Source organism: Bufo bufo, chromosome 6 (assembly GCF_905171765.1).
Source record: "Bufo bufo chromosome 6, aBufBuf1.1, whole genome shotgun sequence".
In the NCBI taxonomy this organism is placed as follows: domain Eukaryota; kingdom Metazoa; phylum Chordata; class Amphibia; order Anura; family Bufonidae; genus Bufo; species Bufo bufo.
In genome coordinates this window covers 181587177-181731355 of record NC_053394.1, presented here as the reverse complement: position 1 = coordinate 181731355, position 144179 = coordinate 181587177, and the positions used below count along the sequence as shown (strand labels likewise).

At 45.7% G+C, this 144179-nt stretch overlaps 1 long non-coding RNA gene across 4 annotated transcripts; it reads left to right on the top strand.

The window, feature by feature from the left end:
* Positions 1-28937: 28937 nt before the first annotated feature.
* LOC121005334 lies at positions 28938-134308 on the top strand. Of its 4 annotated transcripts, XR_005779916.1 has the most exons (8): positions 28938-29046; positions 62128-62258; positions 118066-118215; positions 118643-118765; positions 129931-130072; positions 130182-130274; positions 132125-132236; positions 133410-134308. It is a non-coding gene; the product is annotated as an uncharacterized LOC121005334 (long non-coding RNA). The 4 variants fall into 4 exon arrangements; XR_005779917.1 differs by lacking the exon at positions 129931-130072 and having other exon boundaries at positions 133413-134308; XR_005779915.1 differs by lacking the exon at positions 129931-130072.
* The last annotated feature ends 9871 nt before the right edge of the window (positions 134309-144179 follow it).

Below are 144179 nucleotides of genomic sequence, written 5' to 3'. Positions count from 1 at the left end.
AAAAATGCCTATTCTAACTGAGGAAAAAGATAGGACACCCTTGCCCCTAATAGCGAGTGTTACCTCCTTTGGCTGAAATAACTGCAGTGAGACGGTTCTTGTAGCCATCTACCAGTCTTCGACATCGGTCTGAGGAAATTTTACCCCACTCCTCAATGCAGAACTTTTTCAGCTGTGAGATGTTTGAGGGGTTTCTTGCACGTACAGCCCTTTTCAAGTCACCCCACAGCATCTCAATGGGATTCAAATCTGGACTTTGACTTGGCCATTCCAGGACTCTCCATTTCTTCTTTTTCAGCCAATCTTTGGTTGATTTACTAGTATGTTTTGGGTCATTGTCATGTTGCATGTCATGTTGCAGTTCCGCTTCAGCTTTAATTTTCTAACTGATGGTCTCACATGTTCTTCAAGCACCTTCTGATACACAGTAGAATTCATCGTGGATTCTATGATGGTGAGCTGACCAGGTCCTGCTGCAGCAAAGCAGCCCCAAACCATGACACTTCCACCTCCATGCTTCACAGTTGGTATGAGGTTCTTTTCTTGGAATGCTGTGTTTGGTTTACGCCAAACATGTCCTCTGCTGTTGTGTCCAAATAATTCAATTTTGGACTCATCTGTCCAAAGAACATTATTCCAGAAGTCCTGGTCTTTGTCAACTTTATCGCTGGCAAATGTCAGTCTGGCCTCGATGTTTCTCTTGGAAAGCAAAGGTTTCCTCCTTGCACACCTCCCATGCAAGTTAAACTTGTACAGTCTCTTTCTGATTGTAGAGGCATGTACTTCTACATCAACAGTAGCCAGAGCCTGCTGTAGTTCTCGAGATGACACTTTAGGGTTTTTGGATACCTCTTTTAGCATCTTGCGGTCTGCTCTTGGGGTGAACTTGCTGGGGCGACCAGTCCTGGGCATGTTGGCAGTTGTTTTGAAAGCCCTCCACTTGTAGACTATCTTCCGGACAGTGGAATGGCTGATTTCAAAATCTTTTGAGATCTTTTTAAATCCCTTCCCAGACTCATAGGCTGCTACAATCTTTTTTCTGAAGTCCTCTGACAGCTCTTTTGCTCTCACCATGGTGCTCACTCTCACTTCAACAGTCAGGAGCACACCAAACTAAATGTCTGAGGTTTAAATAGGGCAAGCCTCATTCAACATGCAGAGTAACGATCTACTAATTATGTGCACCTGGTGTGATATACCTGTGTGAGATCTGAGCCAATTTAAGAGGGAATACATGTGAGGGTGTCCTATCTTTTTCCTCAGTTAGAATAGGCATTTTTGTAGAATGACATTTACAGAAGATCTTGAAAAGACTTTTCTTCAGTTTTCTTTGTTTAGTTGGATTACTTTAATCTCTCTGTATTGTTGAAACGGAGATGAAATAACCATTTATTAAAAATGTTACAAAAAACCACATGCTTTCAAAGGGTGTCCTAATTTTTTCACATGACTGTATATTTAAAAAAAAACACTTATACTTACCTCCATGTCAGCCATGCGATACAGGCCTCTTCCGACCTGTGTCCGTCACTGTACGGCACAGGCGGCCCGATGATGTTTCTGCCGGCAGCCTATCAGAAGGACAGGGAAGGGACACGCCTCTCCCTCCCCTGCCCCGCCGCAGCACAGTCATCTGTATCGCTGTCCTGAGGACGGTGATACAAATGACTATGGAGATGAGCGCTTCCACAATGGAAGTTGTGGCGGAACCCGCCTCGCCACTGGGCATTGGAGAGGCCTGGCTACCCGCCTCCTACCTACTGACTATGGCCCCTGGTGAATTTGTACGTGGAATGCAATTTGGGCATGTGGTATTTTGTATTGCTGTGTGTTGTGGACTGTATATATCTTGCCCTGGCTGTAAAGTTTGCTATGTTACAAGCATTGTTGTTCTATGCCTCTTCTCCTCCCCCTTTTTCCTGTCCCATTGTTTCTCCAGCAATGTGTTGTCACAGGGACACCAGTTTAAACTAGCTGTTCTGTCCCTCCTCAATCTCCCATCAGCCCTTGCTATTGTCTGGCCCCCACCCTTCCTTGTACCAGAGTCCTCTAGGTACCCTATTGTATGTAAATTAGGCTGTTGGGTTTAAAGTAGTGTGCTGTGTCTAAATAAAGGGAGTTCCTGTTTTAACCCTCAAGGTGAAGTGTCGTCTCATTCTTGGGGGAGGATTTTGTCACAGCCAGACAGCTGAGAAGCGCTCATAGGAGCTTTTCAGATCCTCCTCCTTGAATTTCTTTGTTTTGGTATAGTTTCTCATCTCGTTAGTCTATCTCAGCTGTCATGCAGTCGGACTGATTGCTGCCCTTTAAATTCCTCCCCATAATGCAGTAGTGTGCGGCTGATACAACTTCCTGGAGTGTGTGTGCATGCTGTTCCCAGTTCCCAGTTCCCAGTCGTCTGCAAGTTAAGTGCTGTTTATGTATTTATGATTATCTCTTTTCTGGATCCAGGTGACCCTGACTCCCTCCGTGTCAGTGTAGGGAGCCGGTGGTCGTGTCCCCTCACTATTGTAGGGTCTTCAGGTAATAGATAGCCGAGGAACGTGGATATGCGCCCATCCACCTTTGGGGTGTTCGCATAGGCTGAGCAGTGAGGGAGAGCAGCAGGTCTATTGCAGGGGTCTCCCTTTGTTCCTTAGTTGTGGATCCAGAGAGACATTGTTTATATGGTTTTGTCTTGTTTCCTGTACACCACCCGTGACATTATCAGCCGCCAAAACCGTCTCAAGCATGGATCCGGTTTCACTTTCAGGGTCTTGCTTTGGAGGTAGCTGATCTCCATAAGACTTTTTCTCAGTTTCAAGTGACCGGTTCAGCTTGCGTTCATGGAGTTTGTGCTGAGCCTAAGATCTCGCTCCCGGATACGTTCTCCGGGGGTAGTGAGAATTTTGTGCGTTTTAGAGAGGCTTGCAAACTCCATTTTCGCCTTCTTCCCCATTCTTCTGGTGATGAAGAACGGAGGGTGGGGATCATTATATCACTGCTCAGGGGTAACGCTCAGTCCTGGGCCTTTTCGCTGCCGGAGGGGGCACGGCCCCTCCGTTCAGTGGATGAATTCTTTTTAGCCCTGGGTCAGATATATGATGATCCGGATCGTATTGCTCTGGCTGAGTCTAGACTACGTCTGTTATGCCAGGGTAAACAATCCGCAGAGATATACTGCTCAGAATTTCGGAGATGGGCAGCAGATACGGGTTGGAATGATGCTGCACTCCGAAGTCAATTTTGCTATGGTCTTTCAGAGGGATTGAGAGATGCATTTGCCTTTCATGAGAGACCTACCTCCTTGGATTCTGCTATGTCTCAGGCTGTTCATATTGACAGGCGTCTTAGAGAGAGAGGAGAGATCTCTCCTTCCTGTCATACTCAGTCCCGGGACAGTGCAGCGGTCTCATTCTGTGCACAGGGGTCTCAGTCGCTGTCAGCCCCTTCTGAGCAGGAGCCCATGCAGCTGGGGTTGATTGCCTCTGACAATAGAAGATTCAGCCCGCAGGGGAGGGTTTGTTTTTGTTGTGGAGGTATAAATCATCTGGCAAATGTTTGTCCCTCTAGGAGATTCAGGCAGTTTTCTGGGAGCAATAAAGAGACAAAAAGGAAAAAATCTTTTAAAAATGTTCCGTCTGTTACTATTGGCAGGGTTGAGGCGGAAATTGAAGGTTTCCCGTTTGCTTGTAGTTCCCGTTTTGTCCTGCCTGCTAGGGTGGCGCTAGAGAGCAAGAGCATTTTTTGTGAGATTTTTGTGGATAGTGGAGCAGCTGTCAACCTCATTGATAATCAATTTGCAATAACTCATGGTTTCCAGGTATGCACTTTGGGAAAAGATATTCCTGTTTTTGCTATTGATTCAGCTCCACTTTCTCAGAAATCATTAAAGGGCATAGTTCACAATATCCGTTTAATTGTGAGTGATGCTCATGTTGAGGATGTGTCATGTTTCGTCCTTAGCGGTTTGCCTACTCCTCTAGTGTTGGGGCTACCCTGGCTCACTAAACATAACCCCACCATTGATTGGCAAGCGAGGCAAATAAATGGTTGGAGTAACTTTTGCAGAGAGAATTGCCTCATAACATCTGTTTCTGAGGTTTCTACTAAGACTGTACCACCTTTCCTCTCTGAATTTTTGGATGTCTTCTCTGAGAGTGGAGTTCAGGGTTTGCCTCCGCACAGGGAGTATGATTGCCCTATTAATCTCATCCCAAGCGCCAAGCTGCCTAAATCTCGTTTATACAATCTCTCCCAACCTGAGAGGGTCGCTATGCGTGCTTATATCTCTGAGAGTCTGAGAAAAGGACACATACGACCCTCGAAGTCACCTGTTGCCGCTGGTTTTTTCTTTGTTAAGAAAAAAAGATGGTTCTTTAAGACCTTGTCTGGATTTCAGGGAGATGAACAGTATCACTATTCGTGATCCTTATCCGCTTCCTCTGATCCCGGACCTGTTTAACCAGGTTGTTGGGGCTAAAGTCTTTTCCAAATTAGACCTAAGAGGGGCATACAACCTGGTTAGGGTCAGAGAAGGAGACGAATGGAAGACGGCTTTCAATACCCCTGAGGGCCATTTTGAGAATTTGGTTATGCCTTTTGGTTTGATGAATGCCCCAGCCGTTTTTTCAGCATTTTGTCAACAGCATTTTTTATCATTTAATGGGAAAATTTGTATTAGTGTATTTGGATGACATTTTGATTTTTTCTCCTGATTTCAAGACTCATAAAGAACACTTACGCCAGGTCTTGCTCATCCTGCGGGAGAATAAATTATACACGAAACTGGAAAAATGTGTGTTTGCGGTTCCAGAGATCCAATTTCTGGGGTTTCTTGTCTCCGCTTCTGGTTTTCGCATGGACCCCGAGAAGGTCCGCGCTGTGCTTGAGTGGGAGCTTCCTGAGAATCAGAAGGCGCTGATGCGTTTTTTGGGCTTTGCTAATTACTACAGGAAATTTATTTTGAATTATTCCTCTGTTGTTAAACCACTCACTGATATGACCAGAAAGGGGGTAGATTTTTCTTCCTGGTCGGTAGAGGCGCGTAAGGCCTTTTCTAATATCAAGGAGAGTTTTGCTTCCGCTCCCATCCTAGTACAACCTGATATTTCGTTACCCTTCATAGTTGAGGTTGATGCTTCTGAGGTAGGGGTGGGTGCGGTCTTGTCTCAGGGTTCCTCTCCTGCCAAATGGCAACCGTGTGCCTTTTTCTCGAAGAAACTCTCCTCCGCAGAGAGAAATTATGATGTGGGAGATAGGGAATTGTTGGCCATCAAGTTGGCTTTTGAGGAATGGCGCCATTGGCTAGAGGGAGCCAGACACCCTATTACCGTGTTTACTGACCATAAAAATCTGGCCTACTTGGAGTCAGCCAAGCGTCTGAACCCGAGACAGGCCAGATGGTCTTTGTTCTTTTCAAGGTTTAATTTTGTTACGTTCCGCCTTGGGGTTAAGAATGTGAAGGCAGATGCCCTGTCACGTTGTTTTCCGGGAGGTGGGAATTTTGAAGACCCGGGTCCCATTTTGGCTGAAGGTGTGGTGGTCTCTGCTCTTTTTCCTGAATTGGAGGCAGAGGTGCAGGCAGCCCAGTCAGAAGCTCCTGATCTTTGTCCTTCTGGGAGGTTGTTTGTTCCTCTCGCTTTGAGACACAAGATTTTTAAAGAACACCACGATACGGTCCTTGCTGGGCACCCGGGGGCAAGAGCCACACTGGATCTCATTGCTCGGAGATTCTGGTGGCCTGCGCTTCGTAAGTCGGTTAAGGGTTTTGTGGCAGCTTGCGAGACTTGCGCTCGAGCCAAGGTCCCTCATTCACGGCCATCAGGTCCTCTCCTTCCTTTGCCCATTCCTTCCCGTCCTTGGACACATCTGTCCATGGACTTCATAACGGACTTGACTCATTCCTCGGGGAAGTCTGTGATTCTGGTGGTGGACCGTTTTAGCAAAATGGTGCATTTTATCCCTTTTCCTGGTTTGCCCAATGCTAAGACGCTGGCGCAGGCATTTATTGACCACATTGTCAAATTGCATGGGATTCCTTCAGACATAGTCTCTGATAGGGTGTCACGGAACCATGAACCAGACGTACAACAAGGAATAAGTGAAAATAAGAAGGCTTTATTGAAAATAAAGCTGTAAAGCAAAAGTCCAAACGGATGGCGAAACCGAAGCAGAGTCTTTGCAAAGCCAGAGGTCAGGAACCAGAAGGGTAGTCAGACGAAGCCAGGATCAGGAACCAGCAGGGTAGTCAGACGAAGCCAGGATCAGGAACCAGCAGGGTAGTCGGACGAAACCAGGAACAGGAACCAGCAGGGTAGTCGGACGAAACCAGGATCAGGAACCAGAAGCAGCAGCAGTCTAGAAGCATGTGAACACAGGAGGACCAAGCGAGGAACTGAAGCCACAGACCTCCTATATATATGAGCTAGGCATCCAGCTCCTCCCAGTGGGAAGGAGGAGCCGCAGGGTGAGAGGCTACAAGAAACCCAGAAACCAAGATGGCCGCCAGCACATGTCAAACGAAGGAGAACAGCAAGAAGGTAAGACCATGACAGTACCTCCCCCTCAAGGGCCCCTCCTCCGCGGAGTAAAGAACGGAGGGAAGCGTGCGTGGAAGGCTCGGAGCAAGGCAGGAGCATGGACATCTGCGGAGGGAACCCAGGAACGCTCCTCTGGACCATAACCACGCCAATGGACCAAAAACTGCACCCGACCGCGGACCAGGCGTGAGTCCAGGATATTGCTCACCTCATACTCCTCACGATTACCCACTTGGACCGGACGAGGCCGAGGAACCGAGGAAGTGAAACGATTACACACCAGTGGCTTCAACAGGGAGACATGAAACACGTTGGAGATCCGCATGCCAGGAGGAAGCGCAAGGGCATAGGCTACCGGGTTTACCCTGCGAAGCACTCGGAAGGGACCAACAAAGCGAGGCGCCAGCTTGGGAGTGGGCACTCGAAGGTTGAGGTTGCGGGTGGACAACCATACACGGTCTCCGACCTGGTAGGAAGGAGCAGGCGCTCGTCTGCGATCAGCCTGGAGTCTCTGGCGCTGCGCAGAGACCTCAAGGGACTTCTGGATCAGTACCCAAGAAGCACGTAGGACGGAAAGGTGATCCTCCACAGCCGGAATATCCTGGGGAGAGAATACCTCCGGTAACACGGCAGGTTGGAACCCATAATTGGCCATGAAGGGAGACGTCCCAGAGGAAGAGTTCACCGCCGTGTTCCTGGCAAACTCAGCCCAAGGCAGGAGGTCAACCCAATTGTCTTGGTGATCGGAGACATAGCAACGAAGGAATTGCTCCAAGGCCTGATTGGATCGTTCTGCGGCCCCATTGGACTGAGGGTGGTAGGCCGAGGAGAAGGAGAGATGAATCCCCAACTGGGAGCAAAAGGCGCGCCAGAACCTGGACACAAACTGACTCCCCCGATCCGACACAATCTCCTTGGGCAAACCGTGCAACCGGAAGACCTCCCTGGCAAAAATCGTGGCCAACTCTTGTGCAGAGGGTAACTTCTTGAGAGGAACACAGTGGCACATTTTGGAAAACCGATCCACAATCATGAGAATGACCGTATGGCCTCGGGATGCAGGGAGGTCCACAATGAAATCCATCCCCAGGTGTGACCATGGGCGCTCCCCGGTGGCTATGGGTTGCAGAAGGCCCAACGGAAGGTGCCGAGGGGACTTACTCTGGGCACAAACGGAGCATGCCGCTACATATGCGGCGATGTCGGAACGTAGGGAAGGCCACCAGAACAGACGTGAAACAGCCCAGGACAGCTGATTCTTTCCAGGATGCCCCGCGGTCTTGGAGTTATGGTAGGTTCGCAACAAGCTGTAAAGCAAAAGTCCAAACGGATGGCGAAACCGAAGCAGAGTCTTTGCGAAGCCAGAGGTCAGGAACCAGAAGGGTAGTCAGACGAAGCCAGGATCAGGAACCAGCAGGGTAGTCAGACGAAGCCAGGATCAGGAACCAGCAGGGTAGTCGGACGAAACCAGGAACAGGAACCAGCAGGGTAGTCGGACGAAACCAGGATCAGGAACCAGAAGCAGCAGCAGTCTAGAAGCATGTGAACACAGGAGGACCAAGCGAGGAACTGAAGCCACAGACCTCCTATATATATGAGCTAGGCATCCAGCTCCTCCCAGTGGGAAGGAGGAGCCGCAGGGTGAGAGGCTACAAGAAACCCAGAAACCAAGATGGCCGCCAGCACATGTCAAACGAAGGAGAACAGCAAGAAGGTAAGACCATGACATAGGGGCACGCAGTTTGTTTCCAGATTCTGGAAGGCTTTCTGTTCTCGCTTGGGGGTTCGGTTGTCATTCTCTTCTGCTTTCCATCCGCAGTCGAATGGCCAGACAGAGCGCGTCAATCAGAATCTGGAGACATATCTGCGCTGTTTTGTGGCGGAGAATCAGGAGGATTGGTGTTCTTTTTTGTCCCTTGCTGAGTTTGCTTTAAATAACCGTCGTCAGGAGTCCTCTGATAAGTCACCATTTTTTGGTGCATATGGGTTTCATCCGCAGTTTGGGACTTTCTCGGGAGAGGGCTCTTCTGGTTTGCCTGATGAGGACAGATTCTCCTCGTCTTTGTCATCTATTTGGCAAAAGATTCAGGATAATCTAAAGAGCATGAGTGAGAGATATAAGCGTGTGGCGGATAAGAGACGTGTGCCTGGTCCGGACCTGAATGTTGGTGATCTGGTGTGGTTGTCTACCAAGAATATCAAATTGAAGGTTCCTTCCTGGAAGTTGGGTCCTAGGTTTATTGGGCCTTACAAGATCCCGTCTGTCATCAATCCTGTTGCCTACCGTCTTGATCTTCCTCAGACTTGGAAGATCCATAATGTTTTTCATAAGTCCTTATTGAAACTTTATGTTCAACCTATTGTACCCTCGCCTTTGCCTCCTCCTCCGATTATGGTTGATGGAAATCTTGAATTTCAGGTCTCTAGGATTGTGGATTCTCGTCTTGTCTGCGGTTCCCTCCAGTACCTCGTTCATTGGGAGGGTTATGGTCCTGAGGAGAGGATGTGGGTCCCAGTGACGGACATTAAGGCCTCTCGTCTCATCAGGGCTTTCCATAGGTCCCATCCTGAGAAGGTGGGCTCTGAGTGTCCGGAGTCCACTCCTAGAGGGAGGGGTACTGTCACAGCCAGACAGCTGAGAAGCGCTCATAGGAGCTTTTCAGATCCTCCTCCTTGAATTTCTTTGTTTTGGTTTAGTTTCTCATCTCGTTAGTCTATCTCAGCTGTCATGCAGTCGGACTGATTGCTGCCCTTTAAATTCCTCCCCATAATGCAGTAGTGTGCGGCTGATACAACTTCCTGGAGTGTGTGTGCATGCTGTTCCCAGTTCCCAGTTCCCAGTTCCCAGTCGTCTGCAAGTTAAGTGCTGTTTATGTATTTATGATTATCTCTTTTCTGGATCCAGGTGACCCTGACTCCCTCCGTGTCAGTGTAGGGAGCCGGTGGTCGTGTCCCCTCACTATTGTAGGGTCTTCAGGTAATAGATAGCCGAGGAACGTGGATATGCGCCCATCCACCTTTGGGGTGTTCGCATAGGCTGAGCAGTGAGGGAGAGCGGCAGGTCTATTGCAGGGGTCTCCCTTTGTTCCTTAGTTGTGGATCCAGAGAGACATTGTTTATATGGTTTTGTCTTGTTTCCTGTACACCATCCGTGACAGATTTATTGCATGCTGTCCCAGTTTGACTGCTAGGAGTGAAAACCTATTCGTATGGTTCCTATTCAACTGCCTACAGCATTCATATGCTTGAAGAGGATTTATAGGATTCTTCGGTTCAGTGATTGTGGTGTCTGCCAGAGTGCTTGGAAACCTCAGGAAAATGCTAGGCGCATCCGTAAACGGAGGTACTCAGTCGGGGTGCCAGGTGATCCGTTACATTGGTGGCAAGCAGTGGGATGGCATCCTAGTGCAAGGAGAAGCAGCTCAGAGACACCGGTAACGTGTGGAGTCACAAATTGAGGGCAAACGCTAGCACTCGTGCAGCGCCCCTAGGAGCAGAGGTATCCAGCGACTTGGAGCAGACAAGTATGGAAGGCTCTGAAGATGACTGGCTGGCCGAGGTGAGGCAGCGAGTGGCCCAGTATGGAGATAATGTGTCCATGGATATATGCCAGGCCATCTGGAACCAGGTCACAGCCAAGCGACACGCAAGGATGGAACGCAAATTCCGACTGGCGAAAGAGAGAGAAATTGCCCAGCGGAAGGAGTGTTACAGCAGCCGAGCAGAGGCTGCATCCGAGGAGGTAAGCAGTCTCCCCCTGAGGCGGCCAGAGGAACCTGAAGTAGGGGTCCTCATAGACTGGTCCTGTGAGGAACCACAACAGGCAGGTGGAGACGGGACCGAGGTCTCTCCACCGGGATGCTGGGCAGCTGGCCCAGACCCTCAGCAGCAGTCGGAGTTGCCAGGTGTGGACGCAGGTGGTCCTTACTCGCAAATGTTGAGGGACCTCACAGACTGGTCCTGGGAAGACCCACAGATGGCAGGTGGAGATGGGACCGAGATCTCTCTACCGGCCCTACAAGGATACTGGGCAGCCGGCCCAGATCTCCAACTCCAGATGGGGGAACTACAGGGAGAGAAGTGTGTCATCCTTCCTTCCCAGCGGCAGAGTGCTTTACAGGGAGGGGAGACAGTCGGTCTCTCTCCCCAACAGCAGCAGTATCAGGAGGAGGAGGTAAGCAACCCCTCCCCTCCACAGCCAACTCCAAACCAGGTACTGGGGTCAGTAGAGGAGTCGTTAGCCCCCTCTGGCCCCCTCCCAGCAGAAGAGCTGGCATCTGGGCAGAGCGCCGCTGGCCTCTGCCCTACTTGTCCCCTTACTACCCAGCAGGACTGTACTCCAGTCCCTCCAGCAGAAGAGCTGGCATCCGGGCAGAGCGCCGCTAGCCTCTGCTCCACCGACCCCCTTGTTACAGGACTAGCTTGTACCCCCTCTCCCCAGCGGCTGAAAGTGTGTAAGGGAGAGGAGTGTGTTACCCCCTCTCCCCAGCGGCAGCCTAGCACACCAAGGGGAGACAGTAAGCCCCACAACAGTGCAGATGGGACTGTAGTCTCTGTACCTGCACCACTGGGGATATGGACAGTCTGTCCTGGTCCACAACAATAGGACAATGTATTAGAAGGAGAGGCAGTCTGTTTTCCCCTACAACAAGGGAGGGTGTCGCAGAGAGAGGAGTTTGTTACCCCTTCCCCCCAGCAACAGCTTTGTTCAACCAGGGGAGAGGGCACCCTGGTTACCTTCCCCCCAAGCCATGGATCTACAACTGGGCACAAGCGGCAGGGGGCCATAGGGACAACTACACCCTTTGAGAAAAGCCGGCTGACTATCAGAGCCCCAGACCGCCTGGAGGTCTGGAGTCTGGATAGTCTCAATGGGAAAGGGGAGAAATGTGGTGGAACCCGCCTCGCCACTGGGCATTGGAGAGGCCTGGCTACCCGCCTCCTACTTACTGACTATGGCCCCTGGTGAATTTGTACGTGGAATGCAATTTGGGCATGTGGTATTTTGTATTGCTGTGTGTTGTGGACTGTATATATCTTGCCCTGGCTGTAAAGTTTGCTATGTTACAAGCATTGTTGTTCTGTGCCTCTTCTCCTCCCAGTGGCGTAGGGATCGCCATAGCAACCATAGCAGTGGCTATGGGGCCCTACGCCACTGGGGGCCCGCCCGGGCCTGTTGATTTTTTATTTATTTTTTTACATACACTTGCCGGCCCGTCCGTGGGCAGTCCGCGGCCCGGGCCTGGCTGGGGAGAAGGAGTTAGGAGAGAGCAGGGCAGTAAGGGCACGACGGGGCCGGGCAGCAGATGAGATAGGCTGCGGTGGAGGGGGTCGGGCCGGGGTCACGGGGTGTGTACTACCTGATCCTGGAGTCTAGGAGGGAGTGGTCTCAACTCCCGCCGCGGCGCCAGTCAGATTCCCGCCGCAGCAGTATCTGAGTATGACTGAGAGTGTCAGTCTCACTGCTGCCAGCCTGTGCCTCAGCTCAGCCTGCCTGCGATGTGGGACCGGTGACCGGTCCGACCCTTCTCCAGTCTGCTCCCGGCCGGTGCTCCTGCCTCCTCCTCAACTGGTCAGTGGTCTCCACTCCGGCGTCCAGTCCACTGTGAGCTGCCTCTGTGAGTGTGCCTGCGGCTGCCCAGTGCCTGCTGTAACAGCTGTTGCTGTTCTGACTGTGCCAGTGTGCCTCTAAAAGTAAGTGATTAAGTGAAAAAGAATTGTGAGAACTTAGTACTAAGAAGATTATGATGATCAGTATCGTGATGATGTTGATAATGATGATCTGAATTCTGAAGTTAAAAAGAGCTGCCTGCAGACCTGAAGTGAAGGAGGGCGTGGGTGCCCCTGCCCCCTTCCTTCTCTTGGGGCCCCCCGCGCCCTCCTTATCATTGCAGGTCTGCAGGCAGCTCTTTTTAACTTCAGAATTCAGATCATCAGACTCTCACTAATTACAAATTTACAGCACACACACCCCTGTAGTGTCCACCATCAGACAGGGGAGGGAAGAAACCCCAGAACTAGAGTGTGCCCCCCAAAAGAAGGAAGGGGCACCCTCCTTATCACTGCTGGCATCTCTTTTTAACTTCAGATCATCAGACTCTCACTTACTAATTACAGCACACACACCTCTGTAGTGTCCACCATCAGACGGGAGGGAAGAAACCCCAGAACTAGAGTGGGCCCCCCAACTGGGGTTTCTTCCCTCCCCTGTCTGATGGTGGACACTACAGGGGTGTGTGTGCTGTAATTAGTAAGTGAGAGTCTGATGATCTGAAGTTAAAAAGAGATGCCAGCAGTGATAAGGAGGGCGCCCCTTCCTTCTTTTGGGGGGCACACTCTAGTTCTGGGGTTTCTTCCCCCCCCCTCCTTATATGACAGACTAAGGGTACTTTTACACTTGCGGCAGGACGGATCCGGCAGGCTGTTCAGCCTGTCGCATCCGTCCTGCCGCTATTTCGCTGGACCGCTGCTCCGTCCCCATTGACTATAATGGGGATGGGGGCGGAGCTCCGGCGCAGCACGGCACTGCGCAGTGAGAGGCCACCGGATGAAAAAGTCGGACTTGCAGTACTTTTCGTCCGCCAGCCTTTCACCGCACACTGCCGTGCTGCACCGAAGCTCCATCCCCGTCCCCATTATAGTCAATGGGGATGGAGCAGCGGCTTATTTGTTTTTTCCTCTGACTTTTCTATGCTCATGGCGGTGGGAGATCTAGGATGGGTGTTTGTGTGGGAGCTCTGGAAGGGGTGGTGGGAGGCCCCATAGATATGTGGCGGTGGGAGATTGGGGGAGGGGGCCCATGAAATTTTTTTGCTATGGGGCCCATGCATTTCTAGCTACGCCCCTGTCTCCTCCCCCTTTTTCCTGTCCCATTGTTTCTCCAGCAATGTGTTGTCGCAGGGACACCAGTTTAAACCAGCTGTTCTGTCCCTCCTCAATCTCCCATCAGCCCTTGCTATTGTCTGGCCCCCACCCTTCCTTGTACCAGAGCCCTCTAGGTACCCTATTGTATGTAAATGAGGCTGTTGGGTTTAAAGTAGTGTGCTGTTTTAACCCTCAAGGTGAAGTGTCGTCTCATTCTTGGGGGAGGATTTATTGCATGCTGTCCCAGTTTGACTGCTAGGAGTGAAAACCTATTCGTATGGTATCCTATTCAACTGCCTACAGCATTCATATGCTTGAAGAGGATTTATAGGCTTCTTCGGTTCGGTGATTGTGGTGTCTGCCAGACTGCTTGGAAACCTCAGGAAAACGCTAGGCGCATCCGTAAACGGAGGTACTCAGTCGGGGTGCCAGGTGACCCGTTACAGAAGTGATGACAAAGTGTCTTTAGGCATTCACAGAATGCTTTTTCAGTCCAGAATTTTGATAGCTAAATATTGGATACAGCGGAATCAACTTACAAAGCAGGAATTTGTGAGCCGGATGAACACAATACTAAGATATGAGAGAGGGGTGTATATGAAAAGGAGATGTCCAGCTAAATTTATGGCAATATGGCAGGGGTGGTTTGCAGTACCTGGATTGGCTTCTTCGGCACTGATGAGGGACTGTTTAAGGGGGCAAATTCCCACACTAGGGCCTCTAGATTAATTAAGTTCACTTGTTGCAGTCTCAGTTCACTACCATAGACAAACATGACATTCTTCTGTGCATAGTCGTGCAAATGAATCCCAAAATGTATTCGTTCTGTTGTACTCTACACTTCAAAAAGTGAGTTGGTGGAGTCGTCTCTCTGCAGGACTGTTAGGGTGGGAAGGGTGGTATTTTTTATTAAAGAAAGTTCATAGGGTAAAAAATATACATAAAAATATATAGAGGCCTGTAGGAATGATCAAGGGGTCGTCATTGATGGGCGGTAGAGGCATTTTCCCCCCTGAAATGTCATTATTGCAGTCTGACACTTCAGCTGGTTAGAATGGCTGTAAGCTGATCCGGGACCGCTCTTACTGGTAGTAGCAAAAGTACTGGGTGGGTGGCTACTCCCCACGTTCCAGGCCGGGTCTTGGGAGGCTTATAAAAAGCAGTTAGCACTGTCAGGTGGTGTGGATTATCCTCCATCTCACAGTGAAGCTGTGGAGTCTCTGTGTTCTGGGATCTGAAGATGTGTGCCGTGCAAAAGGGCTGAGAGCCGCATGCTGGAAAACAGGCCCCTAAAGCCTGCTGGGGACTGCTGATGAAAAACTGCTAACAAGGTGAATGTTTTTTGGACTTTCCATGGTGTGAACGAACACCAATACTGCGAACTGTCATTTCGTTTTGCCTTTTGTGTGAATAAACACTGAACTGTTTAAGTTAAATACTTTGTGATTGCCTCTATACTGCGTCCGCTAACCTGCCTACCAGAGCGAATCCCCACAATTGGTGTCGGATGCGGGCAAACGCAGTGAGGCTGGCCTGAAGGCCGAAAAGTTTTTTTTTTTCCCTGGGCACGGGTGTATGTCCTATATTAAGCTGGCAAGGTTACGACCCATGTCCCCTGACAAAATGGAGGCGGTCGTGAAAGCCCTCATGGAGGCTAACTTGCAGCAGTGGGAGGCTAACAAGCAGCAGCAGGAAACCAACCAGCTGCTATTACAGCATGTGATGGCGTTGCAAGCGGCAGGAGCGACTCAGAACCTCCACGATGCCCAGAAAGCTGTCCGTGCAGCGATCCCCAAGATAACCAACAGGTGTTTTTTGACTTACCAGATGATCAAGCGGCCGACTACCCGACCGTAAAAGGTGAGATTCTGGCAAGACTGGGGGTGAATGTGTTGGTCCGGGCCCAGTGGGTGCATCAGTGGGAAATTAACCCGGCTGAACGCGCCAGACCGCAGGATTATGATTAGCTACACCGGTTGCAAAAATGGCTGCAGCCTGACGTACTGAGTCCCACTGCTATGCTGGACCGTCTGTGGGCGGATGTGTTCTAGAGGGCTTTGCCGTACCCTCTCCAGTACTGGATCAGCCAGGTGTCTCCTGGTAATGCCCTGGAGATGGTCGACCTGGTGGAGCGCTATGAGGCCACCAGAAATCTACAGGGGGGGTAATTTTGGGAGGGGGCCAGTTAAACCCCGGAAATCTCTACCCTCGACCAGGTGGCTAGTGCCAGCAAAACCCGCTGGGATATACTCCCTACAGACCCAGCTCCACTGGTCTGTTGGCGGTGTCAAGAGCCTGGTCACATAAGGCCCGACTGTCCCCATCGGGGGGAACCCATGGACACTAACTTTGGCTACCGCCCCTCAATTTTTGCCAGGAGGCTGTGTGCCACCGGTACCCCTGAGACAATACACAATAGTCACCTGTGCCAGGTACAAGTGGGAGATACCCTCTCGGTGGCACTGCTGGACTTAGGAAGCCTGGTGTCCCTGGTAAGAGTTGCCCTGGTGCAGCCTGCTGAATATACTGGCCGAAAAGTCAGCGTTGTGTGCATCCATGGAGACTTAAAGGACTATCCCACCTTCCTGGTGACTCTATCCATAGTGACCGGCAGGTGGATTCATTGGCTGGCCGTTACATTATGAACTAATAATTGGGAGAGACTTCCCCGGTTTCCCATCACTGTGGCCTGAGGCGAGAGTCATGAGACACGGTTAACCCTAGCAGAGTGGCCCGGCTCAGGGGGGAGACCAGAACCCTGAGAACCTGAGACCGAAGGGCCAACGGTAGGGGTGACCGCCACTTCTGTGGAAGAGGAGGAGACAACCCCGCTAAGTGTGATGGTGGGAGACATGGAGGACTTGCCGCCTGGTCCGGAGTTGGCAGACCTCTCTCCGGAGATAATTTTAGTACAGCACAGCACCAGGACCGACATTATCTCGAGCATGGGAAAATGTGGTAGTAGTTGCGGGTGAGCCGCCACAACCAGGGGCCGAGTCTATGTTCCCCCTTTTTGTGGTTCAACAGGAGATGCTGTATCGGGTAAATCAACTACGGGGTGAGCATATTGATTGGTGGTGCCCAAGGCGTATCGCAAGCTCGTGTTGGAATTAGCCCACCAACATGTTCTTGGGGGACACCTGGGTCAGCAAAAAACGCAGGACCGGATTCTACAGCAGTTCAACTGGCCCAGTGGGTTCAGAGAGGTGGAAGAGTATTGCAAGTCTTGGCCAACCTGCCAGATAACCAGCCCCCAGCCACATTTCCGCAATCCCCTGGTCCCTCTCCTGATTATTGAGGTTCCATTCGAGTTAGTGGAGATGTTTTCTCGAGTGGGCCTACCTAAAGAATTTATGACCGACCAGGGGACTCCCTTTATGTCAAAAGTCATGAGGGAACTCAGTAAACTACTACAGATCAAACAATTGCGGACGTCCATCTATCACCCGAAAACGGACGGCCTGGTAGAAAGATTTAATCAAACTTTGAAAAACATGTTAAAGCGGGTGGTGTCTGAAGATGGAAGGGATTGGGATCTGCTACTGCCCTATGTCATGTTTGCAGTGCGAGAGGTGCCCCAGGCCTCTACAGGGTTCTCGACCTTCGAACTGCTGTATGGCCACGTGGGTTGTTGGACATGGCCAAAGAGGCGTGGGAACAACAACCCACACCGCATAAAAGTGTGATTGAGTATGTAACTCAAATGCAAGAACGGATGGAGACAGTGTTGGCACTGGTTAGGGAACTTATGGAGGCAGGCCAGCGAGCCCAGAGTAGGGTCTATAATCGCCAGGCTCGGGTTCGGAATTTTAACTTGGGAGATCGGGTTTTGGTTCTGATGCCGACAGTGGACAGTAAGTTCCTGGCAAGGTGGCAGGGTCCCTACGAAGTGCTCGAAAAAGTTTGGGAGGTTACCTACAAGGTACTCCAGCCCGGGCGGAAAAAGCCGGAGCAGGTGTACCATGTAAACTTGTTGAAACCATGGAAAGATAGGGAGACCAGTACGGATAACAGCCCCCGGCCAGGTTTTCTGGGGGTAGAGTTTCCAGTCCCGCGGTCTGATACGAGGGAAGCAGTTGCCACAGTAAAGATTTCTGAGAACCTTTCCTCTAAACAGACTCAGGAGGCCAGGGGGTTCGTCAGCAGGAACACGGATGTGTTTTCGGACCTCTCTGGACGCACTTCTATCATCCGACATGACATTGCCACTGAGCCTCAGGCCAGAATCCGGTTAAAACCATACCGGGTACCTGAGTCGCGGCGACATCTCGGAAGAAGTGCAGCTGATGTTATAGCTAGGTGTCATCGAAGAGTCAAAACTTGAGTGGGCCAGTCCGATAGTCTTAATACCCAAGCCGGACGGGACATTACGATTCTGTAACGACTTCCGCTAACTTAATGAGGTTTCCAAGTTTTACGTATATCCCATGCCCTGAGTGGATGAGCTTATTGAGAAATTAGGCTAAGCCCGGTATTTTTCTGTTGGACCTCACCAAAGGGTACTGGCAGGTACCCTTGACGGATGCTGCCAAGGAAAAAATGGCTTTCATCACGCCAGAGGGGCTGTATCAGTACAAGGTATTACCCTTTGGTCTACATGGCGCTCCTGCCACGTTTCAAAAGCTACTTGGACGATATCGTTATCCACAGCACCGACTGGAAAAGTCACCTACCTAAGGTACAGGCAGTAGTGAACTCCTTTAGGAAGGCTGGCTTAACCGCTAACCCAAAAAAGTGCGCAATATGGTTAGAAGAGACCAAGTACCTGGGGTATGTAATTGGGCATGGAATTATCACACCTCAGGTGAACAAAATTAAGGCAATTCGGAATTGGCCACGACCTGTCACTACTCGGCTAGTAAAGTTATTCCTGGGAATGGTGGGGTACTATATGAGGCTTGCTACAGTCGCCGCACCATTGACAGGCCTTTTAAAGGGACGCAAGTCAGTGACGGTCCACTGGAATGGGCAGGCAGAAAAGGCTTTCTCCGCTTTGAAGTTGGCTCTGTGTGGGTCTCCGGTTTTGGTGACGCCCGACTTTAAAAGGGAGTTTATACTGCAGACCGATGCCTCCGAGGTAGGTCTCGGTGCTGTACTGTCTCAGAAAGTCAACGGGAGGAGCATCCCGTTGTCTTCCTCAGACAGAAGCTTACCCCAGCCGAGACCAGGTATAGTATAGTGGAGAGAGAGTGCCTGGCTATCAAGTGGGCACTCGAGTCTCTCCGCTATTATTTATTGGGGAGAAGGTTTTGTCTGTTGACCGACCACTCCCCTCTCAAATGGATAAGCCAGGCCAAGGACAGAAATGCCTGGGTCACCCGGTGGTTTCTGTCTTTGCAGAATTTCAAGTTTTCGGTGGAACACAGGGCAGGCCGGTTACTAGGAAACGCAGATGCCCTGTCCTGGGTACACAGTTTAATGTGTGTCCACCCCCTCAGGGTTGAACAAAGGGGGGAGGTATGTAGGGAGGAACAAGGGGTCATCATTGATTGCAGTCTGACACTTCAGCTAGTTAGTATGGCTGTAAGACGATCCGGGACGGCTCTTACTGGGCGTAGCCAAAGTGCTGGGTGGGTGGCTACTCCCTACGTTCCAGGCCAGGCCTTTATGTAAAGTCTGAAGCCCACACTCCGGGAAGATGTAAGTGAGGGACATGAACATGTGGAGTCACTGTGGGTAGAAATACATGGAGGAAAAAACAATAATAAAATACTAATAGGAGTTTATTATAAGCCACCTAATATACCAGAGTCCATAGAAAATCTACTTCTAAACAAAATAGATGAGGCGGCAAATCATAATGAGATCATTATTATGGGGGACTTCAACTACCCAGATATAGACTGGGAAACTGAAACCTGTACATCTCATAAAGGAAACAGTTTCTTAGCAATAACCAAAGACAATTACCTTTCCCAAGTGGTTCAGGACACGACTAGAGGGACGGTCATACTGGACTTAGTATCAACCTATAGACCTGACAGAACAACAGTTGTGCAGGTTGGGGGACACCTGGGAACAAAAATAACAAACTTTAAAAAAGCTAAATTTAGACAACTTAGAGAGGCCATAGGCCTAACTAACTGGAAAAAGGTCCTCAAAAATAAAAATACAGCCGCAAAATGGGATATTTTAAAAACATCCTAAAATCTAATTGTGAGAAGTACATACCTTACCTGACTCATCTCACATACAGGACTCATCTCAGGTTAATTTGCATATGTATAAAATTGTTTTTTTTACACAATAAAAGCACACAGAGCTATGGGGACTGGGTATTGCGGATGTGCTAGCGGCCATCTAGCAACCCATGTCCTCAGCTCTATGCACAAAGTCCCGGTGACAGGTTCCCTTTAAGGAACAAGAAAAAACCTAAGTAGATAAATAGAAATGTAAAGAAAGCAATAAATGACAAAACAGAAGGGTAGCGAGGAAGCATTGAAAACTATAAGGAAAAAAATTGAATATTTAAAAAACAAATAAAAGCTGACAAACTAGAGTATAAATCTGAAGGTGTCGGCCTTTTACAGAGTGATGAGGAGAAAGAAAAGCGATTAAATATTTTTTTCTCTCAACTGTATTCACTGAAGAAATTAAACTGTCAGATGAAATGCAGAATGTAAAAGTAAGTTCCCCATTAAAAGTATCCTGTCTGACCCAGGAAGAAGTACAGCGGCGTCTTAAAAAGATTAAAATACACAAATCGCCAGGACCCGGTGGAATTCCTAAGGGAATTAAGTAATGTCATAGCCAGACCCTTATTTCTGATATTTAAGGACTCTATACTGACAGGGAATGTCCCACAGGATTGGCGCATAGCAAATGTGGTGCCAATATTCAAAAAGGGTCCAAAAACAGAGCCCGGAAACTATAGGCCAGTAAACCGTTTGAGGGTTTTCTAAGAGATGCTATCTTGGAGTACCTCAATGAAAATAAGCAAATAACTCCATATCAGCATGGCTTCATGAGGGATCGGTCATGTCAAACTAATTTAATCAGTTGCTATGAGAAGGTAACTTCTAGACTTGACCGCGGCAAATCAATGGATGTCGTATATCTGGACTTCTCCAAAGCATTTGACACTGTACCGCATAAAAGGTAAGTATATAAAATGAGAATGCTTGGACTGGTAGAAAATGTCTGTATGTGGGTAAGTAACTGGCTGAGTGATAGAAAACAGAGGGTGGTTATTAACTGCTTGCCGTCACACTAACGCCGATAGGCGTCAGTGTAGCGGCACTCTCAGGTCTCAGCGACGCTTATTGGCGTCATCTCGTGAGACCCGAGATTTCCCTTTAAACGAGCGCTCACAGGAGCACGCGTTCACAGGATCGCGCAGTTCACAAGTTGATCTACAGCCTGCCAGCGCTGATCATTCGCTGGCAGGCTGTTGTAGATGTTTAAAAAAATCGCATCAGAAAGGTATATTAGACGCTGTTTTGTTAACAGCGTCTAATATACCTGCTACCTGGTCCTCTGGTGGTCCCTTTTTCTTGGATCGACCACCAGAGGACACAGGCAGCTCTGTAAGTAGCACCAAGCACCACACTACACTACACCCAGCCTGTCACTTATTAACCCCTTATTAACCCCTGATCACCCCATATAGACTCCCTGATCACCCCCCTGACATTGATCACCCCCCTGTAAGGCTCCATTCAGACGTCCGTATGTGTTTTGCGGATCCACGGATCCGCAAAACACGGACACCGGCAATGTGCTTTCCACATTTTGCGGATCCGCACATTGCCAGAACTAAAAAGAAAATGCCTTTTCTTGTCCGCAATTGCGGACAAGAATAGGACATGTTCTATATTTTTGCGGAACGAAAGTGCGGACCCGGAAGTGCAGATCCGCAATTCCGGATCCGAGCGGGACAAAGTCTTTCCCCATAGAAATGAATGGGTCTGCAATTCCGTTCCGCAAAATGCGGAACGGAATTGCGGACGTGTGAATGGGGCCTAAGGGTCCCTTATCACCGCCAGTTAGTTAGCTACTTGTTAGGTAGTTAGCGCCCACTGCACTGCAATCACTGATTAGCGTCATCACTGTCGCTAATCAGCAGTAGTACTATATAGTATCTGTAAGTGATCAAGACTGATCGCAATCAGATCTATATCAGTACATTAGGGTCACCTTAGGCTCTACAAAAAACGCAGTGTTCGCCAGATCAGGCCTGATCTTGTGCGCACACTTGCGTTCAGTCCGCCCCCCCCCCGCAGTGACAGAATTTTTTTTTTCTGATCACTGCAAAAACACCGTAAAATGACCCCATTTTGGAAAGAAGACACCCCAAGGTATTCGCTGAGGGGCATATTGAGTCCATGAAAGATTGAACTTTTTGTCACAAGTTAGCGGAAAGGGAGACTTTGTAAGAAAAACATGTGCCAAAAAAAAAAATCTTCTATGAACTCGCCATGCCCCTCACGGAATACCTTGGGGTGTCTTATTTCCAAAATGGGGTCACATGTGGGGTATTTATACTGCCCTGGCATTTTAGGGGCCCTAAAGCGTGAGAAGAAGTCTGGAATCCAAATGCCTAAAAATGCCCTCCTAAAAGGTACTCGTTGGACTTTCGGCCCCTTTGCGCATCTTGGCTGCAAAAAAGAGTCACACATCTGGTATCGCTGTACTCAGGAGAAGTAGGGCAATGTGTTTTGGGGTGTATTTTTACATATACCCATGCTAAGTGAGAGAAATATCTCTGTAAATTGACAACTTTGTATAAAAAAATGGAAAAAGTTGTCATTTACAGAGATATTTCTCACACACAGTATGGGTATATGTAAAAATACACCCCAAAAAACATTGCCCTGCTTCTTCTGAGTACGGCAATACCACATATGTGATGCTTTTTTGCAGCCTAGGTGCGCAAATGGGCCCAAATTCCAATGAGTACGTTTAGGATTTCACAGGGCATTTTTACGCATTTGGATTCCAAACTACTTCTCACGCTTTAGGGCGCCTAAAATGCCAGGGCAGTATATATACCCCACAAGTGATCCCATTTTAGAAAGAAGACACCCCAAGGTATTCCTTGAGGGGTATGGTGAGTTTATGTAAAATTTTATTTTTTGTCACAAGTTAGTGGAATATGAGACTTTGTAATAAAAAAAATAAAAAATAAAAATTTCCGCTAACTTGTGCCAAAAAAAAATTATCTTCTATGAACTCGCCATGCCCCTCACGGAATACCTTGGGGTGTCTTCTTTCCAAAATGGGGTCACTTGTGGGGTATTTATACTGCCCTGGCATTTTAGGGGCCCTAAAGCGTGAGAAGTAGTTTGGAATCCAAATGCGTAAAAATGCCCTGTGAAATCCTAAAGGTACTGTGGCGAAACCAACCCCGCCACTGGGTTTTGGAGGGGCCTGGCTACCAGCCTCTTGCCCCAGGATTATGGGCCCTCTCATCAGCCAGGCTTCCTTCGTTCACAAAGGACTTGTACTAACTTGAACCCCTGGTCTAATTCGTGCCATTTTGGGATGTTAAATGACTATGTGTATTGAAAAGGGTGGGACATTGTATACGCTGAGTAGTGAGGTCTGTTCCATTGTCTCTCTGTGTGTATTGGCAATGTCCTTTGTCCTGAGAGATAATTGAATTACGTCTCGGTTGTCTCCAGGACAGAATACATTGTGTATTCTCCTGCCTGGGATGATTGCATCAACCCAGAGTGAGGTAATTGGATCACGGGCAGAGGGGAGGATTTTGTGTGGGAGTGTCTGAGTGTATTGTACGTGGTTATTGGCTGTTTTTACAAAACCCTGTGGGTGGCAACCTTGTTGGAAAATGTGTATAAATCAATGCTTGTGTGTTCAAATAAAGAGTTCCTGTTTTTACCCTTCATCATGTTGAGGCTGGTGTTTGGGTAACCGATCAAGACTTGAGGATTGCTATACACTGAAGATTTGCTATACTCCCCTGGCTATAACTACTAGCTCTTGTAAGAGCTGTTTCTGCTCCCTGGATCCCTGAGAGGTTCACCCACTGGAGCCTGGAGCCTTGTGGATTTACAAAATTGAGGGCAACGCTAGTATCCGTACAGCGCCCCAGGCTACAGCAATATGGATGCCGTTGGTTCCTGCACAGCATTCCATGAGGAAGATCACCCGGATTACAGGGATGCCGAGCGGAAAGCCGTATGGCACCAGGCCCTGAAGGACGTGCAGCATCGGAGTGGTGAGAGTCTTCCCAGTGAGGAGCAGAGATTACGAATGCGATTGGCGCTGCGACTACCTCTACTGGGAGAGCAACCATGGACGGAGTGGGTGTCAGAGCTTGAGACACTGGTATGGCAGGAAACCTGGCTGGATGACGCTTACCAAGCACTATGGTGGGACACAGTACGACAGTCTCCATGGATGGAGGAGTACGCCAAGCCCGAGGGTGAGGATTAAAATGGCCCTGGTTTATTGTGGGAGTCTTTTGAAGACATTGACTTTGGGAGCACAGAAGAGTCTAGATTTTGGGACATTACTGACTACAGGGGGGACTTGCACAATTGGCCTACAACTAGTGGGATGAGGGCATATCTGACCTTTCTGGTCCAAAGGGAGTGGGAGCTGGAGCAAGATTATCAACAGTTGTTTCGCTCCATTCAAGCCCAGCGCAAGAAACAAGACAGTTGGATACCAGGCCCAGACCTGCAGCCCTACCCCTGGCGAGTCCCAGCTGAGGTATCCCCTACTTCCTCACCAACTGTGGAGGTAGGGGACTTCATAGACTGGTACTGGGAGGAACCCCAGTCGGCAGGTGGAGATGGGACAGTAGTCACTCCACCGGCCCAACAGGCGGCCCAGATCCCCAACTGCCACTGGGAGTACAGGGAGAGGAGATTGACGGCCCCTCATCTCTGCAACAACCAGAATCACTGGTAGTGGAGACAGTCGGTCTCACTACCCAGTGGCAGTATACTCTACAGGGAGAGGAGACAGTCGGTCTCTCTTCCCAGCGGCAGGTAGCATCCCAGGGGTAGGAGATGGTCAGTCCCTCACCCCTGCAACAACCAGCATCACTGGTAGTGGAGACAGTCTGTCTCACTCCCCAGCGGCAGTGTACGTTGAAGGGAGAGGAGACAACCGGTCTCTCTCCCCAACCACAGGGGGACAGCACCCCTAACTCCAATGATGCAGATGGGACTGCCGTCTCTGCACCAGGCCTACCGGGATGCTGGACGGCCGGTACAGAGTCCCCACCAACCCCGCAGGAATGCCGGGAGGAGGAGGTAAACGATCCCTCCTCTCCCCAGCTGATCCGCAACAAGGTCCTGGGGGTAGGATTCCCTGACCCCATCCCAGCGGAAGAGCTGGCATCTGGGCAGAGCGCAGTGGGCCTCTGCCCTCCTCTATCCTCTTCTCCAGAGGCTGACTCCACACCGGCTTCCCCAGCGGAATAGCTGGCACCTGGGCAGAACACAGTTGGCCTCTGCCCTCCTCTATCCTCTTCTCCAGAGGCTGACTCCACACAGGCTTCCCCAGTGGAAGAGATGGCATCAGGGCAGAACACAGTTGGCCTCTGCCCTCCCCTATCCTCTTCTCCAGAGCCGGACTTCCCACAGGCTACCCCAGCGGAAGAGCTGGCATCTGGGCAGAGCGCAGTCAGCCTCTGCCCACCAAGTACCTACAGCTCCAAGCTAGAGAACAACAAGGAAGCAAGGAGTAGCAGAGGCCCCCTCAACAGCTGGGGACATACAGAACAGAGCCAGGCCCCAAAATTCAACAGGTCCAGTATTGGGTTGTGGGTAGACTGCCAGACTAACTCAGATACCGACCGGCGTGAGGTCAGGTATCTGGTTAGTCTTCCCTGAGAGGGGGAGATGTGTGGCGAAACCAACCTCGCCACTGGGTTTTGGAGGGGCCTGGCTACCAGCCTCTTGCCCCAGGATTATGGGCCCTCTCATCAGCCAGGCTTCCTTTGTTCACAAAGGACTTGTACTAACTTGAAACCCTGGTATAATTCGTGCCATTTTGGGATGTTAAATGACTATGTGTACTGAAAAGGGTGGGACATTGTATACACTGAGTAGTGAGGTCTGTTCCATTGTCTCTCTGTGTGTATTGGCGATGTCCTTTGTCCTGAGAGATAATTGAATTACGTCTCGGTTGTCTCCAGGACAGAAGACATTGTGTATTCTCCTGCCTGTGATGATTGCATCAACCCAGAGTGAGGTAATTGGATCACGGGCAGAGGGGAGGATTTTGTGTGGGAGTGTCTGAGTGTATTGTAAGTGGTTATTGGCTGTTTTTACAAAACCCTGTGGGTGGTAACCTTGTTGGAAAATGTGTATAAATCAATGCTTGTGTGTTCAAATAAAGAGTTCCTGTTTTTACCCTTCATCATGTTGAGGCTGGTGTTTGGGTAACTGATCAACACTGGAGGATTGCTATACGCTGAAGATTTGCTATACTCCCCTGGCTATAACTACTAGCTCTTGTAAGAGCTGTTCCTGCTCTCTGGATCCCTGAGAGGTTCACCCACTGGAGCCTTGTCGTAGGTCCAGGGTGGGTAGGAGACGGCGAGACCTCAACCAAGCTTCGGCGGTTCATGGGGTCTGCAGTGTTTACGGTGTCAAGTGGAGTCCTCTGGAAGCACTAGGAGCATCTATTGACTGAGGTACCCGGTCGGGGTGCTAGGAGATCCGTTACATTGGTGGCAAGCAGTGGGATGGCGTCCTAGTGAGAGGAGAAGCAGCTCGGAGACACATTTTGTGGATTTACAAAATTGAGGACAACGCTAGTATCCGTACAGCGCCCCTGGCTACAGCAATATGGATGCCGTTGGTTCCTGCACAGCATTCCATGAGGAAGATCACCCGGATTACAGGGATGCCGAGCGGAAAGGCGTATGGCACCAGGCCTTGAAGGACGTGCAGCATCGGAGTGGTGAGAGTCTTCCCAGTGAGGAGCAGAGATTAAGATGCGACTACCTCTACTGGGAGAGCAACCATGGACGGAGTGGGTGTCAGAGCTTGAGACACTGGTATGGCAGGAAACCTGGCTGGATGACGCTTACCAAGCACTATGGTGGGACACAGTACGACAGTGTTTGGGTAACTGATCAACACTGGGGGATTGATATACGCTGAAGATTTGCTATACTCCCCTGGCTATAACTACTAGCTCTTGTAAGAGCTGTTCCTGCTCTCTGGATCCATGAGAGGTTCACCCACTGGAGCCTGGAGCCTTGTCGTAGGTCCAGGGTGGGTAGGAGACGGCGAGACCTCAACCAAGCTTCGGCGGTTCGTGGGGTCTGCAGTGCTTATGGTGTCAAGTGGAGTGCTTGGAGTCCTCTGGAAGCACTAGGAGCATCTATCGACGGAGGTACCCGGTCGGGGTGCTAGGAGATCCGTTACAGGTACTTATTGGAATTTGGGCCCCCTTTGTGCACCTAGGCTGCAAAAAAGTGTCACACATGTGGTATTGCCGTACTCAGAAGAAGTAGGGCAATGTGTTTTGGGGTGTATTTTTACATATACCCATACTGTGTGTGAGAAATATCTCTGTAAATGACAACTTTTTTTTTTTTTTTTTTTTTATACAAAGTTGTCAATCTACAGAGATATTTCTCTCACCCAGCATGGGTATATGTAAAAATACACCCCAAAACACATTGCCCTACTTCTTCTGAGTACGGCGATACCACATGTGTGACACTTTTTTGCAGCCTAGGTGCACAAAGGGGGCCAAAATTCCAATGAGTACCTGTAACGGATCTCCTAGCACCCCGACCGGGTGCTTCCAGAGGACTCCAAGCACTCCACTTGACACCGTAAGCACTGCACATGTGTGACACTTTTTTGCAGCCTAGGTGCGTAAAGGGGCCGAAAGTCCAACGAGTACCTTTAGGCTTTACAGGGTTGCTCACAATTTAGCCCTGCCCAAAATGCCAGAACAGTAAACACACCCCACAAATGACCCCATTTCGGAAAGTAGACACCCCAAGGTATTCACTGAGGGGCATAGTGAGTCCGTGGGAGATTTTTAATTTTTTTTTGCCAGAAGTAAATTTTTTTTTTTTCCTCAGAAAGTGTCATTTTCCGCTAACTTGTGAAAAAAAAAATCATACATAAACTCACCATGCCCCTCCGCAAATACTCTGGGGTGTCTTCTTTCTAAAATGGGGTCATTTGGGGGGTATTTATACTATCCTGGCATTCTAGCACCTCAAGAAACATGACAGGTGCTCAGAAAGTCAGAGCTGCTTCAAAATGCGGAAATTCACATTTTTGTACCATAGTTTGTAAACGCTATAACTTTTGCGCAAACCAATAAATATACACTTATTGGATTTTTTTTTATCAAAGACATGTAGCACAATAGATTCTGATACAAACTTTTATAGAAATGTCATTATATTTGAACAATTTAACCAGAGAAAGTTAAAAATACACTTTTTTTGATAAAATTGCGGTCTATTTTGATTAATATCAGAAAAACGAAAAATGTCAACAGCAATCAAATACCACCAAAAGAAAGCTGTATTTGTGAGAAGAAAAGGAGGTAAAATTCATTTGGGTGCCAAGTTGCATGACCGAGAAATAAACCGTTAAAGTTGTGAAGTGCCGATTTGTAAAAAAGGGCCTGGTCACTAGGGGGGTATAAACCTGTGGTCCTTAAGTGGTTGTCAGAGCTGAACCCGGACATACCCTTATTTTCACCCAGGCAGCCCTCCTGAGGCTGCTCCGATGCGCTCCCTTACCCTGCGCTAAATCGCGCAGGTCACGGGCTCTTTTGTTTATCTTAACACACTGCCGGGCGGAAACTTCCACCCGGCAGTGTGTTCGGTGACCTCACCGGCTCTGATGAACGAGCTTTAGCACTGCCCTATCCGTTTTACTGGCTAGGGCAGCACTAAATCCCGCCTATCAGTGCCGGTGACGTCACCGGGCTTCCTGGCAGCCCCATGGAGAGCCCCGGTTCGTCACCGGATCTCCAAAAAATGCCTTTGCCCCGCGCGATTTACCGCACGGCAAAGGAGAGCATCGGAGCCTTATAAACTATGTTACTATGAAAGATTTATGTAAATCGCTACTTCCGCAGATACCACTGTAAAAATGAATATGAAGTGTACAGTAATCGTATTTTAATAATGTTTTACTATTCTTCGATTCCAAAATGTGTTTTATTTAACATGAAAAGCTTTATTTCAATAAAAATATACCTGACTAAATTTTAAAAAAAACACAGCAAGTGCCTGGATTCTCCCTGCTCTGCTTCTCTTTCTGCATCACACTCACTCTGTAAAGGGCTGGAAGAAGCAGTCACATGATCTCGTGACATCATACTCTCAAAGAAGCCAATACATTCTATGCCAGGAATCAGCAATCTCCAGCACTCTAGCTGTTTTGAAACTACAACTCCCAGTATGCTCCATTCTCTTCTATGGGAGATACAAGAACAGCCAAGAAAGTGGGCATGCTGGGAGTTGTAGTTTCACAGCGGCGGAAAATCGCTGACCCCCGTTCTAGGCTTTACCTTCCCGGGATAGTACATGCCGGACATTCTGACCAGTGAGAGCAAGGGGGCGTGGCCAGTGTTGTGTCACTACCTGCAGAATGATTACACAGACAGGATGTGAGATATCATAACATCCAGGTCGGAGGTGAGGATTGCTGGTGCGGAGGACTGGGCACAAAGGGGACATTGATGAGACTGGCTGCAGGTAACATAAGCATGGCAAGGAGCAGCGTTCTTTTCTATGTAAATATTGGAAGAGCAGTGGTGTCCTGTGTGTCTGACATTATTATAATACAGGAGAAGCAGACTGCAGTACTGTTATATTACAGGAGCAGCCTCTGGTGTCCTGTGTATTGGTGTCCTGTGTGTCTGACATTATATAATACAGGAGAAGCAGACTGCAGTACTGTTATATTACAGGAGCAGCCTCTGGTGTCCTGTGTATTGGTGTCCTGTGTGTCTGACATTATATAATACAGGAGAATCAGACTGCAGTACTGTTATATTACAGGAGCAGCCTCTGGTGTCCTGTGTATTGGTGTCCTGTGTGTCTGACATTATTATAATACAGGAGAAGCAGACTGCAGTACTGTTATATTACAGGAGCAGCCTCTGGTGTCATGTCTATTGGTGTCCTGTGTGTCTGACATTATTATAATACAGGAGAAGCAGACTGCAGTACTGTTATATTACAGGAGCAGCCTCTGGTGTCATGTCTATTGGTGTCCTGTGTGTCTGACATTATATAATACAGGAGAAGCAGACTGCAGTACTGTTATATTACAGGAGCAGCCTCTGGTGTCATGTCTATTGGTGTCCTGTGTGTCTGACATTATATAATACAGGAGAAGCAGACTGCAGTACTGTTATATTACAGGAGCAGCCTCTGGTGTCATGTCTATTGGTGTCCTGTGTGTCTGACATTATTATAATACAGGAGAATCAGACTGCAGTACTGTTATATTACAGGAGCAGCCTCTGGTGTCATGTCTATTGGTGTCCTGTGTGTCTGACATTATATAATACAGGAGTAGCAGACTGCAGTACTGTTATATTACAGGAGCAGCCTCTGGTGTCATGTCTATTGGTGTCCTGTGTGTCTGACATTATTATAATACAGGAGAAGCAGACTGCAGTACTGTTATATTACAGGAGCAGCCTCTGGTGTCATGTCTATTGGTGTCCTGTGTGTCTGACATTATATAATACAGGAGAAGCAGACTGCTGTAATGTTATATTACAGGAGCAGCCTCTGGTGTCATGTCTATTGGTGTCCTGTGTGTCTGACATTATTATAATACAGGAGAAGCAGACTGCAGTACTGTTATATTACAGGAGCAGCCTCTGGTGTCCTGTGTATTGGTGTCCTGTGTGTCTGACATTATATAATACAGGAGAAGCAGACTGCAGTACTGTTATATTACAGGAGCAGCCTCTGGTGTCATGTCTATTGGTGTCCTGTGTGTCTGACATTATATAATACAGGAGAAGCAGACTGCAGTACTGTTATATTACAGGAGCAGCCTCTGGTGTCATGTCTATTGGTGTCCTGTGTGTCTGACATTATATAATACAGGAGAATCAGACTGCAGTACTGTTATATTACAGGAGCAGCCTCTGGTGTCATGTCTATTGGTGTCCTGTGTGTCTGACATTATATAATACAGGAGTAGCAGACTGCAGTACTGTTATATTACAGGAGCAGCCTCTGGTGTCATGTCTATTGGTGTCCTGTGTGTCTGACATTATTATAATACAGGAGTAGCAGACTGCAGTACTGTTATATTACAGGAGCAGCCTCTGGTGTCATGTCTATTGGTGTCCTGTGTGTCTGACATTATATAATACAGGAGAAGCAGACTGCAGTACTGTTATATTACAGGAGCAGCCTCTGGTGTCATGTCTATTGGTGTCCTGTGTGTCTGACATTATTATAATACAGGAGAAGCAGACTGCAGTACTGTTATATTACAGGAGCAGCCTCTGGTGTCATGTCTATTGGTGTCCTGTGTGTCTGACATTATATAATACAGGAGAAGCAGACTGCAGTACTGTTATATTACAGGAGCAGCCTCTGGTGTCATGTCTATTGGTGTCCTGTGTGTCTGACATTATATAATACAGGAGAAGCAGACTGCAGTACTGTTATATTACAGGAGCAGCCTCTGGTGTCATGTCTATTGGTGTCCTGTGTGTCTGACATTATATAATACAGGAGAAGCAGACTGCAGTACTGTTATATTACAGGAGCAGCCTCTGGTGTCATGTCTATTGGTGTCCTGTGTGTCTGACATTATATAATACAGGAGAAGCAGACTGCAGTACTGTTATATTACAGGAGCAGCCTCTGGTGTCATGTCTATTGGTGTCCTGTGTGTCTGACATTATATAATACAGGAGAAGCAGACTGCAGTAATGTTATATTACAGGAGCAGCCTCTGGTGTCCTGTGTATTGGTGTCCTGTGTGTCTGACATTATATAATACAGGAGAATCAGACTGCAGTACTGTTATATTACAGGAGCAGCCTCTGGTGTCCTGTGTATTGGTGTCCTGTATGTCAGACATTATTATAATACAGGAGAATCAGACTGCAGTACTGTTATATTACAGGAGCAGCCTCTGGTGTCCTGTGTATTGGTGTCCTGTGTGTCTGACATTATTATAATACAGGAGAAGCAGACTGCTGTAATGTTATATTACAGGAGCAGCCTCTGGTGTCATGTCTATTGGTGTCCTGTGTGTCTGACATTATTATAATACAGGGTAAGCAGACTACAGTACTGTTATATTACAGGAGCAGCCTCTGGTGTCATGTCTATTGGTGTCCTGTGTGTCTGACATTATATAATACAGGAGAAGCAGACTGCAGTACTGTTATATTACAGGAGCAGCCTCTGGTGTCCTGTGTATTGGTGTCCTGTGTGTCTGACATTATATAATACAGGAGAAGCAGACTGCAGTACTGTTATATTACAGGAGCAGCCTCTGGTGTCATGTCTATTGGTGTCCTGTGTGTCTGACATTATATAATACAGGAGAATCAGACTGCAGTACTGTTATATTACAGGAGCAGCCTCTGGTGTCCTGTGTATTGGTGTCCTGTGTGTCTGACATTATTATAATACAGGAGAAGCAGACTGCTGTAATGTTATATTACAGGAGCAGCCTCTGGTGTCATGTCTATTGGTGTCCTGTGTGTCTGACATTATTATAATACAGGGTAAGCAGACTACAGTACTGTTATATTACAGGAGCAGCCTCTGGTGTCATGTCTATTGGTGTCCTGTGTGTCTGACATTATATAATACAGGAGAAGCAGACTGCTGTACTGTTATATTACGGGAGCAGCCATTTTCTGAAAGCCTATTTTTAAAAACTTTTTATGGTCATGGTCTTGTGTGGGAGCTTTTGTAGGATGAGGTGACATCATTGGTATCATTTTGGTGTAGATAGAACATTTTGATCACTCGACATTATGCTTTTTGTGAGACCTTTTGTGTGGCATGGTTTTTATTTATTTATTTTTACGGCGTTCACCTGAATGGGTAGATCATTTGATACCTATTATGTCTATTTATTTATTTTGCAATTTTACACAATAAAAGCATTTGAAACATCATGTTTCCACTTCACCACCATGACGGCCCAGAGAGATTGACCGCTGACCTCTGTAGGGGCAGGAACAGAGATTGGTGGTGGGAGGGGTCCTTTTAAACCTTTCACCAGTGTGTTCCTGCCCCTATAGCGGCCAGGACAGAGAAAAGTCCTCTCTGGCTTGAGGGAGGGGAAGTGGACCTCGTTTTTTATTTTTAAAGGTACCTGGGTGACCGCATCGGCGGTCCTTGTGGCCTCCCTTACGGGTCCATCATCCAGGAAAGCGTCCCCTGCTCTCCGGCGGACTAGTTCCAAAGCTGGCAGGGTGACGCCGGGGTCACTCTCCCTACTGAGGCAAGCCTGCCCTGAGCTGCCGCAGGTCGCCTACCTCCCTGTGGGGGAGCTGACCGGAAGGACGTTCTGCGCAGTCGCGCGCGTCTGATGTCACTTCCAGGTTGCCGGCGAAACCCAGAAGTGGACGGGGCCTCTACAATAAAATGCTCCCAGCACTCTTCCCCGCTGCGCTCTCTGCATCGCTTGCTGACCGGACATGTCGGACCAGGAGAAGGAGCCGCAGCAAAAGGAGCCGCAGCTGAAGGAGCAGACCGCTTCAGAGCGCCCCTGCGTGAGTAGCCCACCTGGGCAGCCGGCAGCTTCACAGATGGCAGGGGGGGGAGGGTGTGTGTGTGTGTGTGCACCCTAGTGTATTCACTGTTCCCCTCCCCCTGGGGGTCTGCGGGTATACTGCATTTAAGTTATGCTCCTATACCTGACTGGCATAAATTAATAGACTGCCTCTCTCTCACTTTAGGCCAAACTATCTTTAAAAAAGTCAAAGAAGACCGCCAGATGCATCCAGTGCTCCGTCCGGCTTCCTGATGACTATACAAAAAAACTTTGCATGGATTGCATTGCCAAATTAGTGAGAGAGGAACAGCCCTCAATTATGCAGGAGTTCAGATCCATGATTCAGGAAGAGGTTAAGTCTTCCCTGGCCTCCCTCCGTGAGGATATCCGGGGGTCTCGCCCACCTAAACGGCCCAGGATGACGGATATTTCTGACTCAGAGGATTTAGAGGACGATGTCTCATCCTCTAAAAAAGAGGATGACGACCCCCTATCTGAGGGTGAGATCGTCGAGGACACTAAGAAATATTTCTTTACCCCCAGTGAGATGAGTGACCTTTTAAAGGCGGTCAGGGATACCATGGGGGTGGAAGATATCCAGCGACCCCATACGGTTCAGGAGGAGATGTTTGGTGGATTGAAGGTCAAACGCTCCAGGGTCTTCCCCATAAATGAAAACATTAAGGAAATGGTGATGGATGAATGGGCCCATCCTGAAAAGAAACTGGGAATTTCCATGGAGTTCAGGAACCGCCTTGTGTTTGACCCGTCAGATTCTAAGATTTTTGACGAGGTTCCTAGAATTGACGTCCAGGTGGCCAAGATCAATAAAAAAAACTCACTTCCATTTGAGGATTCCTGTCAGTTAAGGGACACTATTGAAAGGAAAGCTGACAGTTTATTAAAAAAGTCTTGGGAGGCAGCCATGTTTAGCGTCAAGACAAACATAGCTGCTACTTCAGTCGCCAGGTCTATGTACCTGTGGCTGAATGAATTAGAAAGTCATCTAGTTAACAAGACATCTAGGGACCAGATACTCGATACTATTCCCCTACTAAAATCCGCCACGGGTTTTCTAGCGGACGCCTCTGCAGAGACAATTAGGTTCTCAGCCAAGGACGCCGCTTTGTCCAATGCTGCCCGACGGGCACTTTGGATGAAATCTTGGTCGGGCGACATCTCTTCCAAGATGAAGTTATGTTCTATAGCCTTCTCAGGGGAATACGTGTTTGGTCCTGTACTGGACAGGATCCTTGAGAAGGCTACAGATAAAAAGAAAGGGTTCCGTGAAGAGAAGACCGCTAAAAAGAAAACTTCCTTTCGTAGTCAATTTTCCCAAAATAGCTCCTTTCGTGGTAGGGGTAAATCCGGACGTTGGAGTTACCCAAAAGGGGGGAGGGGTAGAGGATTCCTCCTTAATCCCCAAAACAAGGGAGGTGAGAAGCAGTGACGCTAGGATAGGGGGAAGACTATCCCAGTTTTTTGCTCAGTGGCAACAGACTTCTCCCAGCCTCTGGGCTCAAAATCTTGTCAGAAACGGTTACAGGATAGAGTTATCTTCCCCCCTCCAAATGTGTTTCTGATTCCTGTTCCCGAGCTTCAACGGGGGCAGGGTTTCTACTCCAGCCTTTTCTTAGTAAAGAAACTGGAGGGTTCCTTCCGTATGATCATAAACCTCAAGAGGCTAAACAAATTTGTTATCTACAAAAAATTCAAGATGGAATCTCTAAATTCCACCATTCCTTTAATTCAAAAAGATGCGTCCCTCTGTACAATCGACTTAAAGGACGCATACTATCATGTTCCTATTCACTTCCAGTCTCAAAGGTTCCTGCGGTTTGCAATAATTCCAGTTCGTGGCTCTCTCCTTCGGGCTGGCCTCAGCCCCAAGGATTTTCACAAAGCTGGTGGTAGAGATGGTCGCCTCCCTGAGGTCTCAGGGTGTGACGGTCGTTCCTTACCTAGACGACTTTCTACTGATTTCCAACTCTGTAGATCAGTCTATAGCAGACCGAGACATCTTCTGCTCCCTTCTGACATCTCTAGGGTGGGTGATAAACCTAAAAAAGTCATCCCTAGTTCCAAATGCCAGGGTAAAATTCCTGGGGGTTCTGTTAGATTTGGAAAAACTAACAACCTTTCTTCCAGCAGAAAGAATTAAGAACCTGCAGTCAGCTATCAGGGCCTTCCTGGGACGTCGATCCTTCTCGTGCAGAGAAGCGATGAGTCTGTTAGGTCCCTTGGTGCCAGGCCCATTACAGAGCCCTTCAGTCCTGGCTTTTAAGGAAGTGGGACAAAAATCTATCCTCTTTGGACAGAAAATTCCTGATCCCGGGCCACATAAAATCCTCAGTACGGTAGTGGCTTCAAACAAAAAACTTAACGAAGGGCATGGTCTGGTTCAGAACCCCAGCAGTGCTTATTCATACCGATGCCAGCGTAAAGGGGTGGGGCGCAAAAATTTCTTCCGATCTCTACCAGGGAGACTGGCCTCAAAGTATTGCAGCTCAGTCTTCAAACTACAGGGAGCTCAGGGCAGTTTGGGAGACAATACAAGTAGCCGCTCCAAAATTAAGAAACCAACATATAAAGGTCTATTCAGACAATGTAACGACCGTGTCCTACCTCAAACATCAGGGGGGCACACTGTCTCAGAAACTAGAAGGTCTGTCCAAAAAAATCTTCCTCTGGGGGGAGAAGAATGTAAAGTCGATATCTGCAATTCATTTAAAAGGAAGCCTAAACTGTGCAGCGGACTTCCTCAGCAGGACTACCATAGACCAGGGGGAATGGTCTTTAAACAGGGACGTCTTCAATCTGATTGTCCAGAGGTGGGGCCTCCCTCTGGTAGACCTATTTGCTACAAGAATAAACGCAAAGGTATCAACCTTTTGCTCCCTAAACCCAAGGGACAGGCCCCTAGCGATCAACGCCTTCTCCCCACACTGGAACTGGGACATTGCATATGCCTTCCCTCCGTTCCCATTAATCCCAAAAGTTCTCCAGAAAATCATCAGGGACAGAGCCAGAGTAATCTTGGTCACTCCGTACTGGCCCAAGAGGAGCTGGTTCTCGGTTCTAACCAAACTCTCCTCACAGGAAGCTTTTATTCTCCCAAAGAGGAAGGATATCCTGATCCAGGGGCCGGTTCTCCATCCCCATCCGGAAATCTTCAGTCTCTCGGCATGGATCCTGAGTCCAACCTTCTAAGATGTAGAGGTCTCTCTGAGGGGGTTATTTCTACCTTGAAGTCCAGCAGAAAGAAGGTGACAAACGCCATTTATTTTAAAATCTGGAAAAAGTTCTGTACCTGGTCAGGCGACGAAGCCCCAGACCGAATATACTGAAGATTTTGGATTTCCTGCAGAAGGGCCTAGAGTCTGGGTTAAGTCCTTCTACCCTTAGAGTCCAGGTCTCAGCACTTAGTGCATATTTCGATTCCGAATTAGCCAGCCATAGATGGATCCAAAGATTCCTGAGATCTGCAGCCAGACTAAGACTTTCTCTTAAATCAAAGTTGCCTACCTGGGACTTAAACACTGTCCTTAACGGACTCACAGGTCCGCCTTATGAACCCTTGGACTCAAGTTCTCTGAAGCATCTTTCCCAGAAGGCGGCTTTTCTTATTGCTATAACCAGCAAAAGATTGAGCGAGATCCAAGCATTGTCAATAAGACAACCATACCTCACAATACAGGACGACCGTGTCACCTTGAGGCTAGACCCGACGTTTTTACCAAAAGTAGTAACTGACTTCCATAGGAACCAGGAGATCATTCTTCCCTCCTTCTGTGAAAACCCTAAGAATTCTGGAGAAGAACGTTTCTATACCCTGGACGTTAAACGAACAGTGCTAAAATACCTAGAGGTCACTAGAGACCTGAGGAAGGCGGACAACTTACTAGTGCTCTTTTGTGGTAAAAATAAGGGGAAGGCAGCTTCCAGATCTACCATTGCCCAAAGGGTAAAAAAGACTATTACAGACTGCTACAAGATCGAAGGCATCAGTTGTCCAGAGGTCATTCGGGCTCACTCTACGAGAGCCATGTCGGCCTCTTTTGCTGAAAGAGCAAGAGCTTCCCTAGATCAAATATGCCAGGCTGCAACCTGGTCTAGTGTAAATACCTTCATTAAACATTATAGACTTGACTTATGCAGGTCCTCTGACCTGGCTTTTGGTCGCAAGGTCCTACAGGCCGTTGCCCCACCCTAAGACGTATATAATTTGTTATGCCTCTCTGGGCCGTCATGGTGGTGAAGTGGAAAGCCGGAATTAGGCTTACCGGTAATTCATTTTCCACAAATCCACCATGTCGGCATAATATCCCACCCCAAAAAATACATTTTTACTCCAAAATTTGGTATGACTTAAAAAAAACACAAAAAAAAAACCACTTTGCGATTTCACTTGTTAACCGGTGATTGTGGCACTATAATCTGGAACTCACTGGTGAATGGTGGTGGGAGGGGTCCTTTTAAACCTATCTCTGTTCCTGCCCCTACAGAGGTCAGGGGTCAATCTCTCTGGGCCGTCATGGTGGATTTGTGGAAAATGAATTACCGGTAAGTCTAATTCCGGCTTTTTCTTTTATCTAGGGATGACATTTTTGGGGTATGGAACCAATTGCCAGTCTTCCATATAGTTATAAACTCTTTTTACAATGGCTTCAACATACAGTGGTCAACGATTAATTGTGTAACTTGAGGGACCGTAGTATATTTAGATGCCAGTACATTATGCAAGTGAATAATACTAACCCCTCAACATTGGAGTTTCAACACCTAGCAGTTCAAGCCATAAGGCTGTGCAAATCGAAGTAGCGGATGTTGCAAATGATCACATTTTCAAACACTTAGCTCCAATCTGTGGCACATGGGAGGCTCATAAAAGCCAGAATGAAAGCTAAGTTTTTAGATTTATGAAACCTCAAAAATTGCAACAATTCATGTAGGATGGTTGTGCAATGCTCTCCATTTGTCAACATACCAGTATATTTTGTCAGTAGATATTGGAACTTGTTGCAGACTAAAAGGGACAGGAATTCTTGAACTGAGAGACCTTGGTTTATCACTCTGGCAGTTTGTTATGTTCCTGGCCTGAGATGTCAGCACTGTTTAACATTGTATGTCAGAACTGGAATAACAGCAAGAAGTGCCCTTAGGCAAACCTCTGCAAGGATGGATTTTCTGATTAAAAGAATGGCTCACAGAGATCCATTCTATACTGCAAGTGAAATTGGACATCACTTCCCAAGCCTAGGGCGGCAAACAGTGTCTACACAAACCATCAGAAGGCATTTACATGACACTGCTGTATGAGCCAGATGTTCAAATATAGGTGTACCATTGATCTCATGCCACCACTCTCAAAGGCTATTATGGTGCACAACAAGATGGTAGTAAAGTATGGAATGGAGGTCTGTCCTCTTCACCAATGATGTCAGCCCTGTCCCACTCCTGGGATTATGGTGTGGGATGGCATAGTGTCCGATAGCCAGACCCCTCTAGTCTTCATTTCAGGTACACTAACAGCTCGACGTTACATTGATTTGGTTGTGGAACAGCCATTTCTCAAAAATGTCCCAGGAGCAGTTTTTCAACAGGATATGAGTTGCATGCTGCTCATGCTACTGTGACCAGCTTGCATGGCCTAAATGTGCTACCATGGCCTGCAGCATCGTTGGACTTACCGTCTATCGCACACATATGGGTGTCATTGGGTTGCATTTGCAAAGAGAGCTGCAGGTCATGATGATTTGCATGCACAAGTGTATTTAGTCCGGCAGAACATTTTTCAGACAACTATTAACGTCATTGATAGCAGGAACAAGGCATGTAAGTGCTTGCGTTTCTGTGTACGGCGCTCATACTCTGTGCTGAATAAATTGAGATGTTTTGAATATTTTATTTCCATTTTTATCATATGCAAAATATTAACATGTCTATCGATTCTGTGATTCCCATAGTTTCATAACTTTTCCTTCTTGGTGTTGCAATTTCAATATTGAGGATTGCATTAAGGTTTTTCATCAGAGGAAACCCTTCCCTTAACAACAGTGTTGCTCACTGATAAAGTTTCCACCTCCCATTCAGCAGGTCTTGGGTTTGAGACCCAGTGGAGACTACCCGAAAGAAGAGACAGAATAAAAGCTAAATATACAGGGCTATCCCCAAGCACTGTCAGAATGCTGAAGGGCCTCTTCCCCCAAGGGTCATAAGCAGAGTTTAGTGTGAGAAATGATTATATATAAATATATATTAAATATGTACTACATATAATACACCCTCTTACTGGGTCTGATTCGAAGGCTGGATGCAATAAATGAGACACAAGAGTGAGCATATAAAAAAGATATATTGTATAGTGTTGAAAATAGATTTTACAGTTATAGATGAGTATACAGTATATGGAGTTACAGTGGAACAAAAAGAAATACGTATTACATAGACACAACAATAATTACAGTTACAAATTCTTGTCTCTCCTCTGCCCTCTCCAGTTCTCTCTTCCTTCCAGCTTCCTCAAGTTCTTTCCAGCCCCCATATCCCCAAAGCATGGGTCTTTTATCCCTTGAAAGCTATCAACCCCCTTCTTTGTCAACGCCCCACCTCAGTTTTCCAGCAGTCTTTGGGCCTTCCTAGAAACAAAATCTTGGTCAACCAGTTATTTTACAATTTTATGACCCATATTTTGGGTACCTTTTGTTCTCTCTACCAATCAGCATATGTAAGAAATACAGGACCTTATCTGTGAAAATCAGAGTAAAAGGAGCTGGATACATACAAAGTATATACACCATACAGACATAGTCACCTACCCGTCTATGTCTCTGATTTACACAAATCCCTCATAAATATGATGCATATGTTATTTCAAAACTATTGTAAGAAATACAGGTTTTTGAAATACTGACAATGTCAGGGTAAAGGCATATATGCACAGAGATGGGCTGCGACAATCAATGAATTTGTATAGGAATGAATGATCACAGTGGAAATCATCCTTCGCCATTAAGAGCGATGACTGTAGAATGTAAATGTAGCTGAATGAGTAGGGATTGAATGGACCATTGCCATGAGTTGTCTCCTCTCTGCAGGGGCACGCGAATATTTAGCAATCGAGAAATTCTGCTCATTTCTGTCTTAATTGACAGTATGGGAGTGGAGGTATTAAAGAGATTTATTTCAAGGTTAGTGAATATGCTGGGTTAAGAACTAGCCTGATTTTGACTTTTACTATGGAGTCCTCTGTTTTTTATGTGGGAAAAAAAACTAACCAATGATGTGCCAATAAAGACAGGTGTATTTCAATATGTGAGCAGGGATAACAGTACAAAATGACAGCATTTTACAGCGGAGCTTGATTGTTCACCAAGACGGGCACATGAACTTGAGCTCCCTTTCCATAAGTCCTTTCACTCGTGTGAAACAGCCCTTAAAGGAGCTGGTGGAGATAACGAATGAAGTCAAGCACATTGGCCATACCTTTGAAAGAATAACCAGACCACTCTCATCTCCTTCATTACAGTTCTGGAACAAAACTGTGCGGCTCAACTAGATTCTCTCAATATGACGCTCTCACATATTGAGGATCAGGAGAACTGCAGCCGCTGTAAGAACGTTAGAATTACTGGGGTATCAGAATCTACACATATGAGAATAAACGTATGAGAACTTATTTGCTACAGCCGCAAAGATCTTCTCTGAGTTGCTGGGTGCAGAGATGCCTGTACCTAGATATGATAATCTCCCGAGAGATGTAGTGTGTGGCTTACTTAAAGTGTAACTTTCATATTTTTTTTATTTTATTTGCTAGTTTATTATAGCTAGGCATGTATACCTGAGTTAGGCCTCATGCACACGACCGTTGTTTGTTGTTTGGGTCCGCAACTTCAATGGGGCCGCAAAAGATGCTCCGTGTGCTGTCCGCATCTGTTGCTCCGTTCCGCGGCCCCGCTAAAAAAATATAACATGTCCTAATAGGCATTTATATTGACAGCCGCCCGTTCCGTTCCGCAAATTGCGGATGACACACGGACGGCTTCCATTTTTGCGGATCCACGGTTTGCGGACCGCAAAAAACTGCACAGTCGTGTGCATGTAGCCTTAGTCTGTCAATGATTGTCAAAAGATCTGTAATTACCTTATAATAACAGCTTTCAATAATGTCCCTTTCCACTGCTCCCTTAAAAGACAGTTGCTATGGCTTGTCTGTCTCTGGCTAAGAAGACAGGAAGACGGAGGAGGGGCGGTCTTTCACACTGCATGCTTGCATTAGGCTTCAGAGTGAGGCGTGTCCATCTGATTGGCTGTCAGGGAGCTGCTAGCTACAGCAAGTGTATATGTGAAGTGAGGGTAAGCAGTTTTGGCCTCAGAGAACTGGCAGAAGAGCCACCTTGAGAAGGTCCTCTTATTGTAAATGTTTAAACAGCCGTAACTAAGGGGAAAACTGTTGTATGTGAAGAAACTAAAGATTGCTTTATGCAGAATGCTGCTGAAGCAGTAACATATGCTAAAATTGATATTTTGATGAAAACATGACAGTTACACTTTAACTACTTTGACACAGCAGCACTTTTCACAGTGGCTAGAGAATAGGAGGACCTGTAGTTTAATGGAGAGCAGATACAGTACTAGGACTTGGCGCCAACTACATTAAACAAGCAAAGATTTTTGCGCCTCCTAACAGAACACCTTAAGAGCAGCAAAATCTTGTTCCAATGGTTGTTTCTGTTTGGGCTGTCCTTTATGAAAGATGGCAAACTCTGCACAATCAAAACCCTAGCAAATATGCCTGCAACATGGATTCAGCTCAATGTTGTCCCTCTGGAGATATCCTCATGCATGAGAATCCCTATTCCTCATGCCCAGTTGCCAACTTTGCCAGATCCTGGAAGACGGACCACGGTGGGGAAATGCAACTCACCTAAGACTATTAAAACCTCTGGATAATTTGCTTCTATAACTGGAACAACTCACTAGTTGTTGCAGTTGGAGAGTTAGACCTTGAGAACTCCTTATGTAAAGTGGGATGTTTTCAAGTCTGCTAACTGCTAATTACTGTCCACAAAATTGTTCAATTGTTTATAGTATGTTCACTTTGAGACACAGTTGTACACACCTATTGCTTATCCCTGTACATAGGATGAGCATTAGTTATGCTTCTTCATATAGAAACAATATTTGTGACATCAGGATTTATGTTGTTCATCAAGAATTTTATTGGCCCTTTCCATGGATTCAGGTGGTCTTTAACCTTCTTAACCTGCTCAGGACTGCCGAACGCAGGATTGCGTCCTGGCGGCGGCAGGTTTGTTCCTCCTGAATGCGCCGATGCGTCCTCTCGCGAGACGCGAGATTTAGAGCACAGCCGACCCGCGCATGCGCAGTGCGGGCCGGGAACAGTTAGAGGAGAAGTTCGTCATTAGCCTGCCAGCCAATGATCATCGCTGGCAGGTTGGTGACTTTTAAAAAATCGAATCAGAAGCCATTTAACACATATTTATAAATATGATCTGTTATATGGCTTCTGTGCTCTCTGCTGATTCCTTTTCGTCGGTTGGTTCCAGCAGAGAGCACAGATCACAGTGAGTACACCAAACACTACATATTTAGCCCCAGATCACCCCCCCCCCATCACCCCAATTAACCCCTTGATCACCCCTGTCAATCACTAGTGAAAGGGAAAAAAGTGATCAGTGTAAACTGTCACTTTTTTTTTTCACCAGTATTGACTGTTAGGTTTTAGGTTAGTTTAGGCCCCTTTGGTAGGTAGTTAGCGTCGGTTAGCGCCCAGCCCACCTCAGTCACTGATTAGCGTATCGCTAATCAGCATTGGTACTTTTATAGTATCTGTAAGTGATCAGAACTGATCACAGTCAGATCTATAATAGTATTAGTGTCATCTTAGCTCGCCCTCCACCCAAAACGCAGTGTTTGCCCGATCAGGCTTGATCGGTCGCCCACACGTGCGTTCACCCACGCCCGCCCCGCCGCAGTGACAAATTATTATTATTTTTTTTATCACTGCACAATCACTACACAAGCGCTGCGGCGATAAAAAAATCAGTTTTGATATTTTCTATCAATCGCAGCGGCTTCCTGTATATCGCTAGCCTCCCATTTGTAAGACAGGCTTGCTTTTTTTCTTGGGTAGTCTCAGGGAATACCCCCTAAATTTAGTTGACCAAATGGCAAGTAAGGGGTATTCTTCTGAAGAGGCCTACAGGATTCTGACCCAGTCGGATGAGGAATGGGAACCCTCATCTGACGAATCCAGCGGGTCAGAATACGAACCTGTAGAAAGCAGTGGCAGTCTGACCCAAAGTTCGGACGATGAGGTTGAGGTCCCTGATACCACCAGGCGTACCCGGCCCCTTGTTGCTAGACCACAGGTTGCGCAGGATCCGCTTCAAGGGCAGCAGAGTGGGGCTGGCGCTGTCAGATTACGTGGTGAGGCATACAACAGCAGCGCAGCCCATCCTGGACCTACTACCAGCACTGCCGTAGAACATGGTGAAGTGGCGAGCACCAGAAGGGCAGTTGAAGCTGGTACGGTGGTACGTGCATTAGTTCCCCCGTCGCAGCCACCGCACAGACAGTAGAGCCCCTAGAGTCCCTGAGGTGCTGGCAAACCCTGATTGCCACTCAATTTATAGCCGCCAACCCGGGAAGCTTTTATGCCCAGTATTTCCGGTGGAAACCCGTCCAAGTTTCCGAATTTAAAACTTTTCTGGGCCTGACAAAAAAGCATGAATTGCGGTCATATTGGTCCACGAACCCAATTCATCACATGCCCATGTTCTCTGCTGCCATGTCCAGGACACGATTTGAGACCATCCTGCGTTTCCTGCACTTTAGTGACAACAGCACCTCTCGTCCCAGAGGCCACCCAGCTTTTGGCCTCCACAAAATTAGGCCCCTCATAGACCACTTTAACAACAAATTTGCAGATTTGTATACCCCTGAGCAAAACATCTGCATAGACGAGTCCCTGATACATTTTACCGGGCGCCTTGACTTCAAACAATACATCCCAAGCAAGCGCGCCCAGTATGGGGTCAAATTGTATAAGCTCTGTGAAAGGGCCACAGGCTATACGCACAAATTTTGAGTCTATGAGGGTAAAGATCAGACCCTGGAGCCGGTCGGTTGCCCTGACTACCTGGGGAGCAGTGGGAAGACAGTCTGGGACTTGGTGTCACCCTTATTTGGCAAGGGGTACCATCTTTATGTGGACAATTTCTACACAAGTGTGCCCTCTTCAGGCATTTGTTTTTAGAACAGATTGGCTGCTGTGGCACCGCGCGACCTAGTCGCTGGGGCTTCCCCCAACGGCTCGTTACCACCTGTCTTGCAAGGGGGGAGAGGGCTGCCTTGTGTAACGAAGAACTGCTTGCGGTGAAATGGAGAGACAAGCGGGACGTTTACATGCTCTCCTCCATTCACGCAGACATGACAATCGAAATTGAACGAGCAACCAGTGTCATTGAAAAGCCCCTCTGTGTCCACAACTATAATTTGCTCGTGGGATGGGTGGACTTCAATGACCAGATGTTGGCTCCTTATTTATTTTCCCGCAGGACCAGATGCTGGTATAAGAAGGTGTCTGTATATTTTATTCAATTGGCTGTCTATAATAGTTTTGTTCTCTACAGAAAGGCTGGGAGAACAAGATCCTTCCTCAAATTTCAGGAAGAGATTATCAAGAACCTCCTGTATCCAGGAGGTTCCGTGGCCCCAACCACCAGTGTAGTGAGCCGTCTACACGAGCGACATTTTTCCCCAATGTCGTTGCTGGTACCTCAAACCAAGCGCCACCCTGAAAAAAATGTGTCTGTAGCAGGAGTGGAATAAGGCGTGCCACCCGCTATTTCTGTCCTGACTGCCCTGACCACCCTGCCCTATGCTTAGGGGAGTGTTTCCGGAAGTACCACACACAGGTACACTATTAGCATAGGGATTGCGTGACACAGGACAGGCACACAGGGCTCTTAGGGCCCTTTCACTCACAGCTGCTGCAAACCTCTCCTTTCACCTGGGACAAAGTGCATAATGTACTTCGCCACATCTCTGGGCGATTTGCGCTTTGCCCATTTTCCCATGGGGAAGGAGAGGTTTGTCCTATAAAGGTAAAAAAACAAAAACAAAAAAAAAATCACCGGTAAGCAAAGAAGTTAATGTTCTGTTCCAAAAGTTCAATAAAGTTTATAAAAGTTAATGTTCTGTTCAAATGTTATATAAAGTTAATGTTAATAAATTTATTGCGTTGCGGCCTGTTTTTTTTGTTTTTGTTTTGTTTTTTTACCTTCTAGGTGGACCAACCGATGAACCAGCTTCAGCACTGATGTGCATTCTGACAGAAGCATTGCGCTGCTGTCAGATTACACAAAAGTCGGTGTATGCGGCGCTGCAAGACGAGATTTCTCCTCTGCAGTAAAAAAAGATACGTTTGCCGAGGCTTATGAGCTGAGGGGCGGTGTTCATATGCTTTGGCAAACACTTTGTATATAAAAATAAATAAATCCCTGCAATGATTTATTCATCCACATCGATTGATGTGAATGGAGAAATCGGGTTTGCCAGGGCATACGGGCTGAATGGGTTTGGATGTTGGGCGGAGCTCCTTTGTCCTGGCAGACGCCTTTCCACTCCTTTTTTTTTTTTTGCACATTTTTGGGCAGAGATTTTTTCATCCACATTGATCGATGCGAATGAAGAAATCTGTGCCATTCATTTTTTCTTTCAGCCCAGAGGCTGAACGGAAAAAAAATAATCTCATTACCCTTATGCTCAATATAAGGAAAATAGCAGAAACTCCTAATGCTGGCCATACATGTAATGATTGCGGAGACCCTCAAATGCCAGGGCAGTACAAACACCCCACAAATAACACCATTTTGGAAAGAAGACACCCCAAGGTATTCGCCGAGGGGCATATTGAGTCCATGAAAGATTGAACTTTTTGTCCCAAGTTAGCGGAAAGGGAGACTTTGTGAGAAAAAAAATTTAAATTAAAAAATCAATTTCCGCTAACTTGTGCCCAAAAAAAGAAATCTTCTATGAACGCGCCATGCCCCTCATGGAATACCTTGGGGTGTCTTCTTTCCAAAATGGGGTCACATGTGGGGTTTTTATACTGCCCTGGCATTTTAGGGGCCCTAAAGCGTGAGAAGAAGTCTGGAATCCAAATGTCTAAAAATGCCCTCCTAAAAGGTGCTCTTTAGAATTTGGCCCCTTTGCGTACCTAGGCTGCAAAAAAGTGTCACACATGTAGTATCGCCGTACTCAGGAGAAGTTAGGCAATGTGTTTTCGGGTGTATTTTTACATATACCCATACTGTGTGTGAGAAATATCTCTGTAAATGACAACTTTGTATAAAAAAATGAGAAAAGTTGTCTTTTACAGACATATTTATCTCACCCAGCATGGGTATATGTAAAAATACACCCCAAAACACATTGCCCTACTTCTTCTGAGTACGGCGATACCACATGTGTGACACTTTTTTGCAGCCTAGGTGTGCAAAGGGGCTCAAATTCCAAAGAGTATCTTTCCGATTTCACAGGGCATTTTTTACGCATTTCCAAACTACTTCTCACGCTTTAGGTCCCCTAAAATGCCAGGGCAGTATAAATACCCCACAAGTGACCCCATTTTGGTAAGAAGACACCCCAAGGTATTCCGTGAGGGGCATAGTGAGTTCATGGAAGTTTTTATTTTTTGTCACAAGTTAGTGGAATATGAGACTTAAATAAAAAATAATCATTTTCCACTAACTTGTGACAAAAAATAAAAACTTCCATGAACTCACTATGCCCATCAGCGAATACCTTAGGGTGTCTACTTTTCGAAATGGGGTCATTTGTGGGGTTTTTCTACTGTCTGGGCATTGTAGAACCTCAGGAAACATGACAGGTGCTCAGAAAGTCAGAGCTGCTTCAAAATGCGGAAATTCACATTTTTGTACCATAGTTTGTAAACGCTATAACTTTTGCGCAAACCAATAAATATACACTTATTGCATTTTTCTTATCAAAGACATGTAGAACAATAAATTTAGAGAAAAATTTATATAGAAATGCAGTTTTATTTGAAAAATTTGACAACTGAAAGTGAAAAATGTCATTTTTTTTGCAAAAATTTCGGTCAATTTCGATTAATAACAAAAAAGTAAAAATGTCAGCAGCAATGAAATACCACCAAATGAAAGCTCTATTAGTGAGAAGAAAAGGAGGTAAAATTCATTTGGGTGGTAAGTTGTATGACCGAGCAATAAACCGTGAAAGTAGTGTAGTGCAGAATTGTAAAAAGTGGTCTGGTCATTAAGTGGGTTTAAGATAGGGGGGCTGAGGTGGTTAATACTAGGCTTCTGTATTATACTACACTAATGTCTATATTGTCAACCTTGAGGACTGTAAGTACTCTGTTTTTCCCACATTGCTTCTATTGTAACTGGATGATGCTTTCCCTAACATCTTTCTACTGGGAGTTCGCAGATGGTTATGATCTGTGATGTCCAATCCCTTTTTCACATCCTTTAATGCCAGTGTCATGAGCACTCCTCAAATACGCTCACAAGTTATTGCTCTCTGAAACTGATATCTGTGTTTTTCTAGTAAACCCATTTTAAGACTGGGTGTGTACGCTCTCTACCATGCTCGCATTTCAAATCCTGGCATATTAGTTCATAGTAACATAGTTTATAAGGCCGAATAAAGACATCTGTCCATCCAGTTCGGCCTGTTATCCTGCAAGTTGATCCAGAGGAAGGCAAAAAAAAAACCTGTGAGGTAGAAGCCAATTTTCACCAATCAGAATAAAACCCTGGATCAACAACCCCTCTCTAGTAGCTATAGCCTGTAATATTATTACACTCCAGAAATACATCCAGTCCACTTTTGAGCTCTTTATTGCACTCACCATCACCACCTCCTCAGGCAGAGAGTTCTATAGTCTCACTGCTCTTACCGTAAAGAATCCTTTTCTATGTTTGTGTGCAAACCTACTTTCCTCTAGACGCAGAGGATGTCCCCTCGTCACAGTCCTGGGGATAAATGGATGATGGGAGAGATCTCTGTACTGACCCCTGATATATTTATACATAGTTATTACATCTCCACTCAGTCATGTTGATAATCTTTCTAGGTACTGTAGTCCTCCCATTCCAGTTATTACTTTAGTTGCCCTCCTCTGAACCCTCTCCAGCTCTGCTATGTCTGCCTTGTTCACAGGGGCTCAGAACTGTACTCTATGTGTGGTCTGACTGATGATTTGTAAAGTGTCAGGGCTATGTTCTCATCACAGGCATCTATGTCCCTTTTGATGCAACCCATTATCTTATTGGCCTTAGCAGAGAATAAGAAGAGAATAGGGCCCAATACTGACCCCTGAGGTACCCCATTAGTGACAGTGGTGAGTGTGTACCATTAATAACCACCCTCTGTTTTCTATTACTGAGTTCATCTAGTGGAGTGAGTGTGGCAATTGCCAAACATGTGCCCTTTACTCATTTGTTCACACAAGTGGACCCTGAAGGCTGCTTCATTTTTGTTCAAGTTGGGGTTGTTACGATCAGCTTAGCTAGTCTGTATACGCTGGTTCAGGAATAGTTTCTGGGAAACTCACAAGGCTGTTATTGCTAGCATATGCTCCCACTGCCTGATAGGTGCAGGTCCCAGAGGAGGGACCTGCACCTATCTTTAGAACGGTCCCCACCATTAATTTCTATGGGAGTGCCGAAAATAACTGAGCAACATGCTCAACTATTTTTGGAAGTCTCACTGAAATGAATAGTAAGTGCAATGCGCAAGTGTGGCCACCACTCCATTCACTTCTATGGGGCTGATGGAAATAGGCTATTTTCAGCAGTCCCATAGAAATGAATGGAGGGCGGAATGCACGCTCCTTCACTTTGCGAGCTCAGTTTTAAAATGGGTGTAAGGGGCGTGGCTTGGCTGCTGAGGCTGATGGCCGCTTGAAGTGAGAGCTCCGGCACCCAGCGACATTAAATCGCCTTAATCTTCATCTAACAAGCCAGTAACGGCTACCTACATTAACCCTCCGCATGATGACCAGGGGGAAGAGATCCCTGCGGCAGCAGCAGGGCAAATTAGAGTTTTACTTAGACCAGGAAAGGCAGAGAGTAGATTCAGACCCCCCATCCCCGGTGTTCCTGCCAGGATCCCAGGGCTCAGGGTCCCTGCTTCCTGCCATCTCTCCAGCTCCGGTCAGCGATTTAAACAAGGAGCAAAGAAAAGAGATGTCCTCTCCTTCGCTGACTACAGTGGGGAAATAACAAAGGCTCACCAAGACTCGTCCGGACGGGCAGAGAAATACCTCTATAGCGCTCTCCCCCTCCCCACGTGGACGGCGCCATCTTCTCCCTCCACTAGCAGCCCGGAGAAACAAAGACTGCGGATACAGGAGTTTCCCAAGTCTCCTAAAGCGGAGAGTGAGGGCTCTATATCCCCGAACCTTTCTTACCCAATCCCAAATCTGGATCAATTCCAGACCTCCAGCCAACCTGCTTCTGGGAACCTGCTTAAAGAAATATTACTGGAAGTAAGCAAATCCCTTCACACAGATTTAAAGTATAACTGTCGTATTATTATTTTTTTTGGAGTATTGGATTGTGGTGATTAATATCTACTTAGTGGCCCTATTTGAACTTTTCACTGTGTATTCAATTACCCCTTAATTCCATATTTTTGTTCCCTGTACTGCCTACTTTTACCTGTGCTTGAAATAGGGTTGCTAGCAGCGTGCAGGGTCACATTACTGACAGCCAGGGACTGTAAGTAAATGATTAAAGCCAGGTCCTCCCCAGCAGCTGATAACAGTGCCTGGGCTGTGTGCACTTCTCCCTGTCCCTGCGCTTGGCAGACGCTCCCTCACTCGGCAGAGCTGGAGAATGCAGAGTTGGAGCAGCGCAGACCAGGGAAGGGAGATCTGCCATCTGCTCAGTGTATACATGAAAGCAACATGTGGTAAGAGGACCCCTTTGTGCTGCAGGAGATTAACCCTTTAGGGGGGAGGGCTCTGGTTACTGACACTTTTGGGGGGCTATTGTTACTGGCTAGTGAGGGCAGGTGGGATTAGCCTCAGGGTGAGGGCAGTGGCGGCCATCCTAACTGAATAGTGAAATTGCAGTTTTACTGGTTGCTAAGGGCTGAATCTTATTAAATATGGGGTAAGTCAGTCTAATGGTAACTGATTCTGAAATATCATGTTATTAGTAACTACATATATGAAAATTAAAATTAGGGTCTGTGTGACAGTTGTCCTTTAAAGTCCTTGATTACACCTATACAATCTACAATTCAAGGTCTTATCCCCAGAATCTTCCACATAGAAGAAAAGATAGAGGAATTTGCATCTTCCCATAATAATCTAGTAGATGCACACAATGATCTTTCTGAAGAACTTGAGAAAATAAAGGCTAAAATTAATGATCTTGAGGACAGATCCCACAGGAATAATATTAAATTCCGAGGAATCCCTGAAGACATCCCTAATGTGGAACTCTTTCAGACCCTCCTGCCATCCCTTACGATGCACGACGTGACCATTGACAGAGCTCACAGGGTGCCAAGACCAAGTAATTTACCCGTCACTGTTCCTAGAGATGTTTTGGCGCAAATCCACTTCTTTCACGTTAAAGAACAGGTGTTGGAGGCATCCAGAAAGAGAGGAACTCGGTCAACTCACCCTTTGGCACGCCCATGTACACTTGATTGACTTTCGAGTTCTCCTCATGGTAACGTAAATCCTGCGCCGCCCGTGTAGTATTCGGCGCAGGTGCGGGATTTACGGGACCATGAAGAGAACTCGAAAGTCAATCAAGTGTACATGGGCGTGCCAAAGGGTGAGTTGACCGAGCCTCTAGGTGCTGAAGCAACGCCCTAATAGCACCTAGAGGCTCGCATTAGTATATTTGAAAATTCTTTGTTTTAAGAGGAAAGCAGCAGGCAGGGAGTTATAAAGCATAATGTTATGTACTGCTGACATTAGCACATTGCTAATGTCAGTCAGTTACATAACGTTATTTCTCATGACAGAAACTTTTTAAGATTGCTTCCCTAAATGTGAGAGGTCTTACTAGACCCCCAAAGAGGTAATTTTTATGGAAAGAGGCCCTTGACCTAAAATGTGATATACTGTGTGCTCAGGAAACTCATATAATAGCAAAAGATAGTCATAGACGTCACCATCCTAAATTCCCAACTATTATTCAATCACATTATGTAAAAAAAACTTCTAGCATTTAAAGATTCAATTGCCTGTACTCTGATATCGAACATCATTGATGAAGCGGGAAGATATATCATACAAGTCTGCTCCATCAATAACGTTCGTTATACCATTGTTGTACTATACGTTCCTAACTCACATCAGTTAAAATTTTTAAAAACAATCTCAAAAAAGGTTTACAAAATAAAACAAGGTCATGTTCTTTATTGTGGAGACTTCAACCTCATCTCTAATCCAGATTTAGACTCCTCCTTTTCCGCAAGATATACAAATTCTTCTCTCCTACAATGGACCCATGAGGAGGAGTTGTTTGATGTGTGGAGAAAAATAACTGAAATAAAGTAGCCTAAATGGGAGGAAATGCTCAAAAACCCCAAACACTGTGGCGTGTTTATAACTGGGGAGCAATTCCTCCGCATGTGATCCCTTACTAACTGCAATCCCCAGCAAAAATGCATACAATGGAGGATGTCGGCAGCGGACCACATGCACCACAAAAGCATCCTACACAAGATGGGATAATGTGTGGATGAAAATATACAAATACATAAATCACTGCAAAAAGTGCACCACAATGATATGCAACTGACAACACTGGCTAATCCCTACAACTGATGTTAAAAACGGAGACTTTAGCCAATGTATTCCTGTCAGGAACACATCGGAGCCCTTTTGCACCACCGTCAAGGTATCTCAGCGTAGCATGGGTTCCTACCACTAGACTACCTATGGTGTATGAACACAGTCTGAGAGGTGCTAAGATACAACTTACAGCCAAGCTCCCACATACCTCCATAGTGAAACCATACAGGTAGTGGGAGAGATGATAAGGCTGTAAGCCCCACCTATAACAGACCATGTGACACAGGCTACCAGGTGCAACAGAATGCTACCAGCAGTACGCAATGGCACATTCTAAACATATCAAGAAAAATAACTGAAATAAAGTGGCCTAAATGGGAGGAAATGCTCAAAAACTCCAAACACTGTGGCGTGGTTGTGCGGAGTCTCCAACATCCACAGGAAAGAGACTACTCATTTTTCTCTGCTGCTCACTAGTGATGAGTGGCATAGACAATATTCGAATTCGCGATATTTCACAAATTTGTGGTCGAATATTCACTATAAATTTGCAAATTCGAGATCTCCAGTCATTGTTCACGTGATTACGAAAATCAGCACTGTAATATATTCATGATAAATTCGCGATTAGAATATTCAACACTATTTGCGAATACGAATATATAGCACTATATTCTAAATATTCGTGAATTTTCGAAGTGGCTATATTCGTGATTTGAATATTCGCGCTCAACCCTACTGCTCACCAGACCTATTCTCGTATAGATCTGTTTTTGTTCTCCAGTTCCCTTCTTCCACTTGCTTCTAGCGCTTCCATAGGTTTGATATAGTGGTCCGACCACGCAGCAATTACTATAACACATCAAGAATCCCATGCACCCACCCACTTCACTTTGTAGCATAACAATACCTTCTTAATGGCACACTCAACGTATGAAACCAAATTAGAATCAGCACTAAATAAATATATTTTCAACATAATGTAGGCTCTGTCTCATGTCCATACATACTTTGGTCTGCCCACATATTCATTAGAGGAGTTTTTATTAAGTGGGGACATGTGGTTAAAAAAGAAAGAGTCAAAAAGATTTCAGAGTTGTTGACCTCCATAGAGGACCTGGAGGGTAAGAATAAGATTACCCCAATATATACCGAACAGGTGAAAAACCTTAGACTCCAACTAAAAGACTGCCTTCTCTATAAATATGAACAAAACTTACAAAAAGTTAAAGCCAAATATTACTCCCAAAACAATAAGGTAGGCAGATTATTGGCACAATGTGTAAAATATCAGAGGACTAAATCAAGGATTCCCTTCATACAATCGCCTAAAGACAACTCCAAGATCATTGACCTCCAGGGTATAGCAAATAGCTTTATGGAGTACTGTTCCTCACTTTACAATTTAGACCCAACTGAATTTCCAGATGACATTAATACCTTTTTGGGGAATCTCCACCTCCCTGCGGTTTCTGCAGAACAATAAAAAATACTGAGCGCTCCTCTCACCATAAGGGTCCATTGACACGTCCGTTGTTTCTTTCCTGATCTGTTCCGTTTTTTGCGGAAAAGATCTGGACCAGTTCTGTACCCATTCATTTTCAATGGGTCCTGAAAAAAATTGGACAGCTCAATGTCTGATTTTTTTTCAGGACCCATTGAAAATTAATGGGTACAGAACTGGTCCAGATCTGTTCCGCAAAAAACGGAACAGATCAGGAAAGAAACAACGGACGTGTGAATAGACCCTAAAGGAGATTCAGAAAGTCATAGAGGCCCTTCCCAACCAGAAAGCCCCAGGACCTGACGTCTATCAAATTGCTACTATAAAACCTTCCAAAATATCCTCCTCCCTTATATGCAAGAGGTCTTACAGAAAATGCTTCTCAGATTGTACTTTTCCAACTGAAATGCTCTCTGCAATTATTATCACCATTCCGAAACCAGGGAAATCGCCAGACTCCCCACAAAACTTTAGGCCTATTTATCTGTTGAACACAGACCTGAAAGTTTACGCCAAAGTTCTAGCTAATCATTTAGCCCCTATCCTGCCCACTTTAATTATTTGTGACCAATCAGTATTTATTAAAGGATGGTAAATCATCAGTAATACTAGGAGGGTCTTGAACATTGTTGACTACCTGGTAAGGAAAGGAACAGAAGCAGTGATAGTAACTGTTGATGCTGAAAAAGCATTCGATCGTATTAATTGGACGTTTGCTTTCTCTGTACTACAAACAGTGGGAATTTGTGGCCCCTTTCTAGTAGCAGTGAAAGCCTTATATAACAACCCCTCAGCAAGAGTATATATCAACGATACTCTATCATCTGCATTTACAATTACCAATGGCACCCGACAACGTTGTGCTCTTTCTCCACTTATATTTATTCTGTCAATAGAACCCCTAGCCCAGGTTATTCGCCTTTCAGACCGAGTTAAAGGCGTTCAGATAGGAGACAGAGAACATAAACTATCAGTATACGTGGATAACGTTATACTAACTCTTAGCTCCCCAGAACAATCATTACCTGCAGTGATGCATATTATTTGTCAATTTGGTAATTATTCCTTTTACAATGTTAACGAGAAAAAATCTCAAGCTCTGCCTATTAATGTAAAATCCTTCTCCCTGCTGATTCTACAAGCAAGCCTTAATCTTGACTGGCTTGGAGAAAATGTCCAATATCTAGGCACAAAAGTTATTATGAAGATTAATCTCCTATACAGACTGAACTATATTCCTTTATTAGAGGAAATAGAAAAGGATTTGTTTCAATACAGCAGAAATATCTTGGGTGAGCCGCATAGCAACATTTCAAATGTTGAGCCTCCCTAAAATACTATATACTTTTAGGAAAGTCCCTATTTCCCTGCCACCCTCCTTCTTCACCCGCATTAATAGAATGCTTCATACATTCATTTGGACTCCTAGACGTCTACGGATAGCATATAGACTGCTCAACAAACATAGAAAAGCGGGGGGGGGGGGGGGGGGGGGTCTGGGATTACCGAACGTATATGATTACTCTCTGGCTACACACATGAGTTTCCTGAGAGGGTGGTGGGAGGGGGATGTAAAACACTGGGTTCACATAGAAACATCTATCTCTCCCGGGCATAACTTAAAAGCCCTACTCATTGCCGCTCTAGAACCATCGATCTCTCTTGGAACCCTCCCAAGCTTCCTTTCCACCTCAATTTCACTATGGAAAGCCTTCCACTCAAAGGGTCCCACAACTCAGTTATCACAGGCCCCATTGGAGACTTTGAACCTTTTATATTCCGAATATAGATTTGGAAATGTGGGTTTCACACTTGCGGCAGGACGGATCCGACATGCTGTTCACCATGTCGGATCCGTCCTGCGGCTATTTCGCCGTGTCCCCGGGCCGCCGCTCCGTCCCCATGGACTATAATGGGGACGGGGGCGGAGCTCCGGCGCAGCACGGCGAAAGCCGCCGGACTAAAAAACCTGACATGCAGTAATTTTAGTCCGGCGGCCTTAAGCCGTGCACCGCCGTGCTGCGCCGGAGCTCCGCCCCTGTCCCCATTATAGTCAATGGGGACGGAGCGGCGGCCCGGGGACACTGCGAAATAGCCGCAGGACGGATCCGACATTGTGAACAGCATGTCGGTTCCGTCCTGACGCAAGTGTGAAAGTACCCTAACCAATGGCCTTTCCGGAGTAGCATTACTTTTTGAGTCTCAAATAGTTTTCCACTTTACACGAACAATTCCTTATTCCCCACAAAGATTTCTACAAATATCTTAGAATACGCCACCTTTTTCATACCATGTGCAAAAAAAATTTTGATCTCTGGAATACTAAGGGGCCTACATTGAGAGGTTTAAAGCCTTTATATTCCATTATTGGTTCCAAACAAAAGTTTGTCAAGGCTACTCCATGTATTACCTGGGAAAAAACTAGGCAGAGTAATCCCAGCTGATGGCTGGTCATCATCTCTTTCATTTATATCAAAAACATTTACTTGTATTTCTCACTATGAAAACGATGCTTAGATGGTACCTTACATCGGGTAGGCTCAGCCATATATACTTACCTGTGTTGGAGGGGGTGTGGGGGAAGGGCAGCACTCTTCCACATCTTTTTGTCTTGTCCCTGGGTCCAGAGTTTGAGGAAGGAGGCTTTTGGCCTCCTTTCCTCTCTTACAAAAATGCATATAACCCCCTCTCTGGAACTAGCATTACTATTTCTTAACATTGTAGACTATACACATCAAACCCGCTATGTTATAGCTCATGTCCATGAAATAGCTATGTTATAGCTCATGTTATCTACGAAATTGGTTGTAACGAGATATTGGAAATCCCCAAATATCCCACGAGTACAAGAAGTTACGGACCTGGTAAATACGTCATATGCCTATGAAAAGAAGATGGCATACATGAACCATACTTATCTTTGTTTTGCGCCCGCTTGGCAAATTTGAATCTCCTCTACTTTTGCTATTATTCCTAGCAAGTAAATTCTGCAGGTGCTACTGGGGAACGCCGAGAGTGTACGATTTCGTTTTACCCCTTTCTCTTTTCTTTTCGTTATATGCTGTTAATGTCTTATGTTTATGCAATCATTTACCAAATTCCTCATATAGAGAGACTCTGATCCAAGGATGCACAATCCGGATGTTCCTACTAATAGTCTGGAACATATGTAACCTCATACCAACAATGTTTGTATACATGTTCCAATACATATTTCCTTCATAACTGTAAGCAAAAACTTGTTCAATAACATGGAATGTCTTTTACTATGCGTAAATAGATGCACAGATGAAATTGTGTATGTTGATACTCTAAAATTTAATAAAATACTATTGTCATAAAGATGGGTGCAGTTCCAAGAGGTGTGAACCACACCTATGGGACATTGGGGGTATAGCCTAACGATATGCCCCCAATATATGAGATGGGCCAACCTCTTTAAGCTGCAGAGTCAAAAGAGAGAGAGACAAAAAGTTTCCCAAATAGGGGCCATTGAAATGCTTCATAAGAGATGGAAGCTTTGCAAACATTTCAGGACCTGATGGCGTTAAGACAACAGCTTAAAGGGATTCTGTCACCTCTCATAACACAAATTCAGATTTTAAACCAGTCATGCTCCACAGCTTACCTTGAATCGGCTGTGCTGTTCTATATTGTAATCCGTCCAGTAGTTTTGCAGAAAAACGACTTTTATAATTATGCAAATTAACCCTGAAGGTGCCCAGAGGGGCGTTATGTTCCCCTTTGTGTGCCCAGTAACGCCCCTCTTACAGTGCCCAAAATGCTTTCCTCCAGAATCCCCAAATGCCCACAGCGTCTCATCCCTCTCCTCCCCCTCCCAGACGGCCGAGCGAAGTCTCCCGCAGACGCAGTACCCACTGAGGGCTGTGCCAGTGCGATTTGCTGGAGTCTGAGGGCAGGAGCTTCATCGTCGTCACTGGGCATGCGCCGAGCCCAGTGACGTCCGATGCTCGCTCTTCCCTCAGTCTCCAGCAAATCGCACTGGCGCAGCCCTCAGTGGGTACTGCGTCTGCGCGAGACTTCACTCGACCGTCAGGGAGGGGGAGGAGAGGGATGAGCTGCTATGGGCGGTTAGGGATTCTGGAGGAAGGCGTTTTGGGCACACAAAGGGGAACATAACGCCCCTCTAGGCACCTTCAGGGTTAATTTGCATAATTATAAAAGTCGTTTTTCTGCAAAACTACTGGACGGATTACAATATAGAACAGCACAGCCGATTCAAGGTAAGCTTTCTGATTGACTTTTATTAACTCTTCTGGGAAGGAGATGGAAAAAACTGCAATGCTGCCACTGAGTTTTTACGTAATAAATTTCACGGCATTCATTTTTCTGTATATAATATCTTTATTCTCTGGGTCAGTGAAATTACAGCGATACCAAATAATATTTTTTTATGTTTTCCCCCTGTCACCTCTTTACATGCGGCAAACACCATTGCCCACGGCATGTAAAGCGTTAAACAGCCCAGGTCGGCACTCCTGCCATCTGGACTGTTAGAGCAGGAACGCGGCTCTCATGTTAGAGCCGGGCCCTCGCTGCACGGGTCCCCCGTAAAAAAGAGGCGGCCCAGCTTAATGCCCCTTAGTGACCCCATAAAAAGACGTATGGGGAGTTGTAGATGGCAAGGTAGATCTATTCATTTTTATATCTAATTTTTCACAGGCTTTTCCGTACATAATGGAAATATTTGATAGCTTTGGAGCCCTCCCTAATTAATTATTCCAAGTGTAAGGCACTTAATATCTCCGCACCCAGTCCTGTAATTAGCTCTCTGTGGGTCTCCAACCCCTGCAAGTGGTAATCCTCTCAAATCACATACTTAGGTGTTCAGCTAATAAATTAGAACACCTTTATCTTCCCATTTTTTTTTCTTTACCTTACCTAAGCAAGATTAAATTGCAACTGCAATCTTTGGTGTTACCCTACATCTCATGGATGGAGTGTAAACACTTGTAATGGCTAAGTTTTTATATTTGAGGCAGATGATTCCCATATTTTTACCACAATCCTTTTCTCTCAGATAAAGACCCTTTCTACATTATGGAACAAAAAGAAACCCTGTATCACCTATGATAGACTGGTATTAAGTAAAGAACAGGGTGGTTTCAGCCTACCTAATATGCTTATGTATTATAGAGTGATTCATCTGAAACGATGGCTACAGGTTAATAAATCAATAAAAGGAAGCGTTTTTGCAGATCCATGACGGATAAGCAAAAAACGCTAGTGTGAAAGTAGCCTAAGCTGCTAGAGGGAAAGGTACCCCTGCATACATACAAAATTGGTCCAGAGAAACCGATAAATCTCTCTCACAGGCGAACGTGCTATTCATATATGGTGGCATGGATTTTCAGTTATGTACAAGTCCAAGAGCTGCACTTTGACCTGACGTCACACAGCGTCAGGTCATAGTTTGAGTTTGCATGCACTACGTCCTGACACTGTATGCAGTCAGGACACAGTGAGGTGCCGGCAGAAGACTGGGAAGCAGTTAGTTAAGTCAGCACCAGTCCTACTGTGAACTAATGAGCGCTTCCATAATGGAAGTGCTCATTAGTATATGCTTCATAAGACGCACTGCTATTTTCCCCTCACTTTCAGGGGGGGGAAAATATGTCTTATGGTGCGAAAAATATGGTAACTCCAGAATCAGTATTATTATGACTTCCACATGCTACCTAGAAACCTTCTAAGACAAACCTCCCAGCACATCTGGTCCAAGCAGCCAGACTTTTAATCCCACAACTGGGGTTGAGTAGGGACCCACCGACCATAGATCAGTGGTTGGATAAGGTAGACCAGCTTGGTAGACTTGAGGAACTGGTTGGGTGGGAAGAAAGAAAATATAGCAAGTTTCTGAAAGTGTGGTGAAATTGCAAAAAATATAGACAGTCCCACTCTATATAAAGACGCTACATACCTAGGAGTTTAACATCTGAAATATTCTGAGACGCAGAGATAGCAATTTGATTTGTTTTATATTATGTTAGTATTTCATCACTTTTTAGCATTCCACTTTCTAGTGGACCCCAAACCCAATTTCATGTCTTTGGGACTTAAAGCATTACCTACAAGTTCTCACTCTTCCTTTTTCCCCTCATTCTTTTATTCTCCATTACCAAACACCATCCGCTTTTCTCCACTACCTAATTCCCTTTTCTTCTTATATCATTGCTCTTGTTCAGAGATGACAGGGTTTTTTTGTCATAAAGTTATAATGTAAAGGTCACTACGCCTTGTGATTTTGTTATACAAACCGGATTCCAAAAAAGTTGGGACACTAAACAAATTGTGAATAAAAACTGAATGCAATGATGTGGAGATGGCAAATGTCAATATTTTATTTGTAATAGAACGTAGATGACAGATCAAACGTTTAATCCGAGTAAATGTATCATTTTAAAGGAAAAATACGTTGATTCCAATTTTCACGGTGTCAACAAATCCCAAAAAAGTTGGGACAAGTAGCAATAAGAGGCTGGAAAAAGTAAATTTGAGCATAACGAAGAGCTGGAAGACCAATTAACACTAATTAGGTCAATTGGCAACATGATTGGGTATAAAAAGAGCTTCTCAGAGTGTCTGTGTCTGTCAGAAGCCAAGATGGGTAGGGGATCACCAATTCCCACAATGTTGCGCAGAAAGATAGTGGAGCAATATCAGAAAGGTGTTACCCAGCGAAAAATTGCAAAGACTTTGCATCTATCATCATCAACTGTGCATAACATCATCCGAAGATTCAGAGAATCTGGAACAATCTCTGTGCGTAAGGGTCAAGGCCGTAAAACCATACTGGATGCCCGTGATCTCCGGGCCCTTAAACGACACTGCACCACAAACAGGAATGCTACTGTAAAGGAAATCACAGAATGGGCTCAGGAATACTTCCAGAAACCATTGTCAGTGAACACAATCCACCGTGCCATCCGCCGTTGCCAGCTGAAACTCTACAGTGCAAAGAAGAAGCCATTTCTAAGCAAGCGTTTTCACTGGGCCAGGGATCATTTAAAATGGAGTGTGGCAAAATGGAAGGCTGTTCTGTGGTCAGACGAGTCACGATTCGAAGTTCTTTTTGGAAATCTGGGATTCCATGTCATCCGGACCAAAGAGGACAAGGACAACCCAAGTTGTTATCAACGCTCAGTTCAGAAGCCTGCATCTCTGATGGTATGGGGTTGCATGAGTGCGTGTGGCATGGGCAGCTTGCATGTCTGGAAAGGCACCATCAATGCAGAAAAATATATTCAGGTTCTAGAACAACATATGCTCCCATCCAGACGTCATCTCTTTCAGGGAAGACCCTGCATTTTTCAACAAGATAATGCCAGACCACATTCTGCATCAATCACAACATCATGGCTGCGTAGGAGAAGGTTCCGGGTACTGAAATGGCCAGTCTGCAGTCCAGATTTTTCACCTATAGAGAACATTTGGCGCATCATAAAGAGGAAGGTGCAACAAAGAAGGCCCAAGACGATTGAACAGTTAGAGGCCTGTATTAGACAAGAATGGGAGAGCATTCCTATTTCTAAACTTGAGAAACTGGTCTCCTCGGTCCCCAGACGTCTGTTAAGTGTTGTAAGAAGAAGGGGAGATGCCACACAGTGGTGAAAATGGCCTTGTCCCGACTTTTTGGGGATTTGTTGACACCATGAAATTCAGATTCAACATATTTTTCCCTTAAAATGGTACATTTTCTCAGTTTAAACTTTTGTTCCCTGATTTATGATCTATTTTGAATAAAATATTAGAAGTTGGCACCTCCACATCATTGCATTCAGTTATTATTCACGATTTGTATAGTGTCCCAACTTTTTTGGAATCCGGTTTGTACTTGAACTGATCAACTTGCAGGATAACAGGCAGTTATTATTATGACAGGCAGGATTAAGACTATATTATGCCTGCCAATTCGTAGGAATGCTCATAAGTGATGATCTGCCTGTGTAATACTGCCGCCGATTACCCAATGAGCAAGAAAACACTAGTTTGTTGGGCAATCACAATTTTTAAGCAGGTTTAAAAATCATTGCTTGCCAACGGCAGATCTTGCTAGCTAATCATGCTCTGCGATCACTCCTTTTTATACTGTGGAGAAGTTTGCTGCATGTAATAGCAGTGGTCTCCTCTACTAACGAGCAGCTGATTGCCAGAAAGGAACGTTTCCTTCCCGACAATCACCTGCAAAACCTGCAGGTCTAATACATAATGCAGATAACATGGGATCCATAATTTACAATAGGTGATGGTCACTTCGTATCTACTTATTTCGTGTACAGAGACCTCTTCACAATTCACATAGCATTTCTAGAAAACTCCTATAATAGTCAATGAGTCCCCTCCAGACTATTGTGTGGCCCATGGTGACTGCCGTAAAGCATATCTCTAAATGCTGATAACAACAGCTCAGGCAAGATGACAGTTTCCATAATCCCATTAATATAATTGAAACATTTACAATCAGAAAATAAAAACAGAATAGAAAAAAGGATATTTGACCCTATCTGGTTTTAAGTGGCAGAAGAAAATTCTAGGTGACGCATTGTACTTTATGCAAAATAGATTCTGGTCTGAGTATTTGACTATACCATTATTATTTAATGCCTTAATATCATAATAACTTTTGGTGAGTTCCTGTTACTCCTTGAAATTAGGTACACCTTTCAATTCCTCATCTAGTTTCTTATGCTTTATTTTTGGCAGGTCGTGGGGTGAAGATGAAATATTCTGTGGGTCATCTGACTGATTCACTGAGGATGGTCGAAGAAAGGAGAAATAACACTGGGTTGATATTAAATCTAACTTTGGAGATTATTTACCTGTTGACTGGAGAGGTGAGGATTTCCATATATATTAAATTGACATCCTAATTAGGGATGAGCGGACCCGTAGATGTTCGGGTTCGACGGGTTCGGCTGAACTTTTGTTTCAAAGTTTGGTTCAGATCCTGAACTTGACCCCGAACCCCATTGAAGTCAATGGGGACCTGAACTTTGGGGCTGAAAAATGGCTGTAAAAAGTTATAGAAAGGGCTAGAGGTATGCAAAAAGCTCCAAAATAGGGGTAAGAGCAGCACAATTGCCCTGCAAACAAATGTGGATAGGGAAATAACCTAAAATAACATAAAATTGAAAAATAATAATCTTGAACTAGGAGGCGGAGGTCCAAGTGGAGTAGGAAGTTGAGGATGCTGAAGACGTGGCAGTGTAGGTGGAAGAGGCGGAAGCCAACACTGTTTTCGTGTTTTTTTTTTTTGTTTTGTTTTTTTGTCTGTTAATTCTGTGTGTGACCTATAGCTATTTTTTGAGGTGCGGCCGGTATACTTCTCCATTCTGCCAATATAAGAAATAATAATCTTGAGCCAGGAGGTGGAGGTCTGAGTGGAGGTGTAGGTGGACGTGGCGGTGTAGTGGAAGATGCGGGTGAAGGAGGTTGCCAACATAAAAAAAAATAATTTTTTTTTGTGGAGGCCCCAAAACATTGGGAAATGGTAAAGAGAATGGTGCTTCTAGTACTAGATACATGCTTTTCCACGTTGGCTGTGGACAGGCGGATGTGCCTGTCCTTGATCACACTCCATGCCGTTCTAAACACACGTTCGGACAACACACTTGTCGCAGGCCAGCACCTCTAAAGCATAAAGGGCAAGCTCAGACCATGTGTTCAATTTACAGACCGAGAAGTTGCCACCCTGCTGTGAATGCAGTTCCTCATCATCATCATCCTCCAAAAACATGCCCTGGCTGGACAAATGTGTACATGGCCGCTGTTGGTGCAGGAACCCACCCTCTGAGCCACATGTGGACGACTGGCCTGATAACTGTGGGAATAATCCCTGTCATGCTGATGACAGCATCATCAGCACTGGCCATGTTGGTGGAGTACTCGAAGCAGCGCAACACGGCACACACGTCCCGCATGGAGGCCCACTTGCTGGTGGTGAAGTGCTGTTCTGCAGAGCGACTCACCAGTGCATGCTGCAAATGAAACTCCACTATCGCATGCTGCTTTTCGCACAGTTTCTCTAGCATATGCAAGGTGGGTACATGTCATATTATGTGGTGAGCGGGAAGGCAGAAGTTATGCTGCAGCGCAGATAGGTGAGCAGCAGCAGGGTGAGAATGCCAAAAGCATGCATAGGCGGCCCGCACTTTCTGTAGCAGCTCTGACATCTCGGGTAAATTTTTCAGGAACCTCTGCACCACCAAATTCAGCACATGCGCCAGGCAAGGCATATGCGCTAAACCGGCTAGGCCCAGAGCTGCTATGACATTTTGCCCGTTATTGCACAACCAGGCCGGGCTTGAGGCTCAGCGGCACCAACCACTCATCGGTCTGTTCTTCGTTGCCTGTCCACAGCTCCTGTGCAGTGTGGGGTTTTTCCCCAAAACATATGAGTTTCAGAACAGCCTGCTGTCGTTTCCTCCTAGTTGTGCTGAAGTTGGTGATGCAGGTGTTACGCTGACCAGATGAGGAAGCGGAGTAGGAGGCAACAGGAGGCACCGAGAAACGTCCACCTGTGGTGGTGATAGGACAGCTGCCACTACATTTACCTAGTGGGCAATTAGGGAGATATAACGTCCCTGCCAGTGATTAATGGTCCACGTATTGGTGGTTATGTGGGCCTTGCCACTAATAGCGTTGTGCAGCACAAACCTGATTTTTTTCCGCCACTTGTTCGAGCAGGGCAAGGATGGCCCGCCTGGAAAATTAGTAGCGGCTGGGAACCACATACTGTGGGACACCCACCGTCACCAAGTTTTTAAAACTGTCTGTCTCCACCTGACGGAATGACAGCATTTCAAAGGCCAGGGGGGTCACAGTTTTTTGTTTTTTTTGCCTTCCTCTGGATAAACTTGCAGAATAACAGGCTGAACTGGATGGACAGATGTCTTTTTTCAGCCTTATGAACTGTTACTATGTAGGAATTTTTAAATGCTGGCATTTAGGCCAGGGCTCGCGGGTGGGTAGGGGGTTACTTCCTTTTTCTCTCCAATGTTTGGAGGATGGACAGCTGAACACTTCCATGGAACAATGTGGAGATGCTCGGTGACACTGGTGGTTGTGGTGGTGTTGCTGTCACATCCTCTGTTTGCGGAGTGCCAGGTGGCAGTGTCACTCCAGAGGGAAGGAAGAGGCCGAGACCGCAGCAGAAGAGTGAGCAGGAGGAGCCTCAGATCCTTTGTGGTTTTTCAGGTGTCTATTCCACTGCAACTCGTGCTTTGCAGTTAGATGCCTGGTCATGCAGGTGGTGCTCAGGTTTAGAAAATGTATGCCTCGCTTCAGGCTCTGACTGCACAGCATGCAAACCACTCGTGTCTTGTCGTCAGCACATTGTCTGAAGAACTGCCACGCCAGGGAACTCCTTGGAGCTGGCTTTGGTGTGCTCGGTCCCTTGCTGCGGTGGGCAGTAGCAGGCGTACTGTCTAGGGAACTGGCAGACCAGGGAACTCCTTTGAGCTGGCTTTGGTCAGATTAACTATTGTATTTCCGTGTCACTGAGACAAATGAGGTTTATCTCCTCCAAAAAAATAGGTTTATGTCACCAACACAATAAATATACTGAATTAACTTTTGTATTTCCGACAGAATTAACATGCTATCAACAAGCTTTATTTAAAATCCGAGCACAGACTTTCATGCCAATGTCCGTGTTCGGGTACCCGGACACAGTAACGTTCAGTACATGGGTAATTATAATTAAAAAAAAAATAAAAATATATATATATATATATATATATATCAGTAACTTTACAGTATCAAAACTATTAGTGCCCCTCCCCCTACACATCAGTGCCAGCATATTCCACAGCACTTTACAGTTCATAGGGTACATATTCAAAGTACCGTAAATCAGAGATGAGAGTAACAAGTAATTAAATAGGTTGTCGGGAATAAGACAATAGATAAAGTGTCTCAGCATGGTGAAAATAAATAAAAAAATGATGAGTGGGAATATGACCGTGCTTGATTTGTACTGTGGCCCAGTCATCTTTCGTACAAAACTGAGGAAAACAAAATAAAGCTACATGAGCCAGCCACCTTGCCAGTATCTGTCTATACTCAGATATTAAGTACATTAGAGGTCAAAGAGTGAGATATTGGTGAATGAATAATAATATAGAAGGGGTGTTAAAAGGCAAATAAGGAAGTAATAGAAGTCAAAATAATGGCTCCCTAAAAAGATATGTTGAAATTTACATTATTACGATTGTCCAGGGTAGAGACGCAGAACTGATGGGAAAGGGGGATTCAGATTATGGAGATCGTTATTCATAAATAATTGATAGAGATGAGTGAAGTTTTGAAAAATTCAAGAAATTTGATTAGTTCCAAGATTAATTTGTCACTTTTTTTTTCACTTTCTCTAACTAATTAAAGCTCTCCCCAAATGTTTATGTGTCAGATGGTACTTTATGGTGGCTCAGGGGCCACGGATGGCGGCGGATTGCGTGGGAGGCAGAGCTCCTGTGCAGTGTGGGGTTTTTCCCCAAAACATATGAGTTTCAGAACAGCCTGCTGTCGTTTCCTCCTAGTTGTGCTGAAGTTGGTGATGCAGGTGTTACGCTGACCAGATGAGGAAGCGGAGTAGGAGGCAACAGGAGGCACCGAGAAACGTCCACCTGTGGTGGTGATAGGACAGCTGCCACTACATTTACCTAGTGGGCAATTAGGGAGATATAACGTCCCTGCCAGTGATTAATGGTCCACGTATTGGTGGTTATGTGGGCCTTGCCACTAATAGCGTTGTGCAGCACAAACCTGATTTTTTTCCGCCACTTGTTCGAGCAGGGCAAGGATGGCCCGCCTGGAAAATTAGTAGCGGCTGGGAACCACATACTGTGGGACACCCACCGTCACCAAGTTTTTAAAACTGTCTGTCTCCACCTGACGGAATGACAGCATTTCAAAGGCCAGGGGGGTCACAGTTTTTTGTTTTTTTTTGCCTTCCTCTGGATAAACTTGCAGAATAACAGGCTGAACTGGATGGACAGATGTCTTTTTTCAGCCTTATGAACTGTTACTATGTAGGAATTTTTAAATGCTGGCATTTAGGCCAGGGCTCGCGGGTGGGTAGGGGGTTACTTCCTTTTTCTCTCCAATGTTTGGAGGATGGACAGCTGAACACTTCCATGGAACAATGTGGAGATGCTCGGTGACACTGGTGGTTGTGGTGGTGTTGCTGTCACATCCTCTGTTTGCGGAGTGCCAGGTGGCAGTGTCACTCCAGAGGGAAGGAAGAGGCCGAGACCGCAGCAGAAGAGTGAGCAGGAGGAGCCTCAGATCCTTTGTGGTTTTTCAGGTGTCTATTCCACTGCAACTCGTGCTTTGCAGTTAGATGCCTGGTCATGCAGGTGGTGCTCAGGTTTAGAAAATGTATGCCTCGCTTCAGGCTCTGACTGCACAGCATGCAAACCACTCGTGTCTTGTCGTCAGCACATTGTCTGAAGAACTGCCACGCCAGGGAACTCCTTGGAGCTGGCTTTGGTGTGCTCGGTCCCTTGCTGCGGTGGGCAGTAGCAGGCGTACTGTCTAGGGAACTGGCAGACCAGGGAACTCCTTTGAGCTGGCTTTGGTCAGATTAACTATTGTATTTCCGTGTCACTGAGACAAATGAGGTTTATCTCCTCCAAAAAAATAGGTTTATGTCACCAACACAATAAATATACTGAATTAACTTTTGTATTTCCGACAGAATTAACATGCTATCAACAAGCTTTATTTAAAATCCGAGCACAGACTTTCATGCCAATGTCCGTGTTCGGGTACCCGGACACAGTAACGTTCAGTACATGGGTAATTATAATTAAAAAAAAAATAAAAATATATATATATATATATATATATATATATATCAGTAACTTTACAGTATCAAAACTATTAGTGCCCCTCCCCCTACACATCAGTGCCAGCATATTCCACAGCACTTTACAGTTCATAGGGTACATATTCAAAGTACCGTAAATCAGAGATGAGAGTAACAAGTAATTAAATAGGTTGTCGGGAATAAGACAATAGATAAAGTGTCTCAGCATGGTGAAAATAAATAAAAAAATGATGAGTGGGAATATGACCGTGCTTGATTTGTACTGTGGCCCAGTCATCTTTCGTACAAAACTGAGGAAAACAAAATAAAGCTACATGAGCCAGCCACCTTGCCAGTATCTGTCTATACTCAGATATTAAGTACATTAGAGGTCAAAGAGTGAGATATTGGTGAATGAATAATAATATAGAAGGGGTGTTAAAAGGCAAATAAGGAAGTAATAGAAGTCAAAATAATGGCTCCCTAAAAAGATATGTTGAAATTTACATTATTACGATTGTCCAGGGTAGAGACGCAGAACTGATGGGAAAGGGGGATTCAGATTATGGAGATCGTTATTCATAAATAATTGATAGAGATGAGTGAAGTTTTGAAAAATTCAAGAAATTTGATTAGTTCCAAGATTAATTTGTCACTTTTTTTTTCACTTTCTCTAACTAATTAAAGCTCTCCCCAAATGTTTATGTGTCAGATGGTACTTTATGGTGGCTCAGGGGCCACGGATGGCGGCGGATTGCGTGGGAGGCAGAGGGACAAACACGGGGCTCCTCTCTCACACGGAAGTCTGTGGGCGGGGAGAGCGGAGCTCCGGGACGTTATCCCCCCGTCCATCCATCCAGCCAATCACAGGCGATACTGAGAGGTGGCGTCACCGCCACCTCACAGGATCTACTGAGGGTGATTGGTGCAGTGCTCCAGACAAAAAAAAATGACCAGGAGCCATTGGCTACTAAACAAAAAAATTTAGGAGCCAATTTCCACACCAAAGGCAGTTGAGGTTCTTTTGTTTTGCTTTCGTTTTGTCATCTCGTTTCCCTCTCTCAGCTGTCATGCACTGATTGCATCCTTTTAAATCCCCTCCCATACTGCATCACTTTGCGGTTTATACAACTTCCTGGAGTGTGTGCATGCTGGATGCTACAACTGATGCTTCTACAGATAAGTCTGTTCATTTATCTGTGTTTTCCTGTTTTCTTGATCCTAGGTGACCCTGACTCCCTCCGTATTAAGTGTAGGGAGGTGGTGGTCGTGTCCCCTCACTATTATAGGGTGTTCAGGTTTCATACAGTCGAGGAACGAGGGTATGCAATTATCTACCATAGAGATTTTTGCATAGGCTGAGCAGTAAGGGAGAGAGCTAGGGCTGTTGCAGGGCTTACCCTTTGGTTCCTTAGTTTTGGATCAAGTCAGTCGGATCTTCATTTGTGTCTTCTAGTTTTCTGTAACACCTTCCGTGACATTATAAACCGCCCAAAACCGTCTCAAGCATGGATCCGGTTTCACTTTTGACTGAACACATGCAGGGTCTTTCATTGGAGGTAGCAGATCTCCGTAAAACTGTATCTCAGTTTCAGGTGACCGGTTCAGCTTGCGTTCATGGAGTTTGTTCTGAGCCTAAGATCTCGCTCCCGGATACGTTCTGCGGGGGTAGTGAGAATTTTGTTCGGTTTAGAGAGGCTTGCAAACTCCATTTTCGCCTACTTCCCCATTCCTCTGGTGATGAGGAGCAGAGGGTGGGGATCATCATCTCGCTGCTCAGGGATAACGCTCAGTCCTGGGCCTTTTCGCTGCCGGTGGGGGCACGGCCCCTCCGTTCAGTGGATGAATTTTTTTTAGCCCTGGGTCAGATATATGATGATCAGGATCGTATTGCTCTGGCTGAGTCTAGACTACGTCTTTTATGCCAGGGTAAACAGTCCGCAGAGATATACTGTTCAGAATTTCGGAGATGGGCAGCTGATACTGGTTGGAATGATGCTGCACTCCGAAGTCAATTTTGCCATGGTCTTTCAGAGGGATTGAAAGATGCATTTGCCTTTCATGAGAGATCTACCTCCTTGGACTCTGCCATGTCTCGGGCCGTTCGTATTGACAGGCGTCTTAGAGAGAGAGGAGAGATCACTCCTTCCTGTCATACTCAGTCCAAGGACAGTGGGGCGGTCTCATTCAGTGCGCAGGGGTCTCAGTCTCTCTCAATCCCCTCTGAGCAGGAGCCTATGCAGCTGGGTTTGCTTGCCTCTAACAACAGAGGATTCAGCTCTCAGAGGAGGGTTTGTTTCTGTTGTGGAGGTATAAATCAATTGGCAAATGTTTGTCCCTCTAGGAGATTCAGGGAGTTTTTTGAGAGTAATAAAGAAACAAAAAGAAAAAAGTCCTCTAAAAACATTCCATCTGTTACTATTGGCAAGGTTGATGCGGAAATTGAAGGTTTTCCGTTTGCTTGTAGTTCCCGTTTTGTCCTACCTGCCAGGGTGGCGCTAGAGAGCAAGAACATTGTTTGTGAGATTTTGTAGATAGTGGAGCAGCTGTCAATCTCATTGATAATCATTTTGCTATAACACATGGTTTCCAGGTATGCACTTTGGGAAAGGACATACCTGTTTTTGCTATTGATTCCGCTCCACTTTCTCAAAAATCGTTAAAGGGCATAGTTCACAATATCCGTTTGACTGTGAGTAATGCTCATGTTGAGGATGTGTCATGTTTCGTCCTAAGTGGGTTACCTACTCCTCTAGTGTTGGGGCTACCCTGGCTCACTAAACATAACCCCACCATTGATTGGCAAGCGAGGCAAATAAATGGTTGGAGTGACTTTGCAGAGAGAATTGCCTCTCGACATCTCTTTCAGAGGTTTCTACTAAGACTGTACCATCTTTTCTCTCAGAATTTTCGGATGTGTTTTCTGAGAGTGGTGTTCAGGAGCTGCCCCCTCACCGGGAGTACGATTTCCCTATTAATCTCATCCCAGGCGCCAAGCTGCCTAAATCTCGTTTATACAATCTCTCCCAACCTTAAAGGGTCGCTATGCGTACTTATATCTCTGAGAGCCTGAGAAAGGGACACATACGACCATCGAAGTCACCTGTTGCCGCTGGGTGTTTTTTTTTTTGTTAAGAAAAAAGATGGTTCTTTAAGTCCATGTCTGGATTTCAGGGAGCTGAACAGTATCACAATTCGTGACCCTTATCCGCTTCCTCTGATCCCGGACCTATTTAACCAGATTGTTGGGGCTAAAGTTTTTTCCAAGTTGGATTTAAGAGGGGCATACAACCTGGTCAGGGTCAGAGAAGGGGATGAATGGAAGACGGCCTTCAATACCCCTGAGGGCCATTTTGAGAATTTGGTTATGCCTTTTGGTTTGATGAATGCTCCAGCCGTCTTTCAACATTTTGTGAACAGCATTTTTTATCATTTAATGGGGAAATTTGTACTAGTGTATCTAGATGACATTTTGATTTTTTCTCCTGATTTCAAAACTCATAGGGACCATCTACGTCAGGTCTTGCTCATTCTGCGGGAGAATAAATTGTACGCTAAACTGGAAAAATGTGTGTTTGCGGTTCCAGAAATTCAATTTCTGGGGTTTCTTCTCTCCGCTTCTGGTTTTCGCATGGACCCCGAGAAGGTCCGCGCTGTGCTTGAGTGGGAGCTTCCTGAGAATCAGAAGGCGCTGATGCGTTTTTTGGGTTTTGCCAATTATTACAGGAAGTTTATTTTGAATTATTCCTCTGTTGTTAAACCACTCACTGATATGACTAGAAAGGGGGTAGATTTTTCCTCCTGGTCGGTAGAGGCGCGTAAGGCCTTTTCTAGTATCAAGGAGAGTTTTGCTTCCGCTCCCATCTTGGTACAACCTGATATCTCTCTGCCCTTCATAGTTGAGGTGGACGCTTCTGAGGTGGGTGTGGGTGCGGTCTTGTCTCAGGGTCCCTCTCCTGCCAAATGGCGACCGTGTGCCTTTTTCTTGAAGAAACTCTCCTCCGCAGAGAGAAATTACGATGTGGGAGATAGGGAGTTGTTGGCCATCAAGTTAGGAATGGCGCCATTGGCTAGAGGGAGCCAGACACCCTATTACCGTGTTTACCGACCATAAGAATCTAGCATACTTGGAGTCAGCTAAGCGTCTGAACCCGAGACAGGCCAGATGGTCTTTGTTCTTTTCAAGGTTTAATTTTGTTGTCACGTTCCGCCCTGGGGTTAAGAATGTGAAGGCGGATGCCCTGTCACGTTGTTTTCTGGGAGGTGGGAATTTTGAAGACCCGGGTCCCATTTTGGCTGAAGGTGTGGTGGTCTCTGCTCTTTATCCTGAATTGGAGGCAGAGGTTCAGGCAGCCCAGGCAGAGGCTCCTGATCTTTGTCCTCCTGGGAGGTTGTTTGTGCCTCTCGCTTTAAGACGCAAGGTTTTTAAGGAGCACCACGATACTGTCCTTGCTGGGCACCCGGGGGGTAGAGCCACAGTGGATCTCATCGCTCGGAGATTCTGGTGGCCGGCGCTTCGTAAGTTGGTTGAGGGTTTTGTGGCAGCCTGCAATACCTGCGCTCGTGCCAAAGTCCCTCATTCACGGCCATCAGGTCCTCTCCTCCCGTTACCCATTCCTTCCCGTCCTTGGACACATCTGTCCATGGACTTCATTACGGACCTGCCTCGTTCCTCGTGGAAGACTGTGATTCTGGTGGTGGTGGACCGTTTTAGCAAAATGGCGCATGTTATTCCTTTTCCTGGGTTGCCCAATGCTAAGACGCTGGCGCAGGCATTTATTGATCACATTGTCAAATTGCATAGTATTCCTTCAGACATAGTCTCTGATAGGGGCACGCAGTTTGTTTCCAGATTCTGGAAGGCTTTCTGTTCTCGCTTGGGGGTTCAGTTGTCATTCTCTTCTGCTTTCCCCCCACAGTCGAATGGCCAGACGGAGCGCGTCAATCAGAATCTGGAGACAAATCTGCACTGTTTTGTGACGGAGAATCAGGAGGATTGGTGTTCTTTTCTCTCCCTTGCTGAGTTTGCTTTAAATAACCGTCGTCAGGAGTCCTCTGATAAGTCACAATTTTTTGGTGCATATGGGTTTCATCCGCAGTTTGGGACATTCTCTGGAGAGGGGTCTTCTGGTTTACCTGAAGAGGAGAGATTCTCCTCGTCTTTGTCATCTATTTGGCAAAAGATTCAGGATAATCTAAAGAGCATGAGTGAGAGATATAAGCGTGTGGCGCATAAGAGACGTGTGCCTGGTCCGGACCTGAATGTTGGTGATCTGGTGTGGTTGTCTACTAGGGCTGCACGATAAATCGAAAAAATAATCGAATCGCGATAATCGGCAAATGCGATATGGCGATTTGGCCGACCCGAAAATGCAGCGATTATATATGAAGGGGCCACGCGCACATAACTGGCTTTGTGTGTAAAGTATTTTACTAGTGTGTGAAACAATCTGTCTCCTATTGATAACAGGTCCAGCCTTTGTACTCACTTTCACGATGAATGCACTGCAGCGAACGTCACGCGCCGTCCGGCCAGCTTGCTGCCGCTCGCTGTAGTGCATTCATAGTGACAGTGAGTACAGAGGCTGGCCATGTTATCAATAGGAGAGAGCTTGTTTTACACACTAGTAAAATACTTTACACACAAAGCCAGTTATGTGCGCAGTTTAGGACACATGAGGGGACACATAGGGCCATGAGGGTGACCAGCATAAGATGCTATATGTCTTATGCTGCCCCCCCTTATGGCCATATGTGTCATAGCACACATCCCCCATAACAGCATCCTCTACAGATCCCCCACATAAGTGTCCTCCACAGATCCCCCATAACAGCGTCATCCACAGATCCCCCACAACACAGCGTCATCCACAGATCCCCCACAACACAGCGTCATCCACAGATCCCCCACAACACAGCGTCATCCACAGATCCCCCACAACACAGCGTCATCCACAGATCCCCCACAACACAGCGTCATCCACAGATCCCCCACAACACAGCGTCATCCACAGATCCCCCACAACACAGCGTCATCCACAGATCCCCCACAACACAGCGTCATCCACAGATCCCCCACAACACAGCGTCATCCACAGATCCCCCACAACACAGCGTCATCCACAGATCCCCCACAACACAGCGTCATCCACAGATCCCCCACAACACAGCGTCATCCACAGATCCCCCACAACACAGCGTCATCCACAGATCCCCCACAACACAGCGTCATCCACAGATCCCCCACAACACAGGGTCATCCACAGATCCCCCCCAACACAGGGTCATCCACAGATCCCCCCCAACACAGGGTCATCCACAGATCCCCCACAACACAGCGTCATCCACAGATCCCCCACAACACAGCGTCATCCACAGATCCCCCACAACACAGCGTCATCCACAGATCCCCCACAACACAGCGTCATCCACAGATCCCCCACAACACAGCGTCATCCACAGATCCCCCACAACTGTGCCATCCACAGATCCCCTATAACTATGTCATACCCAGCCGCGTCAGCGGCTCATAAGGGAAAATCCAAGCAAATAGACCTGTAGCACAATTCCCTTAAAATATTGCATCGCATATCGTTATCGCAATTTTTAGGGCCCTAATCGCAATCGCACAAAATTCCCCGTGCAGCTCTATTGTCTACTAAGAATATCAAATTGAAGGTTCCCTCCTGGAAGTTGGGTCCTAAGTTTATTGGGCCTTACAAAATCTTGTCCGTCATCAATCCTGTTGCCTACCGTCTTGATCTTCCTCAGACTTGGAAGATCCATAATGTTTTTCATAAGTCTCTATTAAAACCTTATGTCCAACCCATTGTACTCTCCTCTTTGCCTCCTCCTCCGATTGTGGTTGATGGTAATCTTGAATTTCAGGTCTCTAGGATTGTGGATTCTCTTGTTGTCCGCGGTTCTCTCCAGTACCTCGTTCATTGGGAGGGTTATGGTCCTGAGGAGAGGATGTGGGTCCCAGTGACGGACATTAAGGCCACTCGTCTCATCACGGCTTTCCATAGGTCCCATCCTGAGAAGGTGGGCTCTGAGTGTCCGGAGTCCATTCGTAGAAGGAGGGGTACTGTCACCGCCAGACATCTGAGAAGCTCTGACAGACGTTCTTCAGAACCTCCTGCTTGAGGTTCTTTTGTTTTGCTTTTGTTTTGTCATCTCGTTTCCCTCTCTCAGCTGTCATCTAGTTGCACTGATTGCATCCCTTTAAATCCCCTCCCATACTGCATCACTTTGCGGTTTATACAACTTCCTGGAGTGTGTGCATGCTGGATGCTACAACTGATTCTTCTACAGATAAGTCTGTTCATTTATCTGTGTTTTCCTGTTTGCTTGATCCTAGGTGACCCTGACTCCCTCCGTATTAAGTGTAGGGAGCCGGTGGTCGTGTCACCTCACTATTATAGGGTGTTCAAGTTTCATACAGTCGAGGAACGAGGGTATGCAATTATCTACCATAGAGATTTTTGCATAGGCTGAGCAGTAAGGGAGAGAGCTAGGGCTGTTGCAGGGCTTACCCTTTGGTTCCTTAGTTTTGGATCAAGTCAGTCGGATCTTCATTTGTGTCTTCTAGTTTTCTGTAACACCTTCCGTGACAGTAGTATGCGATAATGGGCGAAATCACGTAGCAGCTCTGGGACTAGCCGGTTTGATGCACATCTCTTGCCTGGTGCATGTGCTGAATTTGGTGGTGCAGAGATTCCTTTAAAATTACCCCGATATGTCAAAGCTTCAGCATAAAGTGCGGGCAGTCTGTGCGCGCTTTCGACGTTCTCACCCTGCTGCTGCTCGCCTTTGTCCTTCCTGCTCACCGCCTCATATGCGACGTGCCCACAAGGTGGAACTCCACCTTGCACATGCTGGCCAGACTGTGCAAGCAGCAAGCGATAGTGGCGTTTCAGTTGCAGCACGCACGGGTGAGTCGCTCTGAGGAACATCACTACTTCACCACCAATGACTGGGCCTCCATGCGAGACCTGTGTTCCTTGTTGCACTGTTTCGAGTACTCCACCAACATGGCCAGTGCCGATAACACCGTTCTTAGCGTTACTATCCCACTTCTATGCCTCCTTGAAAAAACGCTGCTGGCGATGATGGAAGAGGATGTGGCACAGGAGGAGGAGGAGGGAGAGGGATCATTTTGTAGGGTTTCCGGCCAGTCATTCACAAGTGGCTCCGAGGGTGGGTTCCTGCACCCACAAACACCAGGTACACAATTGTCCAGCCAGGGCATAGTTCTGGAGGATGACGAGGTGAAGGATGAGGAGGAGGAACCATGTTCACAGCAGGTTGGCACCTAGACCAGCTCCTGGCCATCACTGGTGCGTGGCTGGGGGGATACAGAGGACACAGACGATACACCTCCAACAGAGGACAGATTTTCGTTGCCTCTGGGCAGCCTGGCACACATGAGCAATTACATACTGCCGTGTCTCCGCAACGACCGCCGAGTTGCCCACATTCTAACTTGTGCTGATTACTGGGTGGCCACGCTGCTGGATCCCCATTACAAGGACAACGAACCGTCCTTAATTCCCTCACTGGAGCGTGATCGTAAGATGTGCGAGTACAAGCGCACGCTGGTAGACGCGCTGCTGGTGGCATTCCCACCTGACAGCGGTGGCACAGTGGAAGCACAAGGCGAAGGCAGAGGAAGAGGTCGCCAACGCAGCTGGGGCAACGCCAACACCTCAGAAGGCAGGGTTAGCATGGCCGAAATGTGGAAAAGCTTTGTCAGCACGCCACAACAACCAGCACCACCAGCTGATATGGAACATCCTAGCAGGAGGCAGCATTTCACCAACATGGTGGAGCAGTATGTGTGCACACGCCTACACGTACTGAATGACGAATCTGCCCCCTTCAACTTCTGGGTCTCCAAATTGGGCACATGGCCTGAGCTTTGGAGGTGCTGACCTGCCTCGCAGCCAGTGTATTATCTGAACGTGTGTTTAGCACGGCAGGGGCCGTCATCACAGACAAGCGCAGCTGCCTGTCCACAGCCAATCTGAACAAGCTCACGTTCATTAAAATGAATGAACGTTCCAAAAAATTCACAAATTTTGTCTGTTACATTTTCGGGTGAAATTCACCAATTTTTGGGTGTGATGTACCACTGCTATACCTAGTAGACAGGTTGAAAAAATCACAAATTTGTTACATTTTCAGCTGAAATTCACAAATTTTTTGCTGTAATATACCCCTACTCTACCTAGTTGACAGCTTAATACATTTCACAAATTTTTCTTTTACATTTTCGGGTGACATTAAACAATTTTTTTCTGTCATAGACCCCTGCTCTACCAAGTAGACAGGTTAATAAATTTCACTAATTTTTCTGTTACATTCTTGGGTTAACATTTTACTATTTTGGACGTAAGTAAAACCCTGCTCTGCATAGGTGACAGGGAATAACATTTCTGAAATTCTTCTTTACTTGATGCGCGCCACCTCCTTTCATTCAATGCTTAAACTTTAACAAGTTGTCCCACATTTGCGCTTCAATACTTTGTCTCATATTTCCACTCTATCATATTTAATTTGAAACAATGAACCTCCCTTGGATGTGGTCTCTCTTTCTCACGCGCCCTCTCCGGCGTGGAACCCTGATTCGCCGATAACCGTGATCAACATGGTAGGCTCAGAAAAGAACATCGAAAGTTGATAGAGAAGATATCCAAATGGATGGTGGACGTCACAGGGACGTGCGATCAGGTAGAAGTTAGCTAGAGTCAACAAAGCGGCAGCAGGGCCTCTCCTGGCTAACGTTTCAAAATCCAAAATACCACAGTGACATTCCCTATAATTTTTTATTAATCATTCCAATAACAGGGCATCTTAAGAGTACTGTATTGTTATTTATCGTCACTACCTCCCCGAGTCGGGAGTGGCTAATTGCCGCGCACCCCCTCCTTTACTTGGAGGCTTTGGCTTCAATAATTTGTCCCACATTTCTGCTCGATCACATTTAATTTCATCCACTGACCTCCCTTGGATGTGGTATCCCTTTCTCACGCTCCCTCTCCGGCGTAGAACCCTGATTCGCCGCTAGCCGTGATGAACATGGTAGGCGCAGAAAAGAACATCGAAAGTTGATAGAGAAGATATCCAATTGGATCGTGGACATCACGGGGACGTGCGACATGACTGACGGGTCTGCCCCCTTTAACTTCTGGGTCTCCAAATTGGGCACATGGCCTGAGCTTGCCCTTTAGGCCTTGGAGGTCCAGGCCTGCCCTGTAGCCAGTGTATCGTCTGAACGTGTGTTTAGCACGACTGGAGGGGGTTATCACAGGTTATATTTCCCAATGTTTTGGGGTGTACCCTTAAGGACTCAGGGCGTACCGGTACGTCCTAACTTTAAATCGCGATTCCGGCGCCGCGGGGGTTAATCGGAACGGGATGCCGGCTGAAATCATTCAGCCAGCATCCTGTCACAACGCTGGAGGGGGTCATATGACCCCCCCGTATCGGCGATCGCAGCAAACCGCAGGTCAATTCAGACCTGCGGTTTGCTGCGCTTTTTGCTGATTCTGATCCCCGCGGTCCCTGGCCGTGGGGATCAAACTTCAAAATGCCCATATACATTTTATTCCACCCCCCCTGCACCCCTGAATGGTTTTCTGGCGGCGGGTGGTGCAGGGGGGGTGTTGCGGCGGTGCGGGAGGCAGTACAGTACAGTGGTATACCAGAGTGTCAGCTCATTGCTGACACTGTGGTATAAATGGCTGACATCTGTGATGCGATGTCAGCCGTTTAACCCTTTCCATACAGCGGTCCGTACGGACCGCTGTATGGAAAGAGTTAACAGTAAGATGCGGCTCCCTCCCTCTCCCATCGGGGGGCTGCTGTGCCTTTTGAAGAGCACCGACAGGATGGGGTGACAGAGGGAGGGAGCCCCCGTCCTTACCCTTCCCCGTCTGCAAAGTTGTGGCCACAACTGAGCAGACGGGGAAGGTTCCCATGGCAACAGGACGCCTTCTCAGGCATCCTGCTGTCCATGGTGCTGAACAGATCTGTGCTAAATGCATAGATCTGTTCAGACAAAGTGTAAGTAAAATACAGTACAGTACAATATATATTGTACTGTACTGTATTATACAGATATAAGACCCACTGGATCTTCAAGAACCAAGTGGGTCTGGGTCAAAAAAAAAGTAAGAAAAAGTAAACAAAAAAGTAAAAATAAAAAAACACATTTATCACTGATTAAAAATGAAAAAAATAAAATTCCCTACACATGTTTGGTATCACCGCGTCCGTAACGACCTGATCTATAAACGGTCATGTTACTTTACCCGAACGGTGAACGCCATAAAAATAAAAAATAAAAAACTATGATGAAATTGAAATTTTGCCCACCTTACTTCCCAAAAAAGGTAATAAAAGTGATCAAAAAAGTCGCATGTACGCCAAAATTGTAACAATCAAACCGTCATCTCATCCCGCAAAAATCATACCCTACCCAAGATAATCGCCCAAAAACTGAAAAAACTATGTCTCTTAGACTATGGAAACACTAAAACATGATTTTTTTTGTTTCAAAAATGAAATCATTGTGTAAAACTTACATAAATAAAAAAAAAAGTATACATATTAGGTATCGCCGCGTCCGTATTGACCGGCTCTATAAAAATATCACATGAGCTAACTCCTCAGGTGACCACCGTAAAAAAATAAAAATAAAAACGGTGTAAAAAAAGCAATTTTTTTGTCATCTTACATCACAAAAAGTGTAATAGCAAGCGATCAAAAAGTCATATGCACCCCAAAATAGTGCCAATCAAACAGTCATCCCATCCCGCAAAAAATGAGACCCTACTTAAGATAATCGCCCAAAAACTGAAAAAACTGTGGCTCTTAGGCTATGGAGACACTAAAACTTTTTTTTGTTTTAAAAATTAAATCATTGTGTAAAACTTACATAAATAAAAAAAAATTATACATATTAGGTATCGCCGCGTCCGTGACAACCTGCTCTATAAAATTACCACATGATCTAACCTTTCAGATGAATATTGTAAATAACAAAAAAAAAAAAAAACAGTGCCAAAAAAGCTATTTCTTGTTACCTTGCCGCACAAAAAGTGTAATATAGAGCAACCAAAAATCATATGTACCCTAAACTAGTACCAACAAAACTGCTACCCTATCCCGTAGTTTCTAAAATGGGGTCACTTTTTTGGAGTTTCTACTCTAGGGGTGCATCAGGGGGGCCTCAAATGGGACATGGTGTAAATAAACCAGTCCAGCAAAATCTGCCTTCCAAAAACCGTATGGCATTCCATTCCTTCTGCGCCCTGCCGTGTGCCCGTACAGCAGTTTACGACCACATATGGGGTGTTTCTGTAAACAGGGCCATAAATAATGAGTTTTGTTTGGCTGTTAACCCTTGCTTTGTAACTGGAAAAAATATATAAAAATGGAAAATCTGCCCAAAAAGTGAAATTTTGAAATTGTTTCTCTCTTTTCCATTAAATCTTGTGCAACACCTAAAGGGTTAACAAAGTTTGTAAAATCTGTTTTGAATACCTTGAGGGGTGTAGTTTCTTAGATGGGGTCACTTTTATGGAGTTTCTACTCTAGGGGTACATCAGGGGGGCTTCAAATGGGACATGGTGTAAATAAACCAGTCCAGCAAAATCTGCCTTCCAAAAACCAAACGGCGCACCTTTCACTCTACGCCCCGCTATGTGGCTGTACAAGAGTTTACGGCCACATATGGGGTGTTTCTGTAAACGGCAGAGTCAGGGCAATAAAGATACAGTCTTGTTTGGCTGTTAACCCTTGCTTTGTTAGTGGAAAAAATGGGTTAAAATGGAAAATTAAGCCGGGTAGAAGTAATGCCCTGTTTAAGGAATGGAAACAGAAGGGAATACTAACGGCCCAGCAGTTGTTGCATAAGACCGAGAATAGATGGCTATCATGTCAGGAAGTTACGGACGTTTTTCGCCTGAGTCCCTTTCAAACAATTCAATATGCCCAAGTCAGTAAATTCCTGACTGATAGGTTGAGAGATGTTTCAAAGGAAATAACGAAAAATGAATTTGATAAGATAGTATTGAAGGGTACAGGCCCACAGTCCATATAGCTCTTATACTCCCAGTTACGGGAGATTATGGGGGACGGTCTACACACATGGCTTTTCGCCCATGGGCCCGTATCTTAGAGGATGATGAGGCAGGGGAGAAGATCTTAAAAGGGTGGTGGGCTGGGGGGCGTGGCCGGAAGTTGGTATGTGAGGACGCATGTAGAAGAGCTCCGGACCCAGTTCACCTAACTTCTACATTATCCTGTTAATTCATCGCCGCAAACATTCCATCTAGAACCGGCAGGAGGTCGGGAAAGACCCGCGACCCGAGTATGGCTCGAAACAAAGCGCAGTCTGCAGTGGACAGGCTCCGCGAGTTTGCCCGCGTGGAAGACCAAGATGGCGCGGGAGCTTGTGCACTGTCAGTGGAGAGGACGAAAGAGGATGCTGTGTCTGAGGAGGCGGGAGCCACAGCCAGTGAACCCTCTCTCAAGCAAGTAACTGAACAACTGTTACAAGTGATATCTGTATGCCGCACGTCCATGGTGGGCAAACTGGAGGAGGTAAAGGTGGATATTGGCCTACTCCGCCATGATATGCAGGCCATTCGAGACCGCGTTAAGGAGACCGAAAACAGGATCTCAGACGTGGAAGACCGCCTGCAACCACTTCCCGATAAGGTACAGGAATTGGAGCAAAAAATAAAACTTTTGGCAGCAGAAATGTGACGATTATGAGAATCGCACAAGACGTAACAATTTACGGATTATCGGCATGCCGGAGAAAGCTGAGGGCAATAATTCATGTGCATTTGTCACTACCTGGCTTCGAGATTCCTTCCCGGATGCGGCATTTTCGGCGGCATTTATTATTGGACGAGCACACCGCGTTCCCGCCAAACCTCCTCCATCGGGGGCTTCTCCAAGACCCTTGCTTGCAAGGTTATTGAACTCTATGGACAGAGATCATATATTGCAGATGGCGCGTACAAAACAAGAGCTTAAATATGAAAACAGCACCGTTATGATCTTTCCGGATTTTTCATCCGAACTACAAAAGCGCAGAGCCACGTTTAGTGTCGTGAAAAGGAGGCTACGGGAGAAGAATTTGCCATATTCCATGGTATATCCAGCTCGCCTGAGAGTAGCAGATGGCGATGTGAGCCTGTTCTTCAATAGCCCTGAGGAAGCCACTAATTGGTTGGATGGAAGAGGAAGAAACGCAAGAGCCCCAAGATAATAGTGGGAACACTCCTCAACATGTTATCTTATTTTATTGTTTGCTTGCGGAAATGGGGCCCAGGAGTCTGGACATTGGATCGACGGTATCATCTGGACTGCCTAAGTATATATTTATTGGACTCTCAGGGTACGGTTTAATATCCATTTGATCTAAATATCCGAGGCACTGAGAGGATTATAGTCAGGGGAGGAGGAGTGAATAGCACATATGTCCCCTAGTTTACTGAGAATGTCCGTATTGGCCCGATGTTCAGGTTTTTGTCCTGGGGTCCCATTAGAGGTTAGGGACTGGGTCCCAGACGATATGTTCAGATTCACTTCTGTATTAGTTTCAAGATTATCGGTGCTATAGGTTAAATGCCAAAAGAACACCCCCGTTAACTTGTAGTGCCACATAACAAACAAGGTATATTGCTTCTGTCTCCATGTGTCAAGAGTGATGCGAATGGTTAAGTGTTACACCATGCAGGCACTCACAGTATATGTCAGGATAAGCCTGACAGTTAAAATGTTATGTTATATGTGCTGTATCAGTTATATGCAAAGTGGTGGGAGAAGTGGAAGGTAACTGCGGTTCATTGTATAATATTATCATGGCAGAATTGCGTATAATGTCATGGAATGTCATGGGATTGGGAGCTGCTAGGAAAAGAGCTATGGTGTTCACTGCAGTCAGGAGATTTAATCCACAAGTCCTCTGCCTGCAGGAGACTCATTTAACAGCGGAAAATACGAGGCGCATACAAAAGCCTTGGATTCAATGGGCGCAACACTCATGCTATACGAATATGTCTAGGGGTGTGTCTATCATGATACACAAGTCTCTTAGGTGGGAGGTAGAAACATGCCAGGTAGACACAGCAGGTAGATTTGTGTTTGTAGCTGCTTACATAAACTGTATATTGTATGTTATCATAGGCGTATATGTCCCTCCGCCCTTCTCCATGCAGGTGATTCAGCAGGCGGTGAGTTTTGCAGCTTCTTATCCATCAGCTCGTGTAGTCAGCATGGGTGATTTTATTATGACCTTAGATAGGGACCTGGATAGGCACCATCCGGTAGAGGCTGCTGATAGCCATTGCAATAGCAGGACGTCTCTAGCTGAGCTGATGGAAGAGGGTAGGGTGGGTGGATTATGTGGAGACTGAAGCATCCAGATACCAGACAGTACTCATGCTACTCAGCCAGTCATGGTACATTGTCGCACATAGATTATGTTTTTGGCAGCTCAAGCACGAGCTCCTTGATGTATGGTGTAGAATACGGATCTAGAGGCATATCCGGCCACATTCCTGTGCAATTGACGTTTGAGCTAAGTGGGGATATGACCAGATGCTCAGCTCGGATTAATCCCTTTTGGTTGACCTTGTTCGGACCGTCTGATCGTATTCCCTGACCAATTGAAGGTATTTTTGGAGGGACATGAGGAAGAATCGAATAATGCACTATTGTGGGAAACCATAAAAGCATATCTTAGAGGCTGCCTCAGATCCACCATATCATATATCAAGAAGTCGGCGGCTAGGCAGGAGGAAGATCTAGCGGCAGATTTCTCTAGATTGGAGGCAGCTTATGTCACCGACCCCAATGATTTAAACAAGGAGGAATGGTTGTCTAAAGGGAGACAATACTTGACTCTGCTTAAGGAAAAAGCTCAAAGGAAAATGTTTTTCTCCAAACAAACTTACTTTGAGTTGGGCAACCAGTCCAGTAAATTATTAGCCCACATTGTTAGGCAGAGCCAAGCATCCCCTGCTATATTACGCATTAAAGCAGCAAATGGACAGATACTTTTAGACCCAGAGGCTATAGCAGCTAGATTTAAAGAATATTATAGAGACCTTTATGATTCTAGGGTGAACTATGAGATAGAGGATGTCATGCAATACCTTGAAGATTTGGAATTTCCAACTTTAACGCAGGAAGCAGTAGACAGTTTGGAAGCGCCCATAACAATCTTAGAGATACAGGAGTCCATTTCTCAACTGGCAAGGGGCAAGGCCTCGGGACCTGATGGACTACCTTTAGAGGTGTATGTTAAATATTCTGCTTACATTATTCCTCTTTTGCTTAAAATGTATAATGACGCCTTCAGAACTGGATGTTTCCCACCAACAATGTACGATGCAACCATAGTAGTACTTTTGAAACCTGGCAAGGAACCGGATGAATGCGGGTCGTATCGTCCAATATCCTTGCTAAATTTAGACTATAAGGTTATAGCAAAAATATTGGCGGTCCGACTGGGTAGAGTGGCCACCACCCTGGTACATCCAGATCAATCTGGATTTATGCCAGGTAGATAAACTACTGACAATATCAGAAGAGTGCAGGTAGTGACTCAGATTGGTGTTTAGAGGCAGGAGAAATGGGCCTCTGGCTCATTAGACACAGCAAAGGCATTCGATTCGGTTGAATGGCCATATTTGTTCCAGGATCTGAGGAAATTCGGCTTTGGCCCTAAATTCAGAAGATGGGTGGAATTATTATATAAAAGCCCCAGAGCAGGTATATTAGTGAATGGGTTGCTGTCAGACAACTTTGATCTGAAGAGAGGAACCAGACAGGGTTGCCCCCTATCGCCATTACTGTTCGCCCTGGCTATAGAACCACTGGCCATGCGCAATAAGAACAGACCCACATTATCAAGGCATTCAAATAGGAGAACAAGAGGATAGAGTTGGGTTGTATGCCGATGATATGGTGCTTTTCATGTCACAAACGGAGTCCACACTCCCCAGGGTAATCACCACAATTGAATTATTCAGCCAATTTTCAGGGACTACGGATAAATTGGTCAAAATTGACTCTCTGTCCTTTATACCAACTGGAAGATACCTTTGACTCAGGAGAACTGCCTGTTGTGCACAGCTATAAATATCTGGGTGTACATATCACCAAAGATGCCACGTCCTTCCATATACTAAATATTCAACCTCTGCTGACGTACTGTAAGGAGAAATTTAGGGTATGGCAGAACTTGCCTTTGTCTGCACCAGGGAGAATCAATTTGATAAAATTTATTGTCCTGCCAAAGTGCTTGTATATTTTGCAGCATGCACCATATGCAGTTCCAAAAAAGTTTTTTCAAAATCTCACCTCGTTGATGTCACCCTTTATCTGGGGCGCTAATAGGCCCAAGCTATCGATAGTTAACTTGTCTCGTTTTAAAAAGGAAGGAGGCATGTCTTTACCCGATGTATACCTATATTATTTAGCTGGACATTCGAGGAATATTAAATCTTGGCTGTCACCGGGAGGTGAACTGTGTAGACAGGAGAGGCAACTAGCTGAATATCTGGGCATATCCAACTTGTGGCCGGTACTGGGAGCACCTGGTTTATTCTCACGTAAGCTACTACCAATTCATAGGGTGGCCATTCAGGTTTGGAAAGCTAGTAAAGGCCTACATAATATAGAAACGGATCTGCAGGAGACCCCGATCTGGGATAACCCCATGTTCCCTGATTATTGACAATGCAAGAAAAGGTATTCTGGAAGGAACATGGGGTTGTCACATTGGGCAATCTCTACAGCAATAATGTTTTCAATGATTGAGTCCATGAGTCGTAGGCACGAACTACCTAGACAGGCTTTCTATAGATTTCTACAGTTGAGGCACGCCTTGCAAACTCATTATAGGGATACCCCAATCTCACTGTCCAATTTCCCAATGATTGGAGTTATCCGTTCACAGGGACCACGCGGTTTTATTTCATTATTGTATACGCATATACTAGAGGTAAAGCTGAAGGGCACCCCAATTCAAGCTCTCAGTAAATGGAAGGCTAAAATTCCAGACTTAATTAACGAAGACGAGGCAGATATTCTAGAATCCCCCACATTAGTGTCGCCTGCCGTGAATAACAAGTTTATTCAAGTCTGCATAATACACCAGAGCTACTTAACCCCCGCTGAGGCTAAACAGAATGGGCAGACTTACCCATTCTGAGTGTCATAGGTGTGCGTCAGTGGATGCTGACTTTTGGCACCTTATATGGGATGTCCTTATGTACAAGCGTTTTGGGAAAAGGTAGTAAAACTACTCAATGATCTACTGGGATATGTAATACCATTGCACCCGAAGATTTGCCTCTTTGGGATAATGGATGAGATTATGCACTCACATCATACTAGGATATTCCTTAGGGATGTATTGTTCTTGGCATGGAAGGCGATCGCCATGAGGTGGATGGGCGATAGACCACCCACCTTAACACAATGGAAACAACTAGTCAACGCCATTATACCATATGAAAATATTGTATATAAGAATAGAGGATGTATGTCTAAATTTCAAAAGGTATGGGGATTTGGTGCTCTTCCCCGAGTACTGCTTACCTCTGCACATAGATTGTCTGAGGCCTTAAGGGCAGAACAAGGTGAATAGCAGTGATTTTGTGGTGTGGAAGGGAATAGAATGTACTGAAACAAAATAAGCTGGGATAAATCTACAATGTTCATGAGATTCTATTTGCTCTGAGGAGGAAGACCCTTCAGCTAGAAGTAAAGAGGCAAAGTAACGATACAGCACAGAAGTTTATTGTCAACTGTTATTATATTATTTTGTTTATTATAGTTAGCATTATAATGCACAAGTCATATGTACACCTCTACAAGATAACAATATTGTATAACTAATGCTGGATTATGTACTGAGACTGTCATTACTATTTGCTTTGTGTATTCAATAAAACGAATTAAAAAAAAAAGGGTGGTGGGCTTTGAGGAACTCAGTCATCAATGTAACCTGGAGGGACACACATTTTAGGCTAATGCTAATGCCATCTATGCTTTTAATCTCCCGGCAGCTCCCAATAGGTCGGACAGGATCACTAGTTGCCCAAAATGTAAGACAATGCATACCGACCTATTTCATGGTCTATGGTCCTGCCCTCAAATCCAAAGCCTATGGATCCAGGTAGCCCAGATATCAAAGGATAGTTGGAATCTGACGGTCCCGTTGAGCCCTATGATATTCTTGTTTCATTACTGGGAGGAACTGAAGGATGGGGTCCCTATGGAACGTAGACTGGGAGGGGGGGAGGGCTCTTAAAAGAAGGGTTTTGAGAATAATTGACTTTGAGGGTCAAATTGTTTTGAATCTTTACTGTCTAACTAGACATCAATGTATGTTTTATGAAAATGATTTGTAACCGACCATGCATTGCTTTGAATTTTACTTTTTATATGTCTTTTCTTGAAAAATTAAAAATTTTCTTTAAAAAAAAAAATGGAAAATTAGGCAAAAAAATGAAATTCTCAAATTTCATCCCCATTTGCCAATAACTCTTGTGCAACACTTAAAGGGTTAACGAAGTTTGTAAAATCAGTTTTGAATACCTTGAGGGGTGTAGTTTATATTATGTAAGCCTCGTAAAGTGACTTCAGAGCTGTAGTGGTCCCTAAAAATTTGTTTTTTGTAAATTTCTGAAAAATTTCAAGATTTGCTTCTAAACTTCCAAGCCTTGTAACATCCCAAAAAAATAAAATATAATTCCAAAATAATTCAAACATGAAGTAGACATATGGGGAATGTCAAGTCATCACAATTTTTGGGGTATTACTATGTATTACAGAAGTAGAGAAACTGAAACTTTGAAATTTGCAAATTTTTCAAAATTTTGGGTAAATTAGGTATTTTTTTTATGTAAAAAAAAAAAATTTTTTTACTTCATTTTACCAGTGTCATGAAGTACAATATGTGACGAAAAAACAATCTCAGAATGGCCTGGATAAGTCAAAGCGTTTTAAAGTTATCACCACTTAAAGTGACACTGGTCAGATTTGCAAAAAATGGCCAAGTCCTTAAGGTGAAATAGGGCTGAGTCCTTAACCTCTTAAGGACATAGGGCGTACAGGTACGCCCTTGTGCCCTGGTACTTAAGGACACAGGGCGTACATGTACGCCCTGTGTATTTTCGAATCACTGCCGTGCGGCTGGCAGTGATCGGAACCCGGTGCCTGCTCAAATCATCGAGCAGGCACCTAGGCTAAATGCGCGGGGGGGGTCCCGTGACCCCCCCATGTCGGCGATCGCGGCAAACCGCAGGTCAATTCAGACCTGCGGTTTGCTGCGATTTCTGAAGTTTCTGGTCCCCGCAGTCCTGACCGCAGGGATCAGAAACTTTATATGCCATAAAAAAAGTTTTATTTACCCCCCCCTGCACCCCCGAATGATTTTTATGGTGGCGGGAGGTGCAGGGGGAGGGTTGCGGGCGGTGTGGGCGGTGCGGGAGGCGGGCGGTGCGGCAGGCGGGATCGCGATCCCCCGCCCGCCTCCCCTTGTATAATCGTTGGTGTCTAGTGGGGATACCAGGGTGCCAGCACATTGCTGGCACCCTGGTATAAACGGCTGACATCTGCGATGCGATGTCAGCCGTTTAACCCTTTCCATACAGCGGTCCGTACGGACCGCTGTATGGAAAAGGTTAACAGCGCAGGGAGCTCCCTCCCTCTCCCATCGGGGGGCTGCTGTGCCTTTGCAGCCCCCCGATGGGGAGGGAGAGAGCCCCCAGAGAGCCCCCCGAGAGATCCCCTCCTTAACCTTCCCCGTCTGCGAAGTTCTGAGCAGTACTGAGCAGACGGGGAAGGTTCCCATGGCAACAGGACGCCTCTCAGGCGTCCTGCTGTCCATGGTGCTGAACAGATCTGTGCTGAATGGCATAGATCTGTTCAGTGTAAGTAAAATACAGTACAGAACATATATATTGTTCTGTACTGTATTATTCAGACATCAGACCCACTGGATCTTCAAGAACCAAGTGGGTCTGGGTCAAAAAAAAGTGAATAAAAGTGAAAAAAAAGTAAAAATCAAAAAACACATTTATCACTGATAAAAAATGAAAAAAATAAAATTCCCTACACATGTTTGGTATCGCCGCGTCCGTAACGACCTGATCTATAAAACGGTCATGTTACTTACCCGAACGGTGAACACCATAAAAATAAAAAATAAAAAACTATGATGAAATTGAAATTTTGCCCACCTTACTTCCCAAAAAAGGTAATAAAAGTGATCAAAAAAGTCGCATGTACGCCAAAATTGTAACAATCAAACCGTCATCTCATCCCGCAAAAATCATACCCTACCCAAGATAATCGCCCAAAAACTGAAAAAACTATGGCTCTTAGACTATGGAAACACTAAAACATGATTTTTTTTGTTTCAAAAATGAAATCATTGTGTAAAACTTACATAAATAAAAAAAAAGGTATACATATTAGGTATCGCCGCGTCCGTATCGCCCGGCTCTATAAAAATATCACATGATCTAACCCCTCAGATGACCACCGTAAAAAAATAAAAATAAAAACGGTGTAAAAAAAAGCCATTTTTTGTCATCTTACGTCACAAAAAGTGTAATAGCAAGCAATCAAAAAGTCATATGCACCCCAAAATAGATGCCAATCAAACCGTCATCTCATCCCGCAAAAAATGAGACCCTACTTAAGATAATCGCCCAAAAACTGAAAAAACTATGGCTCTTAGACTATGGAGACACTAAAACATTTTTTGGTTTTAAAAATGAAATCATTGTGTAAAACTTACATAAATAAAAAAAAATTGTATACATATTAGGTATCTCCGCGTCCGTGACAACCTGCTCTATAAATTACCACATGATCTAACCTGTCAGATGAATGTTGTAAATAACAAAAAAAAAAACGGTGCCAAAAAAGCTATTTCTTGTTACCTTGCCGCACAAAAAGTGTAATATAGAGCAACCAAAAATCATATGTACCCTAAACTAGTACCAACAAAACTGCCACCCTATCCCGTAGTTTCTAAAATGGGGTCACTTTTTTGGAGTTTCTACTCTAGGGGTGCATCAGGGGGGCTTCAAATGGGACATGGTGTCAAAAAAAACCAGTCCAGCAAAATATGCCTTCCAAAAAACCATATGGTGTTCCTTTCCTTCTGCGCCCTGCCATGTGCCCGTACAGCTGTTTACGACCACATATGGGGTGTTTCTGTAAACTACAGAATTAGGGCCATAAATAAGAGTTTTGTTTGGCTGTTAACCCTTGCTTTGTAACTGGAAAAAAAATATTAAAATGGAAAATCTGCCAAAAAAGTGAAATTTGAAATTGTATCTCTATTTTCCATTAAATCTTGTGCAACACCTAAAGGGTTACAAAGTTTGTAAAATCAGTTTTGAATACCTTGAGGGGTGTAGTTTCTTAGATGGGGTCACTTTTATGGAGTTTATAATCTAGGGGTGCATCAGGGGGCTTCAAATGGGACATGGTGCCAAAAAAAACAGTCCAGCAAATCAGCCCTCAAAAACCAAACGGCGCACCTTTCACTCTACGCCCGCTGTGTGCCCGTACAGTAGTTTACGGCCACATATGGGGTGTTTCTGTAAACAGCAGAGTCAGGGCAATAAAGATACAGTCTTGTTTGGCTGTTAACCCCTTGCTTTGTTAGTGGAAAAAATGGTTAAATGGAAATTAGGCAAAAAAATGAAATTCTCAAATTTCATCGCCATTTGCCAATAACTCTTGTGCAACACCTAAAGGGTTAACGGACGTATGTAAAATCAGTTGTGAATACCTTGAGGGGTGTAGTTTCTTAGATGGGGTCACTTTTTAGGGAGTTTCTCCTCTAGGGGTGCATCAGGGGGCTTCAAATGGGACATGGTGTAAAATAAACCAGTCATAAAAATCAGCCTTCCCAAAAACCAAACGGCGCACCTTTCACTCTACGCCCCGCTGTGTGGCCGTACAGTAGTTTACGGCCACATATTGGGTGTTTCTGTAAATGGCAGAGTCAGGGCAATAAAGATTCAGATCTTGTTTGGCTGTTAACCCTTGGTTTGTTAGTGGAAAAAATGGGTTAAAATGAAAAATTAGACAAAAAAATGAAATTCTCCAAATTTCCTCCCTATTTGCCAATAACTCTTGTGCAACACCTAAAGGGTTAACAACGTATGCAAAATCAGTTTTGAAATACCTTGAGGGGTGTAGTTTCTTAGATGGGGTCATTTTTGGGTGGTTTCTATAATGTAAGCCTCGCAAAGTGACTTGAGAACCTGAACTGGTCCCCTAGAAATTGAGTTTTTGTAAATTTCGGAAAAATTTCAAGATTTGCTTCTAAACTTTCTAAGCCTTATAACATCCCCAAAAAAGTAAAATAACATTCCCAAAACAATTCAAACATGAAGTAGACATATGGGGGAATGTAAAAAAGTCATCACACTTTTTGGGGGTATTACTATGTATTACAGAAGTAGAGAAGAACTGAAACTTTGAAATTTGACTAATTTTTTCAAATTTTTTTTAAATTAGGTATTTTTTTGGTGCAAAAAAATTTTTTTTTTTACTCCCATTTTACCAGTGTCATGAAGACCAAATAGTGTGACGAAAAAACAATCTCAGAACGGCCTGGATAAGTCAAACCGTTTTAAAGTTATCAGCACTTAAAGGGACTCTGGTCAGATTTTCAAAAAATGGCCTGGTCCTAAGGTGTAAAAAGGCTGTGTCCCTTAAGGGGTTAAGGGGTTAAAAAAAAATAAAAAAATTTAAAACCAAAGAACTGTGTAGGCTACCTCCTCCTCCACCGTCGCTTCCACCTACACACCGCCACATCCACCGCCTCCTCAACCTCCTACTCCATATGGACCTCGTCCTCTAGATAAAAGATTTTTTACGTATTTATGTTATTTAAAGTCATTTTCCTATCCACTTTAATTTGCAGAGCACTTGCCATGCTCTTAACCACATTTTGGCTGGGCAGTGTGGCAGGCCCTCTAGAGAGGTGCCGCTTTCCATGGTCAATTTTACAGCCATTTAGTGCGCAAAAGTTCGGGTCCCCATTGACTTCAATGGGGTTTGAGTTCGAGTCAAGTTTCAGGTCCCGAAACTCTAACTTTTTGTGAAGTTCGGCAAAACCCGTCGAACCGAACATCCAGGTGTCCGCTCAACTCTAATTAAAAGACATATATACATATATTTGCATAATACTCCTTCCCGCTACACAGACAAAATGTTCTTGCTGTTATCAGTAACCATGGTTCCTATCACCAGTTGGCGAGGAGACAGCTAGTGTTCGATTTCTTTATTGATGAAGCAATTACTTCCCTATGTGGCCCCATTCGGCCAGGCTGACAAGGTTGTAGAACTGCCTGGACGACACCTAGCTTTGCACTAGGTTGATATTCTGGAGGATCACTGTGAACTGTGACTAGCAGGGAGGATGAGGGACATTGGCGCAGAATCCCAGCATTACAATGCGGAGGCAGCATTGCCATTAGCTGTCCAAGTTGCTGCTGTGCCTGGGCCAGAACACCATTTTACCCAGTGGGCTGTGAATGACATTTATTGTCCTTGACCATAGTTAAACTCCCATGCATCAGCGCTGGCGTGAACTCTACCATACACCAAGAGGCCCAAGGACTGCCCACCTTCTGCTCAATGTAGAAGTTCAGGGCTGGTACAGCTTTTTTTGGAAAAGTGAATGAACTCTTGGGACTCACACCTCGTTGAGCACAAGCCATCAGTTCTCTGAAATGTCAACTACGTGGAACGGGAGGGACTGTAGTAGCAGCAACTTGGCCAGGTGCACGTTCAGCTTCTGCACCGTTGAGTGGCACGCATACTGTTTGTCTTTTTGCAATCACCTCAGTGATCGATTGCTGTTGAAACAAGTGATGAGGAGTAGGAGGGAACATCAGGAGCAATAGACAACTTGAAGTCGATGGGAAGAATGGCAGCTTTTCTTCTGCTAACATTGAGCGAGTCCTGACTCCTTGAGAGGGATGTGCGTCGGTGGGAGATGCAGTGGTTATTGCATCAGACTGTAACACCAAATGAGTGGCTTCGTTTTCCCATGCCACTTTATAGTGACGCTCCATGTGTTGACGCAGGGACCGTCATGCAACAATGACTGCGACTCACCTCTGCCCACACTACCTGCATACCTCCACGCTAACACCCCCCAGTGACATGGTAAAAAATTCCAACACTGCTAAGTGTCACATTTTCCCTTCCACCACTGCGTGATGTCTGCCGCTGCTTTTATGAACCCGTGCACTGCTAGTGTGTTCCTCACAGGTATTCTGTAACGCCCCAGAGTGGCATTACCACTTCTGCACCTTGCTACTATCTCCTACTATGATTAACCTAGTGTCATCTTAATTATTTTGTTCAGGTCAACTATAATGTGCATTTCCTATTTTGTAACTGTTTATGTTATCATGCACTTTACTGGTTCACCAGTAGGTGGCAGCATAAATGGCAGAGCTGTAGTTGGGTAGAATGGAGCTTTCATTCCATTCTAACACCCCCCTCTGTGGAGTGGTGGGCGAGGTCCCACTTCCGGCAGGAAGGAGGGGGTCCAATTTTAGTGTCAGTCTAGCTTACCCCCTGCTTACGGAAAGGAGCAGGTGCACGTCCCTATTGGACGTGCCTTGTCTAGGCCAGCTATAGCACCTCATCTCTCCTGGATGTGGAGGGCCAAAGCTTAACCCTCTGAAGCCAGGCACCCTGTGACAATGCGAGGGGGGTCCTGTGACACCCCGTATCGGGCGATCCCTGCAAAAAGCAAGTTCCCTAGACCAGTTTAGATTCAGATGACAAGACAGAAGTTTGCAGCACCCAGAGAAAGCTAAATTATACAGCCACCCTGTCAGTACAGCAGAGCCAGAGAGCACCAACCCCCTTTTCATTGCGTCGGAGCCAACACCTCGGTCCAGCGTATCCAGGTAGGAGCACTGTGACACGGTGCACTAACATTAAGGGACATTTAGGCCACCCTACACCACTCTGGCATTCCTACACCTGGGTACCATCTACTACATCACTAATAGGGGCCCTATGCCCTTGTTGCTTCACTGCAACTGGCATCACGAAACAAGTATTTTTTTTCCTCTTAAGGGGCCCTGGGGCGAGGTGCCTGCTGCAACTCTCCCGTGTAGCAGATGGTGTACCCCTCGCTCACGACCCTGTTTCACAGGCATGCTGCCACCCTCGGCCCCAGATGATGTTGATGTCCCCTCTTCACCTAGCTCCCACGTGCGATTGGCTACATCATCATCTGCAAATGTTTGCTCGTCACTTGTGTAACCCTCACCTGTCTCTTACACATGTCCCTGACCTCTCACAACATGTGCTCCCACTAGACTGTCATCATTGGTAGTTGCACGCCTAAAGGAGTCCTCAGCGGACCTCTTCTCCAAGTCCTAGCCGGCCTGTAAATGCTGACTGTCCTCACAAAGCTCATCGACGATGAAAAGTGGAGCAGAAGAAGCCGCAAAAGCAAGAAGCAGGTTCAGGTGAGGGGCATAGAGGCAGTTCCTGGGCTGTGTCAACTAAGCGTGGTGTCAGAGAAACCCGTGGATTACTGGTTGTGTGTATCCATCACTTGAGATGATGTTGAAGAGCAAGTCAACCAGTCAAGTACAGCTGGATTGTTGGTCAACAACATGACCGCTCCGATGACAGTGGCATCTTTGGCCTGTTGCTGCAGCTGCTACCAACCTCCCTTCTTCTGCTGCTACTTGTTCGACTACATCAACATTTTTGCCACTGCCCGTTCCTTGGAGGACCCATGCAACTGTCCTGTTGGTGATGGTGTATAGTAACAAATTAACACACCTATATGTCATTGGTTCATCAATAGTGATAATGGGCAACCCAATATTGAAAAACAATGTAAATACAGTGGGTGACCTCAATTGAATACATAACTTTTAATAGTATCACATAAAATATTAGCCCATTAAAAAATAATAAGTGACACTGTCACAGAACCATGAACCAGACGTACAACAAGAGATAAGTGAAAAATAAGAAGGCTTTATTGAAAATAAAGCTGTAAAGCAAAAGTCCAAACGGATGGTGAAACCGAAGCAGAGTCTTTGAGAGGCCAGGGGTCAGAAACCAGAAGGGTAGTCAGACGAAGCCAGGATCAGGGAACCAGCAGGGTAGTTCAGACGAAGAGCCAGGATCAGGAAACCAGCAGGGTAGTCAGACGAAGCCAGGATCAGAACCAGAAGCAGCAGCAGTCTTAGAAGCATGTGAACACAGGGGGACCAAGCAAGGAACTGAAGCCACAGGACCTCCTATATATATGAGGCTAGGCATCCAGCTCCTCCCAGTGGGAAGGAGGAGCCGCAGGGTGGAAGGCTACAAGAAACCAGAAACCAAGATGGCCGCCAGCACATGTCAAACGAAGGAGAACAGCAAGAAGGTAAGACCATGACAGTACCTCCCCCTCAAGGGCCCCTCCTCCGCGGAGCAAAAAACGGTTTCTGAGGGAAGCGTGCGTGGAAGACTCGGAGCAAGGCAGGAGCATGGACATCTGCGGAGGGAACCCAGGAACGCTCCTCTGGACCATAACCACGCCAATGGACCAAAAACTGCACCCGACCGCGGACCAGGCGTGAGTCCAGGATATTGCTCACCTCATACTCCTCACGATTGCCCACTCGGACCGGACGAGGCCGAGGAACCGAGGAAGTGAAACGATTACACACCAGTGGCTTCAACAGGGAGACATGAAACACGTTAGAGATCCGCATGCCAGGAGGAAGCGCAAGGGCATAGGCTACCGGGTTTACCCTGCGAAGCACTCGGAAGGGACCAACAAAGCGAGGCGCCAGCTTGGGAGTGGGCACTCGAAGGTTGAGGTTGCGGGTGGACAACCATACACGGTCTCCGACCTGGTAGGAAGGAGCAGGCGCTCGTCTGCGATCAGCCTGGAGTCTCTGGCGCTGCGCAGAGGCCTCAAGGGACTTCTGGATCTGTACCCAAGGAGCACGTAGGAGGGAAAGGTGATCCTCCACAGCCGGAATATCCTGGGGAGAGAATACCTCCGGTAACACGGCAGGTTGGAACCCATAATTGGCCATGAAGGGAGACGTCCCAGAGGAAGAGTTCACCGCCGTGTTCCTGGCAAACTCAGCCCAAGGCAGGAGGTCAACCCAATTGTCTTGGTGATCGGAGACATAGCAACGAAGGAATTGCTCCAAGGCCTGATTGGATCGTTCTGCGGCCCCATTGGACTGAGGGTGGTAGGCCGAGGAGAAGGAGAGATGAATCCCCAACTGGGAGCAAAAGGCGCGCCAGAACCTGGACACAAACTGACTCCCCCGATCCGACACAATCTCCTTGGGCAAACCGTGCAACCGGAAGACCTCCCTGGCAAAAATCGTGGCCAACTCTTGTGCAGAGGGTAACTTCTTGAGAGGAACACAGTGGCACATTTTGGAAAACCGATCCACAATCATGAGAATGACCGTATGGCCTCGGGATGCAGGGAGGTCCACAATGAAATCCATCCCCAGGTGTGACCATGGGCGCTCCCCGGTGGCTATGGGTTGCAGAAGGCCCAACGGAAGGTGCCGAGGGGACTTACTCTGGGCACAAACGGAGCATGCCGCTACATATGCGGCGATGTCGGAACGTAGGGAAGGCCACCAGAACAGACGTGAAACAGCCCAGGACAGCTGATTCTTTCCAGGATGCCCCGCGGTCTTGGAGTTATGGTAGGTTCGCAACAACCGAGTGCGCAACTCCTCAGGCACAAAACATCTGCCGTTGGGTCTCCCAGAGGGAGCACCAGATTGAGCCGCCAAAATCTGCTCACCCAGGGGAGAGGTCAGGCTGGTGCGAATGGCGGCCAGGATCTGATTCGGAGGTATGACCGAAGTCGGAATCGACTCCTCCCTGGACAGCTCGGAGTACTGCCGTGATAGGGCATCCGCCCTGATGTTCTTGGAACCGGGTAGGTAGGAGACCACGTAATTAAAACGTGACAAGAACAGAGCCCATCTGGCCTGACGTGGTGTCAATCTCTTGGCCTCAGAAAGGTAGGTCAGATTCTTATGGTCCGTCAGGATGAGAACCGGAACCACCGAACCCTCGAGCAAGTGCCTCCATTCTTTAAGGGCCTGCACGATGGCCAATAACTCCCTGTCACCAATCTGATAGTTGCACTCCGCGGAAGACAGTTTCCGGGAGTAAAACCCACAAGGAAGCAGAGGACCCTCTGGTGTTCTACGCTGAGACAGAAGGGCGCCTACTCCCGTCTCAGACGCGTCCACCTCGAGGACAAAGGGCAACCCAGGGTTGGGATGCGACAGAATCGGAGCCGACACAAAAGCGGACTTTAGGGCCTCAAAAGCTCGGATGGCCTCGAGCGGCCAGACCTGGGAATTACTGCCCTTCCTGGTCAGATCCGTGAGAGGCTTGGCCAGCATGGAAAAGTCCCTGATGAACTTCCGATAATAATTGGCGAAGCCCAAAAAGCGCTGCAGGGAACGAAGACCACTGGGCTGGGGCCACTGTAAGACAGCCGAAACCTTCTCAGGATCCATGGAGAACCCCTCAGCGGAAATGATGTAACCTAAGAAGGTTACCTGGGATCGGTGAAATTCGCATTTCTCAAGCTTACCGAACAGCTTGTTCTCTCGTAACCGTTGCAACACTCGTCTGACATCCAGAATGTGGGCCTCCATGGATTCAGAATATACCAAGATGTCATCCAAATAGACCACCACACACTGCTGCAACAGGTCACGGAAAACATCGTTGATGAATTCCTGAAAGACTGCGGGCGCATTGCACAACCCAAAGGGCATAACCAAGGATTCATAATGACCGGTCCTGGTGTTAAACGCGGTCTTCCACTCATCGCCCGCCTTGATCCTTACCAGGTTATATGCCGCCCTCAGGTCGAGTTTGGTAAAGACCGTGGCCCCTTTAAGGCGATCGAACAGCTCGGAAATCAAGGGTATCGGGTAAGCGTTCTTGATCGTGATGCGATTGAGACCCCTGTAATCGATGCAAGGCCTCAACTCACCGCCCTTCTTTTTCACAAAGAAAAATCCAGCCCCTGCCGGGGACGAGGATTTGCGAATGTGTCCGCGTGAAAGCGCCTCCCTCACGTACTCCTCCATGGCCTCATTCTCCGCTACCGACAGTGGATAGACTTTGCCACGAGGAGGAACGGCACCAGGTTGTAACTCTATGGCACAATCGTATGGGCGGTGCGGAGGTAGGGCAACCGCGCGCACCTTATCGAATACATCCCGGTACTCCTCGTATTCAGGAGGCAACAGAGAGTCCGAGGAAGTACACAGCAACTTGACAGACCCATGGATGCAACTAGCCCCACACTGCGGTGACCACGAGAGGATCTCGGCCGATCTCCAATCGAAAGTCGGATTATGCTTCTGAAGCCAGGGGTACCCCAAGACCACCGAGTAGTGTGGAGATGAAATAACCTGGAGGCAGACCGACTCTCTGTGAACGGCACCAATGGCTATCCCCACTGGAAGGGTCTCATGAGTCACGTGTGGCGGCAGAAGGGGTCTGCCGTCTATCGCCTCAAGAGCCAGTGGGGAACCTCGAGCCTGCAGAGGAATGGAATTGGCGGCAGCGAACACACTATCAATGAACAAACCACCAGCACCAGAGTCCACCAACGCCTGGGTCGTCACCGAGCCCCCGACCCAGGAGAGGACAACAGTGATCAGTGGTTTGTCAACACGGGAAACCGGGGACGAGGAGACTCCACCCAAGATCTGCCCCCGACAGGATCTCAGGTGCGAGCGTTTTCCCGGACGGTTCGGACATGCCAACCGAAAATGCCCACCGAGACCACAGTACATGCATCGGCCCTCGCGTCTCCGGAGAACCCTCTCCCCCTCGGACAGGCGAGCAACCCCCAGCTGCATGGGTTCACCCCCAGACAAGTCATCCCCAGGAGGCGTGGGAGGAGAGGGAGGCACGGGTGGGACAGCAAACGTAGGCGCCAATCTGTTAGAAGACCTCCGCAGGCTCTCCTTAAAGGAAGGTCTCTCCCTGAGTCTGGTGTCAATCAAAATCAGGAAAGAAATAAGAGACTCGAGCTCCACTGGTAGGTCCTTAGCTGCAACCTCATCTTTCAAGGCATCCGAGAGACCATGAGAGAAAGCAGCGACCAGAGCCTCATTATTCCAGCCCACCTCTGCTGCCAGGGTACGAAACTCAATGGCGTATTCAGCTACGGATCGTGAACCCTGTCTGATGGACATAAGGAGCTTCGCAGCAGAGGCAGCACGAGCCGGCACATCGAATACCTTCCGAAGAGAAGCAACAAAACCGGAAAACTCGGCAACCACCGGATTGTTGTTCTCCCATAAAGGGCTGGCCCAGGCCAAGGCCTTGTCCGAGAGCAGCGAGATCAAGAAGCCCACCTTTGATCTCTCAGTAGGAAAGGCATGTGGCAGCAACTCGAAATAAATGCCCACCTGGTTAAGGAAACCTCGGCACTGAGTTGGCTCTCCCCCAAAGCGCTGTGGAAGAGGGGCAGAACCGGTCATACCCCGAAACACCGCAGGCGCAACAACAGGTGTCGGGGTAGACTCTGGCGCAACAACCGGAGCGGCAGTAGGAGCGACACCCGACCCATTGGCAACGGGAGCGAAATGAGCTGTGCGTTCAAGCAGGGTTAGCAACGCCACAGCGAACCGACCCAACAGGTGATCCTGCTGATCAAGTCTGGCAACCAGCATGGGTAGCGAGGATGGCCCTGTACCGTCAGAATTCATGGCTTGGTCCTAATGTCACAGAACCATGAACCAGACGTACAACAAGAGATAAGTGAAAAATAATAAGGCTTTATTGAAAATAAAGCTGTAAAGCAAAAGTCCAAACGGATGGTGAAACCGAAGCAGAGTCTTTGAGAGGCCAGGGGTCAGAAACCAGAAGGGTAGTCAGACGAAGCAGGAATCAGGAACCAGCAGGGTAGTCAGACGAAGCCAGGATCAGGAACAGGAGGGTAGTCAGACGAAGCCAGGATCAGGAACCAGAAGCAGCAGCAGTCTTAGAAGCATGTGAACACAGGGGGACCAAGCAAGGAACTGAAGCCACAGACATCCTATATATATGAGCTAGGCATCCAGCTCCTCCAGTGGGATGGAGGAGCCGCAGGGTGGAAGGCTACAAGAAACCCAGAAACCAAGATGGCCGCCAGCACATGTCAAACGAAGGAGAACAGCAAGAAGGTTAAGACCATGACAGACACACACTTGTGCAACAATTAACCGTGCAGATAATGAAAGGGAACATTCTTACCAACTTCGTAGAATCGTGGTCCCTGGAGGAGGTCACTAGTCAAAGGGGTGCTGGGTCTATAACCCTATTCAACCCTGCTTGGCCCTGAGCTAGTCTTTATGCTCACAGAGCAAGGTGCTCACCCTGATATGGGCGACCCACTGAACCATCCCTCACATCTAACTAGGAGTCCCTGCTTGTCCCTACGAGGTTGTGACTGCCCAGCTTCGTCAGGGTAAATTGCAGGAAGCCTAGTAACCAAGAGAAAACTGTTCTGACGCGTTTCCTTGGACTTAAACTAAATCATCAGGGGACTAATCCAAACATGTACAGCCCTTTTGAACCTGCAAAGATGGTGTCCTGCACTGCTATAGTGTTGTGTAGTGCCGACAACCACATGGAGGTGATGCGTTATGGCGCCTACTGATGGTGTATAGTAACCGTATCACTAAAAATAACGGATTTACTCTGAATGAGCACTAGAACGTGTTGCACACAACAATATATTACACCTGCCTTTAATACTGAGGCCAATAGTAACTCAATCACTAAAATAATGGATTAACTTAACTCTGATGTCGATGCACTAGAACGTGATGCACTCTCCCTCTCCAATATTCTTCTATTAATTGTGTTCAGCAACACTGTCCATGACGAATGAGTGCTTCCACCTCTCTACCTATGCTTAGCTCACAGGACAATAGTGGAAACCGTGCGGGATGAGGGTTTTACTAGGCTTGTGACATCACAGGGGATGACTATCTGTGGATTGGCTGGCTGCATGGCATTATGGGTGATCTTGCGTTCCCGGGCTTCTTACTTTCACTTGTAACATTTGCACCTGACATTTTAGGAAAAAGTGATTCATTACCACGAAGCTCAAGAAATTCAGACTTAGTTACTGAACTCAAAGTTTTCCTAAACTTTGGACCAAATTCTGCTTCAAATGCTTCACTCAACACTAATAATTGACAGAGCTAGGGTTGCATCGGGTGTCAAAGTATCGATACCCAATCTATGCTTTTTAGACCCGGATCTATTTGATACGGGTTTTACTATTTTCCGATACTAGGCTGCGCTGCCGAACGTGCCACTCTCAGCAGGGCCATGTTCTCCTCAGCAGCACAGTGAGAAGGAGGGACTCCCTCCCCCACCGTGTCGCTGTTGCCACTGCACCAATGAGAAGAGAGGGGGGGGGGAGAAGGGGAGGGGCTGTGGCCACTGCGCCACCCATGAAACATAATTAACTTGTTAATACAAATGTAGATGCGGGTGCCAGCGGTATCACATACCTGGTACCTGCTGTTAGCGGTTTTCTTCAGGCAGGTTTATGCTGGTATAAGATGAGGGCATCAGACCTCCAACCCGTGAATATTTCCCTGTGCAACGAATACTCCCTTTGCTTCTGATCAGAGAGATAAATATCAGCCCAGACCAAACTTAGGTTGTTTAAATATCTGACATCTTTATTTTTCATCACATACTTATAGGGCTTTTTGGGGGTGGGCGATATTGTTTCTCAAGGTCCAATTGGAACAATCCTGGTATTTCTAAAGTGCTCTGGGAACATGTGTCACCAAATTCACAGTTGAAACTTTGTTAAACAATGCTGGTATCAGCTGTATACAATACTTGCAAAAGAGCTATCTTACACTGAACAGGGTTCCCTCTATATGCTAACAAGGTGCATAGGCTATCTTAGTTTGTTTCATTGTATGTGAGGTGAGATGTTAAATAGCTCCTTTTGTTCAGAGATGCTGCTATTGTGTCCAGCACTGGCAGAGGGTGTGTTTACGTGCTAATTTCGATGTGCTGCATGCATCAGAGATGAGGCTTGTCTAATATATGTCTTATCTGTGATGTATCAAACGATTTATGAAAAATCCCTTCAATCCAACCATTGATCCCAACTTATATATATATATATAAAAACGGGATCACTGTACGTTTTCCTCCATCTAAGGCCGTGTGTGTGTGTGTGTGTGTGTGTATGTATGTATGTATGTATGTGTGTATATATATATATATATATATATATATATATATATATATATATCGTGCGTGTGTGTGTGTGTGTGACACATGAAGACACTGAAGACTATGAAGGAGATAAAAAAAAAACTTCTGTGTAATTTGGCGCACAGTAGGAAAAAATCTCCTGCATAGTGAAGAAAGAGAAAAAAGAAAAGTAAGAAGGCATGGAAGCTCTACACATAGATAGGCCTTGACCAATAGAAATTCTTTTTAGACCTGGAAGGCACACATTCCCCGAGAGTGGCGGTGGGTGGCGCTCAAACACTCACCATCCGCTACCACACCCAGAACATGCGCAAATGCTCCCAAATGAATCAGCCTTCTTTTAAACAAATGTGGCCCTAATCGGACAACTCTATTAATCTGGTACAAATATGCTACTGACCCACAGTGAATCTCTGTTAGACATGGTTCCGACAGGGGGATCAGTCCCTGAGAAGGTCTTTTAAAACAGAGTCGACCAATAAAGGTGATATAGCATTTCACATGGACACCAGTCCCCACCAACCAATGTTCCAATGTTGGGGCGCCCATGGTTCAGTTGAGACCGGCATCAGTGTGCCATACCCCACCGTTGCTGATGAGGACCCAGCTGGTAGCTTTCACTAAGAACATTGCTCTCAGAGCCAGCAGCCATTAGATCCCTCTCAAACCAACGGTGGCAGCTTTCACATGGGAGTAGGGACCAGAGTGCTGACTTTATAGAATTTCCCTTGCAACGCCCTGACCCGATCACGCTCTCATAACCGTAATCAGGTCAGACCTTACACAGGGAGGCAATAGAAAATAAACCTACATGACCATTCCTAAGCCAAAAAGAAAGTCTTACTATAGTCATCCCATGCTTAATAAAACTTTCCTCACGACAGTTCCCGCCTCTCTGTAATATGTCCCTGTGTTCTTTGAGTCTCTTGCTGAATCTTCGGTTTCCTCAGCTTGCCCTCGTCGATTGTGGTGCTTCCTTGGGTGTTATTGCCTCCATGATGATGCTCCATCCTTCGGTTCGATTCTTTGGGGAGTTGACTCTGAGGCAAGGTCCTGATGTGGTAAGGTGTGGCGTGCGATGAACGTTTAGTTGGACATCCTTTCCATCAAAGACATAGGTTGATCCGTGGGTGTATCTGGGAGCTGCGATTAGGATGTGATTATCTGCACGTCACTGGGAGATCCGATCGATCAACCAGCAGGAGCATCTCACCAGGATATATATGATAAAAGAGAAAAACAACAACAACATGAGTATATATATATTCCTATTTCTTTCAAACCAGTTACCTATGGAAACAGGAAATCTCCAAAACCACCCAAGCTGCGTAAGGATTCTATCCCTCAGTAATGGCCCTATCTTTTGTCCTGAATTACAGTGATCTTATCCATATGGGCCTGGACTTTATCCCTGGTATCTGCAGTCCTCTCCTATAAACTCACAGAAACCCCCCCTACGAAGCTAAAAGATAACTCCAGCTGGTGCAACCTGTTGCAAGGGAAACCAAGAGCGAAATATGATTATAGTCAATGTTTAATTTCTTAATCAGTTTTGCCACATATTCCTCTTATATCTGCTGCAAGTCTCTAGGCCAGAATTAATGGACTCATTGTCCATGGGGTTGGGAAGGGTCTTCCCATCCAATACTACTCCTCCCTTTGACCATAGACCGTTAAGAGTCTTTGGGTCAGCCTTGAATCTTTAATGCCCTTGCATATATTGTTCTACTGGGCTGTGCAGACTGTACAATAGGCTGACTAGCATGCTCAGACAAAACCTGTTCCACAGGTTCTGTAAAGCCAGAAGCTTGTGGTAGAGTCAAGTGTGCGCATATCCCATCACCCGACTGTACAATGGCACATATGGGGGTAGGACAGGAGTTGGAGTCACAATGGGGCTGTCTTGTGTTTGAACTGCACAAGTCAGTCCAAAAATTTTTGCACAGACAGCCATGCTTGGCCACAAGTTTTTATATACATTTTATTTCAATGAGGGTCTCCTTTGTACCATGGAAATGTGTCTATGTCATTCAGACATTAGGCCCTTGATCATGGCCATTTGAAAGTCTGAAAAAGACCCTTCTTTTGGGAACGGGTCCAGTACATTTCATTCCTTCTGTCCATTTACACATATTATCAACCCAAGGATCAGTATAAAATGGACCTAAACACCTCTGGACAAACATTTTTGGACTTTCCCCTAATTTATTTTTAGGAGACAGTTTTACCATAGAGTGATTCACAGCAGACTTAGGAACATGATTTTCAGTTCTAAATTAAAAATTCAGTTTCTTTTTGGGATCCTCCTTACCATAAGAATTGTCCATTTTTACTTAGCTAAAACATACAGTGAGATCAGCTGAATTTGGAGGTTTATCAAAGGATGTTTGTGCTCAGTGCAAAAATACTTACTGATAAACCTTATGCTTATCAGTTTATGTGGGTTTTTATCCTATTTCTTCTAATTCAGGTTCATAACTACTCCTGAATTTAAGGCAGATTTTTTAACTATTCTGGATGGTATTACTTCTAATTCAGGCTCATACTACTCCTGAATTTATGACAGATTTTAAACTATTGATGGCCAATTTTATACCTTCAATTTCAGCATGAACTCACATACAATCTATACATAATCTATACACAGTCTATACAGTAAAAATTCAAACCTTATATATATAACGTGTTTGGTTGACTTGGATTGGCTCACCTCTATTAGCATGGAATGGGTGCTCCCCTAAAAAAGATATCCCCAATCTTTTAAAATGGTTTGATTATCTAAAATAAAGGATGAGAGGGGGCACACCGACAACTAGAATACAATGGAGACCAGCCAGTATGTGAATAAGCTATTTATTAGCAACTCAATAAAATAAGGTGAGGATCCTCAAAATCAATCGTTAAAACATGCACATTAAAAGACATATAAAACCATAAGGTGGTGGTACTCGTGAGATACAACAATAACACTGATGGATAATAATGTTCGCTGATTGTAACAGGTTTATATAGACGGTCTTTCTAGGAACAATTCAGGTGCGCAGGTCTAATGCGCAATGTCTCTCTTGTTACTAAGAGTTCAGGCTAAGCCGATAATTGCAAGTACATGCAGAGTCTTTGTAGTATTAGATCTTCACAGCATATATCAATGAATCTGCTGTTAGACTGTACTGTGTATGGACACACTACTCACAGTTTCGATGTAATGGAGCGGCCGATCACATGTGCTTAGCGTGGCGTCCCACGTGGTACAGCACCGATGGTCTGATTTTGGATCCGCTTATTTATACTGGTGAGTAGATCTCCAGGACAATGCAAACAATAGGTTTAGGCGCCTGGGGTCAAGTGTTTGTCAGGACCCAATAGGTTGTTCGGCGTTGCTGTGTGTCTTTTATCCAGACACAAGAAATCCTATGTTTCTTCCTGTCCGCTGTGTGGAAGCGCTTCTGAAGATTCAAAGACGGTGCGCAGATGGTAGCCTGCGGTTTCTTTCTTTCCTCGAGACTGTGTACACAGTCTCGAGGAAAGAAAGAAACCGCAGGCTACCATCTGCGCACCGTCTTTGAATCTTCAGAAGCGCTTCCACACAGCGGACAGGAAGAAACATAGGATTTCTTGTGTCTGGATAAAAGACACACAGCAACGCCGAACAACCTATTGGGTCCTGACAAACACTTGACCCCGGCGCCTAAACCTATTGTTTGCATTGTCCTGGAGATCTACTCACCAGTATAAATAAGCGGATCCAAAATCAGACCATCGGTGCTGTACCACGTGGGACGCCACGCTAAGCACAAGTGATCGGCCGCTCCATTACATCGAAACTGTGAGTAGTGTGTCCATACACAGTACAGTCTAACAGCAGATTCATTGATATATGCTGTGAAGATCTAATACTACAAAGACTCTGCATGTACTTGCAATTATCGGCTTAGCCTGAACTCTTAGTAACAAGAGAGACATTGCGCATTAGACCTGCGCACCTGAATTGTTTCCTAGAAAGACCGTCTATATAAACCTGTTACAATCAGCTAACATTATTATCCATCAGTGTTATTGTTGTATCTCACGATACCACCACCTTATGGTTTTATATGTCTTTTAATGTGCATGTTTTAACGATTGATTTTTGAGGATCCTCACCTTATTTTATTGAGTTGCTAATAAATAGCTTATTCACATACTGGCTGGTCTCCATTGTGATTCTAGTTGTCGGTGTGCCCCTCTCATCCATTTATCTTATATATATAACGACTAAAAAATGCTTAAGCAACTATACAGGAATATACAAGTTTTAGCAAAGCATATTCGTTGCACAAAATACTGTTTTTTTCAGATTAGGGGACTACAGACCCCATTTTTTCTTCAGGAATATCAGATTCCTGGGGGACATCAGATCCCTCTATTTCTTTAGGAATATCAGATTCCTGGGAGACGCTTTTCAGAAGCGCTTACCGGGTTCAAATAATCCACTCTTACAGTATAGGGCAGTAATAATATATATCTTAAATATAGAATCACTTACCCGATACTGTATTTTGGTGGATCCCACTTCTGACACCAAACTGTTAGCGGTTTTCTTCAGGCAGGTTTATGCTGGTATAAGATGAGGCATCAGACCTCCAACCCATGAATATTTCCCTGTGCAACGAATATCCCTTTGCTTCTGATCAGAGAGATAAATATCAGCCCAGACCAAACTTAGGTTGTTAAATATCTGACATCTTTATTTTTCATCACATACTTATAGGGCTTTTTGGGGGTGGGCGCATATTGTTTCTCAAGGTCCAATTGGAACAATCCTGGTATTTCTAAAGAGGCTCTGGGAACATGTGTCACCAAATTACAGTTGAAACTTTGTTAAACAATGCTGGTATCTGCTGTATACAATACTTGCAAAAGAGCTATCTTACACTGAACAGGGTTCCCTCTATATGCTAACAAGGTGCATAGGCTATCTTAGTTTGTTTCATTGTATGTGAGGTGAGATGTTAAATAGCTCCTTTGTTCAGAGATGCTGCTATTGTGTCCAGCACTGGCAGAGGGTGTGTTACGTGCTAATTTTGATGTGCTGCATGCATCAGAGATGAGGCTTGTATAATACATGTCTTATCTGTGATGTATCAAACGGTTGTATGAAAAATCCCTTTCACCTGCCCTCTATAACAGGGCACTGCGAACCGCGGCAATTAACTCCTCAGGTGACGCACCTGAGGGGTTAATGACGGGGATCACAGCACCTTGTTATAGAGGCAGGATAAGTTGATACCACCAGCACCCACATCCTACATTTGTATTGACAGGTTAATTATCTTCATTGGTGGTGCGGGTGAGCTCCCCCCCCAACCCCTCCTGTATTATAGTCAGTTGGTGGCAGTGGCCACAGGGTCGGCCTCCTCATTGGGTGGCAGTGGTAGCTTCCAATCAGAGCCCCAGCAGTGAAATCGCAGGGCTCCGATCTGTTACCATTGCAGCCAGGACGCTACTGAAGCCTTCTATGGCTGCCATGGTAAGCTCCCTGCGCTGTGTGCACAAAGCACAAAGCAGCAGGGACAGTGTAAAATCCTATTCACCCTAATAGAGCTCTATTAGGGTGAATAGGACAAGGGATTAAAAGATTCCAGGTCCGAGCCCCTTAGGGGGCTATTAGTTATTAAATAAAAAGCTAAAAAAACAACAACAAAATATTAAGTTTAAATCACCCCCTTTCCCAATTTTACATATAAAATATATAAGCATTACAAAATTAACATATTACATATCGCCATGTCCGAAAAAGTCCAAACTATTAAAATATTAAAAAAATATCTCCTATGCGGTGACGCAGTGTGACGGACTGAACCGTCACTGGGGCTGCTGGAGAGGCCTGATGGATAGCCGACTTTCTATGGACCCAGAACTATGGAGACCCTGGCTCATTATTCTACAAGGGAAAAATGGGGTTTCTTCTGCCTGTGGAGTGATTACGGTATCATATCACAGGTAGGTGTTTTCTGCTGTAACTGCATGTGAGTTGGTTTATGTAAAAACTGTCTCAGTCTTCCACAAAGTTTCCCACGGGAGTGTCCCTTGCTAAAAGACCTGCAAAAAGGCTGGCATGTAGCCTCATTTAAATGTCCTGTTCTACCCTTCATGAAGTCTGGGCTCATGTTTGGGGGATTGAAGAACTACACTCTGGGGATTGCTATAATCATTATACTCTCCAGAGTATAATCCCTATCTCTTGTAAGAGCTTGTCCTGCAGCCGCTCTCTGAAGGAAGAGAGGTTCACCCACTGGAACCTGGAAGCCTTGTCGTAGGTCCAGGTAGGTAGAAGACTGGGAGATCCCCACCAAGCTGCATCGGTTTGTGGTGTTGGCAGTGTTTATGGTGTCAAGTGGAGTGCTTGGAGCCCTCGGGAAGCACTAGAAGCATCCATCAACGGAGGTACCCAGTCGGTGCCAGCAGATCTGTTACACGCCGTAACAGAAAGAAAAAGTGTAATCCCGCGCAATTCACCATTTGTTTTGTCACCTTTTCCCACCAATAATTGAATAGGACTGTTCTATTATGGGCCGATGTCCATAAAATGTGAATACACACTGCTTTTTTGGTGTTTTCTTTTTTTCGAGTGGTATCTAGTATCGCAATACTTTTTCATGGTAACTAAATCGAATCAAAATTTTGGTATTGTGACAAACCTAGAGACAGCACTAAGTACAAGTAAGAGGTGTACAGAGTGTAGAGAAGTGCATTTAAAGGGTTATCCGACTTAAATAATCTATTCTAATTGCATTTATTGTAGACCAGTGAAAGATTCTTAAAATCACTTTCATTACCTATCTATCACTGTTTTGGCCAGTTCAGTTCAGGGTCTGTTTCACCTGACGTCAGTAAGGCTACTTTCACACTAGCGATCGGAGCGGATCCGTCTGATGTTTCAGTCAGACGATCCGCTCCGAGAATGCAGACGCTTGCATCCGTTCAGACGGTATCCCGTCTGCATTATTACTTAGAAAATTTTCTAAGTCTGAAAGTAGCCTGAGCGGATCCGTTCAGAGCTTTACATGTGAAAGTCAATGGGGATCGGATCCCGTTGAAGATTGAGCCCATATAGTGTCATCTTTCAAGCGGATCCGTCCCCATTGACTTACATTGTAAAGTGTGGACGGATCCGCTCGCCTCCGCACGGCCAGGCGGAACACCCGAACGCTGCAAGCAGCGTTCAGGTGTCCGCTCCCTGAGCGGAGCGGAGGGCTGTACGCTGGCAGGCGGATGCATTCTCAGTGATCCGCCGTCCACTGAGAATGGCATTGGGGCCAGACGGATGCTTTCGGGGCCGCTCGTGGAGCCCCTTCAAACGGTGCGCACGAGCGGACACCCGAACGCTAGTGTGAAAGTAGCCTAAGCCGCTCTGCTGGTGACGTGTCGTTTACATGTTCTCTCTGCTTGAGGGAGTGTCCAGGCTGTGTAAACGAAACGTCAGAGCCTCTGGTTGCCCTCCCCCTCGCCTCGTCCTCACACTGGCCCGGCTCTGCTCTGCTGATGATTGTTTCGTTTACAGCCGTCTCCCTGCTTGAGGAGTGTCCAGGCTCTGAAACGAGACGTCAGAGCCTCTGGTGCCCTCCCCCTCCCCTCCAGCTCCCTCACACTGCCCGGCTCTGCTCTGCTGCTGATGTTTCGTTTACAAGCTTCTCTCTGCTTGAGGGAGTGTCCAGGCTCTGTAAACGAGACGTCAGAGCCTCTGGTGCCCTCCCCCCTCCAGCTCTCCTCACACTGCCCGGCTCTGCTCTGCTGATGATGTTTCGTTTACAGCCGTCTCCCTGCTTGAGGGAGTGTCCAGGCTCTGTAAACGAGACGTCAGAGCCTCTGGTGCCCTTTCCCCTCCCCCTCCAGCTCTCCTCACACTGCCCGGCTCTGCTCTGCTGCTGATGTTTCGTTTACAAGCTTCTCTCTGCTTGAGGGAGTGTCCAGGCTCTGTAAACGAGACGTCAGAGCCTCAGGTGCCCTTCCCCCTCCAGCTCTTGTCACTGCCTCGGCTCTGCTATTGTCACGGCTGTATGTGAGCAACAATAGTATACACAGTAAAGGAGCTACTGACCGGACCCAAACTAGGGAGGATAAAGGGTGACCCCTGTCAGACCCGTCAAAGCTCTCCCTATTCTGCTAAAGCACATGCCCGGATCCAAATGGCGGAACGAGGCATGCCCACGTACCTAAGACTGATGACCACTGTAACCCCTACAATAGTGGAAGGGGCACGGCCACCGGTGACCTACTCAGTATATGGAGGGATCCGTGGGCCACCTCAGAGTCAGTCAGAAAATAATCAGGTACACAACAATGTCTGTACACTTAGCTGAAGTGTTGCAGCCGCAGAGAAGACGAATCCAAGGTAGCTGGCAATATCCGGAGTGCTTGGCCTGCAGCAGAACACAGGTCCAGTGAACTGATAGCTACAAGTGATGATACTAAAGCAAGAGCTACAACTGAAATGAGAACTATAATCACGCCCTACAATAGGAGGAGGGGTGATATAAAGAGAGGGAAATCAAACGCATGAGGAACAGCTGGCAGAAGGAAACCAAAAGTAAACAGAGCAGTGAGAACTCCTCCCAGCTCTAGTAGTGACATCTCACAGTGGGTGGAGAAACAGAGCTGTGAGAACGTCCCAAAGCTCTGGTAGTGACAGTACCCCCCCCCCCCCCCCCCCCCCTCTACGGGTGGACTCCGGATACCCAGGACCCACCCTCTCAGGATGAGCCCTATGAAATGCCCTGATGAGGTGAGTGGCTTTAATGTCCGACACCGGAACCCACATCCTCTCCTCAGGACCATAACCCTTCCAATGAACGAGGTACTGAAGAGAACCGCGGACAATGCGAGAGTCCACAATTCTGGAAACCTCAAACTCCAGATTGCCATCAACCAAAATCGGAGGAGGAGGCAAAGAGGAGGGTACCGTGGGCTGGACATATGGTTTTAAGAGAGATCTGAGAAATACATTATGTATCTTCCAAACCCATGGAAGATCAAGACGGAAGGCAACAGGATTGATGACTGACAAGATTTTATAAGGCCCAATAAACTTGGGACCCAATTTCCAGGAGGGAACCTTCAGTTTAATATTTCTTGTAGACAACCACACCAGATCACCCACATTCAGGTCCGGACCAGGCACACATCTCTTATCAGCCACACGCCTATACCTCTCACTCATCTTTTTAAGATTACTCTGAATCTTTTGCCAAATGGTAGACAAAGACGAGGAAAATCTCTCCTCCTCAGGTAAACCAGAAAGAGCCCCTCCCGAGAATGTCCCAAACTGCGGATGGAACCCATATGCACCAAAGAATGGTGGCTTATCAGAAGATTCCTGACGACGGTTGTTCAGAGCAAACTCAGCAAGAGGGAGAAATGAACACCAATCCTCCTGGTTCTCTGCCACAAAACAGCGCAAATATGTCTCCAGATTCTGATTGAGGCGCTCAGTCTGACCATTCGACTGCGGGTGAAAAGCAGAAGAGAAGGACAGCCGAACCCCCAGGCGAGAACAGAAAGCCTTCCAGAACCTGGACACAAACTGCGTGCCTCTATCGGAAACAATATCAGAGGGAATGCCGTGCAATTTAACAATATGGTCGACAAAAGCTTGCGCCAACATTTTAGCACTGGGTAAACCAGGGAAAGGTACGAAATAAGCCATCTTGCTAAAACGGTCCACCACCACCAGGATCACCGACTTCCCCGAGGAACGAGGAAGATCCGTGATAAAGTCCATGGACAGGTGTGTCCAAGGACGGGAAGGTATGGGTAACGGGAGAAGGGAACCTGAAGGCCGTGAACGAGGGACCTTAGCGCGAGCGCACGTCTCACAAGCAGCCACAAAACCCTCCACCGACTTATGAAGAGCCGGCCACCAAAATCTCCGAGCAATGAGATCTACCGTGGCTCTACTCCCGGGGTGACCAGCAAGAACCGTATCATGATGCTCCTTAAAGAGTTTGTGACGTAGCTCAGGAGGCACGAACAACTTCCCAGAAGGACAACGGGCAGGTGCCTCAGTCTGGGCAGCCTGGACCTCGCCAGGCTCCGCCAAAATGGGACCCGGGTCCTCGGAGTTTCCTCCTCCCGGAAAACAGCGAGAGAGAGCATCAGCCTTCACATTTTTTATCCCAGGTCGGAATGTAACAACAAAATTGAATCTGGAGAAGAACAGAGACCATCTGGCCTGTCTCGGATTCATACGCCTGGCCGACTCCAAGTATGCCAGATTCTTATGGTCGGTAAAAACGGTGATAGGGTGCCTGGCCCCCTCCAACCAATGGCGCCATTCCTCGAAAGCCAACTTGATGGCCAACAACTCCCTATCTCCCACATCATAGTTTCTCTCTGCCGGGGAGAGTTTTTTAGAGAAAAAGGCACAGGGTCGCCATTTGGCAGGAGAAGGGCCCTGGGATAAAACCGCACCCACACCCACCTCGGAAGCATCCACCTCAACAATAAAAGGTAAGGAAACATCGGGATGCACCAAGACGGGAGCAGACGCAAAACTCTCTTTAATCTTAGAAAAGGCTGCAAGCGCCTCCTCCGACCAAGAGGAAAAATCCGCCCCCTTTTTTGTCATGTCAGTAAGGGGTTTGACAACAGAGGAATAATTCAAAATGAACGTTCTGTAATAGTTCGCAAAACCCAGAAAGCGCATCAATGGCTTCTGATCCTCAGGAAGCTCCCACTCAAGTACAGCACGGACCTTCTCCGGATCCATGCGAAAACCAGAAGCAGAGAGGAGAAAACCCAGAAATTGAATCTCCGATACCATAAAAAGACATTTTTCCAGCTTGGCGTACAATTTATTTTCCCGCAGAATCTGCAGAACCTGAAAAAGATGATCCTGATGGGTCTGAACATCAGGGGAAAAAATCAAAATATCATCAAGATACACCAATACAAATTTCCCCATTAAATGGTAGAAAATACTATTAACAAAATGCTGAAAGACGGCCGGAGCATTCATCAGGCCGAAAGGCATAACGAGATTCTCGAAATGCCCGTTAGGGGTATTAAAGGCCGTTTTCCATTCATCCCCCTCTCTGACCCTGACCAGGTTGTACGCGCCTCTCAAATCCAATTTGGAATACACCTTGGCCCCAACAATTTGGTTGAAGAGGTCCGGAATCAGAGGAAGGGGATAGGGATCGCGAATCGTGATACGGTTCAGCTCCCTAAAATCTAGGCAAGGTCTCAGAGAGCCATCTTTTTTTTTAACAAAAAAAAAACCCGCGGCCACAGGTGACTTTGAGGGACGAATATGCCCCTTCTCGAGACTCTCGGAGATATAAGTTCGCATTGCGATTCTTTCCGGTTGTGAGAGATTGTAGAGGCGTGCTTTTGGCAGCTTGGCGCCGGGAATGAGGTTAATGGGACAGTCAAACTCCCGGTGAGGAGGTAGCTCCTGAACACCGCTCTCGGAAAGCACGTCCGAGAAATCAGAGAGAAATGATGGCACAGTTTTAGTAGACACCTCTGCAAAGGTCGCTGTGAGACAATTCTCTCTACAAAAGTCACTCCACTCATTTATTTGCCTTCCTTGCCAATCAATAGTGGGGTTATGTCTAGTGAGCCAGGGTAACCCCAAAACTAGAGGAGAAGGCAATCCGTTAAGGACAAAACAAGATATATCCTCCACATGAGTGTCACCTACAGCTAACCGGATATTGTGAACAATGCCCTTCAGAGATCTCTGTGAGAGTGGAGCAGAGTCAATAGCAAAAACAGGTATATCCTTTTCTAATGTGCAAACCTGAAAACCATGCATGGCTACAAATTGAGTGTCAATAAGATTGACGGCCGCTCCACTATCGACAAAAATCTCACAAGAAATGACTTTGCTCTCTAGCGCCACCCTGGCAGACAGGAGAAAACGGGAACTGCAGGTCAGAGGAAAAGCATCAATTCCTAAATAAACTTTGCCCAAAGTAGCAGATGAAGCAGAATTTGATGATCTACCTTTTGAGGTTTTTCTCTTATTATCGCTCTTAGTACAGTTCAAGAATCTCCTAGACGGACAAACATTTGCCAAATGACCTATGCCCCCACAACAAAAACACACCATACTCTGAGGACTAAATCCTCTTTTATCAGGGGCAAGTCGACCTAGCTGCATGGGCTCCTCCTCAGAGGGGAGCGAGACAGGATGAGGCCCCTGCACACTGAATGAGTCCGCACCACTGCCCCTAGACTGACAATGGCTGGACAGAGAGGTCTCGTTTCTTTCTCTTAGACGCCTGTCAAGGCGTACCGCCAATGACATGGCAGACTCTAAGGACGTTGGTCTCTCATGGAAAGCAAACGCATCTTTCAATCTCTCTGAGAGACCATGACAGAACTGACTCCGGAGTGCAGCATCATTCCAACCCGAATCAGCTGCCCATCTCCGAAATTCAGAACAATAAAGCTCCGCAGACAGTTTGTTCTGGCATAAAACACGTAAGTTAGATTCGGCCAGAGCAACACGATCCGGGTCATCATAAATCTGCCCCAGGGCCACAAAAAATCTTTCCACGGATCGAAGGGAGGGATCCCCTGATGGCAGCGAAAAAGCTCAAGTCTGAGCATTACCCCTGAGCAGGGAGATGACAATCCTCACCCTCTGCTCCTCCTTACCAGAGGAGTGGGGACACAAGCAAAAATGGAGTTTGCATGCCTCTCTGAAGCGAACAAAATTCTCACTGCCCCCAGAGAACGTTTCCGGAAGTGAGATCTTTGGCTCGCAACAGACTCCATGAGCCGGAGCAGAGCCCAATGCTTGAAGCTGAGTCATAGATTGACGGAGATCCGCTACTTCCAAAGAAAGACCCTGCATGCGGTCAACCAGGCCAGAAAGCGGATCCATGTCAAAAAAGGACGGTTTTGGTGGATTATAATGTCACGGCTGTATGTGAGCAATAATAGTATACACAGTAAAGGAGCTACTGACCGGACCCAAACTAGGGAGGATAAAGGGTGATCCCTGTCAGACCCTCAAAGCTCTCCCTATTCTGCTAAAGCACATGCCCGGATCCAAATGGCGGAACGAGGCATGCCCATGTACCTAAGACTGATGACCACTGTAACCCCTACAATAGTGGAAGGGGCACGGCCACCGGTGCCCACGGCCACCTCAGATCCAGTCAGAAAATAATCAGGTACACAACAATGTCTGTACACTTAGCTGAAGGTGTTGCAGCCGCAGAGAAGACGGATCCAAGGATAGCTGGCAATATCCGGAGTGCTTGCTGCAGCAGAACACAGGTCCAGTGAACTGATAGCTACAAGTGAAGATACTAAAGCAAGAGCTACAACTGAAATGAGAACTATAATCCACGCCCTACAATAGGAGGAGGGGTGATATAAAGAGAGGGAAATCAAACGCATGAGGAACAGCTGGGAGGAAGGAAACCAAAAGTAAACAGAGCAGTGAGAACTCCTCCCAGCTCTAGTAGTGACATCATCACAGGGGTGGAGAAACAGAGCTGTGAGAACGTCCCAAAGCTCTGGTAGTGACAGCTATGCGATCGCTCATGTGCAGTACAAACCAGAGCCGAGGTGATCTCTTCTCCTGCAGCAGGGTATGTTTGTCCCTCCTGCATTCACTGGGGCTAGAGGTGGCAGTTTGTAAACGTTCCCCTCTGCATCTGGGGATCGTTATTACAGCCCTGTCCCCCCCCCACACACTAGTACACATTCAACACCCCCTGGGAAATATAAATAAATTATTGGCCATCATTATTATGATCATCATCATCATTATTCAGCTATATAAAATCCTTATCTGCCACCAATATATGGATTTATCTAAGCAATATTCATATTGAATATATATTTGAATAATATAGATATCGCTTAGATACAGATAATGCTAATGATATTTTCACACTAGCGGTAGGACGTATCCGACAGGCTGTTCACCCTGTCGGATCCGCCCTGCCGCTATTTGACGGTGCCGCTGGACGGATCCGTTATTGCAATTCATTTCTAGACGGATCCGCACCTGGATCCGTCTACAAATGCTGTCACTTGTCACACTGATCGGCGGATCCAGCAGGCACGCAGCTCCGACGACGGAGCTGCCTTGCGGATCCGGCGTTGCAAAACAACTGAAGGACGGATCCGCCCTTCCGGTCTGCGCATGCGCAGAACATGAAAAATGTGAAAAAGACTGACAGAGGGATCCGTCCATCCACATGACAAGCGGATAGACGGATCCGTCCTTCCGGTCTACGCATGCACAGAACATGAAAACTGTGAAAAAGACTGACAGAGGGATCCGTCCATCCGCATGACAAGCGGATAGACCGATCCGTTATTGCAATGCATTTCTAGATGGATCCGCACCTGGATCCTTCTACAAATGCTGTCACTTGTCACACTGATCGGCGCATCCAGCAGGCACGCAGCTCCGACGACGGAGCTGCCTTGCGGATCCGGCGTTGCAAAACAACTGAAGGACGGATCCGCCCTTCCGGTCTGCGTATGCGCAGAACATGAAAACTGTGAAAAAGACTGCAAGAGGGATCCGTCCATCGACATGGCAAGCGGATAGACGGATCCGTTATTGCAATGCATTTCTAGACGGATCCGCACCTGGATCCGTCTACAAATGCTGTCAGTTGTCACACTGATTGGCGGATCCGGCGGGCAGCTCCGACGATGGAACTGCCTGCCGGATCACACTGACGCTAGTGTGAAAGTACCATAAAAAGTCGAAAATCCAGGACTTTTAGTCAAGTGGCCGCTCGCTGTGCACTGCCGTGCTGCGCCATAGCTCCACCACCGTCCCCTTTATAGTCAATGGGGACAGAGCGGCAGTCCAGCGGCACGGCAAAATAGCGGCTGGCCGGATCCGACAGGGTGAACAGCCTGTTGGATCGATCCTGCCTCTAGTGTGAAAGTAGCCTTAGGCTCCATTCACACATCCGCAAATGGGTCCACATTTGTTCTGCAATTTTGCGGAACGGGTGCGGACCCATTCATTTTCTATGGTGACGGAATTTGGAATTAGTGCAAATACGTCCTCCTTGATATACTGTAATAACAGAAAGAAAATTTTTAGACTAGAAACAAAACCAAACATGAAAGAAATGTATGTAAAATAACATAACTTACACTGTGCAGCTGCAATGTGACAGGAAGATCTTCTGCCCTGTGTGTGTATTTATTTATTTTTATGCAAAGTGCAGAGCAGGGTGAGGGAAAGGTCAGGTTGTTCACGCCCAGAAATATTCATGAGGCAGAGCTCAGGCTTTGTTGTTATACGCCCCCTCAGCATGTACTTCAGCATGTAAACAAAGCTATGACAGGACCATGAAAAGGTGCAAATATGGGTTTTAACTTGATGAAATCAAGCTTAACCAAATTATATGTATATCCTGATGGATTTTAAGTGTTTTTTTTTTTTTTTTATTAACTCGGATAACCCCTTTAAGAGCGTAAAGCCATTACAGGGATTCTGTCGCCTTGTTTTAGCTTATAGAGCTCCGCACATGCACGGCTAGATCGCCACTAGCATGTCCGCAATATACCTGTCCCATAAAGCGGTGTCCTTTTATTGTGTTTAAAAAATGATTTTATAGATATGTAAATTAGCCTGGTAAGATGCCGTACTAACCTTCTTGGTGCCCAGCCAGGCCCCCCTGTGAAGAAGCCCAGCACCGCCTGCGGCCTCCCGAATCTCCTCCTTTCTTCAACAGTTTAGAGGGCTGTAAGCTCGCGATGCGCGAGCTTGCGCATGCGCAGTGCTGGTATAGTGTTCCTTCCCTGTGCTTGGCATCAGCCTCAGGGAAGGAACTGGCTTGCGCGAGCTCGCGCATCGCGAGATTACGGCAATCTGGTGAACGAAAGGAGGAGATTCGGAGGACGCAGGCGGTGCTGGGCTCCTTCACTAGGGGGGCGTGGCTGGGCACCAAGAAGGTAGTACAAGCCCCTTGGGCTCCTTACCAGACTCATTTACATAATCTATCAAATAATTTTTTAAACACAATAAAGGGACACCGCTTTATGGGACAGTGATATTGCGGCGATCTAGCCGTGCATGTCCGCATAAACTATAAGCTAAAACGAAGGTGACAGAATCCTTTAAATAATGTTGGTTGAAACTGCATACCCTCTAATGGGTAAGAGGGGCCTCAAAATTCACCCCCAATAAAAATATCCAATTCTTAGTTCTCAGGGGAAATGAGTTTCAACCAGAGTTGCTAGCGGCTTATTCCCTTTTCCTTATTCAGGGTACATGCACACTTGTTGTATGGGGGATCTGGAGAGATAGCTGTTTGCCTAACAAGCTTTCAGCCAACAGTTATCTGTGTAAGGCCAGCTTTAGAATTATGAATTGAATTCTAAAGGGAATGGGCAACTAGACAGAAAGATTAGCATGGCTGCTGCATTTAAAGTAGATTGGAGAGCAGAAGTTTAGTGAGGAGAATAAGAACATTAAAGGTTATAAATTGTTTTCTGTTTTACTTCAGAAGTATGAGCCAGTGAAGAAGTCCAGAAAGAATGTGATCCCTACTTGGGAACCACATGTGTCAGATGGAAGGAGCAAGACTCATAAAAGAAACAATGAAAGAGAAGATCCTAAATCTCACAACAAGATCATTGGATTGCTCACTGGAGAGGTTAGCACTGCTGGGAATTCTGACTAGTGATGGCCAGTTCGCCATGTTAGCCCGCGAACACATGCGGGCAGCCATCTTAAATCACAAGTCCGGCGATGCACAGGTAAGTCCTTACCTGTGCCTGCGCCGCGAGCCTGTCTGAAACAAATGCGGTCACTGGGAGCAGGCAGTTCCGAGAACAGCCACCGGGGGCCTTCATCGGGCTGCTCTCAGAACTGCCTGCTGACGGTGACCGCATTTATTTCAGACCGGCTCGCGGCGCAGGCACAGGTAAGGGACTTACCTGTGCATCGCCGGACTTGTGATTTAAGATGGCAGGCCGAATGTGTTCGCGGGCGAACACGGCGAACTGGCCATCACTGTCTGTGACATTTAGTAACTCAAAGGGTTGATGTTTGGCTGACCATTGTATAATTGTATGTGTCAGGTTCCTATAAGGTGTCAGGATGTCACTGTCTATTTCTCCTGGAGGAGTGGGAGTATTTAGAGGGACACAAGGATCTCTACAAGGATGTAATTATGGAGAATCACCAAATACTCAAATCATCAGGTAAAGGTAGAATTGCCTTGATTGTAAAGAATAGCGTTGTTTGATAATTCCTGGATTCCTGAGGCTGAAGGGATTAAGGCTATGTTTCACACCAGCGCCTGTATTTCCATTAATTGTGTTCTGTTATTTTACTGACCGATACTCTAGCTGTAACAATTATCTCCACCTAGTTAACTCAGAAATTACATGAGGATATAGGTAATTTAAAACATAACCTTTTACCGAATACTACACTGCTCAAAAAAATAAAGGGAACACAAAAATAACACATCCTAGATCTGAATTAATTAAATATTCTTCTGAAATACTTTGTTCTTTACATAGTTGAATGTGCTGACAACAAAATCACACAAAAATAAAAGAATGGAAATCAAATTTTTCAACCCATGGACGTCTGGATTTGGAGTCACACTCAAAATTAAAGTGGAAAAAACACACTACAGGCTGATCCAACTTTGATGTAATGTCCTTAAAACAAGTCAAAATGAGGCTCAGTAGGGTGTGTGGCCTCCACGTGCCTGTATGACCTGCCTACAACGCAAGTGCATGCTCCTGATGAGGTGGCGGACGGTCTCCTGAGGGATCTCCTCCCAGACCTGGACTAAAGCATCTGCCAACTCCTGGACAGTCTGTGGTGCAACGGAACGTTGGTGGATAGAGCGAGACATGATGTCCCAGATGTGCTCAATTGGATTCAGGTCTGGGGAATGGGCGGGCCAGTCCATAGCATCAATGCCTTCGTCTTGCAGGAACTGCTGACACACTCCAGCCACATGAGGTCTAGCATTGTCTTGCATTAGGAGGAACCCAGGGCCAACCGCACCAGCATATGGTCTCACAAGGGGTCTGAGGATCTCATCTCAGTACCTAATGACAGTCAGGCTACCTCTGGCGAGCACATGGAGGGCTGTGCGGCCCTCCAAAGAAATGCCACCCCACACCATTACTGACCCAATGCCAAACCGGTCATGCTGGAGGATGTTGCAGGCAGCAGAACGTTCTCCACGACGTCTCCAGACTCTGTCACGTCTGTCACATGTGCTCAGGTGTGAACCTGCTTCATCTGTGAAGAGCACAGGGCGCCAGTGGCGAATTTGCCAATCTTGGTGTTCTCTGGCAAATGCCAAACGTCCTGCACGGTGTTGGGCTGTAAGCACAACCCCCACCTGTGGACGTCGGGCCCTATCATATCACCCTCATGTAGTCTGTTTCTGACTGTTTGAGCAGACACATGCACATTTGTGGCCTGCTGGAGGTCATTTTGCAGGGCTCTGGGCAGTGCTCCTCCTGTGCCCTCCTTGCACAAAGGCGGAGTAGCGATCCTGCTGCTGGGTTGTTGCCCTCCTACGGCCTCCTCCACGTCTCCTGATGTACTGGGCCTGTCTCCTGGTAGCGCCTCCATGCTCTGGACACTACGCTGACAGACACAGCAAACCTTCTTGCCACAGCTCGCATTGATGTGCCATCCTGGATAAGCTTCACTACCTGAGCCACTTGTGTGGGTTGTAGACTCTGTCTCATGCTACCACTAGAGTGGAAAGCACCGCCAGCATTCAAAAGTGACCAAAACATCAGCCAGGCAGCATAGGAACTGAGAAGTGGTCTGTTGTCACCCACCTGCAGAACCACTCCTTTATTGGGGGTGTCTTGCTAATTGCCTATAATTTCCACCTGTTGTCTATCCCATTTGCACAACAGCATGTGAAATTCATTGTCACTCAGTGTTGCTTCCTAAGTGGACAGTTTGATTTCACAGAAGTGTGATTGACTTGGAGTACATTGTGTTTTTTAAGTGTTCCCTTTATTTTTTTGAGCAGTGTATATTAAATTATAATGGCCCTTGTAAGTGTGAAATGGTGAAAAAATAAATAAATAATTGAATAGATCTTACCACCTCCTGTCGTAACGATATACTGGTCAGTTCTTGAGGTAGGTAATGTTACACGAGATCCTTCTGTCACATAGTATTCAGAAGACGGTGTCTGCTCGGTTCCATGCAGGGTTTTTCGGGACAAAAACTATCTGTCCCTATTGCCACTCACCCTATATGATGTGGGAGAAGGGGTTATTATTCACTGCCGGCAAAATACAGAGCACCTGCCCCGATAGGTTCCAGATGGGGTTGCATCCCTATAAAATAACCCTCACTCCTGTCCCAACATGGCAGTATATCGTTACGATGGGAGGTGGTAAGATCTAATCAATTATTTATTTATTTTTTTCATTGTTTTTTTCACCCTTACAAGGGCCATTATATTTTAATATAGTACTAGCAGAAGGACCCGGCTTCGCATGGGTATATGTCATCTATTACACTTAATGTTTGTGTGTGTCGTTAAAGATATCAACAGTATCCCCCCATAACAGTGAACTCTCTACAGCTCGCCCAGCCCTTAACCCCTTAAGGACATAGGGACGTACCGGTACGCCCTATTTCCCCGAGTCCTTAAGGACACAGGACGTACCGGTACGTCTCTGACTTAAAATCTGTATTCCGGCGCCCGAGGGGTTAAACGGAACGGGGATTTCGGCTGAAATCCTTCAGCCGGGCATCCTGTGACCAACGCCAGGGGGGGTCATGTGACCCCCCCGTGTCGGCGATCGCAGCAAACCGCAGGTCAATTCAGACCTGCGGTTTGCTGCGCTTTTTGCAGTTTCTGATCCCCGCGGTCCCTGACCGCGGCGATCAGAAACTTAGAGTGGCTAAAATCTATATTTTTCACCCCCCCCCCTGCACCCCTGCATGATTTGATGCCGGCGGGTGGTGCGGGGGGGGGGGGGGTCGCATGCGGGGGGGGCGTTGCGGAGGCGGGCGGTGCGGCAGGCGGGATCGCGATCCCCCGCCCGCCTCCCCATGAATGATCGTTGGCTTCTAGTGGTTATACCAGGGTACCAGCACATTGCTGGCACCCTGGTATAAACGGCTGACATCTGTGCAGATGTCAGCCGTTTAACCCTTTCCATACCGCGGTCCGTACGGACCGCTGTATGGAAAAAGTTAACTGTCATCGGTCAGGGAGCTCCCTCCCTCTCCATCGGGGGGCTGCTGTGCCTTTGCAGCCCCCCGATTGGAGAGGGAGAGAGCCCCCCTCAGCCCCGTGCTTACCCTTCCGGCCCCGTCTGCGAAGTTCTGAGCAGACGGGGGGAGGGTTTCCATGGCAACAGGACGCCTGCTCAGGCGTCCTGCTGTCCATGGTGCTGAACAGATCTATGCTGAAAGCATAGATCTGTTCAGTGTAAGTAAAATACAGTACAGAACAATATATATTGTACTGTACTGTATTATACAGACATCAGACCCACTGGATCTTCAAGAACCAAGCGGGTCTGGGTCAAAAAAATGTAAAAAAAAGGTGAAAAAAGTTAAGATAAAAAAAAATAACATTTATCACTGAATAAAAATTAAAAAAATAAAATAAACTACACATATTAGGTATCGCCGCGTCCGTAACGACCTGATCTATAAAATGGTCATGTTACTTCCTCCCCGCTCGGTGAACGCCATAAAAATAAAAAAAATAAAAACTATGAGAAAATGGAAATTTTGCCCACCTTACTTCCCCAAAAAAGGTAATAAAAGTGATCAAAAAAAGTCGCATGGTACGCCAAAATAGTACCAATCAAACCGTCATCTCATCCCACAAAAAATGAGACCCTACTCAAGATAATCGCCCAAAAGCTGAAAAAACTATGGCTCTTAGACTATGGAAACACTAAACATGATTTTTTTTTTTTGTTTCAAAAAATGAAATCATTGTGTAAAACTTACATAAATAAAAAAAAAGTATACATATTAGGTAATCGCCGCGGCCGTATCGACCGGCTCTATAAAAATATCACATGACCTAACCCCTCAGATGACCACCGTAAAAAAATAAAAATAAAAACAGTGTAAAAAAAAGCCATTTTTTGCCATCTTGCGTCACAAAAGTGTAATAGCAAGCGATCAAAAAGGTCATATGCACCCAAAATAGTGGCCAATCAAACCGTCATCTCATCCCGCAAAAAATGAGACCCTACTCAAGATAATCGCCCAAAAACTGAAAAAACTATGGCTCTTAGACTATGGAGACACTAAAACATTTTTTTGGTTTTAAAAATGAAGTTATTGTATAAAACTTACATAAATAAAAAAAATGTATACATATTAGGTACCGCCGCATCCGTGACAACCTGCTCTATAAAATTACACATGATCTAACCTGTCAGATGAATGTTGTAAATAACAAAAAAAAAAAAACGAGCCAAAAAAGCTATTTCTTGTTACCTTGCTGCACAAAAAGTGTAATATAGAGCAACCAAAAATCATATGTACCCTAAACTAGTACCAACAAAACTGCCACCATATCCCGTAGTTTCTAAAATGGAGTCACTTTTTTGGAGTTTTCCACTCTAGGGGTGCATCAGGGGGGCTTCAAATGGGAACATGGTGTCAAAAAAACAGTCCAGCAAAACCTGCCTTCAAAAACCGTATGGCATTCCTTTCCTTCAGCGCCCTGCCGTGTGCCCGTACAGCGGTTTACGAACACATATGGGGTGTTTCTGTAAACTACAGAATCAGGGCCATAAATATGAGTTTTGTTTGGCTGTTAACCCTTGCTTTGTAACTGAAAAAAAAATATTAAAATGGAAAATCTGCCAAAAAATTTGAAATTTGAAATTGTGTCTCTATTTCCATTAAATCTTGTGCAACACCTAAAGGGTTAACAACGTTTGTAAAATCAGTTTTGAATACCTTGAAGGGTGTAGTTTCTTAGATGGGGTCACTTTTATGGAGTTTCTACTCTAGGGGTGCATCAGGGGGGCTTCAAATGGGACATGGTGTCAAAAAAACAGTCCAGCAAAATCAGCCTTCCAAAAACCAAACGGCGCACCTTTCACTCTGCGCCCCGCTGTGTGGCCGTACAGTAGTTTACGGCCAACATATGGGGTGTTTATGTAAACAGCAGAGTCAGGGCAATAAAGATACAGTCTTGTTTGGCTGTTAACCCTTGCTTTGTTAGTGGAAAAAATGGGTTAAAATTGAAAATTAGGCAAAAAAATGAAATTCTCAAATTTCATCCCCATTTGCCAATAACTCTTGTGCAACACCTAAAGGGTTAACGACGTATGTAAAATCAGTTTTGAATACCTTGAGGGGTGTAGTTTCTTAGATGGGGTCACTTTTAGGGAGTTTCTCCTCTAGGGGTGCATCAGGGGGCTTCAAATGGGACATGGTGTCAAAAAACCAGTCCATAAAAATCAGCCCTCCAAAAACAAAACGGCGCACCTTTCACTCTACGCCCTACTGTGTGCCCGTACAGTAGTTTACGGCCACATATGGGGTGTTTCTGTAAACGGCAGAGTCAGGGCAATAAAGATACAATCTTGTTTGGCTGTTAACCCTTGCTTTGTTAGTGGAAAAAATGTGTTAAAATGAAAAATTTGACAAAAAATTAAATTCTCAAATTTCCTCCCCATTTGCCAATAACTCTTGTGCAACACCTAAAGGGTTAATAATGTATGCAAAATCAGTTTTGAATACCTTGAGGGGTGTAGTTTCTTAGATGGGGTCATTTTTGGGTGGTTTCTATTATGTAAGCCTCGCAAATCGACTTCAGACCTGAACTGGTCCCTAAAAAATTGAGTTTTTGTAAATTTCTGAAAAATTTCAAGATTTGCTTCTAAACTTCTAAGCCTTATAACATCCCCAAAAAATAAAATATCATTCCCAAAACAATTCAAACATGAAGTAGACATATGGGGAATGTAAAGTCATCACAATTTTTTGGGGAAATTACTATGTATTACAGAAGTAGAGAAACTGAAACTTTGAAATTTGCAAATTTTTCCAAATTTTGGTAAATTAGGTATTTTTTTGTGCAAAAAAAAAATAATTTTTTTGACTTCAATTTACCAGTGTCATGAAGTACAATATATGACGAAAAAACAATCTCAGAACGGGCGTGGATAAGTCAAAGCGTTTTAAAGTTATTAGCACTTAAAGTGACACTGGTCAGATTTCCAAAAAATGGCCTGGTCCTTAAGGTGAAAATGAGCCCGGTCCTTAAGGGGTTAACACTGACCCCCCGACAGTGCCGAGCTTTTTTAAAATGGGATCTCCACAGCAGCCCATCCCCTTAACTTTGACCTTCACAGCAGCCCGCCCCTTTAACAGGGAGTTTCACAGCACCCCACTCCCTTGACAGTGACCTCCTCAGAGGCCCGCCCCCTTAACAGTGACCTCTACAGCATCCCGCCCCTTAACACCGAACTCCATAGGGGACCATCCCCTTATCTGTGTCCTCCACTGTTCCCTGCCCCCATAACCGAGACCTTCACAGCACCAGTACCTTTAACAGTGACCTCAACAGTACCCCGCTCCCTTAACAGTGACCTCACAGTACCCTGCTGCCTTAACAGTGACCTCACAGTACCCTGCTGCCTTAACAGTGACCTCCACAGCAGCTGCTTCTTTAATAGTGGCCCCTGCCCCCTTAACAGTGACCTCCACAGTGCCCTGCCCGCTTAACAGTAACCTCCACAGTGAACGCCCCTTTAACAGTGACCTCCACAGCAGCTTCCCCTTTAATAGTGGCCCCTGCCCCCTTTACAGTGACCTCCACAGTGCCCGCCCCATTAACATTGACCTCCACAGCAGCTGCCCTTTTAATAGTGGCCCCTGCCAACTTAGCAGTGTCCTCCACAGCACCCTGCCCCTTTAAATAGTGGCCCCTGCCCCCTTAACAGTGACCTCCACAGTGAACGCCCCTTTAACCGTGACCTCCACAGTGCCTGCCCCTGTAACAGTGACCTCCACAGCAGCCTGCCCCCTTAACAGTGACCTCCACAGCAGCTACCCCTTCAATAGTGGCCCCTGCCCCCTTAACAGTGAAATCCACAGTGCCCGTCACTTTTAAAGTGACCTCCATAGTGACCCCTGCCCCATTAACAGTGACCTCCACAGCAGCTGCCCCTTTAATTGTGGCCCCTGCCAACTTAACAGTGTCCTTTTTTTCACAGCGCCCTGCCCCTTTTTTATAGTGACCCCTGCCCTTCAGTGCACCCTGTCCCTTTAAGGCTAGGGGCTACATGACAACATGTGTCGCGTGACATTTTGTCGTACCAATGTCGCGCAACAATTTTTATAATGATAGGCTATGGTGGTCACACTGTGGACAGCGACACGGCAGTCCGCAAAAAATCCATCCAAGATGGATGCATGTAGCAGTTAGTTGTAGTTGTTGCCCTATGTGTCGTGCAGCCCTAGCCTAAAGCTGAGCTACCGCAGTGAAGAGAAATGGCTGGGTTGTTATGGAAACCTAAAGTAAAACTGTGTTGTATGTGGAGACTAAGGAACTGCGAGCTTCTATTGGCTGATAAGGGACATGTGACCGTGTGTATGGCAGTTGGGATATGAGAGAAAGACTTGCAGGCTTGTATGGCTAATGCAAGGGCATTTTTGGGGAATATCTCAGGAACGGTACGTCCTAGCGAGCTGCGACCCCCACAAGATTTATTTCCAGGTATGCAAGGGATGTATATACCAAGTTTCGTGAAATCGATGGTTGCATTTTTGAGTAATTGGGAACTATATATATAGATATATATACATACATACAGGGAGTGCAGAATTATTAGGCCCAAGTTTGTATTTTTGAGGAATCATTTTTATTATTGAACAACAACCATGTTCTCAATGAACCCAAAAACTCATTATTATCAAAGCTGAATTTTTTGGAAGTAGTTTTAGTTTGTTTTTAGTTTTAGCTATTTTAGGGGGATATCTGTGTGTGCAGGTGACTATTACTGTGCATAATTATTAGCAACTTAACAAAAAACAAATATATACCCATTTCAATTATTTATTTTTACCAGTGAAACCAATATAACATCTCAACATTCACAAATATACATTTCTGACATTCAAAAACAAAACAAAAACAAATCAGTGACCAATATAGCCACCTTTCTTTGCAAGGACACTCAAAGCCTGCCAGCCATGGATTCTGTCAGTGTTTGATCTGTTCACCATCAACATTGCGTGCAGCAGCAACCACAGCCTCCCAGACACTGTTCAGAGAGGTGTACTGTTTTCCCTCTTGTAAATCTCACATTTGATGATGGACCACAGGTTCTCAATGGGGTTCAGATCAGGTGAACAAGGAGGCCATGTCATTAGATTTTCTTCTTTTATACCCTTTCTTGCCAGCCACGCTGTGGAGTACTGGGACGCGTGTGATGGAGCATTGTCCTGCATGAAAATCATGTTTTTTCTTGAAGGAAGCAGACTTCTTCCTGTACCACCTGCTTGAAGAAGGTGTCTTCAGAAACTGGCAGTAGGACTGGGAGTTGAGCTTGACTCCATCCTCAACCCGAAAAGGCCCACAAGGCTCATCTTTGATGATACCAGCCCAAACCAGTACTCCACCTCCACCTTGCTGGCGTTCTGAGTCGGACTGGAGCTCTCTGCCCTTTACCAATCCAGCCACAGGCCATCCATCTGGCCCATCAAGACCTCACTCTCATTCATCAGTCCATAAAACCTTAGAAAAATCAGTCTTGAGATATTTCTTGGCCCAGTCTTGACGTTTCAGCTTGTGTGTCTTGTTCAGTGGTGGTCGTCTTTCAGCCTTTCTTACCTTGGCCATGTCTCTGAGTATTGCAACCCTTGTGCTTTGGGCACCTTCCAGTGATGTTGCAGCTCTGAAATATGGCCAAACTGGTGGCAAGTGGCATCTTGGCAGCTGCACGCTTGACTTTCTCAGTTCAATGGGCAGTTATTTTGCGCCTTGGTTTTTCCACACGCTTCTTGCGACCTGTTGACTATTTTGAATGAAACGCTTGATTGTTCGATGATCACGCTTCAGAAGCTTTGCAATTTTAAGAGTGCTGCATCCCTCTGCAAGATATCTCACTATTTTTGACTTTTCTGAGCCTGTCAAGTCCTTCATTTGACCCCATTTTGCCAAAGGAAAGGAAGTTGCCTAATAATTATGCACACCTAATATAGGGTGTTGATGTCATTAGACCACACCCCTTCTCATTACAGAGATGCACATCACCTAATATGCTTAATTGGTAGTAGGCTTTCGAGCCTATACAGCTTGGAGTAAGACAACATGCATAAAGAGGATGATGTGGTCAAAATACTCATTTGCCTAATAATTCTGCACGCAGTGTATATACGTCCTCCTTTATATATCTAGATTTTGTAAAAGTTATGTTTTAAATTACCAAAATCCTCATGTAATTTCTCTGTTATGTTTACTGAACCACAGTTCTGTCAATGATGGACATGATTGGTGCTTGACGTAACCCTTTTGATGTACAAACCGGATTCCAAAAAAGTTGGGACACTAAACAAATTGTGAATAAAAACTGAATGCAATGATGTGGAGATGGCAAATGTCAATATTTTATTTGTAATAGAACGTAGATGACAGATCAAACATTTAATCCGAGTAAATGTATCATTTTAAAGGAAAAATACGTTGATTCCAATTTTCACGGTGTCAACAAATCCCAAAAAAGTTGGGACAAGTAGCAATAAGAGGCTGGAAAAAGTAAATTTGAGCATAACGAAGAGCTGGAAGACCAATTAACACTAATTAGGTCAATTGGCAACATGATTGGGTATAAAAAGAGCTTCTCAGAGTGGCAGTGTCTCTCAGAAGCCAAGATGGGTAGGGGATCACCAATTCCCACAATGTTGCGCAGAAAGATAGTAGAGCAATATCAGAAAGGTGTTACCCAGCGAAAAATTGCAAAGACTTTGCATCTATCATCATCAACTGTGCATAACATCATGTGCGTAAGGGTCAAGGCCGTAAAACCATACTGGATGCCCGTGATCTCCGGGCCCTTAAACGACACTGCACCACAAACAGGAATGCTACTGTAAAGGAAATCACAGAATGGGCTCAGGAATACTTCCAGAAACCATTGTCAGTGAACACAATCCACCGTGCCATCTGCCGTTGCCAGCTGAAACTTTACAGTGCAAAGAAGAAGCCATTTCTAAGCAAGATCCACAAGCTCAGGCGTTTTCACTGGGCCTGGGATCATTTAAAATGGAGTGTGGCAAAATGGAAGACTGTTCTGTGGTCAGACGAGTCACGATTCAAAGTTCTTTTTGAAATCTGGGACGCCATGTCATCCGGACCAAAGAGGACAAGGACAACCCAAGTTGTTATCAACGCTCAGTTCAGAAGCCTGCATCTCTGATGGTATGGGGTTGCATGAGTGCGTGTGGCAGTGGGCAGCTTGCATGTCTGGAAAGGCACCATCATTGCAGAAATATATAGTCAGATTCTAAACAACATATGCTCCCATCCAGACGTCATCTCTTTCAGGAAGACCCTGCATTTTTCAACAAGATAATGCCAGACCACATTCTGCATCAATCACAACATCATGCTGCGTAGGAGAAGGATCCGGGTACTGAAATGGCCAGTCTGCAGTCCAGATCTTTCACCTATAGAGAACATTTGGCGCATCATAAAGAGGAAGGTGCAACAAAGAAGGCCCCAAGACGATTGAACAGTTAGAGGCCTGTATTAGGCAAGAATGGGAGAGCATTCCTATTTCTAAACTTGAGAAACTGGTCTCCTCGGTCCCCAGACGTCTGTTGAGTGTTGTAAGAAGAGGAGATGCCACACAGTGGTGGAAAATGGCCTTGTCCCAACTTTTGGGGATTTGTTGACACCATGAAATTCAGATTCAACATATTTTTCCCTTAAAATGGTAAATTTTCTCAGTTTAAACTTTTGTTCCGTGATTTATGTTCTATTCAGAATAAAATATTAGAAGTTGGCACCTCACATCATTGCATTCAGTTTTTATTCACGATTTGTATAGTGTCCCAACTTTTTGGAATCTGGTTTGTAATTGACTATAAGGCCTCTTGCAGACGAGCGTGTGCGCATTAGGTCCGGATGCGTTCAGTAAAAAATGCGTTATGTGTGAAAACCAATGCTCATGTACACAGACCCATTGAAATGAATGGGTCCAGATTCAGTGCGGGCGCAATATGTCGCATCACGCATTGCACCCTGTGTGGAATACTCGCTCGTGTGAAAGGGGCCTAACAGAATCTGTTGGGCTTTCATAATGCAACCCAGCTTTTTGTCCTACTTTTTTTAATTTAATTTACAACAGAGAACCTAACAGAGCCTTCTTCGCAGATGTGAACATGGCCATATGCATGACATTTTGGTGGCATTGCCTGATAATCTAATGTATAGGTGGGCCTCTAGCATTGTCCTCCAGTGTCTGCCTTCAGGGGGTAAGAGTGACTGGGCACATTGGATACTCTTCTTTTAGCAGGTAAGCTGCTTCTAGTGGAGCCTAGCAGCAACGTGTTGGCCTCCCTGCATTAAAATTAGCATATACACTCTGTACATTTTAATTCAGTTTTGTCTGTGGTTTCCAGTAGATGATCAAGTTCCAGTAATCCACCTGAGAAATTTCCAAGTCCTAATTTTCACATTCATCCCATGGGAAATTCTGTGTCCACCATGATAATCAGGTACAACTCAGACCTCACCAATACTAAGGATCAAACTGGTGTTAAAGTGGTTGTCGCAAGATGTACAGTCGTGGCAAAAGTTTTGAGATGACAAAAATATTAGTTTTCACAAAGTTTGCTGCTAAACTGCTTTTAGATTTTTGTTTCAGTTGTTTCTGTGATGTAAGTCAAATATAATTACACGCACTTCATACGTTCAAAGGCTTTTATCGACAATTACATGACATTTATGCAAAGAGTCAGTATTTGCAGTGTTTGGCCCTTCTTTTTCAGCACCTCTGCAATTCGACTGGCATGCTCTCAATCAACTTCTGGGCCAATTCCTGACTGATAGCACCCATTCTTTAATAATCACTTCTTGGAGTTTGTCAGAATTAGTGGGTTTTTTTTTTTGTCCACCCGCCTCTTAAGGATTGACCACAAGTTCTCAATGGGATTAAGATTCTGGGAGTTTCCAGGCCATGGACCCAAAATGTCAACGTTTGGTCCCGAGCCACTTAGTTATCACTTTGCCCTTATGGCACGGTTGCTCCATCGTGCTGGAAAATGCATTGTTCTTCACCAAACTGTTGTTGGATTGTTGGAAGAAGTTGCTGTTGGAGGGTGTTTTGGTACCATTCTTTATTCATGGCTGTGTTTTTGGGCCAAAATTGTGAGTGAGCCCACTCCCATGGGATGAGAAGCAACCCCCAAACATGATGGTCTCAGGATGCTTTACTGTTACACAGGGACAAAATGTAGCGCTCACCTTTTCTTCTCCGGACAGCCTTTTTCCCCAGGATGCCCCAAACATCGGAAGAGGCTTCATGGAGAATATGACTTTGCCCCAGTCCTCAGCAGTCCATTCACCATACTTTCTGCAGAAGATCAATCTGTCCCTGATGATTTTTGGAGTGAGAAGTGGCTTCTTTGCTTGGCCTTCTTGACACCAGGCATTTTCAAAGTCTTCGCCTCACTGGGCGTGCAGATGCGCTCACACCTGCCTGCTGCCATTCCTGAGCAAGCTCTGCACTGGTGGCCCTCCGATCCCGCAGCTGAATCCTCTTTAGGAGACGATCCTGGCGCTTGCTGGACTTTCTTGGACGCCCTGAAGCCTTCTTAACAAGAATTGAACCTCTTTCCTTGAAGTTCTTGATGATCCTATAAATTGTTGATTGAGGTGCAATCTTAGTAGCCACAATATCCTTGCCTGTGAAGCCATTTTTATGCAACGCAATGATGGCTGCACGCGTTTCTTTGCAGGTCACCATGGTTAACAATGGAAGAACAATGCTTTCAAGCATCACCCTCCTTTTAACATGTCAAGTCGGCCATTTTAACCCAATCAGCCTGACATAATGATCTCCAGCCTTGTGCTCGTCAACATTCTCACCTGAGTTAACAAGACGATTACTGAAATGATCTCAGCAGGTCCTTTAATGACAACAATGAAATGCAGTGGAAAGGTTTTTTTTGGGATTAAGTTAATTTTCATGGCAAAGAAGGACTATGCAATTCATCTGATCACTCTTCATAACATTCTGGAGTATATGCAAAATGCTATTATAAAAACTTAAGCAGCAACTTTTCCAATTTCCAATATTTATGTAATTCTCAAAACATTTGGCCACGACTGTATACTTTTTTCTTATCCCTATAGGGGTAAGTATCTGAGGTTTCGACTGCTGAGACCTGTACCCATCACGAGATTGGGGTCTTGTGTGTCGCCTTTATCAATGGAGTGGTGGCCAAGAATGAACTGCTGCTCCATTCTTCTCTATGAAACTGGCAGAGATAACTGAGTACTGTAAATCTTGGGACAACCCCTTTTAAGTAAGGTATAAGTTTTATATGGATATACCGTTATTTAGGATGAAGAATCCATCCGGATTAAAGTTGAGGAAATTCATGAAGAGGAAGCAACATATGTAATGCATGAACAGAAGTATGAGGAGGAGGAACATCCTACTTGTATTAAGACAGGTGAGTAATATCCTCAAACTACAGTGAACCATATATTCCACTTGTTCATTAATTAGAACAGTCTGCTGCTCTACAACATCTCAACAGCAACTGCTCAGTAAGGAGTCGGTGTTAATTTTGTTACCAGGGAAGGGGCGCATTTAATTGATGCTGGTGGTCAGTCATGTCTGCGGTCTGTCCCCGCCACTGCCCCACTTTCCCCTGCAGGCATGGACGACACTTCACTCACTATGTTCTTCAGCCACATCCGTTTTAGCCTTTGGCCTACATGCTCCTTACTCTGTCTTCCTGCTCTGGTTCCATAGGGTGCACTCACTCTCGACCTCTTAAAAGGCAAGCGTGCACGTCAACATCCTTCCCCAACCAATGGCTAGGCTTTCCTTGGTATTTAAGGCACCCTCTTCAGGTTCTCTGGTGACCAGCAAAGGTGTTTGGAAGTTCTAGTGTTTCTACCATATTCCTGTGATTTACCTGTGTTACTCCTACGTTATCTATGCCTGTGTTCCTGTCCATGCTCCAGTCTAGTCAGCCTGCCTTGTCTGTGCCTTTGTCAATATCCTGCCTGCCCTCCTGTTCCATGTCCGTTCTTATCGACTTGTGTTGCTGTCCAGATCTCAGTACCTGCCCCTTGTCTTGGTGCCTGTTCAGACTGTATTGTCCAATGCTTGCACTGGAGTCTCTGACCCACTTGGGTCAGCTGCAACTACACAGGAATTATTCCTGGAGATAGCGGTCTGGTTTCTCCCCAGCAGCAAAGTCCAGATCCCTATACAGGGGTTAAAGGGTGAATACCAGAGGAGTACCAGAACAAAGCCCTTAGGGAGAGCCCAAACGCAAACCCGTTAGATGGCACAGTGAGTCCACACTAACTGCCCATCACAGTCAGATCACCATGGAAAACTGACGTGAACGACGGCTATGCAGAGAGCCAGCTGTTTGGGCCATGGCGCTCCAGTGAGCACAGCATCCCTTTCATTGTTTACTAGGCACAGTTCCGTACTTTGAGTAGAAGCTGTGCATTATATTACAGCTTCATACTATGAGTTGTAATACTAGGCACAGTCCCTACTAAAATTACATAACTGTGCTGGGTCAACAATAAAGGGCTTCTGGATCTAATATAGATAGCCTATTTTTGGAGTTTATTCTGAATTACATTTGTTTCCTTTTCAGCAGAAACACACGGGAACGGTAATAGTTTGGCTGGACATCTCATTCTATATCCAGATTGTAAAGGTGGAGACAGAAACATCATAGGACATCTTCCAGGAGAAAACTCTGTTATGCTGAATATACACCCCGCCCTTCATGGCTTAGATCAATCCTATAACCCCACCATAATTGGAGGTTATCCCTCTGATTTATCACATATTATTGAGCACAGTTCACCTCATCTCAGTGATAATATATACACAGATTCAGATTCTCAAAAGTATTTTACTTTGATAAATGACCCTGCAGTGAAACAGTTTTCATCTTCTGAATATGGAAATCAGTTTAAGTTCAAATGTATCTTTCCAAACATTCCGAGGATTCACAGAGTGGACAAACCATTTCCGTGCTATGAATCCGGTCGAGGTTTGCACAGAAATCTAATCTCATGAATCATCCCTAAAACGCATTTCATACAGGGGAGCACAGCATTTGAATGTTCTCAATGTGGGAAAAGGTTTACCAAGAAGTCCAATCTCCTCGAACATCTTCGCGTTCACACAGGGGAGAAACCATTTCCATGTTCTGAATGTGGGAAATGTTTCAAGAATAAATTCATCTGGTGGAGCATCGGAGAACTCACACAGGGGAGAAGCCATTTCCATGTTCTGAGTGTGGAAAAGGTTTCACAAACAAGTCCAGGCTTCTTGAACATCTCGAATCCACACGGGTGAGAAGCCGTTTTCTTGTTCACAGTGTGGCAAGTCATTCACAAAGAAATCAAACCTGGTTATACATCAGAGAAGGTCAACGTCACTTATGACGACAGAAGCATCTTTTGCTGCATATGTAAACATATTTCTTTATGAATTTGGCCAATAAAATAGCAAAATTCGATAAAGGAAAAATAGGAAATCTTATACAATGATTATTATTATTATTATCATTATTGCTTCTTCCCAAGCAATATACCCTTTGTGTGACAAAGGGGGCGCACATAGAAAAATCACATCTGCATATGAAGCTTGTTGAACATCTATTTTGAAAATCATGGGCACTAAAGTTTTTTTTTGTTTTCATCAACACCCTTTAAAGTGTAACTACCATTTATTTTAATTTTTTTTAATTTTTATGTTTATGGACAGGGAACATTTTTCTAATATACTTTATTTAGAGAAAACAATTTATTTATGGTAGAAAACTTGGTTTGAAATGTCCCTTAGCAGCGCTTCTCTCAAATGAACGATACATCTTCCATCAGCATAGTACTGTGTTGACTAGTGAGACAAGCTGTAGCTGGGAGCTGTGGGCAATCGCCTGCACTGCTCTCTCACAGCCTGGTGGGGACAGGAGCCCTATTGGGTTATACAAGATTAGAAAAACCTATTTTAGAGGTACTGTAGCATTTGTTGCTTTATTAGGCAGTTTCCATTCTTTGTAGTGTGCTTTCTGCTAGATTTTACAACATGGCTGAGGAGAATTGTGTGCATTCAGGTACCAAGAGCATTAGGGAGGTCAAAAACTGATGTTTGGCAGTATGGATGGTCACACTCTAAATCAGGGATGTCAATCCCGTGACTCTCCAGCTGTTGCAAAACTACAACTCACAGCATACCCTAATAGCTGTAGGCTGTCTGAGCATGATGGAAGTTGCAGTTTTGCAACAGCTGAAGGGCTACAAGTTTTAAATATTTGCCTTAAAGCAGCACTCATATTTAATGTTTATATATTAATATTTTAAGGAGTTGACTTCAGACTTCTGTGGAGTCTAGTGACATTTATCCACACCAAACCATGTTTTATCATTTGGCCTTTTAAGGAAGGGCCTTCTTTAAACAGTTGACACAAGGATAAAACCTCACTGGTCTATAGGATGCGGTATCCCTTCACATAAAGGGATGCTTTTATCAATTTTCTTTTTAAAATATCATCATGCAAGATGTGACTATTACATGTATTTAGCCATATTGACCCCTGATAGATGTGAATATTACTTATATTACAGGGTTTTTGCTATTGTTTTGTTATTTCCTTTATTGGTGCTTCATCTTCCTCCCTGTCTGTATTCTTATCATGGCAGAGAGGATATCTTCACTCCCACAGGCTGGCCAGGCATTTTGACCACAGAGGAGTGACACCTCTACTATTTGTACTGGCTCAGTGGCGTACATAGAGACGTAAGGGCCCCATAAGCAAGGATCAAACTAGGCCCCCCACATAGGACATAAGGATTTCTGCCTAGACCCTTTTCAATGACCCTTCCTCATTTGCTAAAAGTTGTTCCTTTAGAGTCCTGACCAAGTTTTCACCTCAGTAGAAGAGAAGATAATCCAAATCTAAGACTGGGCCCCCTCTTGCCCTGGGCCCCATAGCAGTCGCATGGTCTGCCGCTATGGTAGTTACGCCCCTGTACTGGCTATGTATGCCCTGCCATTCCTCCCGGTGTAGACTGTCAGTTCTGTTTTCCTGCAGCTCAGCAGCTCCTACTTCCATCCCCTGCTCCACTCAGCTGTCTGTACTAGTGGGGAGTAAACTTTCCATTTTTCTATAAAGCGGTTTTATCCTTGTGTCAACTGTTTAAAGAAGGCCCTTCCTTAAAAGGCCAAATGATAAAACATGGTTTGGTGTGGATAAATGTCACTAGACTCCACAGAAGTCTGAAGTCAACTCCATAAAATATTAATATATAAACATTAAATATGAGTGCTGCTTTAAAGCAAATATTTAAAACTTGTAGCCCTTCAGCTGTTGCAAAACTGCAACTTCCATCATGCTCAGACAGCCTACAGCTATTAGGGTATGCTGTGAGTTGTAGTTTTGCAACAGCTGGAGAGTCACGGGATTGACATCCCTGATTTAGAGTGTGACCATCACAGTACATAGAAGCTGCAGGTAATTATTTTTGTCCACTCCTTTGCATTGTAATGGTATCAATACTGCTGCTGGTTTCTGTCATAATAGCCGGCTTTGGAGATAAATCCGATCCTGGTCATTTAACCTCTCAGATGAGACGGTCAATGCTGATAGCTAAATCTAAGTGTGTTACAGAGAGAGGGTCTCCCTTTGTGTCCCATCGTTCATCCTGCAATGCAGTCACTGAGTGCCAATAATTGCTGAGTGGGTGTGGGGCTTATAGAGGTTTTCAGGTCTGCCATTTTCTGAAGCCTGTTAGGCCATGCTTTTTATCCATTTTGCACCCAAAAAAAATATTATGCTCTGATGTACTCTACACAGTTTACTTGTCCCCCTAAATTATACATTGAACTACTAAATACAAGTAACAAACAAAAATCCATCAAAATCTTCACTCCAAAAGGTGATTTTCACCTATTTGAGTCCTCTCCAAACAGCAGTTTACATCTACATTTATGGTATTTCCATACCGAGTTTAAATGATACATTGGGGACAGACAGAAAAAGTAGCACATGTGCAGTCCATCCCTAGTGTAAGGCCACAATCACACAAGCGTGTGACGGACATGCCCATTTTGTGGACCAGAAATCACTGATCCGCAAAACACGTCCGGCGGCCATATGCACCCTGCATCAATGAAGTCCAATGACTCCTAAACGAGTGGATTTATGAATGAATGAAACTGGAACTGAAAGAAAGTTGAAAGTGAGAAAATATACCCAGGATGTCACTCTAGGCACTGATGAGAAATGTCATTCAACTGGTTATAAGTATTTTATGTATTTTATTGTATTTATTTTTGGGATGTCTCTATGGGGGAGGGGGAGGGGGAGGGTATATAACATGTGTGAGTAAGAGAATGGAAACGCCCCTGACGAAGCGTGGAGCGAAACCCGGGTCGGGCAGAGTTGTAAAGACAGCCTTGACTGCTTGTTTTATCTCATGTTTGTGAGTATATTAAAAACTTTTATACGGCGATCTTGTTGGCGGTGCTTCACTATTGGAGTGATCCTATGTTTTAGTGGTGGTGAAGACGCTTGGCTGTAAGGAGAGCCGTGGAGTTTTATGATGTGCCCTATATGTCAAAGCTGCGCTTAGGAGTACAATCACACAGTAATTTATGGTGACCTGCAGTGCTTCACTATATGTATATTTTCTGACATCCACAGGAGCCTTTGGTTTGGTGTTAGTGGGACCTGATTTACTTGCATGTGTCCTTAATCTTGGATGCTTCAAAATTGAAGAGGTATACCTTCTGGATAGGGAACGCTCAGTCCCTCAAAACGCATGGTCTGAACTCGATGATCTGTACCCACTCACATTTGGGAATCGCTGCAACATACTTTTGTCATACATATTGGGACTCTCTTTTTCTTCTTTACCCTAAACATGTCTAGCATTTTATTTCTAATCTCCTAAAACAACTCTTCTCTTAGCTTTCTTTGGTCCATATTCAGTGCGGTACACACCAGGATACAAACAGCACAGTGACTACTTGTCACCCTTTTTAAATAGGCAGACTGACCTATTACCAAGACTGAAGACACCTGTGATGTCCCTATGGTCAAATTATCTTTATCTTTCAAGGGGTACCTTCATTTTTCATTATTCTCATTAGCTGTAAATTTTTATTTACTATTACTTTTGTCAGTTTGCCAGCCTATTTCAGTGACCATTGTGGGTTTTTCTTTTCTTTTACGGACGGGTACTAACAATTTTGTCCACGTGTGTGTGTGTGTGTGTATACAGTTTGCAAGAAAAAGTATGTGAACCCTTTGGAATGACATGGATTCTGCACAAATTGATCATAAAAGGTGATCTGACAAGCACAGTCTGCTTAAACTAATAACACACACAGAATTAAATGTTACCATGTTTTTATTGAACACACCATGTAAACCATTCACAGAGCAGGTGGAAAAAATATGTGAACCCCTAGACTAATGACATCTCCAAGAGCTAATTGGAGTGAGGTGTCAGCCAACTGGAGTCCAATCAATGAGATGTGATTGGAGGTGTTGGTTACAGCTGCCCCTGCCCAATAAAAAAAACACACACCAGTTCTGGGTTTGGCCTTTTCACAAGAAGCATTGCCTGATGTGAATGATGCCTCGCACAAAAGAGCTTTCAGAAGACCTACGATTAACAATTGTTGACTTGCATAAAACTGGAAAGCATTTAAAAGTACTCTCAAAAGCCTTGCTGGCAAATGACAAAATGGAGAAAGTTCAGCACTGCTGCTACTCTCCTAGGAGTGGCCGTCCTGTAAAGATGACTGCAAGAGCACAGCGCAGACTGCTCAATAAAGTGAAGAAGTAATCCTATAGAGTGTCGGCCTAAAGACTTACAAAAGTCTCTGGCATATGCTAACATCCTGTTAGCGAATCTACAATACGTAAAACACTAAACAGGAATGGATTTCATGGGAGGATACACAGAGGAAGCACTGTTGTCCTAAAAAAACATTGCTGCACGTTTACAGTTTGCCCAAGAGCACCTGGATGTTCCACAGCAGTACTGGCAAAATATTCTGTGGACAGATGAAACCAAAGTTGAGTTGTTTGGAAGAAACACACAACACTATGTGTGGAGAAAAAGAGGCACAGCACACCAACATCAAACCTCATCCCAACTGTGACGTATGGTGGTGGGGGCATCATGGTTTGGGCTGCTTTGCTGCGTCAGGGCCTGGACGGATTGCTATCATCGAAGGAAAAATGAAATTCCCAAGTTTATCAAGACATTTTGCAGGAGAACTTAAGGCCATCTTGTCCACCAGTTGAAGCTCAACAGAGTTGGGTGCTTGCAACAGGACAACGACCCAAATCATAGAAGTGAATGGCTTAAACAGAAGAAAATACACCTTCTGAAGTGGCCCAGTCAGAGTCTGACCTCAACCCGATTGAGATGCTGTGGCATGACCTCAAGAAAGCGATTCACAAACGACATCCAAGAATATTGCTGAACTGAAACAGTTCTGTAAAGAGGAAATGGTCAGAAATTACTCCTGACCGCTGTGCACGTCTGATCTGCAAATACAGGAAACGTTTGGTTGAAGTTATTGCCGTCAAAGGAGGTTCAACCCAGTTATTAAATCAAGGGTTCACATACTTTTTCCACCTGCACTATGAATGTTTACATGGTGTGTTCAATAAAAACATGTAACATTTTAATTCTTTGTTTGTTATTAGTTTAAGCAGACTGTGATGTCTATTGTTGTGACTAAGATAAAGATCAGATCACATTTTATGACCAATTTGTGCAGAAATCCATATCATTCCAAAGGGTTGACATACTTTTTCTTGCAACTGTATACAGTGGGGTAAAAAAGTATTTAGTCAGCCACCAATTGTGCAAGTTCTCCCTCTTAAAAAAGATGAGAGAGAAACAGAATAGGGGGGAAAGAATACAGAAAATCTCATTGTAGTATTTCTAATGAATTAATTGCGTAAATTCTTCGGTAAAATAAGTATTTGGTCACCTACAAACAAGCAGATTTCTGGCTCTTTAAGAGGCTCCTCTGTTCTCACTCGTTACCTGTATTAATGGCACCTGTTTGAACTTGTTATCAGTATAAAAGACACCTGTCCACAACCTCAAACAGTCACACTCCAAATCCACTATAGCCAAGACCAAAGATCTGTCGAAGGACACCAGAAACAAAATTGTAGACCTGCACCAGCTGGGAAGACTGAATCTGCAATAGGCAAGCAGCTTGGTGTGAAGAAATCAACTGTAAGGAGCATTATTAGAAAATGGAAGACATACAAGACCACTGATAATCTCCTTGAATCTGGGACTCCACGCAAGCTCTCACCCCGTGGGGTCAAAATGATCACAAGAACAGTGAGCAAAAATCCCAGAACCACACGGGGGGGAACCTAGTGAATGACCTGCAGAGAGCTGGGACAAAGTAACAAAGGCCTACCATCAGTAACACACTACGCTGCCAGGGACTTAAATCCTGCAGAGCCAGACATGTCCCCCTGCTTAAGCCAGTACATGTCCGGGCCTGTCTGAAGTTTGCTAGAGAGCATTTGGATGATCCAGAAGAGGATTGGAGAATGTCATATGGTCAGATGAAACCAAAGTAGAACTTTTTGGTAAAAACTCAACTCGTCGTGTTTGGAGGAGAACCTACCATACCTACTGTGAAGCATGGGAGTGGAAACATCATGCTTTTGGGCTGTTTTTCTGCAAAGGGCCAGGATGACTGATCCGTGTAAAGGAAAGATGAATGGGGCTATGTATTGTGAGATTTTGAGTGAAAACCTCCTTCATCAGCAAGGCATTGAAGATGAAACGTTCTGGGTCTTTCAGCATGACGATGATCCAAAACACCGCCCGGCAACGAAGGAGTGGCTTCCTAAGCATTTCAAGGTTCTGGAGTGGCCTAGCCAGACCTCAACCCCATAGAAAACCTTTGCAGGGAGTTGAAAGTCTGTGTTGCCCAGCGACGGCCCCAAAACATCACTGCTCTAGAGGAGATCTGCATAGAGGAATGGGCCAAAATATCAGCAACAGTGTGTGAAAACCTTGTGAAGACTTACGGAAAACGTTTGACCTCTGTCATTGCCAACAAAGGATATATAACAAAGTATTTAGATGATCTTTTGCTATTGACCAAATACTTATTTTCCACCATAATTTGCAAATAAATTCTTAAAAAATCAGACAATGTGATTTTCTGGATTTTTTTTTTCTTATTATGTCTCTCATAGTTGAGGTATACCTATGATGAAAATTACAGGCCTCTCTCATCTTTTTAAGTAGGAGAACTTGCACAATTGGTGGCTGACTAAATACTTTTTTGCCCCACTGTATGTATGTATGTATGTATATATACAGTACAGACCAAAAGTTCAGAGTTGAAATTGTAGATTCACACTGAAGGCATCAAAACTATGAATTAACACATGTGGAATTATATACATAACAAACAAGGACTACCTCTTGAAGCTCATCAAGAGAATGCCAAGAGTGCAAAGCAGTAATCAAAGCAAAAGGTGGCTACTTTGAAGAACCTAGAATATGACATATTTTCAGTTGTTTCACACTTGTTTGTTATGTAAATAATTCCACATGTGTTAATTCATAGAATTGATGCCTTCATAGTCATGAAAATAAGAAAAAGAAAAAAAAAAATATATATATATATATATATATATTCTGATTCAACCATCTAGTATATTGGACCCTAAAACCTGTGTTTTCCTTTAGAGTGCTGGTAAGTCCATATAGCGTACAGGCTTTTCAGCCAAATTCTCAGTACTGAGACTCATGATTGATATTAAATAATAGACAGTGAGACAGTGATATCTTCTGACTTTTTAATGGTATTCTCCTCCCCCATTTTCACGCTGCATATTAAATGGAAATGCAAATATCCAAAAGCACAATTTGAGCAGCTAAGAGAGGCCATTAGCCTCACTAACGGGGACAACCTCCTTGGGAATAGGAATGCAGCAATGGGATATTTTTAAAGGCATCCTAAACTCCTGATTGTGAGATGTACATACCATATAGGAACAAAAGGATGAGAAATAAGAAAAAAAAATATGTGGATAGAAATGTAAAGGGTGCAATGAATGACAAAAGAAAGCATTTAAATCGCTAAAACAGGAAGGTAGAGAGGAAGCATTGAAAAAAATAGAGTATGTAAAAGACAGATAAAAACAGCCAAGCTGGAGACCGAGAATCATTGCCAAAAAGAATAAGACTAACCCTAAAATGTTCTTCAAATATATAAATGGGAAAAAGTTTTGGCCCCTTCAAGAGTGATGAGGGAGGAGTTGTAGAGCACGATGAAGAGAAAGCAAGCTATTAAATTTTTTTCTCCACTGTATTTACTGAGGAAAATGAAGTGCAGTGTCAAAATAATCTCACCACTAAAAGTGGCCTGTCTGACTGAAGAAGAAGTACAGCGACATCTTAAAAATATTAAAATTAGCCAAATTACCAGGTCCAGATGTCAGACAACCCGTATACTAAGGAGAATTAATGTAATAGACAGACCCTTATTTCTGATGTTAAAGGACTCTCTATATTGACAGGGAGTGTTCCACAGGATTGTCGCTTAGCAAATGTGGTGGCAATATTCAAAAAAGGGTGTCAAAGATAGAGCTCGGAAAGTTTAAAGGGGTTGTCCAAGTTATATTTATTGATGACCAAATGTATAGAAGCAATCCGTACCATTGAAATGAATGGGATGGCTTGGGTGCTAATTACAACTCTGTCACCACTGCAGATGCAACGGTGAGCAGGTAAGCAATGAAGGGGAGTCTGCGGCTGGCACTGCGCGCGCCTTCTCTTCAAACAGCTGAGCGGCGGGGGTGCCGGGTGTCAGAGCCAGCCGATCTGATATAGATGACCTATCCTGAGGATAGGTCATCAATAAATATAACTTGGACAACCCTTTTAACATCTATTATTGGTAAAATGGTTTGAGAGTTTTCTAAGAGATGCGATGTCTGGAATATCTCAATGAAATAAGTGAATAATGCTGTATCAGCATTGTCTTCGTGAGGGATCCGTCCTGTCAAACTAATTTAATCATTTTCTACAAGAAGGTAAGTTCTAGACTTGACCGTGCTGAGTCAATGGATGATATTGTCCCACATAAAAGGTTAGTACACAAAATGAGAATGCTTGGGTTGGGGGAAATGCTGTATGTGGGTAAGTAACTGGCTCAGTGATAGAAAACAAAGGGTGGTTCTTAATGGTACATACTCAGATTGGGTCACTGTCACTAGTGCGGTACCACAGAGGTCAGTGTTGGGCCCTATTCTCTGCAATATATTTATTAATGATCTTGTAGAGGGTTGCACAGTAAAATATTAATTTTTGCAGATGACACTAAACGATTGTAAAGTAATTAACACAAAAGAAGACCGATACTGCTACAGATGGATCTGGATAGATTGGAGGCTTGGGCAGAGAAGTGGCAGATGAGGTTTAACACTGGACAAATGTAAGGTTATGTACATGGGAAGGAATAATGCAAGCCACCAGTAAATACTAACTGGTAAAACACTGGTAACACTGACATGGAAAAAAAATACTAGTCAGACCTCACATGTTACAGTTCTGGGCTCCTGTGAACAAGACAGACATAGCAGAGCTGGAGAAGGTTCAGAGGAGGGCAAATAAAGTAATAATGGAATGGGTGGCTGCAGTACCCCTGAAAGATTGTCATAAATATATCAAGGTTCAGTACAGAGATCTCTCCCATGATCTTTGTATAATAGGACTGTGATAAGGGGACATCCTCTGGGTCTAAGTAAAGAATGATTCTATACAAACATAGAAGCGGATTCTTTACGGTAAGAGCAGTGAGACTATGGAACTCTCAGCCTGAGAGGTGGTGGTGATGGTGAACGCACTAAAAGAATCAAGAGGGGCCTGGATACATTTCTGGAGTGTAATAATATTACAGGTTGTACAGGGTGGCCCACAAAAAGTAGACCTCCTCCAGTGATAGTATAACAAGATGAACAAGCAAGTGAATTGTTTTTTTTTATTACCACAGGTCACAAAAGATGCTGAAAGTGTCTATTCATCTTTGGGCATGTCGGATAATGTTGGCTGATACAGTTTGCAGCTTTTCAACAATGATGGTGCAGAAGAAAAAATATCCTGCATTTTCCAACAAGATTGGGCCACATGCTTTACCTCACAGAACTCACTGGCACGGGTTATTAGGCTACTTTCACCTAGCGGCAGGACGGATCTGACAGGCTGTTCACCCTGTCGGATCCGTCTGCCGCTATTTCGCCGTTCTGTCGCTCCGTCCCCATTGACTATAATGGGACGGGGCGGAGCTCCGGCGCAGCACGGCAGTGCACGGCGAAAATGCCGCCGACAAAAGTACTGAATGT